The sequence below is a fragment of the Pelophylax lessonae genome (genome assembly GCF_965119305.1).
Source record: "Pelophylax lessonae genome assembly, chromosome: 6".
Classification (NCBI taxonomy): domain Eukaryota; kingdom Metazoa; phylum Chordata; class Amphibia; order Anura; family Ranidae; genus Pelophylax; species Pelophylax lessonae.
Window position 1 is genome coordinate 17,188,596 of NC_138773.1, and position 144,179 is coordinate 17,332,774.

Here is a 144,179-nt window from a genome sequence, read left to right on the forward strand (position 1 = left end):
CCAAAGCAGTGCCACAAATGAGGGGTGGGATAATGGAAATCAGAATCCAATCTAGAAGGCCCAACCGGTGCCAACTAGAAGTTTTAAAGGCTCATCAATCACACAATGAGACTCAACTGAAATTCCAACGGAAAAAAACCCTCGAGGTAGACCACCGGTCTCCTCAAATTGCGGCCTGCAAAACCTTGCGGCCAAATGAGGCATCCGCCGATGCCATCACATCAACTTTATAAAATTTTGTAAAGGTATGCACCGACGACCAGGTAGCCGCCTTGCACACCTGGATCACTGACGCCTGATGGCGGTAGGCCCAGGAAGTACTGAGCGCTCGAGTGGAGTGCGCCTTAACAGGGAACGGAGAATTCCAACCCCTAATTGAATAAGCCTGTACCACCGTCTGTCTGACCCATTTGGAGATAGTTGCGGCAGATGCAGGCAACCCCTTTCTGGGACCATCCGTGATCACAAAAAGTGAATCTGTCTTACGGAACGTTTCCGTAGCCTTCAGGTATACCCTGATTGCCCGCACCACATCCAAGGAATGCAACGCACATTCCCGAGGATGACTGGGCTTAGGACACAAGGAAGGTAGCACAATATCTTCATTCAGATGAAAGTCTGAAACCACCTTAGGAAGAAAGGATGGCTTCGGATGAAGAACTACCTTATCCCTATGAACCACAAGATATGGGGAATGGCATGATAATGCGGCCAGTTCTGACACCCTGCGTGCAGAAGTGATAGCCACCAAGAAGGCCACCTTCTGGGATAATGTAAGCAAGGGAATCTCCCAGATATTTTAAAAAGGGAGGTTTCTGCAGAACCGACAAAACCAAATTAAGATCCCAGGGCGGTAAGGGCGCGCGCACTGGCGGAGCCAAGTGCCTCACCCCCTGGATGAAATTCCGCACCAAGGAATGAGTAGCCAGCGACTTCAGAATGAAGATTGCTAACGCTGAAAACCTGACCCTTGATAGTGCTCAAGGATAGTTTCTGCTCAACCCCCTTTTGCAGAAAAGCCAAAATTCGGGTCACCAAATAGGTACATGGGGGAAATCCCAACGATTCACACCACGCAATATAAGTTTTCCATGTGTGATAATAGACTTTGCTAGAAGTCGCTTTCCTTGCTTTAATTAGAGTAGGAATAACTGAAGCTGACAATCCCCTGTCCTTCAGTACCTGGGTCTCAATGGCCAGGCCGTTAAAACCAGCAACTGTAAAGCATGATGGAAGATCGGTCCTTGAGACCGCAGATCCTCCCTGAGAAGAAGTCTCCAAGGAGCGTCTGCGACTAGCCTGGCCAAGTCGGCGTACCCGGCTTGACGAGGCCAGCCCAGAATTACCAGGATAACTGGAGTTCCCTCCACCTCTATCCTGCGGAGAAATCTCAGCAGTAACTTGAGAGGGGGGAAGACATACAGTAGCTGATACTTCCCCTACGGGGGGCTCAGCGCGTCTGCTACGTCCGCTAGAGGATCGCGGGCGCGAGCCCTGTTGAGCCAACCTGCCAACAGATCCATATCCGGGGTGCCCCAATGAAGGGACAGCTGGTGAAATACCTCTGGATGAAGAGACTATTCCTCTTGATCCAGAATCTGCCGCCTGAAATAATCTGCCTGTCCACCCCCGTGATAAATATCGCGGAGAGAACTGGAACAACTGTTCCCCCAATAAAGAATGTTGGCCATTTCTATGGCCGCCAGGGCACTCTTGGTGCCCCTTGGTGATTGACATAAGTCATGACCGTGGCATAGTCCGATTGGATCCGAACCGGACTGCCCTGGAGCTGCTCGGTCCAGTAAATCAGACAAAGTCTGATCACTCTCAGTTCCAACACCTTTATCGGTAACCTGGAATTTATCAGAAGAAATGACTTCCCCTGGCTGAGCATCGGAGACCGAAGCCACCAGACCAGAGCCTCCCTGGTCTGCTCGCTCAATCGGATCCGATTGTCCAGGGAATTGGGATACCGATTCCATATGAGAAGAATCTCCTCTTTGGAGAATTCGGGTATGAGACTGGGCAAACGGTACTGCCTCTAAGGAGGCGACCATCAATCCCAGCCAGTTGACGGACAGTAACATCCGAATCATTGACTGAATCTTCTGGAGTTTCTCCGCCTGGAGAAACACTCTTGCCAAGGATGTATCCAAAATTAGGCCCAGATAGTTCAGTCTCCTGGTGGGAACCAGGGATGATCTTTGGGAAAAGCAAAGAAAACGCTGATGTCCTGCAAAGATGGGGATATGAAGATAGGCATCCTAAATGTCTATGGACGCCAGGAGATCCCCCTGATGCAGGGAGGCCACCACTGTATGGATGGACTCCATCTCTTCCAAGACCAGAATTGGACGCACCTAGCCCTTTTTCCTGGGCATTGTGAACAGGTTCGACTAGAACTCCTCCAAGGAATGGGAACTACCACTGCTTGTTGCATCAAGCTGTCCCCCGCAAAGCTTTTTAAGCGACCCGGGATGTCGAATATTGGAAGGGAAGAATCGCACCGGTGGAAGTGATCGAAACTCGATCTTGTATCCCGACCATATGACCTTGCGAATCCCTTTATCCGGGATTCTGGAAAGCCCTGGATCCGGAAACCAGTGAAGACGTCCCCCCACCCTAGAGATGGGTGGGGCCCATTCTGTCAATCCAGCGAGATAACAGTGGCTTTATTTAGTCTGGAAATCGGTGAGTCCACTATTGGTGGTACCGTCCATCTTTGTAATGAGGGATTCCTCAAAATGATAGCGCCTAGCAATGCGTTTGGAAATAGCAGGGGCTCTTTTACGGACGACCCCATTTGGGCAAGGGAAACCCTTCACCATTTTGGTAGGCTTGCTAGTACTAAAAAAGGAATATAAGTCTCAGCTACCTCTGCCGGTGTAACCTCAAGATTTAAGGTTTCCCGGCAATGACAAGCTCAGAATCCGTATCTGAAGTATCAGATGACATAGGGGTAGGCGGGGGTCGCTCTTCTTGACCCCCGTCCCTGACAGGCTACCTCCACCCGGGATACCAAAGACTCCAAAGCATCTGATAATGCATAATCACAAGTGGGGTACTGGAGGGTCCTGCAGGCCACCCCGAGGGGATCAGGTGGGGATACATGAGTGGCAGGGTTCATGTAACAAGACACTTGCCAGCAAACACAAAAAAATTAATTGCAAGAAAAAAAAAAAACATTTTTTTTTTCAACTTAGTCCCCCCGCGCAGTAGCGCCCCTCAGTCTACCTGCTTGGACCCCTCAGAAAGAGAGAGAGAGAGACCCCAAGGCTCACCTGATGCACAGAAGTTTCTTATCAAACTGTTTCCAGCACTGTCTGTTACAGACAGGAAGTCTTTGGCTTGCTTTCCCTGGGCCAAGGAGGCGGCTCCGCCCCTTTACACGCCTTCCGGCGCCTCCCAATTACTCCACGAGGTGTTTGGTCACCTCAAACATGGCCGCTCCCATGCTGGAGACACGAGGCTACGCCAATATGGCGGCCTTGTGCAATCTGCAGGAAAATGGCGGCAGCCTGTGTAGGATAGCGGCGGCTTGCAAGCTAGCAGCGGCCTGCGGGATGTGTGCATTTGGCCTGTGCGGCCTGCGGAAGCTGTGGAAGTGACCGGCTTTCTGGAGGGATGGTGATCTGTGGCTGCAGTAACTCAGGCATAGGCATCGGCCTGTGTACACACTAGACAGGTAGGATACCTCTATACCTCAATAGTAATGCCTCTTAGTAGTCTGCCACTGACTTCAGTCACCCTTACAGTCATATAGTGACTTTTAGATAGTCAGCTCCAGTGGTGGGATTCAGCCGGTTCGCACCGGTTCCATAGAACCGGTTGCTAACTTTCTGCAAGTTCGCAGAACCGGCTGAATCCCTGTGCGCGTCTGAGGACGCGCAGGACAATTGAATTTCCCGCGCTCGGGCAGACGTGGCGCCACGGCCCGCCCATTCTGTGACAATAGCGAATGAGAATTCGCTATTGTCACATGATCCTCCTCCTGGCCAATCAGGGAGCGGGTCCTCCCGCTTCCTGATTGGCCGAAAGGCAAACACCGTGCCGTTGGACGAGAAGGAGGCTCCGCGGGAGGACTCGGAGACGCGGGGAGCCGACTGCGAGACCGTCCGTGAGGTAAGTACATGGGTCTCGCGGGGGGGGGGATCGCTGGCACTCTGCAATTGGGGGCAATGTTGTGGCTGGCACTCTGCAATTGGGGGCAATGTTATGGCTGGCACTATGCAATTGGGGGCAATGTTATGGCTGGCACTATGCAATTGGGGGCAATGTTATGGCTGGCACTATGCAATTGGGGGCAATGTTGTGGCTGGCACTATGCAATTGGGGGCAATGTTATGGCTGGCACTCTGCAATTGGGGGCAATGTTGTGGCTGGCACTATGCAATTGGGGGCAATGTTGTGGCTGGCACTATGCAATTGGGGGCAATGTTATGGCTGGCACTCTGCAATCATTGGGGGCAATGCTGTGGCTGGCACTTTGCAATCATTGGGGGCAATGCTGTGGCTGGCACTCTGCAATCATTGGGGGCAATGCTGTGGCTGGCACTCTGCAATCATTGGGGGCAATGCTGTGGCTGGCACTTTGCAATCATTAGGGGCAATGTTGTGGCTGGCACTCTGCAATCATTGGGGGCAATGCTGTGGCTGGCACTCTGCAATCATTGGGGGCAATGCTGTGGCTGGCACTCTGCAATCATTGGGGGCAATGCTGTGGCTGGCACTCTGCAATCATTGGGGGCAATGCTGTGGTCACTGTGCATTGAAAGGGGGGCACACTGGTCTCTCTGCATTGAAAGGGGGGCACGCCGGTCACTGTGCATTGAAAGGGGGCACGCTGGTCTCTCTGCATTGAAAGGGGGGCACGCTGGTCTCTGTGCATTAAAGGGGGCATGTACACTGGTCACTGTGCATTGAAAGGGGGCACGCTGGTCACTGTGCATTGAAAGGGGGCACGCTGGTCTCTCTGCATTGAAAGGGGGAACGCTGGTCACTGTGCATTGAAAGGGGGAACGCTGGTCACTGTGCATTGAAAGGGGGAACGCTGGTCACTGTGCATTGTAAGGGGGAACGCTGGTCACTGTGCATTGAAAGGGGGCACGCTGGTCACTGTGCATTGAAAGGGGGAACGCTGGTCACTGTGCATTGAAAGGGGGAACGCTGGTCACTGTGCATTGAAAGGGGGCACGCTGGTCACTGTGCATTGAAAGGGGGCACGCTGGTCTCTCTGCATTGAAAGGGGGCACGCTGGTCACTGTGCATTGAAAGGGGGCACGCTGGTCACTGTGCATTGAAAGGGGGAACCCTGGTCACTGTGCATTGAAAGGGGGGAACGCTGGTCACTGTGCATTGAAAGGGGGAACGCTGGTCACTGTGCATTGAAAGGGGGCACGCTGGTCATTCTGCTGGGAAAGTCGGAACTGGTTACTAAAATTTTTGAATCCCACCACTGGTCAGCTCCCAAACCAAGCAACCTGGTTTCTATTCACAAAAATCACACTCAAATTGGGGGATCTGTGACCTGTTATAGGATAGAGGGGAGACCCAGAAAACCGAGTGTCCGACCATCCCAGAGAGGGGCCTGCGTCCACCAACAAACCCGACAGGGGGAGAGGGGGAACATTCTACTCACCATACCGGAACCAGGCGGGCGCCAACTCCTGACAGAACCCCTCTCCACCGGGGTGGGGGGGCTGTCGACCAATACGGACGCCGTGACTCTGTTGGTCATTGGCGTCCAGGCGAGACATTTAACTCGCAGGGTCAGTCCCCGTCCAGTGGGACTATGTCGCGGCCGACCCAGCGCGGAGCTATGGCCTGCACGCGCTCGTAGGCTGAACTGGGGTGACCACTGGATCTCAACATCCAGCCCGTCGCCCAGTTTCAGCGTACTTACTTGAAGATCTCACAGGAACACTGGAGAAAAAAAGCTGTCTAAAAAAAAGTATTTCTAAAAAAAAATCTTGCCAGGACCGAAGATCCTAGCAAGGAATCTAGGTCCTTACTCCTAACTAGACAGAAAAAAACTGATTTGCTGTAGCAGGAAGTGAGAGGATATACCCTCTGGGACTGCCCCTAGGGTGTGGCCAGAACGTTTTCTTTCCTGTCTAGTCCTACTCCTGTAGAGGGCAGTATAACCCGAGTTGATATTAATCAAGGAGGACTACGTCTGTCAATGAGCGACAGAGAAATATTTTTTATTATTGCAGTTGCCTGGGCTGCCAGTGACTGTCAGGTCCACAGAGTGTACTGTGCCCACTGCAGTGCCACTGCCCACCCACCACTGATATATACGGTGGCAGGCATGACTTTTTTTGGATTAGTGTCTGGGGGGGTCTAAAAAGCGTACCTGTGAAGTTTCAGCTCTGTAGCATGTCCAGAACCAGAAAAAAAAGATCATATAGGTGTAAAAGGGGTTCCCGCCATCCCTGCTCTACTGAAAAATGATCTTTTTTTCTGGTTCTGGACATGCTACAGAGCTGAAACTTCACAGGTACACTTTTTAGACCCCCCCCCCCCCCCAGACACTAAATCACACACACAAAAAAAAAGTTCTTAAAAATTGTCATTTTTGATAGAGAGCCAATTATTGAAAAAAAAAAAAAAAATTCTTTGGATTTAGTGTCTGGGGGGGTCTAAAAAGTGTACCTGTGAAGTTTCAGCTCTGTAGCATGTCCAGAACCAGAAGAGAAAGATCATATAGTTATAAAAAGGAGGGTTCCCACCATCCCTGCTCTACTGAAAAATTATCTTTTTTTCTGGTTCTGGGCATGCTACAGAGCTGAAACTTCACAGGTACACTTTTTAGACCCCCTAGACACTATATCACACAAAAGTATAAAAATAAAAGTGTACATGTGAAGTTTCAGCTCTGTAGCATGTCCAGAACCAGAAAAAAAAATTAGAATTAGGGTTAGGGTTATTTTTAGTGCTTAGGGTTAGACGGTTAGGGTTAGAGGCGTAGGGGTAGGGTTACTAACTCTAACCCTAAGTATCTCACCATAACCCTAACCCTATCCCCTAACACTAAACCTAACCCTAACCCTTAAAGCCCAGTTCCTGTCCCATTTTGGTCGGTTCTGGTCTGTTTGCGGTTGTTTGCGGTGCGTTAAACGGGGAGTTTGGTCTGTCACTGTGAAGCGGGCGTAACCCTTACACTACCTGATCGATACAACATCATACCTGATCGTATACACACACTGGATGTTTTAAAGCACGTTATTCCAAACAATTTAGGAATGTTAGGTGATTTATGCCCTTTATGGATTAAAACCCGACTCTGCGTCAACTACGTAATTTTCCATGGGAGTTTTGCCATGGATCCCCCTCCGGCATGCCACAGTCCAGGTGTTAGTCCCCTTGAAACAACTTTTCCATCACTATTGTGGCCAGAAAGAGTCCCTGTGGGTTTTAAAATTCGCCTGCCTATTGAAGTCTATGGCGGTTCGCCCGGTTCGCCGGTTCGCGAACATTTGCCGATGTTCGCCGTTCGCGAACGGCAAATTTTAGGTTCGCGACATCACTACCAGTCGCCTGACAAGTTGCTGTAGTGTTAATGGAGACTGGAGAGGTTGCACATTATCCCAATGGTCAATTAAATGTGTAGATAGATTGTTGTTTATAAAGTTTAGGTTAGCGCAGCTACTCCGTTTTTTAATGTTACCAGATAACACAATGTAGGAAAAAGAAGTCAACTGCAACATACGTGAAACATAATGTAAATATTTATAACAAGCAAACATAGAGGGGGCAAAGAGAGGGATTTTTATGGCACCATCACCAAACAGGTTTTTAGACCAAAAACAAGTAAAATTTCTATTAAAAGTTTATTACAAAGAAACACTTTAACCACTTTTGGACCGAATGCTGTATATTAACGGTGGCAGAGTGGCAGCTACAGGCAAAGTGACGTTAATAGACGGCATCTGCCTGGGAGGAGCTAGGAGGCGAGTGCACGTCGCCGCCGGCGCACTCCCGCCCCCGATCGTCAGCGGGGAAGCTGGCACGTGTCTGAGACAGCTCCGATTGCCGCCTGACACCCGCGATCGCTCCCCGCTGAGAGAGAAGAACGGTCAGCTGTTGCAAACACAGCCGACCGTTCTTCTCCCTGGAATGACCACAGAGCTCATGTGATCCTTCTATATAGGATCACAGGTCTCTATGATCATTTCAGAAGCCCAACCCCCCACAGTTAGAATCACTCCCCTAGGCTTACATTTAACCCCTTGATCACCAACAGTATTAACCACTTCCCTGCCAATGGCATTATTACAGTGACAGTGCATATTTTTAGCACTGATTACTGTAGTAATGTCACTGGTCCCCCCAAAAGTGTCAAAAATGTCAGTTAGGAGTCTGATCTGTCCGCCACAATCTCGCAGTCCCGAAAAAAATTGCAGATCGCTGCCATTACTAGTAAAAAAAAAAAAAAACACAATAAAAATGACATAAATCCCGTAGTTAGTAGATGCAATAACTTTTGCACAAACCATTTAAAATACGCTTATTGCGATTTTTTTATTTTTTTTTTACCAAAAATATGTAGCAGAAAACAAATTGGCCTAAAATGTTAAAAAATTTGGATTTTTACATGTGAAAAATATTGTTGTTTTTTTTCAAAATTTTTGCTCTTTTTTTGTTTATAGCGCAAAAAAGAAAAAAAATCGCACAGGTGATCAAATACCACCAAAAGAAAGCTCTGTTTGTGGGAAAAAAAAGACGTCAATTTTATTTTTCGGTACAGCGTCGCACAACCGCGCAATCGTCCAGCAGGGGAGCAGAGCGAAGTGTCCGCTCGCTCCACTGGTCAGCCGGCATCTCACACTACTGTCCCCATTTCCAGCGCAATCTTCTCAGATTTTATAGTCTATCCCCCCTTTTTGTTTTCATTCCCTTCTCTCCCCAGCCCCCCCTCCTCCCGATCGATAGCCTCAGGATTCACCACAAAAAAAAATTTATAAAAAAAAAATTGAAATATCGTTTTTTTTTTATAATATCGTTTTTTTTTTAATTGTTTAGCTTCTTATTGTATTTTCTTTCTAAATGCATTTGTCGGATATTTTATGCAATTATCTGACTTTTATAGGCTTTTTATCATTGTTTATCACATATTTTATTTTAATACATGCATATCATGTTGTATATACAAGTTACTATATATTTGTTAGTATGTGTTTTCATTTTGTCTCCAATTGCTACCAATAAAACGAGGATCTTTTGTAGCAAGTGGGATTCTTATTGAAGAAATATGTAAAATACTTCTTGTACAATGGCACTAGGGATGCTGGGATATGAAGTCTGAGCAGCAATGAGTCGTGTCAGATTTTGAATGCACTTCCGCAGCTTGAACATGGGTGTTCAAAAAAAAGAAGTATAGGTTTATTTGTGAACCTCGGTAAGACTTGAGAAATCAGATTTTCGTATCTACTATAGAATTTTGACAGATGATGATGTCACTAAGATAATTATGAAGAATATAATACTTTTTTTCTAGTATCTTTTCGTTCTCCTTTATTCACAATATCAAATCAACATAAACATAATAACAAATCACAGAATAAAACAGAAGGTAAAGTTTAACCACTTGCCGATTGCCTAACGACGATTTACGTCGGCGGTCAGCCCATCACAGGCAAAGCGACGTAAGTCTACGTTGCTAGCCTGTGAGGCTCTAGGGAGCGAGTGTGCGCTGCTGGAGGCGCACTCCCGCTCCCTCACGGACCCCCCCCCCCCGCGCGTGTGCCCAGCGGACCCGATGTCCGCCTGGCCCTTGCGATTGTCCGTTACAGCGGGAGAAAGGCAGGCGGCTAATGTAAACACAGCCACCTGTCATTCTCCCCTGTGTAAGAATGGAGATCATGCGGTTCTGCTATGTAGGACCGTTGATCTCTGTTCTTACACCTCAAGCCACATCCAATCACAGTTAAAATCACTCCCCTAGGGACACACTTAACCCCTCCCTCTCAAATAAAATTAACCCCTTCCCTCCCAGTGTCATTTTTACAGAAACAGTGCATATGTATAGCACTGATTACTTGTCACTAATGTAGTGCCAGTAATGTCACTGGTAACCCCAAAAGTGTCATAAATGTCAGTCAAGGGTCCGATCTGTCGCCACAATGTCGCAGTCCCGCAAAAAAAAAAAATCGCAGATCGCCGCCATTACTCGTTAAAAAAAAAACAGCAAAAATGACAAAAATCTTTCCCTTTGTTAGTAAACGCAATAACTTTTGCGCAAACCAATCAAAATACGCTTTTTGCGTTTTTTTTTTTACCAAACATATGTAGCATAAAACAAATTGGCCTAAAATGTTAAAAAATTTAGATTTTTACATTTTTTGGGGAATTTCATCTAAAAAAACGTGAAAAATATTGTTATTTTTGCAAAATTGTCGCTCTTTTTTTGTTTATAGCGCATGATCAAACAAATCGCACAGGTGATCAAATACCACCAAAAGAAAGCTCTGTTTGTGGGAAAAAAAGGACGTCAAATTCGTTTAGGTACAGCGTCGCACGACCGCGCAATTGTCTGTTAAAGTCACGCAGTGCCGAATCGCAAAATAGGCCCTGGTCCGGAAGGGGTAAAATCTTCCGGGGCTTAAGTGGATAAACAGGAAGGTGGATAGCTCTTTGCAAACGGTAAACATTTCTAAAAGGTCACATGATGAGCCACGGTGACATTACATTTTTTTCTGCCAAATATTGACCTGAGATCCAGGTATTGCAGTCACAGATGTTTATTATTATTATTAATATTATTCAGGATTTCTATAGCGCCGGCAGTTTACGCAGCGCTTTACAATATAAAAGGGAGACAATACAGTTACAATACAATAAAATACAAGAGGGTTAAGAGGGCCCTGCTCAGAAGATCTTACAATCTAATAGGGTGCGGCAGGTGATACAAGAGGTTGTAACAGTAGGGAATGAGTAGTAGAGACTAATGGAAGATTAGTGATAGGCTTCCCCGAAGAGATGAGTTTTCAGGGATCGCCTGAAAGCAGCTAGAGAAGGAGATAGCCGTACAGGTTGAGGTAGAGCGTTCCAGAGGATGGGAGAGGCCCTGGAGAAATCTTGGAGACGAGCATGGGAGGAGGAGACAAGGGAGCTTGAGAGTAGAAGGTCTTGAGAATAGCGGAAAGGACGGTTTGGGTGATATTTGGAGATAAGATTGGTGATGTAGCTCGGGGCAGAGTTGTGAATGGCTTTGTATGTTGTGGTTAGTATTTTGAATTTAATTTGCTGGGCAATCGGGAGCCAGTGGAGGGATTGGCAGAGAGGGGAGGCAGACACTGAGCGGTTGGTAAGGTGGATAAGCCTGGCAGCAGCATTCATGGTAGACTGAAGAAGGGATAGCCTATGAAGTGGTAGGCCTATGAGAAGGGAGTTGCAGTAGTCGAGAAATAACAAGGTAGTGAATGAGTAGCTTGGTAAATAGAGTGAATGTTTAGTAATCCAAGCTTCAAATCAGAAATTAAATAGGGGTTTGTTGTGTTCCAAGTCTCTGACTTTCTGCTCAGCGGGTCCATGTTTAATGAGGTAGAGATCTTTGGCCAGATTCTGGATTTTAGGCTGACTATGCAGTATGTGATTCTTCAATTCTTCACTGTTGTCATCCAGGTCATCAATTACCACCCACACCCTCCGCTTTCCTGTATGAGAAACAAGTCAGAATTAATGATAATAGGCGTAAAGTAAAGCTTTAACTACTTCTTTTCTGGCACTTTTTGTTCACATGTAACAATCAGTATTTTTTGCTAGAAAATTACTTAGAACCCTCAAACATTACAGTATATATTGTTTTAATGCAGATGCCCTAGAAAAATAAATTGGTGGATTTTGCTATTTTTTATGTCACACGGTAATTGCGCAGTGGTTTTTCAAACACAATTTTAAGGCAAAAATACACTTTTTTAAATTGAATGCAAAAAAAAAAAAACACAATACATAAGCCAATTTTTTGTAAAATAGTTACGCTGCGTAAATAGATACCAAACATGTCACACTTTATTGGACTCGATAAAGTGTGTCCTATTAGACTCTAAATGCCTGTCACTTGAATTATTAGGCGTATGAATGTTTTGTCTTTTCTTTGAATCATCTCTCTCCAGTGGTGCCTGCCTAACTTTCCCAGCACAGAATTGGGTGGAGTATCTAGCTGGATCTGGTTCGGTCTGTTGACAAAAAAAAAATCCTGAGCCGTGGATTTTGCTGTTATTTTTTTTTGGGTGTGCTATAGTGTATATATACCCCAACAATGTATTTCTCTTAGTCTCTCTTTTTTAGTCTGTTTAGTAGGGATCCACCAATATTGTTTTTTCATTGTCGATACCGATACCGATATTTTGTCCATCGCGTATCAGTATCGGCCGATATGGGCCAATATTTTCATTTAAAAAACATTTTTTTTTTTTTTTTTACTTGACAAGTACTCTTGTGGAGGGATCTGAGGGTCTAAAAGACCCCAAACCCCTCTTCTGCCCTTAAAAGCATTAAAAACGCCAAGTTTGTCTGTTTTAAATGCTGTCATTTCTTTTTAATTTGGAACCGAGTACCCGGAAGTGATGTCATCATGACATCACTTCTGGGTTTTTGCATGGAGACCTGATCAGAGCCGAATGCGGCTTTGATCGGCCGTGCAGGCTGGTTGCCCGGAGACCTGGGCGAGCCGCGGAAGGCGGCGGGAGGGGGGGGGGGCGTCCCCTCCCACTACTTGGAAAGACAGCCGAGCGGCTTCTCAGCCGCATTGGTTGTCATTTCAAGACAGCCAACCATCGGCTATGGACGGACACCAGTACCGGTGTAACGTGAGAATTACCTACCCCGTGAGAAAAACCTACCCTCGTCACTTCCGGCCAGGAACAGCTGAGCAGCGCAGCAGTGCGCATGCTCACAGCCCCGGATACCTAAAGGAACAACTGAGGAGCTGACTAGTGCGCATGCGCACTAGTATGAAAATATCATGGTGTACCGTGAAAATAACCTACCCACGCGGCGGTTACATAAAAGAGCTGTGCTGCAATACGAGTCATCTCCGCTCCTGTCCCTGTCACTTCCCTGATCTCGGCAAGTAAATATAAAAGCGGCTCTAGGCTCCATGATTTATGTTTTCATACACCCGCCGCCACTTTAATATTTACTTGCCGAGAGCAGGGAAGTGACAGGGACAGGAGCGGAGATGACTCGTATTGCAGCACAGTTGTTTTAATGTAACCGCTGCGTTACATACAGTGCCGTGCACCGGAAGTGACGAGGGGTAGATTTTTCTCACGGGTAGGTAATTCCCGGGGTGATGCCTTTAGCTGCAGGCTTCACTCAGGTACAAGCACTTTTCAAAATATCGGTAATATCAGCCACCTTGGTGGGCGATTCTGATATATCGGGGGAAAGTGCATATTGGCCCTCGATATATCGGCTTTGCCGATAATCGGTCAATCCCTACTGTTTAGTAGATCAGTGATAGCTTTTATTATATCCGTTCATGAGTGCATTAAAAAAAAATGTTGATGCTATCAGAAATCTTGTATGCTGAAAACTTTCTCTGTCTCTGTGCTCCCTACATTTTTAATGTTAACAATGTTATCAGGAAGTATGTGAAGACTACAGAACACCTGCCCTATCGTTTGGAGATGAGCAGAGGGGGAGTTTTGCTGTAGTCCTAACACACTTCTTATCATAGAGTGACAACACTAGACGTTCATAGATACAGTACAGTGAGCGTTTTCACCCTAGGGCAGGAGTCGTGTTATTGTCAAGATCACCAGGTCAAAATTACTGAAAAAAGCATACAAAAATGAATGAAGCCACCACAACTAAGGGCAGGTAAACTGCAATAAATCATGTTATTGTTCTTGGCTTTAGATAAACATTATTTAAAATTATCAGCCAACGTTCAATAATTACAAGCAATGCTGTCAGTTGCAGCGCTGCAACCTCTCTTAGTTACTTCAGCATTTGAGGGTCTCTGATACTTCTGCCCTCCACCTGGTGCCCTGGTTCCGTCAAAGGCATGAGCCACAGCATGAGGTGGGGAACACGGGACTCTGACAATTCCAGAAAGGGTTGAAAACTATAGAAGTCTGCAGCATTAAAATAAAGCTGTCAGAGAGGCCAGTATAAATACCTCTTAAGGAGCTTTTTTAACATGTCAGGGTCTCTTTATCACCTCCTTATACACATATGCAACGCCACTTTGCTGGTCAGTTCCGTAAATTGCAAGGATATTTGTAAACTTCAATGTACTGTTCAATCTGATGCTTTATCTTTTTGTTTCTTTTTTTTTTTGGTGCCCCGTGTGAGGAACCAATGCTGTTTCTGACACTTGGACTCAACTTACTCCCTGCCGTCACTTCCTACTTCCTGAGTGCAGAGTGGGAGGGTCTTCCTACTATAGTCACATATCAGTTCCATTATATTAATAATAATAATAATGTAATAAGAGAATAAACTGCTGGGAAGTAAGCCAATTGGATGAGCAAGAAATTACATTCCTTGTAAAGTTGTGTACATAGACTTGCAGGATATCGTTTTTAATAGTTATAAAATAAAATGTGTAGCAATAATACAGTATATTCAGTATGTTATATACATTTTTAAGCAAAGTGGAGGTATCATTCAGGAACATTTTGTGTTAAAATGCAGTTATGACAGAATAATTTGTACCGAGTTTTCCAGACATATATTCCAGCTCCTCATCATACAGAGAGTCGACAACGTCCGTCACATTAATTCGTCCTCTGTTCTTGGTGTGATACAGAATCCCGAACCCGCACTGAGCCACCTCATCCATAAACAGACGGAATCCATTGTTGAAGATGAAGAAGCATTTCACCTCTCTAAATCGGGCCTGGAGCATTTCTACCAGCCAATTGTACTCTTCTTTTGATGAACGAGAGAAGATCCCCAGAACATGAGAGTTTGTCCCTAGATTATTAGGCATCTGGTAATTAAAATAAAATAAACAACTCATTGTCTACACAGATTTGAATACATGTTTGTTATAAATAATACATTGACTGTATGGTTATTGAGGCCCAAACACGAATTTCAGTTTTCCATTCTAGGTAAGATTTGGTAAAGTGTACAACCATCCAAAACATTTTTCTTAGTTTTGAATAGATTAGAGGAAGCATTAGGACACCTGTTGGGTGTTTAGTGCTATCCAGGGCTCCTTTAGAGACATGTCCCCCTCACTTGCTCTCCTGGTGACACCATTTTACCAGACAGGAAGTGAGGAGGAAACTGCAAGAGCAACAGACAAAATTATTTTCTTTAGAAGAGTAGGGGAGGCGAGAACCCCTGTCAGATGTGTGCTCCTGTCTGTGTCTCTGTTGCAGAAATAGTCTCAATTCCAGTCTGGTGAAACTGTTCTCAACAGGACAGAAAGTGAGAGGAAATCTATCTGATGGAGCCCCCAATAGCAGTTAAAATAGACAGGAGTTGTAAGCCTTCCCAACTCCATTCAGAACTAGAACAAACATTAGTTACTTGACATATATTTTTATACAATGGGTGGTCAATGGCATAGTGGTAGTCAAGGGTGGCCACCAATGTACACAAATGGACGACTATGCTGGGGCAGGAGGGCATTTGTTTACTAAAAAATATGTGGGGCTGGTGGCTCTGGTGGCTTTAGGCATTAATCAGAGAGGGGTTTGCAGTCAGTCACACATCCTTATTGTTATATAGTTACCTCATTCTGACCTGCAAATAGAGATGAAGAAAGTCTTCCAGCACCAAATTCCTTCATGGCTCTGAGAAGTGACTGAAAGCCGAGAGCATATGCTGATCTACAATAAGTCTTTTATTATAAAGAAGCTCTCGCGCTCACTCTAATGTGGTATTAAGTGAACTACACCCAGCAATATGTGAAAAAATATTAGAATGTATAATAATAATTCACTTATAATATGCTGCAGCTTATAAATATGAAAATGATAATAAAGTGTAAATCAAGTCCCACTAGCTGCGCAGAATCTGCATTCACCATGTGCAAAAAAATAAATAAATAGGTAAATATATCAATAAATGAATGAATTAAAGAGGAAGTAAAGTCCCCCCCAAAAAAACGAGAAAAAAAAAAGCCCTGTAAAGAGAAAGGCAAAATGAGCTAGTATGCATTGCATACTAGCTCATTATGTAGTACTTGCCTTAAAACGAAGCCCCCGCCGTGCCGCCACCTCAGCGACAGGACGGCGACATGTCCGGCCGTCCTGCTTCCGGGTTTGCGTCCTCCGGCCATCTGATTGGCCGGAGGCGCGATTACATCACTCCCGCGCCTGCGCGCGGGAGCCGCCGTTCACTGCACTGAGCTCTGAAGGAACAGCACGGGTGGCCGTTCCTTCAGAGCGCCTGCGCCGATGACGTCATCGGCAGTATGCACTCTAAATATCTCCTAAACGGTGCAAGTTTGGGAGATATTTATAGCACCTATAGGTAAGCCTTAATATAGGCTTACCTATAGGTAAATGTTTGTGAGGTGGGTTTACAACCTCTTTAATATTCAATAAATACAATTGTGATCAAAATTACAGTGATCATAATTAATTCAAAACGATCGTAACACCCAATAACGTCTAAATACTTTATTGTAAAATGAAGTACAAGCCCAATCCGATTGCACTTACACACTCTATAAAAGATAAGCGCCTAAAATAGTACAAGTGGGTATGGCGTGTTTCCCCGGTCCTCCCCGCCTCCACGGCGGTATGTCGGACCTATGAAAGACACCGCTGCTCACCCGATCTCCTCTTCTGGTTTGCCGTGTAGTCTTGCTCTGATGCGTTTCGTCACATCCGACTTTGTCAAATGAGATTGGGTGAGTTACATACCGCCGTGGAGGCGGGGAGGACAGGGGAAGCACGCCATACCCACTTGTACTATTTTAGGCGCTTATCTTTTATAGAGTGTGTAAGTGCAATCAGATTGGGCTTGTACTTCATTTTACAATAAAGTATTTAGATGTTATTTCGCTAATGGGGCTCTTCTGTTTCTTTTTCATGTGGATGAGAGAGGAGGAGCTGGCCAAAGAACTAATACTGGAAGTGGAGTAATTTGATTGCTTGTTATACTGCCCTGTCAGCCCTAACCATGTTGATGGTGGGCCATATTGTGGGGTGAGTTACTCGGCTGAAGGGGAGTGGAATCACAGAGGTGGCGGAACCCTTGGTGACCCTTTTTAACAGCAGGGGACCTATTATCACCTGATCACTGATCATTTATGATTTCTTCAGATGCACCATCTATTTTTTTATTAGATCATGACTTTTTGTAATATTTGTTTGGAGAACAATAGATTGGAAGTGGACTGCCGATATCTATTTATGTGCACTAATTTAATTGGGTTTTATGATAGTTTTGAATTAATTATGATCACTGTAATTTTGATCACAATTGTATTTAGTGAATATTAATTCATTAATGTATTGATATATTTACCTATTTATTTATTTCTTTGCACATGGTGAGTGCAGATTTTGCGCAGCTAGTGGGATTTGATTTACACTTTATTATAATTACAATAAGTCTTGTTCCATAGGAACAGTCTTCTTCACATACCCACCAATCACTGCACCACCATGGCACATTTTGCATGATGCAATTTATTGTAGCCCCCCAAAATCTGTCCCTACTATGGAAGAACTAGTTGGTTGTGTCTGCCTCCCAGCCCACAATGTCCCGGTCCTCCCTTGGATATACACATTTTATTCAAGCGATTGTAGTCAGTAAACAGATCAATCCCTTTCTTTTGAAACAAGACTGATAGAGGACATTGGGGAGATTTTTTTCTCATGTTCTTGCTCATTGATAACATTGTCACTAAATTAAATAGAAAAAAAGACTGTGGGATGGTTGTCTTATGAGTCCATATTCATCTATAGCAGATTAAAATGTGACAAAAGGAAAATAAAATGTAGTCAACACATTTCAGAGGCTAACAGCCCCCCTTCATCAGGGCTCACATGAATATGACAATGACTCCTACAGGACTAAAGGCTCCAGAGGAAAGTACTAAGTTGATTGTGATAACTCTGTGCTCAGGGATAATTCTACAGGATCACTGTCACCAGGATGGGGAAATCTTTGTTATTGGGGAAGCAGACAGCAATGATAAATGTTATAACCCTTCCTCACTCCATCCAACACAAAATTTCAAGGAAGTACTTGCTGGAATAGGTGTCAGGAGAACCCAGCTCAAGCTCTTTCCCAAAGAACTGCGCATACGTGCGCAAAAGTGCATCGAATCAGGGCGGTGCATGTATCTGCACATTTGTGTACGCATAAACATGAGCATGTACATGAGCAGAAGTGTGCATGTTTGCATTGACTTTGGTGCCCAGTGGTCTATTTAAAGCACTGCATGCATTGCTGAGTGGTCATCAGCTTCTGTGACCTGTAACCAGACCCTGCTCAAATCTGTTTTCTGATCTGGTTTAGTCCTGACTCTGCTTGATTTTGATATTCTGTTGTTGACCCTGACCTGTGAGCTTACATTGTCTTCTGTCTGCTGATTTTGTACCTCCTCTGTTCGCCTGATACCAACCTTGGCCTGGGCTCAACTCTGCTTCTGCTTCCTGATTCTGGACTTCTGCTGCCCAGTTATTGACCCCTGCCTGCCTGATTATGCCTCTAGATCAGGGGTCTCCAAACCTTTCAAACAAAGAGCCGGTTTACTGTCCTTCAGACTTTAGGATGGCTGGACTGTGGCTATCAGGAGTACAAATTGTCCCATCATCAGTGTCATTGGGAGGAATTGTGCCCTATCATTGGTGTCATTGGGCCCCAATGTTGGTGTAATTGGGAGAACTGTGCCCCATTATTGATATAATTACATTAGTAGGAATTGTCCCCCATCGTTGGTGTCATTGGGAGGATTTGAGCCCTTCATTGGTGTCAATGAATGAAATATTACCCCAAGGACCAGATAAAAGCAAGCAAAGAGACACATCTGGCCCTAGGGCCACAGTTAGATCATTGCTCTAGATTCTGCACCTTCCAGCTTCTGGATTGCCTTTTGCATGGTTCTAGCCCTTATTGCAGCTCCCAACCCAGAGCATCTTCTGGCCAGGATCTTCTACAGGCACCCATGCCACTCTATGCCCTGTTATCATATCCAGGGGAAACAAGAGGTGTAAGGGAAGTCATGTTGTTAACTCGGCATTTACAATGTACGTGACAGTTGGGCTTTAAAATGACAGTAAAACATTTCAAGTGATTGTAAATGATCATCTTGCAAAACAACCCATTCAGTTTAACATGAAATGAAAGTCAAAACATTTTTGTATACGTAGCACAATTCCCAGCCGTTTTGCTGGATGTGGGTCCCCCAGGGTTACCGCTAGCAACAACAGCACAAACAGTGAGAAATATGTAAACCAAAAACCATGTATCCTTGTCTGCTATTTGAAGGCTTTGCGAAATTGAAGAGCATCCAAACCCTAAACCCAAAAAAAATGTTCAGGCTTTTTTTCCATTTATTTTCCACTATTGTTCCTGCCAGTAACCCACTTCCTGCCCTAGGGTAACAACGCTCACTCACTGTACTGTATCTATGGAGGGAGTCATGATTGTCACTCTTGGCTGCTCTGCTGATTTGGACTACAAAGACAATCTTCTCTGCATTGCATGGGGGTTAATTAGTACCGTAGTTTACAGAAGAAAGCTTGGAAGAAGATAACATTGTTTGTGGTTTTAGTTCAATTCAAGTTACAAGGACCCCTGATCTCTGGCAGGATCAACAAGTATGTTCTGTACTTTCTAAGAAAGTTCTTTATTTAACCTGAAAAATAAAAGCAAATGCAGCCACAACACCTCAGGACTGGTAAGTTGCAATATATGACATGTTTGTTATTTACTATAATAAAGGGTATGTCTAGCAATTACCCCAGTAGTTACCCTCACCGCTGTTCTAGCAATAGATTTTTTTTTTCTTTTACCTTCCTGTAGTGAGGTGGATTACATCATTCCCTGTGACATCATCATTATCCTTGTGCAATTCTTGCAGGGGCAGCTGCTGGAGGTCAGGTGCTAATGACATAGGTATTCCTCCAGAACTACATCTCCTAAGAGCCTTTACTAAACACACAGTGTGTGAGCTCGCTTTTGGAAGTCAAGGCAGCAGTGATGTTCTACTGGGAAAAAACTCAATGTATGCATGCAGAGAGGGGCAGACAGGTTGAGTTCTGTAGTCCTCACTGAATGTATGGAAGACCAACAGGTTTTTTTCTGTGCTTACAAACAAAAACAAAAAGAAGGCGCACTGATGGGTGAAACCAATGGGCACTGATGGGCAGCACTGAAGGACACTGATAGGGAAATAATAGGTGGCACTGATGGACACTGATAGGCACTGCTATGTGACTGAGGATGAGGCACTGACTGGCAGTACTGATCAGCACTGATAGGTGGCATTGGTGGGCATTGATAGGTGGCACTGGTGGGCATTGGTAGGTGGCACTAGTAGGTGGCACTGGTGGGCACAGATTAGGCGGCAGTGGCTCTCTCTGTGTTCGCTCTGACAGAGTCCTGTGATCGGGGGGCACGCAAGCAGCTCATGCATGGGAGGACCTACATGGACGCCCTCCTGGCAATTTAGGTCCGCGCTGTAGCCGTCTTTCAGCTATAGCGAGGGCAAGAAGAAGGTTACTCTTCTAGGTTACTGTCTACTAGGGGAATTTTAAAATTTTTCACACACATGTTATGTCAGCATTTTCTTTTCTAGAAAGTTACTTGAAACCCCCCAAACAATATACAGTTTCTGAAAGAGGCCCTGGAAAATAAAATGGTAGATGTTGCAATTTCTTATGTCACATGATATTTGTGCAGCTGTTTATCAAATGCAGGTTTTCAGGACAAAATACACGTAAATGAATTTTACTGCGCACAAACAAATATAATACCCAGTTTTTGATGAAATATAAAAGATGATGATGTGTAGGGTAAAATAAGATACCATACATGTCAAGATTTAAAATTTGCATACACCACTGACATAGCAACAAGCTAGAATATCTAATATTGCCCATAGGTGATGCTTTAAAAGCTTTAAAATCCTTGTCACTTCTGGTTTTATTTGTCACAGAGGAGATTGGGAAACAGATGTTCCTCCATCTCCATCTTTGAGCAGCTGACCCGAACACTCCCTGTGGTCCCCAGCTTCCCGATGGAAAGACAGAACCTGGGAATAGCGGCAGGAGGTGGTCTGGTGGAGGAGGGGGCTCCACAGTGCCCTTATAGCCACCAAGATTACTTTTACAGGAAAGCCAATCAACAGCTCTAATATAACTATACCAGGATCATGGCCGCAGCTGCAGCCATGGTCTTGGTATAGCTGCTTGCTGCCCAGGACTTTTACTGTATATAAAGATACTGTCCAGCAAGCACTACAGAGATAACATTTGGGGAAACGCTGCAATAATCATGTAACCATAATCAACACACAGATGTCTGAGGGTACATGGGGATATATGCAGAATATTACTACTAGGTGTTAATGGATATCTGAGGGTGTATTACAAAGTTACCACATGATGGAAGAATTACATACCATGAGTTGTAGATCAAGAAGCCACATACGTCTCTGTGCTCCTGAGGAAACAGAATAATGATGTCAGAATACACAAACTAAGATATATAATAGTGCCAATCCAATCCTACAGATACAGTTGTGGTGAGGAATCACTTTTACATGAAATCTCCCATTCGCTGATTAGCAGCTTGTGATAAACACTTCCTTGTAGACAGGAATTCAAGGTAAGAAAATTTGCAACAAATTCACCAAAAAAATTACGTTCCCCCCCTAGGTTACCCCAAATTTACACCCCCTTCTGTGTTCTAGAATTATTTTTTATTTTACCTTATACTGTAGGCGAGAGTCAGATTATATGATTCCCTGTGCTTGTAAAATTCTTAAAGGGGCAGCTGCTGGAGGTTAGATGCTAATGACACAGGTATGCCTCCAGAACTACATCTCCCAAGAGCCTTTACCAAACACACAGTGTGTGAGCCAGCTCTTGGGAGTCAAGGTAGCAGCAATGTTTACAGGGAAAGAACTAAATGTGTGCCTGTGGAGAAGAACAGAGAGGGACAGACAGGTGGAGCTAAGATAGATTTGGGAACTACATAAACTCTAAGATACCCATAGACATAAAACAAATAGCTCCCAATTTGGCCAGACATTCTTAAACTGAGGAACATAAAAGTACAAATAAGTGTCAGGGTACTCCTGCAGAATGGGAGGACTCCATTTATTAACCACTTCCATACAGAGCAGTTACACCCCCTTCCTGCCCAGACCAATTTTCAGCTTTTGGCGCTCTCACACTTTGAATGACAATTACTCATGCAACGCTGTACCCAATCAAAATTTTTATCATTTTCTTAACATAAATAGAGATTTCTATTGGTAGTATTTAATTAACACTGTTTTTTTTTTATTTATTTTTTTGCGATATAAGTGAAAAAAGAGCGAAAATTTTGAAAAAAAAAAATACATTTTGTTTTAGTTTCTATTATATAATTTTGCAAATAAGTATTTTTTTTTTCATAAATTTGGCCCAAAATGTATACTACTACATATCTTTGGTAAAAATAACCCAAATTAGTGGTTATTATTTAGTCTGTGTGAAAGTTATAGAGTAAAATTGATCACACCTGATATCCCGATGGCCTATCTCATTTCTTGAGGCCCTGAAATCTCAGGAGAGTACATATACCCCCCAAATGACCCCTTTTTGGAAAGTAGACATTCCAGGGTATTTAGTAAGAGGCATCGTGAGTTTTTTGATGTTGTAATTTTCTTCCCTCAATTCTTGGGAAAATGAAGAAATATGTTTTTATTTTTTTTTTGGCAAAATTGTCATAATAACAAGTTATTTCTCACACACAGTATAGGCATACTTGCAATTACACTCCAAAATACATTCTGCTACAAATCCTGAGTGTGGCGATACCACATGTGAGACTTTTACACAGTCTGGCCACATACAGAGGCCCAACATGCAAGGAGCACCGTCAGGTGGTCTAGGAGCATAAATTACACATATAATTTCCTAACGACCTATCACAATTTTGAAGGCCCCAGAGCACCAGGACAATGGGATTACCCACAAAATGACCCCATTTTGGAAAGTAAACACCCCAACATATATTCTATGAGGCATAATGAGTCTTTTGAACATGTCATTTTTTTCCACAAGTTTTTGGAAAATGTGGAAAGAAAATGAAAACACATTTTTTTTTTTTTACACAAAGTTGTCAATTTATAAGATATTTCTAACACATAGCATGTACATAGCAAAAATGAAGCCCCAAAATACATTCTGCTAATCCTCCTGAGTATGGCAATACCACATATGTGGGACTTTGTCACAGCATAGCCACATACAGAGGCCCAATATGCAAGGAGCACAGTCAGGTGTTCTAGGAGCATAAATTACACATATAATTTCATTACAACCTATCACACTTTTGAAGGCCCTGGAACTCCGGGACAATGGAATTACCCACAAAATGACCCAATTTTTTAAAGTAAACACTCCAACACATAATCTAGGAGGCATGGGGATGCAGATAGGTACTCGGGTACTCTGATGGGCTGCAGAGAGGTACTCAGGTACACTGATCGGCTTCAGAAAGGTACTCGGGTACTCTGATAGGCTGCAGACAGGTACTCAGGTACACTGATAGGCTGCAGACAGGTACTCGGGTACTCTGATGGGCTGCAGACAGGTACTCAAGTCCACTGATTGCCTTCAGAAAGGTACTCGGGTACTCTGATGAGCTTCAGAGAGTTACTTGGGTATTCTGATGGGCTTGAGACAGGTACTCAGGTAATCTGATGGGCTGCAGATAGGTACTCGGGCACTGTGGGCTGGAGACAGGTACTCGGGTACTCTGGGCTGGAGACAGGTATTCACATACTCTAGGCTGGAGACAGGTACTTGGGTACTCTGGGCTGGAGACAGGTACTCAGGTACTCTGATGGGCTACAGAGAGGTACTCGGGTACTATGGTGGGCTACAGAGAGATATTCGGGTACTCTAAAGGGCTGGAGACAGGTACTCAGGAACTCTATTGGGCTGCAGATAGGTACTTATATACCCTGATGGGCTGGAGACAGGTACTCGGGTACAGGGCCGATCCTAGGGTCACAGGCGCCTGGGTGCAGAAATTTTTCTGGCGCCCCCATATGGGTGTGGTCATTTTACTAACTCCTCCCCTTTACAAATGTTTCTATGGCAACGACTCAAACACAGAGATGCTCCCCTCAGAAGTCTTCCCCACCAAGGAACCCTCCCACGATCTCTTAACAATAAACAAATTACAGTAAGAGAAGCAGAGTACTCTAATGGGAACTGGAGGGGGGTCTCTCTAATGGACACAGAGAGGGCATCTGTTAGAGAGTCTGTTAGACAGAGCCCCCAGACAGGAGATGGTAAGAGACTGCAGACTTGATACAAGAGATGGTCAGAGACTGCGGATATGATACAAGAGATCAATGCATTGATGCAGCCTCATCAGTGCCCACCAAATGCAGCCTCATCAGTGCCCACAAAATGCAGCCTCATCAGTGCCCACCAAATGCAGTCTACCAGGGCCCCCCAAATGCAGCCTTATCAGTGTCCACCAAATGCAGCCTCATCAGTGCCTACCAAATGCAGCCTCATCAGTGCCCACCAAATGCAGTCTACCAGAGCCCACCAAATGCAGCTTACCAGTGCCCACCAAATGCAGCTTACCAGTGCCCACCAAATGCAGCTTACCAGGGCCCCCCAAATGCAGCCTACCAGAGCCCACCAAATGCAGCTTACCAGGGCCCCTCAAATGCAGCCTTATCAGTGTCCACCAAATGCAGCCTCATCAGTGCCCACCAAATGCAGTCTACCAGAGCCCACCAAATGCAGCTTACCAGTGCCCACCAAATGCAGTCTACCAGAGCCCACCAAATGCAGCTTACCAGGGCCCCCCAAATGCAGCCTTATCAGTGTCCACCAAATGCAGCCTCATCAGTGCCCACCAAATGCAGTCTACCAGAGCCCACCAAATGCAGCTTACCAGTGCCCACCAAATGCAGTCTACCAGAGCCCACCAAATGCAGCTTACCAGGGCCCCCCAAATGCAGCCTCATCAGTGCCTACCAAATGCAGCCTCATCAGTGCCCACCAAATGCAGTCTACCAGAGCCCACCAAATGCAGCTTACCAGTGCCCACCAAATGCAGCTTACCAGTGCCCACCAAATGCAGCCTTATCAGTGTCCACCAAATGCAGCCTACCAGATCCCACCAAATGCAGCTTACCAGTGCCAACCAAATGCAGCCTACCAGTGCCCACCAAATGCAGCTTACCAGTGCCCACCAAATGCAGCCTTATCAGTGTCCACCAAATGCAGCTTACCAGTGCCTACCAAATGCAGCCTACCAGTGCCCACCAAATGCAGCCTACCAGAGCCCACCACATGCAGCTTACCAGTGCCAACCAAATGCAGCCTACCAGTGCCCACCAAATGCAGCTTACCAGTGCCCACCAAATGCAGCCTTATCAGTGTCCACCAAATGCAGCCTTATCAGTGTCCACCAAATGCAGCTTACCAGTGCCTACCAAATGCAGCCTACCAGTGCCCACCAAATGCAGGCTACCAGTCCCCACAAAATGCAGCCTACCAAAGCCCACCAAATGCAGCTTACGAGTGACCACCAAATGGAGCCTTAACAGTGCCCACCAAATGCAGCCTACCCCCCACCCTGATCACGCGCTCAGATACCCCCTACTCTGATCACACCCCCCAGATACCCCTCCACACACACTTCCACACACTTCCAGATACCCCTCCATCCTGATCACACACCTCCCAGATACCCTCCCCCACTATTATCATACCCCCTACTCTGATCACACCCCCAGATACTCCTCCATCCTGATCACAAACACCTCCATTTACCCCCATCCTGATCACACCCTCAGATACCCACCCACCCTGATCACACGCCCAGATACCCTCACTCTGAACACGCCCCCCAGCTACCCCCACTCTGATCATACCCCCTACTCTGATCACGCCCCCCCAGATACTCCTCCATCCTTATCACACACCTCCAGATATCCCCACTCTGATCACATGCCCAGATACCCTCCCCCACTCTGATCACACCCCCCAGATACTCCTCCATCCTTATCACACACCTCCAGATACCCCCACCCTGATAACATGCCCAGATACCCCCTACTCTGAAAACACCCCTCATATACCAGCCCCCACTCTGATCACACCCCCAAAATACCCCCCCCCCCACTCTGATCACAGCCTCCAGATACCCCCCATACTCTGAAAATACCACTCATATCCACCCCCACTTTGATCACACCCCCTTAAATACCCCCTCACTCTGACCACCCCCCTCCAGATACCCCCCACACTCTAAACTCACCACCTAGATACCCCCCCACTCTGATCACACCCCCCTAAATACCCCCCAGTCTGCTCACACACTACAGTCTTTCTTTACATTACAGTATCTCCCCTGTTTGGGGACACTTACTTTCGTCAGGCTCCAGAATGAGGACACATCAGGGAACAGCTTCAGACATCAGGCTCACTACAGGCTCCAGGGGGAGGAGCCGAGTGCAGAGGGGTGGATAGTGGATTAGTGCTGTGCCTCCTGTGTGACTTGGTGTCAGCAGGCTCCAGAGAGGGAATACGACGGGGGACAGTTCAAGACACCGGACACACTATAGGTTCGTGAGGGAGGGGAGGAGCTGAGTGCAGAGGGGTGGATCGCTGTCCAGTGTCCATAGTGCTGCATGTGGATCTACTGATTGGCCCTCCGCTGTGGCCAATGGAGAGGGAATAGCAGGTGTATGCCGGCCGCTCTCTCTTCTCCCGCACTGATAACGGGGGGGGGGGGGGCACTCTGACAGCCCGCAGCTCGCCTCTCCCCTGTTCTCCCGCACTGATAATGGGCGGGGCGGGGCGGGGCAGGGGCACTCTGACAGCCCGCAGCTCACCTCTCCCCTGGGTACGCCGCTGCCGCTGGAGGAGGAGAGGACTCAGTGCCACTGGAGCTTCGGCGCCCCTCCTCCGCCTCAGCTCGCGGCGCCTGGGTGCGGTGCACCCCAGGCACCCGCCCAGAATCGGCCCTGCTCGGGTATTCTGATTGGCTGCAGATAGGTACTCTGAAGGGCTGGAGACAGGAACTCGGTTACTTTGATGACAGATACTTAGGTACTCTGATGGGCTGGGGACAGATACTCGGGTACGCTGATGACATGTTCTCGGGTACTCTGATGGGCTGGGGACAGATACTCGGGTACGCTGATGACATGTTCTCGGGTACTCTGATGGGCTGGTGACAGGTACTCGGGTACGCTGATGACATGTTCTCGGGTACTCTGATGGGCTGCAGAGAGGTACTTGGGTACTCTGATGGGCTGCAGAGAGGTACTCGGGTACTCTGGGCTGGAGACAGGTACTCGGGTATTCTGATGGGATACAGAGAGGTACTCGGGTACTCTGATGGGCTGGGGACAGGTACTCTGGTACTTTGATAACAGGTACTCGGGTACTATGATGACAGGTACTCGGGTACTCACACTTCTGTCACCATGTGAAAAGACAGTAGAATTTTAACTTTTAATGAGAAACTGAAAAACAATCAATTCAGAAAATGAAAAATATCACCTGTTAACTAAAATTATGTAGGATTAAAGTGTTGAAATGTTACCTTCTACAGGTCTCACCACACCAGCCTGTGGTTGGTGAGGTTCATTGATGTTCAGCAGAGATGACAGTAAGGTTGTGTACTCTGATGACTTTTCCTGCTGACTGAATAAAAAGAGATTGTGGTACAATTCTTCTATGTCAGGATGATTTTCCAATATCTGGAACTTCTTCTGATCGCTGCTGTCCTCCACATCATCCATTACTATTATCACATTATCATTCCCTGTAGACACACAAAGTATTCATAATAAGAGTTACATTCTTCTACATCTATGTACAAATCCTCATCAACCAAATTATTTTTTATTATAGTTAAATTTTTCTTGAAGATACAATTGTTGCTAATTCAGCCTATGTGAGGGTGCGGAGTGGTGCTGCAGCAGTAACACCAGTGGTGTATTTAGGTTTTGTGCTGCCCTAGGCCTGACTAAAAGTGGGCACCCCTAATTTAAATGTGACCCACCCCTTCCTGTAAAGGCCACACGCTTTCCTGTTTATGATCCACCCCGTCATCTGTAAACCACAGACCACAACCACAGTGCCCATCAGTGAAGCCTCATCAGTTCCCATAAGTTCAGCTACATCAGTGCCCACAAGTGCCGCCTTATCAGTGCACATCAGTGCAGCCTCATTACTGTCCATCAGTGCAGCCTCAACAGTGCAGCATATCAGTGTGGCCTCATCAGTGGCCATCAGTTCAGCCCCATCAGTGGTCACCAGTGCAGCCTCTCAGTGCCCATTAGTGCAGCCTATTAGTGCATCATAATGCAGCCCTATCAGTGCAGCTTATCAGTCCTGCCTCATCAGTGGCCATCAGTGCAGTCTATTAGTGCCCATCAGGGCAGCATATCAGTACAGCCCCATCAGCTTTTTTGCTGCCCCCCAGCAAAGTGCTGCCCTAGGCCTGGGCCTTGTTGGCCTAGGCCACGATACAGCATTGAGTAACACACACACACACATTTCAGATGCAATAGAAAGAACTTGTATTGTAGTCAAAGTATAACAGTTCTCAACAAGCCTGGTGGGACAGCAGCCCAATCGGGAACATTCATGGATGAAAAGCAGATTGTAGCAGAGCAGATCTCAATCGAGCCAATAGTGTCTGGTTCAGCCCCAGGAAGAATGGTGGATCCCTGAGCTGCAAAATCCCACCTCACAAGAACAGGAAGGAATCACACAGGAAGAAAGCACACGTTCCTGTAGGATTCCATGTGAACTGGCCCTAAAGCGCAACTCTGGGCTCAAACAATGGGTCTATATGTGGTGCAGTCTGTCTATTAACATTTACACAGCAGTTTTTGTTTTACTTTATGTCTCTGTTAGAGTCGCGACCAGCTAACATACAAGTACGTCACCAGTTTAGAGGCTTATACTTGGCTGATGCCTGGAGCTGCAGACAGCAAATCAGTATTTTTTTTTGTTTTGTAATTCCGTTATTTAACAAGAAGTTGTGTTTTCAAACATGTGCAAAAAATAGTGCATAACAAGGTCACATGAGCTGACAGACATGAAAAATCAGTGGCAATGCAATAAAGGTCTGCACAGCATCAATGGGCACCCAATAAATAACAATCTGCAAATCAGGCGACTACCGACAAAAATACATGGAAATCTCATGCTTGAGATGAAATAGCCGTATTTGTGCACTTGCAACAGAGACAACTGAGTACTGGAAATCTCAGAAAGAGGTGGCAGGTGAGCAGAGATGTATAGTAACTAAGTAGAACTACTTCACTACTGTACTTAAGTACGGAAAGGCGGTATCTGTACTTTCCTAGAGTAGAATTTTTTTCTCCTACTTCCACTTTTACTTCACTACATTTTTTCGATGATTTCAATAGTTCTACTCCGATATTTTTTTTTTGTGCTGCATAGTTACTCGTTACTATTATAAAAATTACCACTGCCAGAACAGTAGATGGCAGGTTTCATGAAGCTCAAAACATGTGTATTATCAGCGCATAGGAAAATAAATGCTACTGCATGTATAAATAAAATGGTCTACATATCTGCTGTTAGGGGAAAGAGAACCTCCCCCAACCAAGGAGAGTCACAAGCGTACATAGACCTTTTTTTCTGGTAAGAGGCTGATTTTGCTTTTTTCACTGGAAGTTGAAGGTTTTGCAGTTTTGTTTCACTGGAAGAGTCTATTTGGATATTATTTTGCACTTACCTTCATCCGCCGGTTAAGGGGGAAATCCACAAGGTGGTGGGAGGAGTCTGTACCTATTATTTGGAATAGCACCTGTTTGATTCCTGCACCTTTGAAAGTATATTCATCTTGTTTTGTCGCATATATATGGCATTATGGCATTATATATATATGGACTTTTTATTGACTTTGATTTCATACACTCTTCCTTTATTTCATTATTGGAATATATTGTTGTATATCACATTGGTTTATATATGATTTTGTGCACCAATAAGCTGTGGAGAAGAAAAAACATTCAGGGAAGAGAAGGAGGGATGCTTTAAAGGGGGAAGGGAGGGACATACTTTATCTGTTTTTGTTTACAAAAAGTTACAGCCAAAGGAATTGTGATTGTCCTTTAGGTTAATCATTTGAAATAATAAAAAACAATATGATGTTCAAACTTTTGACTTCTTTCTTTAATAACTACATAACACAGTACTTGTACTTTTACTTTCAGTACTTGAGTAGCAAAATTAAAAAAAAAAAAACTACTTGCAATACTTAAGTACAAAAAATGTTGATTACTTTAGTACTTCTACTCAAGTCACTTTTTGATCGAGCACTTCCACTTCTACTCAAGTATGGGTTTCGAGTACTTTATACAAGTGTGCAGGTAATGCCCCGTACACACGTGCAGATTATCTGCAGACTTTTGTCTTCAGATTTACCTTTTCTATGTAGTGCAAGGGCCTGCCGGATTGCATACAAATTGAAAGTGTTTAGGTTTGACCTCATATTATATGGTTTTGGTAAGTCTGCAGATAATCTGCACGTGTGTATGGGGCATGAGTCTCCAACATGTACACATGAAGTGCAGCAAAGGAATGCAACTATGCTCAATAGGAAAAAAGAAAATAAGGAAAACTGGGGTTGTCAGAGAGGCCCTGTCTTGGAGATTAATATACACTTGATGCACAAATAACTCTAATAAGTGCACTTCCGGACTGCTCACGTTGCTGCTACTGCAGCACAAGGGCAGCCCTGGGTCCAGCAACGTAGACCTACATCACTGGACTCCTCCCTGTCTCGGGGGAACACGCGCGCCACCGAAGCCTCGCCCCAAAATTTAAAAAATTTTGATTTGTAAATTTTTTGGGCGGAATGTTATATATCAGAATGTGAAAAATGTCAATTTTTCGCAAACATTTTCGCTCTTTTTTTTATTAATATTGCAAAAAATAAAAAGTGCAGAGGTGATCAAATACCACCAAAAGAAAGCTCTGTTTGTGGGGAAAAAATGATGTAAATTTAGTTTGGGTACGGCATTGCATGGCCGCGCAATTGTCAGTTAAAGTCGCTCAGTGCCAAGTTGAAAAAAGTGGCCTGGACATTAAGCAGAAAAATCCTCCGGTCTTAAAGTGGTTAATGTATGTGTGAGTAATAAAGGTAAAAAAAAAAAAAAATTGCATCACAAGATAATGATAGCAGAGGTCAGATAGTACACTCATTTGGCCATACTTAGATAGATCTTATTCTTTTACTTTTCTTTCTTTCCTTTTTGTCGCCTGTTCACAGAGGCATTCTCATTCTCTGTTATCATTCATTATTTTTTCTTTTCACCTATATTCACCCTACTGGCATTTTGCTCAATTCTTGGCAGCACTTTTCTTTTTTTCATTCCTATATCCATGTCTCTGCTATGTTGCTTTACCATACAGATACTATCTGACCTCTGCTATCATCATCATGTGATGCAGTTTTTTTTTACCTTTTTACCTTTATTTAGCGCGCTCAATCACCGTATACAAAAGAACTGAGAACTGTGCTGCCTTTAAGCACAACGGGAATTTTTTGCGCTTGGCGTATATTAACAACTTTAAGACTGGAGGATTTTGCTGCTCAATGACCAGGCCACTTTTTTCAACTTGGCACTGAGCGACTTTAACTGACAATTGCGCGGTCATGCAACGCCGTACCCAAACGAAATTTATGTCCTGTTTTTCCCACAAACAGAGCTTTCTTTTGGTGGTATTTGATCACCTCTGCGCTTTTCATTTTTTCCAATATTAATAAAAAAAGACAGTTAAAACATATCCAATATATCCAAAAAAATGTATAAATCAAAATTTTTTACCATTTTAGGCCAATTTGTTTTCTGCTACATATTTTTGGTAAAACAAATCACAATAAGCGTATTTTTATTGGTTTGCATAAAAGTTATTGCGTTTACTAACTCCGGGAAAGATTTGTCATTTTTATTGTTTATTTATTTTTTTACAAGTGATGGCGGCGATCTGCGATTTATTGGGGGACTGAGACATTGCAGCGGACAGATTGGATCCGTAACTGACATTTTTGACGCTTTTGGGGGGACCAGTGACATTACTACAGTAATCAGTGCTAAAAATATGCACTGTCACTGTAAAAATGACACTGGAAGGGAAGGGGTTCACACTGTTGGTGATCAAGGGGTTAAATGTGTGCCTCATGCTTACTGAGGTGTGTGGGGGAGGGGGGGGTTTCGGTGACACAGACAGAGATCGCAGGTTCATCTATGCTGAATCCTGCAATCTGTCCCTGTCTGTCACATAGGAGATCCGCCTGCTTTGTTTACACAAGCGGGCGGATTTCCTCACTCGATCCCCGATGATCAGAGAAGAGTGGCAGTGATCACCGACTCTCCTCCCCTGGCCCGACTCCCGCTGTGTCTGAATACAGCGGGAGCGGGCCTCCGGCGGCACGCACGCTCCCCAGAGAGAGGGAGGAATCCAGTGACGTAGGTCTACGTCACTGGACCCAGCCAAGCAGCTCTGCTGCAGTAGCAGCAACGTGAGCGGTCGGCAAGTGGTTAATTTATTTCAGTCAGGGACGTGGACATTTAGAGAGATCCTTCGAACACATATGTGCTATATCTACCCCCCACCTGTTTCCTGGTGGAGTGCTCGGGAGTGCTTCAGCTTCCGGATCAGACTAACTTGCGCCTACTTGTTGGTTGTGTTTTTTTTTTATCCATCTTGGTTTGACTGATGTGTAAGTTTGGTTTCTCCCCACTAGGATTTATATGAGCCTCCATACTTACCTGGTTATTATATGTATACTCTCAAATTGACATAAGTTATATATATTTTCCAGACATGTTTGTGCGCATCTACTCCTGAAGAGTGAGCAATGACTCACGAAACGCGTCAAGTTAAAAAGATGCTTTTTATCTACTATACTACATTACAATAGTTATTTCCAAGCATGTATACCATTATGTATTGCAAATATGTATGTAGGGCATATGCAATTTTACATTTTCAATAAATCTGTAACTATATTACTATATTTACTTTATTTACTATACTACAAAGGGCCAATTGTGTTCACCTCACTCAAAGTCCCAGGGCTATATTCTTCTTTTGTTTTATGTAAAGAAGGCAGACCACTGTTCTGTCAGTAGGGAAGACATTGATCCTGTGTTCCTGCTAAGCAGGGACATGGATATGTGCCTTCCCATAGTAAAAGCACCTCCCCCACACAGTGAGTAAGCCCTTGCTAGGAACACAGTAAACCCTTTAGTTGCCCCTAATGTTAACCCCTTCCCTGCCAGTGTCATTAGTACAGTGACAGTGCATATTTATTAACACTGATCACTGTATTAGTGTCACTGGTCCCCAAAAAGTCATGTTAAGTTCGAGCCTTGAAATAAAGGGACATCTACGCCAATCAGGTTTGCATTTGTCTCCATATGTTTACTCAGAGTATACGCCATACAGCGGCCATACAACGGTTCACACATCCTCCAACAGATATGTGACACAGATTACATTTTGGTTACAGCTTTTATAGAAAACTTTTACATTGTAGCCTATGACAGGCGTGAGTCCAAGAAAATGGTTATACAAAATTACACAATATTTCACAATACATTCTTTGTTGATTACTTGGTCCAGTTCTTGGTCAACTTGACCGAGACAGGATGGGCGGCTATAGTTCAATATGACAATTAAGATGATGGATAATATGAAATTAATGGCCGGTTACTGGAATTATGATTATCTAAGCCAACATAACATTTCATCTATTTTTTGGGAATTTGAGAAAGATCTTTGGCAGAACATCTCACACAATAATAACAACATAACAAAATAACAGACTAACAGACTGAATTCTAAAACTATTATTACTGAAAATATATTCCTAAATTAAGAGGGGACTCTAGACTGCCATACTGGATATGAATATATGAATATGTGATATAAAAGTCTTTAACCACTTGCCGTCTGAGTACCGTAGTACTACTGCGGCAAAGTGGCTCGTTATCGTCTGACGACGTAGTACTACGTCGTCAGACACTCCCCTTCCTCGGCGGCACGCGCGCGCCGCCGGAGGCTCGCTCCTGCTGTATTCAGTCACAGCGGGAGTCGGGCCAGGGGAGGAGCAGCGGCGATCGCCTCTGCTCTTCCCCGATCGCCGGGGATCTAGTGTGGAGATCCGCCCGCTTGTGTAAACACAAGCGGGCGGATCTCCCAAGTGACAGGCAGGGTCAGATTGCAGGGTTCAGCATAGCTGATCTGTCCTTGTGTCACACAGTCACCTCCCCCCACACACGTCAGTAAATACCAGGCATACATTAACCCCTCCCTCTCCAATAAAATGAACCCCTTCCCTGCCAGTGTCATTTTTACAGTAACAGTGCATATATATAGCACTGATTACTGCAGTAGTGTCACTGGTACCCCCAAAAGTGTCAAAAACGTCAGTCAAGGGTCCGATCTGTCCGCCGCAATGTCGCAGTCCCGCAAAAAAAAATCGCAGATTGCCACCATTACGCGTTAAAAAAAAAACACCAAAAATGACAGAAATCTTTCCCTTTGTTAGTAAACGCAATAACTTTTGCGCAAACCAATCAAAATACGCTTATTGTGATTTTTTTTTACCAAACATAGGTAGCAGAAAACAAATTGGCCAAAAATTTAAAAAAATTTAGATTTTTACATGTTTTGGGGGGGGGGGGGATTTCATATAAAAAAATGTGAAAAATATTGTTGTTTTTTCAAAATTTACGCTCTTTTTTTGTTTATAGCGCAAAAAGTAAAAATTGCACAGGTGATCAAATACCACCAAAAGAAAGCTCTGTTTCTGGGAAAAAAAGGACGTAAATTTCGTTTGGGTATGGCGTCACACGACCGCGCAATTGTCAGTTAAAGTCGCACAGCGCCGAATCGCAAAAAGTGGCCCAGACGTAAGACAACAAAATCCTCAGGTGGTAAAGTGGTTAAGAGTCCTCAATATGTTTTCATAGCTTGACAGTCAAAAGTGTCAGTTAGATGTCCGATTTGTCTGCCGCAATCTCGCAAAAAATAAAAACCGTGATCAAATACCACCAAAAGAAAGCTCTATTTGTAATAAAAAAAAAAGACATACATTTAATTTATGTACAGCATCGCCTGCCGGCGCAATAGTTAGTTAAAATAACGCAGTGCTGCGTCACAAAAAATGGCCTGGGCATGAAAGGGGGGGGGTAAATCTTGTAGAGTTGAAGTGGTTAAAACATGGGGCCCAGTAAGCTACAAAATAAAAAAAAAACAGCTCTGGCTGCAGTATAAACCTTATAAGAAGAGCTGTCCCCCTCTCCCTCTTTTCCTGCCTCAAGACGCTGCCATGCTTCTGGGTTGAATAATGCCCAACAGAATGGTGGACCATGACTGCACAGGGGGAGAGAGTGATACAGGATGACATAACAGAAGCAAAGGTGAGAAGCACTTCCTTCTAATTGTGCTCCTGTGATGTCACCCAGAGGCGTACCTAGGGTCTCCAGCGCCCTTGGCGAGAAGCTGTATCGGCGCCCCCCCCCATCATTAAAGAGTTAGATATTCTGTTTGTCTTTTTACATCAATTTCTATTCATTTTTAATCGTCTGCGTATCCATTAATAAGCCTCGGTTTCCACTAGTGCGGCTACGAAGTCGTGCTACTTCTAGCACGACTTCGTAGCGAAAGTAAACTGCGGCTTCAGTGAGACTTGTCCCTCATATATAGAGGGAAGTCGCACTGAAGGCGGCTCAAAAGTAGTGCACTATCTACTTTTGAAGTCGCCGGAACTGAAGCCGCGGCAGTGGAAACGGGCCCCATTGAAAACAATGGGTTTTGACTTGCTGTGCGACTTGACATGTGTCAAGTCGCACCGCAAGTCGCACAAGTGGAAACGGAGCCTAAAGATAATGTTTAGGTTATACAGTCCTTTTTCAATTGTTTTGACTCAGAAGCAGATATTGCATATAAGCATAGTAGTCAGATGAGATTCAGGCTAAATAGATCTTTCTTTTGGTGGTATTTAATCACTACTGGGGTTTTTATTTTTTAGCTGAACAAACAAAAAAAGACCACAAAATGTAATAAAAAAAAAAAAAAAACACTATTTTTTTAGTTTGTTATAAAATTTTGCAAACAGGTAATTGTTCTCCTTCAATAATGTGCGCTAATGAGGCGGCACTGATGGGCCCTGATAAGGTGGCACCAATATATATATGAGTGCAGTATAAAGGATGCCATATCCTGTGTGTGTGTGTATATGTATATATATATATATATATATATATATATATATATATATATATACATAGTGCAGTATAGAGGATGTCATATCCTGTGTGTATATATTATATATATATATATAGTGCATTATAGAGGAGGCCACATCCTGTATATACATGGCCTCCTCTACAATGCACTATATATATATCTATACATACACAGGGTGTGGCCTCCTCTATAATGCACTATATATATATATATATATATATATATATATATATATATATATATATATATATATATATATACACACACACAGGATATGGCATCCTCTATACTGCACTATATATATATATATATATATATATAGTGCAGCATAGAGGATGGCATATCCTGTGTATATATATGTATATATATATATATATATATATATATATATATATATATATATATATATATATAGTGTGCATTATAGAGGAGGCCACACCCTGTGTATGTATATATATATATATATATATATATATATATATATATATATATATGTATGCAGGATGTGGCGCCCTCTAAAATGCACTATATATATATATATAAATATATTTACACACACACACACACACACAAGATATGCCATCCTCTATGCTGCACTATATATATACATAGTGCAGCATATCCTGTATATATATATATATATAGTGCAGTATAGAGGATGCCATGTCCTGTGTGTATATTATATATATATATATATATATATATATATATAGTGCATTATAGAGGAGGCCACACCCTGTATATATATATATATATATATATATATATATATATATATATATATGTGTATGCAGGATGTGGCGTCCTCTAAAATGCACTATATATATATATACACCCACATATATCTACATTAAATTTAAAAAAATGTCTTCTTCTTTAAGTTCTAATGGTACCTGGGATAGTACCTGGGAGCCAGTCAGCGAAGCTTCCCTCACTCACTGGCAGAGATAGTGCAGCATTCACCATTCATCCTCCACCACCGGCAGCCTGCTGAGCCTGGAGCTAGGAGCCTGCTGATGACGCCAGCCGCGGGGGCCCGGGGGGGGCGCAGGCTGAACGGAGGACCGGTAGGAGCAGTAAGTGACTGCTTCCACACTACACTGCCAGTGTTTTTCCGCCCCCCCCTCGGCCTGCGCCCCTGGCGGGCGCGGTTCTGGCCAACCCCACGGTACGCCCCTGATGTCACCTTGTAGCAGGAAGAGCCTGAACAAGCACCTCCATGGCAGGATCACTATGGGGTTTTTTTTAAAGAAAGCTGCAGATTTAAAAATTATTTTCAAAATGTCATTAACATGTTAAAGCTCATATGAGATTTTACTGATTGGATTTACATCTATTTAATAAATACGGATATTATAATATCTCTTACCAAGATGACTTCTGTACTGTTGTATCAGCTGATCTTCAGCATCTATCCCATCGATTTGTCCTCCCTTCTTGAAGTACAAGATACCAAAGGAGCTCCTCTCGGCTTTGGTTGGGTCATTACTGATATCGAATTGTCTGACTTCTGAAACAAGATCCTTGAAATGATCTAAATGAAGCACATCTTTTACCCAGGAATAATCACTAATTGGTGATCTGGAGAAGATACCAACTTTGACTTTCTTCAACTGAAATAAAAAAATGAACATACAAACATTTCTATGCATTGAAAACTATACATAGAATTGAGATAGTGAGAATAAGCTTTGCTAGTTGGAGAGCTCTAGCTCTGACTGAGCAGGGGGCATCTCAGACCTCTGTAGAGAGATCATGGCCTCCACCCAGAAAACAAAGGTCCTTTTTTCCAGCATGCTGGCAGGGGACATAATTATTATTATTATTATACAGGATTTATATAGCGCCAACAGTTTGTGCAGCGCTTTACAATGTGAGGGCAGACAATACAGTTACAATACAATTCAATACAGGAGGAATTAGAATGCCCTGCTCGTTAGAGCTTACAATCTAGAAGGGAGGGTCAAGTGAAACAAAAGGCAATAATTGTGGGGGATGGGTTTATGGAGAAAATAGAAGTATAGTTGTTAGGTGTGGGTAGGATAGGCTTCTCTGAAGAGGTGGGTTTTCAGGGATCGTCTAAAAGCTAATAGAGTAGGAGATTGTAACGGAACCTCAGACCCACACTGTACTTGTGGTCTTCCGTCAGTATACGGCTTCCTCGCAGTCATGAGCATAGATATCAAATCCCAGCCGCTGTCATACAAAACTAGCCTGACACTTAGCTTGTATACTGGAAACAACTAACTCCTTTATTAAAAGAAGTAGCAGACTTTTATACACTTGAGAAGCATGACAGTCACTACATGAACAATGACCTGAATATTTACATAAAACATCACACAATGTTGAGATAACGAGGTACAGCTGACTCACGGCTAATCCCATCTAGACATGGTTATCATTCACATGCTAATTAGCTCAGCGTACATAAGTCAGCCTGAAAGCCCAGACTGCCATCACCAAAGGTAAAACAAGATATAATATACATTATTATAGTGTAAATACTGAGAACCCACCGTAAACAATAGGTGAGCAAATCAGCATGATTTACAATGCGTGGAAGATAGTGGAAGATAGGTGTTTGAGCTGATGACATGCATCTGTTACAAGTCTGACCAACTGAAGCAGTCCAAACCATCAATTTATCTGTCACATAGTTTTTTCACTGTCAGTGACGGTGCGAACCGTCACAGAGATAATCGGACAGATTGGGGTAAGGAGTTCCATAGGATTGGGGAGGCTCTGGTAAAGTCCTGGAGGCGAGCATGTGAGGTGGTGATGAGGGAGCTAGAGAGCAAGAGGTTTTGAGAGGAACGAAGAGAGCGATTAGGTTGGTATTTTGAGATTAGGCTAGTGATGTAGCTGGGAGCAGAGTTATGGATGGCTTTGTAAGATGTTAGTATTTTGAATTTAATTTGTTGGGTGTGCGGAAGCCAGGGAAGGGATTGACAGAGAGGAGTAGTGGACACTGAGTGATTGGTAAGGTGGATGAGTCTGGCGGCAGCGTTCATGATGGAGCAAGATACTAGGAGAGAAAGACAGGCGCCACTCTAAGTGTAATATGACTTTGTGTTTATTAGAAATTCACCAATTTACATACTCACAATTGTGCAAGTAGCAAAACAACAGTGGATATGCATCTCAGGGGTGCGATTAATCCGGATGCCTTGGCATAAAAGAACCGACTGGTCCACTCAGAAGATCCGTTGCAGCCCGTGGAGATCGGCGTAGCCCGGACCCTGGGGACACCGTCAGAGCTTCCGGCGGCGTACTTCCGGCTTGGGCGTGGAGCGTAATGACGTAGGCAGGCGACGCGTTGTCGGAGCATGCGCTCCTTCCTCAGGAGCAAGATGACCAGGGATTGAACTAGGAGCTTTGTTGTGTCATTGGTTAGAAAGGGGCGTAATTTGGAGATGTTGCAGAGGTTGAGGCGGCAAGATTTGGACAGTGATTTGATGTGGGGCTTGAAGGAGAGTTCAGAGTCCAGGACTACACCTAGGACCTTGGCATGGGGGGATGGGCAGATAGTTGTGCCATCGATATTGACAGAGATCTGGGGAAGGGGCACGTGGTGGAGGAAAAATTATAAGTTTGGTTTTGGATAGATTGAGTTTGAGGAAGTGGTGTGACATCCAGACTGATATATCTGATAGTAAATTAGTGATACATGAGGAGAGAGCTGAGGGGTGGATAAATAGATTTGGGTATCATCAGCGTAGAGATGGTATTGGAAGCCATGGGAGGCTATCAGCTGTCCCAGAGAGGAGGTGTAGATTGAAAATAGGAGGGGTCCAAGAACAGAGCCTTGGGGGAACCCCAACATAGAAGGGAAGAGGAGAGGAGGAAGTAGAATTGTACATAACGCTAAAGGTGCAGTTGGATAAGTAGGAAGAGAACCAGTGAAGAGTACAGTCACGGAGACCAGAGGCGTGGAGTTTTTTGAGGAGGAGGGGATGGTCAACCGTATCAAAGGCAGCAGAAAGGTCCAGGAGTAATCACGCCAATGGTTGGAGTGGCTTAAAAATGAATAGTTCAATTGAGTCTGAGCCGACTCACTGTCTACACTTCACCAGATTTCTTGTACCCACAAAATATTCTTTAATCGCTCTACTGCAAGTTTTGCTCTCACAGACACACACAAACTTCAGGATTATTTTTTAAGAAGGAACTTTTCATATATACAATTGTCAAAAATACAGAATATGCTTACCCCCCCCCCCCCTCCTCCACTTATAGATGCTGTACTATAGTTTCTACCTAGGTAGGAAAGGTAGATGAATGACAAATTATGTCCTCCTCCATTCATAGATCATTTATGTCATTGCTGGGAGCTATAGTACAGTGTCTATAAAAGGAGGAGGGGGACAGAAAGGGTGGGCATAGTTGGCATTTTTGAAGAATGAAAATGACAGGTCTTTCAGCTTGTATTAACCCTCACAGCACTGAAAGATTATGGCTGTAAAGATATGGAGGGAGATAAACCACTTGCCGAACGGGCCATAGCCAAATGACGGCTACAGCGCTTATTCTGAGAGGGTGTACAATGACGTCTTCCCAGAATCGCACTTTCCACGTGCCCCCTGGGGCGTGCACACAGAAGTGTCCGTGATGGACCCGGCACATCACAGATTGTGGAAAATGGCCAATGACAGTGGTCCTTTACCACGTGATCACTCTGTCCAATGACAGAGCAATCAGTTGTCAACACACCAGCGCCTGTCCGGTTCAGTTCTCTCTTGTCCTCGCATGCTGTACACAGCAATTGGTAAAGCGTGCAAGGAGAGGATTGAGACTGCAGCACTGCTCACCCATGCCTCATCCATGCCTCAATAATGCCCATCTGTGCCTCAACTGTGTCTCAATCATGCCAATCGGTCCCTCAATCATGCCCATCTGTGCCTCAATCATGCCCATCTGTGCCTCAATCATGCCCATCAGTGCCTCATCCGTGACCTTATTCATGTCAATCTGTGCCTCAATCATGCCCATTAGTGCCTCAATCATGCCCATTAGTGCCTCAATCATGCCCATCTGTGCCTCATCCGTGACCTTATTCATGCCAATCTGTGCCTCATCCGTGCCTCAATCATGCCCATCTGTGCCGTAATCATGCCAATCTGTGCCTCATCAATGCCTCATTCATGCCTATATGTGCCTCATTTATGCCTATCTGTGCAACATCAATGCCTCATCTGTGCCCACTCATGCCTCATCTGTGCTCACCCATGCCACATCAGTGCTCATCCGTGCCTCCTCCATGCCAGATCAGTGCTCATCTGTGCCACATCCATGCCACATCAGTGCTCACCTGTGCAACATCAGTGCTCATCTGTGCCACATCTGTGCCACATCAGTGCTCATCTGTGCCACATCCATGCTACATCAGTGCTCAGCCGTGCCTCATCCATGCCAAATCAGTGCTCATCTGTGCCACATTCATGCTACATCAGTGCTCAGCCGTGCCTCATCCATGCCAAATCAGTGCTCATCTGTACCACATCCGTGCTCATCCATGCCACATCCGTGCCACATCAGTGCTCATCCATGCCACGCCAGTGCTTATCCGTGCCACATCTATGCCACGTCAGTGCTCATCTGTGCCACATCCATGCTACATTAATGCTCATCTGTGCCACATCCACGCCACATCCATGCCACATCAGTGCTCATCTGTGCCACATCAATGCCAATACAGTGCTTATCAGTGCCCTAAGGTGCCTCACATAAGTGTAGTGGGTATTGGGTAGAAATTAGATTTGTAGTTTTATGTCCCTAGCGCACCTGACGGTGATCCCTGAATATTTGGCCTTTGTATTTTTCTAGGATGTGTAAAAAATGACATGTTTAAAAGACTCTAGATTATGTGTTGGGGAGGAAAGAAAACACTGTATGAAGTCACAAATAAAAGTCAGTTACGATTTGGGTGATTTGTGAGGGTGTGAAGTGACGCTCTACTTCTTCTCTCTCAGAGATGGGATATCTCTATCATTCCTCATCATTCCACAGTTTTCTGGACAATATAGTATGTGATGGATTGTCCATATCATTGGATTTCTGTCTGGTGAAGGTCCCAGCTCTCTCCATTCTTGTCAGTTGTAATCCATTTATTTCTTAGCATTTGTTATTTAGTTTGGTCAAAGTAGAAGGTGTCAGTAATATCCTGTAGGACTTCTCTGTTTTTATGGACATGCAATAGTGTCTGGCAGCTTACCTTCTCCTCCATGTCTCCATTAGAGGCCCGACTCTCCTTCTGGCTGCCTTTTATCACCTCTCCTCCCTGTATGGCTCCACTCCAGGCCATTCCAGGAAGTCTAGATTAACTATTGCACTGCAGGTCTGTTTTGCTGTTCAACTTTGTTTGTTAGCTTGTGTTTTCTGTCTGCCATGTGCTACGTCTACCTTGCTGTGTACCGATTTTGGCTCGTCTCTGACTACGCCCATCTGCCTGATTGCCCCGACCTCAGCTTACCCATCACTATCCCTTGTGTCCTGAGTGGCTGCTTCCCCTCTCTTCCCCAGGGGCCGCGACCTGGGCTCAGCTGCAGCGACAGCCATCCTCACCATTAGAGGCTCTGGTGAACACCTGCTGGGTCTTAAGGCCCGTACACACGTACCGATCGTCGGCATACAAACGTCGGTGGACGAAGGATCTGCCGATTGTACGCGTGTTAGTATGGTGCCTCCGACAGATGTCTGCGCACAATCCGCGGACAAAAGTCTTTCTTGCAAACATGAAAATATTTGTATGCCGACACCAGAACGGACGATTGTTCGCCTGTCAGTACGCAATTCTGCCGACACACAGCTACAAATCCCAACACGCATGATCAAACCAAATGAGTTCCCGGAAGAATTTTCTCTAGTAAACTCAACATTTTATTCAGAAAGAACTTTCGGCTCGCGGAAGTCCAAGAAATAGGTGAAATGCGGAGCACATGCTCATCTTGATAAATGTGAGAAGAAGGAAGATGCTGCTCATAATGCCATACTTTTCTAATAAAAAGGCATGTGTTCTGTTATGATGAAGATAATGTTTGTCTATTCTATCTGTTCTATCAAATTTTAGAATTAAATAATTTGAACTCTTCACCATTATTTTTGTATTTTCACACCAAAGATCTAACTATTGATATGACCCTTTATTCTTTTATGAATTAATGTCTAAAACATATTTTTCAGGTTATGCACAATATTAAACATGTTAACAAATTCAGATAGGCCATTTTTTATTTTCAATTTTCTTTATTTTTTGGATCTCAGCAAAAAAAAAAACAAAGCAAACATCAATACTTTCCGTATAATAAACTAAACATAAAAAAGGTCCATTTGGACAAAATTAAACTAGAAACTGGCAAACAGGGGTAAAATAAATAATAGGGGGTTACACAAATTAAAGTTGGTGATAGCTATAATCAGGTTGCCATGAGGGCAGGTTTGGATCCTGCTGGCCATATTGCCACTGGCCATGTGGCATTTGGCGAGGTGGTGGGTGTTGTGGAGGTGGAGGTGGAGGTGGAGGGCACGGGTGCTCCTGGCATGCATGGCTGTGCTCATTAAGTATGCCGTTTTCAGCGTTTTGCAGCACATCCAGAATAATTTTTCTGGCATACTGACACTGCCTGAGGTCCACCTTATCCAGGATTTTGGCAGTCATATTCCCGAAGGACTCATTGGCCTCCGGTTTCCGACGTAGGGCTATGGTGGCCTCCTGGATAAACTCGTCGGTGATGTCATCCACGTGCTTCCTCTTTTGCCTCCGTTTGGCAGGAGGAGGTGGTGGTGGAAAGAGTTCCGCAGGCTCCTCAGGCTCCGCAGGCTCCCCAGGCTCCTGGCTGCAACCTGGCTCCTCCTCAGTGACACTTCCCTGTTGATGAAATGAACAATTGATTAGAATGTTATAGTGTATATAAAAAGTCATGTTTGTTATATTATTGTGAACAAATAGCAGACTTTACATACAGTGGCATATCTAGGGTCTCCAGTGCCCTTGTTGAGGAGCTGTATTTGGCAACAACCCCCCCCCCCCCCAAGATCAATGGAAAACTGTAACCCACCCCCCCAAAAAAAAATTAAAGGGCATTAAAAGTTTCTAATTTGCCCCTTGTTTGCCCAGTGTAGAGCTCTCTAGTGGGCAATCATTGTCTCAGGTGTGAAAAAGAAAGAGAGGGTTGAGAGATAGAGAGAGGGAGAGAAAGAGGGGGTGTGAGAGAGAGAGGAGGGGGTTGCAGAGAGAGAGGGGCCTGAACTTGCAGAGGGCTTGATGTAGGGCATTGAGGGTGAAGCAGTGCAGGGAAACATGAATAAGGAAGCCACCTGCCTTGCTGACCCAGAGTGAGAGACCAGAGACATGGAAGCAAGGATGGATGGATCATTTGCAGGAGCTGTTAGTTTTGTATTAAAAAAGGTTGAGCCAGAGGAATGCTGAGGCTACAGCAGTGTTTCTTAGGATCAGAGGTGTGCTGGGGATGCAGCAGTGTTTGTAAGACCGGAGGGGTGCTGGGGATGCAGTGAGAGGCAGTCTCAGTCTCCTGGTCTTTTGGCTCAGCTGCTCTCAATGTTTTACACCTGCATGAAGCAGCTCTCAATGTTTTACACCTGCATGAAGCAGCTCTCAATGTTTTACACCTGCATGAAGCTGCTCTCAATGTTTTACACCTGCATGAATCCGCCTGCAAACTGGGGGTTCTGGGGTGTGCAGGCTGAGTGGATTGTTAAAATAAACAATAAAACAATGCCAATGTTTTTGTGACCCACCCCCCTTGGCCTGCGCCCCTGGCGGTTGCCTGTCATGCCAACCCCTTGCTATGCCCGTTTACCTAAAGGGTCAATTATGGTTTAGCTTATAATTTTGTTACATGATTACATTTTAGCAGACAATATATTGTGAAATGCCATACCTGAGTAAAACTCTCCTCCAGGAAATCCTCATCCTGGCTTGGATCTACCGACACTGAGCCCTCTGCCGATGTAGAAGGCAGTGTAGAAATTGACGGCCTGGATTCCAAGGTGTCTGCCAGGAACCGCATGTTATCATAGTACCACAGCCGTGGTACATGTACATTCCGTGCCCCTGCTCCAGACTGGGTGGACTCCTCTATTTTTTTTAACTCCCGCCTGTAGGCAGTACGAATACTGTTTATTTTTTTGCGTATATACTCAAAATTTGCCCCAGGATAGACGGGCTTGTAGAAGGCCACCAAATGTTCCATGGCCTGTTTTCGGAGTTTTCGATTTTTATAATCCGCGGACTTCACTTGCCACAAACACGGCAGTTGCCTGAACTCATCAATAAAACTTATTAAAAAGTTGTGGGTGGTGAAATTGTCCACCATATTGCAGGACAGTATATGCCTGCAAGACACAAAACAACACAAAACATATTAAAATAGCATGTATTTTGGCACATAATAAAGATATTCCTAATAAAAGCTGTATAGGGCCCAAAACACACACTTTCTATTAAAAGAGTCGTACCTTTGTTTGTGGGGAAAAGTCGTGATTCGCCGCTCGATCGTGCTCCAACTCTCGATATGTCCGCTAGCGAATCGTCGGCCGAACGATCTGGCGTCCTTTAAATACAGCGCAGGCGTCAACTCCTCCTCCAGTGGCGGGCTTGTGCAGGGGTGTGTACGTGCCGAAGATCAGGCCTACATGCGACACTCACACCTGAGGCAGTGGAATAATAATTGTTTAATTAGGAACCATGTCTCAACAATCTGGGAGCTCAATTAGTGGGGGCCGAAGTGATTGGGCCACCCGAAAATCAAGGGCTACACCCATGTCAAAGCCAGAAATGGTGGAGATGGTCTCCATTTTAGAAAAAATGGATTACGATGGAAAGTTGGCAAATTACGAGCGGCCCAATGCCAGGAAAGATGGCATCATGGACAAGGTGGTGGCCTGTTTGGTCAGAAAATTCGGTGTCGAGCGATCGAAAGATCAGATTAGGAAACGATGGTCTGACCTCAAACACCGTGAGCAGGATCAGCTTTCCCAAATCCATCGGATTTTGAAAAAAAGTAAGTTTTATTTTTTCTTTATTTTTTTAATCATGCAATATGTTTTTTATAATTTGGTGTATGTTGTATTAACATGTCTAGATTATAATGTCTATGTAAAAAGTTAGATTACTCATTTTAGTTGTCATGTCGTGATTTGATCGATCTATTGTTGATGTTTTAGTATATGACATTAAAAGTCAGGAAGCCATAGTGAAAAATATATGTATTGTGTTGCAACGAACGTTCTTTCCTGCACGAATCTTCTCAGCAAACATTCCTATTAATCACAGATTATTATTCAAACCTTTAAATAGGAGAAAAACGTAAACTCCGTGCCAAACAGTGGGAAAGGAGGAGGAGAGGTTTGGCAGCTCCATCTGCAGTGGAGGAAGAAGAGGAGGACATGGGCACAGAAGGTGGCACAGATTCCACTAAAGGTAATTGGTTCCTATGCACTGTCAAACATTAATGTACCATATTTTTCGTAGATAACCATGTACATGTCTTCATATTTGTTACTAAAAGAGCTATCAAGCAGGGCACCATGTCCTAACAAATGTACCTCTTGTGACTTTTATGATATGGCCAATGTTTTGTATTATGTAGATGAAGACATTATGCCGGAAATAATCCTGGTGGAGCCTACAAGTGACCAGACACCAGAGCAACAAGAAGGTTGGTAGTCACAGATTTTTGTGTAGTGGGATCATAGAAATATGTGTATTTGCAATGATTGTTTAACCTTATATTCTTGTATTCCCTTACAAATTTACATTGCAGATGTTGCATCATGCCAGGATGTGGCATCCCCAGCCAGGTCAGAAGCCCGATCTCCTGGCAACGTGCCAAGCAGCATGGAAGCCAGTTCAGAAACTGTGGAGGAACCAGGACCAAGTGTCCAAGAGCCAATTGTGTGCCCACGTAGGTTTTTTCAGAATGATTTTTATCAGTGTTATTTTTAGCCTCCAATTTACAACACTAGTTCCCTATGGGAGCCTCTTTATTTGAATGGAAGTCGCACCGTAAGTCGGATCAGGATGCTCTGACTTGCGGGGCCACTTGCGTTGTGAAGATTTTTGAGGGGGAACTACACCAAAAAATTGAAGAACCCACCGTGGGTGTCCCCCCAAGTTCACAACCAGGCCTTTTGTGTGTGGTATTGAGTTTGAGGGTATGCCCACAACAAAAAGACAGCGTGGGTTACCCCCAAAACCCCTACCAGACCCTTATACAAGCATGCAGCTTGTCAGGCCAGGAAAGAGAACGAGCAAGCGGACCAAACACCCCCTGGACCACAGCAGGACACATGCCCTCAACATGGGGGGGTTTTGTTGCTTTGGGCCAGGGGGCCTCTGCACCGCACACCCAAAAGCACCTTACTCCCATGTAGAGGAGGACAAGAGCCTCATCCCCACAACCCTGTCTGGTGGTTTTGGGGGGTCATGCGGCCAGGGGGTTCCTAGGACTTTGGAAGCAACCTTTAACAAAGGGTGGCCCCCAGATCCCAGACCCCAATCACTATGTGAATGGGTATGGGGTACATAGTACCCCTACACATTAACCACATAAATGGAAGTGTATGTGAATAACGACAGGAGACGTTTATGAAATGTTCTTAAAGATCTTCATCCGGTCTTCTCCACTCTGCTCTTTGGATCTTCTCCTCTCCAGTCTTCTGCTGTCCAATCTTCTGCTCTTATGTTGTCTGCTCTTTTGCCCTAGGCTCTTCTTCTTCCTCCTGTCCTCCTCCAATGCTGTTGCCGTGCATTCTGCCCGTCTCTGGTCTCTGCATCTTAATATATATACATTACAACCATGCCCTCACAATGACGTCATCATGCGTTCACACCCCTAATGAATATATAGTAAGCTCAGGAGACCGGCAGAATCATCAGCAACAGCATTGGAAGAGGTCAGGAGGAAGATGAAGAGCCTAGGGCAAAAGAGCATAAGAACAGGGTAGGTATTAACTCGAGAGGAATTTAAAGATTACCTGCACACCAAATGTTTCTATATTATGACCTCATGTAGGTGATTCACATTGACTCCGTTGTATTTTATTTTCCAGATCATGTATTACACACTTGCACATTGGCCAAATTGACCCGTGAGGCTCTTCAATGCTGCTCAGACCTCGAGCAAATAAAAGAGACTGCAACGGCATTGCAAGGAAAGATGCGTGATTTTGTGGACATGCTTGCCAAATTTTAAAAAAAATTATTTTAAAATTTTTTACAGTTTGTATTGGGATGTTCCCATTTTTATATAATATTTTAGGCCAGTTTTATGACACTCAGATGTTAAAGAGTGTACCCAAGTTTGGGAAAAGCACTTTCCAACACCCTAACCCTAACCCTAACCCTAACCCTAACCCTAACCCTAACCCTGTGAATGTTTGATACTAAAACATTTTTACATTCAACAATGTGTGTTCAATTCTTTATTAGACTTTCGTTGGGGGGTCGAGGTCTAAAGCTGTGTAAAGAAGCACTAAATGTATGATGGCTGTCCTATTCCCATATTTACATGTTAATGAAAGCATTTTGGACACTGCCATATGCAAGTTGCTGGAGGTGTCAATGAAATGTTAAAGATACCCCCAGTTTTAACGCATATCACAGTGCGATCTGACATTTCACACAGGATCGGAGCACACAAGTTTGAACGACTGTGCGATCCTATCCTGATGCGGCTGAATAAATGCATCATGTGCGACTTTTGTGCGAGTGCAGTGCGAATTGAGCCATACAAACTGTATAGCTGATTTTCGCATGAACATCTGATCGCATGTAATAAAGGAGCAGTGCGCTACGATATTACATGCCATCAGATGTGCAGTGTGAATTGAGACATACACTTTGTATGGCTACATTCGCACTGAACACGCATACAAGTCGCACATGACCCTTTATTTCTGATGTATCTGGATTGGATCGCACAGTGCTTAACACTTGTGGAATACAATCCTGTGGAAAAAGTAAGTGGCGGGTCACCCTTATGCAATGCTGGAAGGCTGCAAAGTCGCAGACTTCCCGCATCGCATAAGTGTGACTCAACACTCAAGGTACTAGCAGTCCTAGGATTCAATATGGCATTGATATTGCCAGTAGCAATCAGTGTAGGGAGATCAGTGTAATCTATAGTGTATTGCTTGTTCGTTGCTCTAGTTCACTTTCCATTACCTATATATATATAACACTTTGAGATGAACAATGATCAAGTTTCACATAACACTGACATATCCTAACATTGGTGGGCAGTGAGAAGGATGTCATAAATGAACACAACATAACAGGTGTAGGTACTTTGTTAATACCCTAATGTATTATCTGAAATATATAGTATGGGCAACTTCTGGACAATGAACACCAATATAAGGTGACATTAGATGAACCTTGGGTGTGACCTAGTTCTCAATGTGACAGGGTTTGTGTACATTTTGTGGGGTGCAGAAGGCCCTTGTATTTACACCACTGGCTAAAAAATAACACATGGCCATCATCACTTTGGATCAGCTGGTGAGAGACTACAGTCAAGAAACACACTGATGAATGTATTAACCCTTCCAAAGTCACACATATATAACACATGATTAACCCAAATAATTGTGTTTGGCATATGTGCCCAAATGATTATAATCCACAATACAGAATCATTGCAATTTTTGTTTAATGTGTTGAAAAATAATATATCTCTGACATTTATCTTGTGTGTCCAATCTTTAACAAGATTAATGTGTTTGTGACAGTGATTGCTGCCAGGACACAGCTCCTCTCCCCACGAAATAGTCCAGATATTCCTGGCGGATCTGACGGGCCCTGTGTGATGCCAATGCTGACCGTCCAACTTCCATTGACGTCATGGACTCCACTTGGTTAGAAGGTTGGGCCTCTCCACTTGTACCTGGCATAGCAGGGTCAGTATCCAGTTGCTGCAAGACATAATTTTGTGCATTCCTGCGTAGGAAGTTGTGCAAAATGCAGCAACACAAGACCACATTATCCACTTTGTACAGTGCCAGGTTTATGGACGTCAGGAATATCCGGAACCGGTTGGCCATTATCCCGAAGGCATTCTCCACAACTCTGCGAGCTCTGGACAACCGGTAGTTGTAAATCCTTTGGTCTGGGGTGAGGTTCCTCTGAGGGTAGGGCTTCATGAGATGCTCCCCAAGCGCAAAAGCCTCATCTGCGATAAACACAAAGCTCATACCCTCAACAGTTTGCTCCCTGGATGGCAGGTTCAGAGTGCCGTTCTTTAGACGACGAGCGAACTCCGTCTGATCAATAACTCCCCCATCCGAATTGCGGCCATTTTTGCCAATATCCAAAAAAATAAACTCATAGTTTGCATTAACTATGGCTAGCATGACTATACTAAAAAAACCTTTATAATTATAATAAAATGTGCCGGAATTCGGAGGGGGGACAATGCGGACGTGCTTCCCATCAATAGCACCCCCACAATTGGGAAAATTCCACTTCTCCAGAAATTGATCAGAAATCTCCAGCCATTGCTCTGCGTTTGAAGGAAACTGTGGGGAAAAAATAAAAAAAAAAAAAAAAAAAAAAAATTAGTGCTTGAGCACATCACATTATTAATTACACACACAGTTGTCTGTTAAATGCTTATGCAACTTGCTAAAAAAATATACAACAGGAAGGCAAAGGTTTGGATATGGGGATGTAACATCTACATACATTTATTTTCAACCTCCTATTGTTCTTATATTGTAAAGGGCCATACACACTAGAAGATTCTCTGAAGACTTTTTCGTGCAGATTTAACTTTTCTATGTAGTGCAAGGGCCTACCAGATTGCATAGGATTTGAAAGTGTTTGTTGGACCTCATATTATTTGGTTTTGGTAAATCGGAAGGATAAATTGTTCTGACAATCTTCTAGTGTGTATGGCCCATTATACTCACCAGCTAGAGCTGAGATTTACAAACTACGGCCCTCCAGCTGTTGCAGAACTACACATCCCATGAGGCCTTGTAATTCTCTCACATTCACAGACATGACTAGGCATGATGGAAATTGAAGTTCGTGAACAACTGGTGGGCCATAGTTTGAAGACCTCTGAACTTGAGCTTTGGTATATGCTGACTTTGAGATTTAGCATGTGGGTGGGGGGATGGGTAAGTAAAACTGGGCATTTATACATCAATTAGGGCTTGTGGTCAGTGAAGGTTTTAACATCATTACATAAACATACAGAATCATAGGTGGGAATGGATGGACTGATGTATTTTAGATAAATCATTAACTAGGTACTAAAACATTGGCCAAGGAATAATTGTTTGAGGGAAAGCAATAAAATGACCCAAATTCAAAATACTGTTAACAGGCAATGCGTTTAGGGACACATAGGAGAGAATGGTGGGGTGGTTAGTGGGTAATTTTACAAATGGTTAAAGATAATCTACATCTTTACTACTATGTGCATGCGGACAGAGGGTAGTTTACAAATAATGGCCTGTGTCAATTGCTGTACATCCAAAAACATCATAATTCGGGTGAAACTAGTAATACATGTAATGTAAAAAATCAAACATACCTTGATATAGTCCTTCTGCAAGACCTTGATGATGGCAGAGCAGGTCTCAGGGATGATGACTCCAAGTGCTTGGGGGGAGATGCCTGTGGTGAACTTCAGATCCTGCAGGCTTCTCCCTGTTGCAAGATACCTCAACGTCGCAATTAACCTTTGCTCAGGAGTAATTGCAAGCCGCATACAAGTATCCTGCTTCAGAATATAGGGGGACACCAGGGCAAGAAGACGGTAAAAGATGGGATCCGTCATCCTCAAATAATTCCTGAAGTCATCAGGATTATTTTCCTGGAGCTCCCTCAGCAAGGACATATGAGAAAATTGATCACGGTTAAGCAACCAATTTTTCATCCAGGAGGTCCGCTTCTTCTTCCTATTGCTCGTACGTCGTCTCAGAGCCAAAACTCCAACACTAACGACAGCAACGGACGAATTCACGGTCGCCATAATAAATTCTCGAACGATGTCTCGGAAAATAGCGAAATGTCGTCAACCAAACAAATGCTACCGAAATCAGCGCGAGATGCCCAGAAGGGTCACGGCCAAACACTCACTTCCTCTTTTGTAGCGGCGAACGTGCGTGGAACGTAGTGACGTCATTTTCTGTCGGAAGACAAATGTCCTGGGCAAGTTTGGAGCACTTTTCAACAGACAAACAACAAACACACCAGCCGCGAACATTTGTAGGACGTTCCGTCGGCCGACGATCGGTACGTGTGTACGGGGCTTTAGACTCTGCTCTCTGGGGAATCTTGGGCTCATGTTTCCTGTCCATCTGCAGCAGTCTCCAACAGGGTGCAGTTGTCACCTGGCCACAGGTGACCTGACACTCTGATAACTCAACCTTTTACTGATCTGTCTGTAGATCTCAAAGGTGTGATTTTTTTTTTTTTTTTTTGAGGCAATGGATATGAGGGAATCTCTAACAATAGCTATGCATGTTCTTCAAAGTACTGATACTGTATGTCCTCAATCAGCTGATCAATAAGAGAAAAATGTTGAGGTCCATCAGAAGGTTTATAATTATATATTGGGGTCCCACAAAGATTTTCATCAGTATTATATTTTTATGATCAATATAAGTGCAGTCAATTAATGGACCCCTCTTCCTTGGTAGTGTAGCACTGCCCCCTTGAAGGTTGCTGGTTTTACACACTTTTGGATTCCCCTGGGTTACCCGTAGCAACTGCTTGCAGAAATCGTAGCACTTTACTTTCTTGGCTCAGTCAATAAACAGTCTAAGGGTTGTTGTTTTTGTGGTTTTATTTTATATAGGGATGGGAGAAGGGATGAGTGGAATACTCCAACAATCAAACTATTCACAATGCTGAGGACATCTGATTAAGAATGCAGCAAGGCCGCTACTTCATCCTGTCACTAGATGAATCTGAAATAAATGTTCCTTTAGCTATTTCTCTTCAGGGCACACACCTAGCCCCCTCTTTCCTTTCCTCCAGCTGACATCCATCCACTGACTACACTACTTCGGAGTGGCCCCTTTCCTGGGCAGGCCCCTAGGCAGGATCCTCTGTACTCACAATGCTGCTTTCCAGATTCTAGCAGTGCCTCAACTCCTCCAGTCAGCTTCTCCTGGACCTCTGGGTTCAGCTCCACACCTCTGACTCACCAGGCCAACTGCCAGTGACCACACATCAGCTACTTCAGAAGAGGCTGGCTTTTTATACCATACCCCACAATGCACTTAGGCAGCAGTCTGTGCCAATCCCTGGGGCTGTATCAAAGCCTGTGTCCTCATTGGCCAGGTTTCCTCCACTGTCCAATGTGCCTCCCCATTGGGCACAGTGGGGACACTCCCTCAGACCAGAGGAATCACACACTGGGCAGACTTGACTCACAGATCCTGCTCCCTGTTAAGCAGAGTGCAATATAGAATTTACCTGCTGCTCCTCTGATAGGCAGACAGAGCCAAAAACTATACTCACTCTCTAGCACCTACCTAGGAGGGTGCTACAGTAGAAAAAAAAGTCGGCATTTTATAGTTCATTATAGCTATCTTTATTTGTCTCTACAACAACATAGCAATTCAGAACTGGAGCAGAATAAGGGAGGTGGTAGTTTAGATAATCATTAAAAGTCTTACTTACCAAGGATTTGATTTTTTCAACACCCTGGTCAAGAAACAGAAATTACTGGTGAGAAGACATGAGTACAGATATAAATAAAAACTACATATCAAAAATATTTCCCTAGGCTCATTTTGTCCATACAGGTTAGAAGAATCCTTTCACTTTAATACTCCCTCCCCAGCAGCATATACTCATCCTTCCTTTATTCTTAGGCAGCCCATAGATGAGTCAATGTGTCAACCATTGACCGGGGCAGTATCAAAGCCTGTGTCCTCATTGGCCAGGTTTCCTCCACTGTCCAATGTGCCTCCCCATTGGGCACAATGGGGACACTCCTTCAGACCAGATGAATCACACACTGGGCACACTGGGCAGACCTGACTAACAGATCCTGTTCCCTGTTAAGATGAGTGCAATATAGAATTGATCTGCTGCTCCTCTGATAGGTAGACAGAGACAAAAACTATACTCTCTCTCTAGCACCTTAAACATATTGGACTAGGTGGGACTTTAAGTGAGACCCAAGCTGGTGTTGCCCGGCGTCTCCATCCCTATAACAAGAAACAAAATGAGGTTGAAGGATTGTAAGAGGTGAAATTAAGAGTGTAGGACTGCAGATTTAACAGGGTGCCGTGAAGTGGCTCTGCAGCTTTCACATGCGTTTGCAAATGTGTGTCAACTAAACCCCTGTTCTTTGTACCAAGAGACAGGTTTTATTTGGTTGGTGACAGACTGGAGGGTGAGTACATAAGACTGGGGGCTGGCTGACTTTCATGCACCTCTTACAATCCTTCAACCTCATTTTGTTTCTTGTTATAGGGATGGAGACACTGGGCAACACCAGCTTGGGTCTCACTTAAAGTCCCACCTAGTCCAATATGTTTAAGCAACCAGGGATGGAGACGCCTTGCTTACAGCTTGGTGCCTCAAGTCCCACCGTGTGATTTTCGTGCGTTTTTGGTGGATGCAGTTTTGATTTGACCTTAGTGTTTTCTGTAGACAGGGATGGAGACCAATAGCATGACCTGCTTGTCTCACATAAAGTCCCAAATAGGAAATTAGGGATTTCAAAGGCAGTGTGCTTTACAGGCCATGCCCCATACATAAAATCCCTTCCTATCTATATACTGCATCCACCAAGGGGATGGAGACCAGCTGGTCTCTTCCAGTTTGCACCATGGTTATAACCTAATTATTTGAGTCTTTGAGACAACAGCCAGTTGTGGATGAGGATGGGTTGGGGGAGGTTGGGCTGTCTCCCTCTCACCTGTTCCCCTATCCACCCATTAGCGGCCATGTGCCTCCAGTGTGAGGACACTAAATTAAGAGTATAGGACTGCAGATATAACAGGGTGCCGTGAAGTGGCTCTGCAGCTTTCACATGCGTTTGCAAATGTGTGTCAACTAAACCCCTGTTCTTTGTATCAAGAGACAGGTTTATTTGGTTGGTGACAGACTGGAGGGTGAGTACATCAGACTGGGGGCTGGCTGACTTTCATGCACCTCTTACAATCCTTCAACCTCATTTTTTTTCACTCTCTAGCACCTACCTAGGAGGGTGCTACAGTAGAAAAAAAAGTCTACATTGTATAGTTCATTATAGCTATCTTTAGTTGTCTCTACAACAACATAGACATTCAGAACTGGAGCAGAATATCAGAGATGGTATTTTAGATAACCATTAAGAGTCTTACTTACCCAGGATTTGATTTTTTCACCACCCTGATCAAGAAAAAGAAATTACTGGTGAGAAGACAGTACAGATATAAATAAAAATTACATATCAAGAATATGCCCCTATGTTAGTTTTGTCCATACAGGTTAGAGGGATCCTTTCACTTTAATACTCCCTACCCAGCAGCACATACTCATCCTTCCTTTATTCTTAAGCAGCCCATAGATGGGTCAACCATTGGATTAAACAAAAAAAACACTGACCTGATACCTCCATCTACACATTTGAGGTGGATAGGGGAATCTTCCGAGCTACACTATTGTATTCTGACAGTGAGAAGACTTCCCCACCTTTAGAGTACACAGATCAGCACTGATCAAGCAGCAAAAATCCAACAAGGCAGTTGTACAGAAGTTGAAGCCTCATCCATGTGTGATCGGTGCTCATCCATGCCACATCAGTGTTCATCCGTGCCACATCTATGCCACGTCAGTGCTTATCCATGCCACATCAGTGCCCATCCATGCCACATCAGTGCTCATCTGTGCCACATCAGTGCCACTACAGTGCTTATCAGTGCCCTACAGTGCCTCACATAAATGTAATGGGTAATGGATAGAAATTAGATATAGAGGCATTGTACTCTAGTATACCACACACGCTGGGCATAGAGATGGTTGAAATGTTCCTTCGGGAATAAGAGCGATCTCTCTGGCCCAAGACAGATTTCGTGCTGAGCCTCTTGAACCACATTTCACAGTCTAACATCTTCACCTTCAATGGTGAAACATTCCTCCAGGTACAGGGGGTTGCAATGGGGACATCCTGTGCCCCATCATATGCCAACCTGTACCTGGGAGGATGGGAGCGTTGGTTGTTTTCAGATGATGCTGCATTAGTGTTCCTTTGTCACATGTTGCTGTGGCAACGGTACATCGATGATGTGCTTGTGGTTTGGACTGGTTCATCGCGGAAGCTCCAGGACTTCATGGAGTTTCTCGCTGTGAACCGGTTCAACCTCAAGTTCACAATGCAGTACAGTGATATACAGATTCCGGTTCTGGATACTCATATTTTTGTCAATAAGAATTGATCAGTACATACATCCCTATATCGCAAAAGCACAGCAGGGAACACCATTCTGCACTTTGACAGTGGCCATCCACGCTCCCTTGTACGAAGTATACCGTGCAGTCAGTACCTTAGGAGTTGCACGAGAGACACCAATTTCAAAAGAGAAGCTGATGCACTTTGGGCTCGGTTGCGAGCTCATGGTTACAGCAATAAGGAATTAAAAAGGGCTTATCAAAAGGCAAAATCACATGACACGGAACAGTTGATCTTTCCTCCCAAAAATTGCAAACAAAAGGAAACTACCAGAGTCATCACAAGGTATAATGCCCATCACCAAGTTATTAGGTCAGTCCTCAACAACAACTGGCACTTTCTGCGAGAGGATTGAATCAATTCTAAGTATGTACATGCGAAACCAGAGATAGTTTTTCACAAATCCAGATCAATCAAGGATTCATTGGTACATAGCCATTATCTTTCTTCGGAATTGTCTATGGGGGAGCTACAGAAACATTAAGTAGGAACATTTCAATGTGGGACATGTGACCAGTGTCCATGGCTTAGGGAGGAATGTACTCTCCCCCTTCCCAGGGGTGGCATAAAATCTTGAATCTCAGGTTAGAGGGATCCTTTCACTTTAATACTCCCTTCCCAGCAGCACATACTCATCCTTTCTTTATTCTTAGGCAGCCCATAGATGGGTCAATGGGTCAACCAGCGTATTAAACAAACAAAAAAAAAAAAAAAACACTGACCCAATTCCTCCATTCACACATTTGAGGTGGATAGGGGAATCCTCTGAGCTATACTATTGTATTCTGACAGTGAGTAGACTTCACCGCCATCAGAGTACAAAGATCAGCACTGATCAAGCAGCATCATCCAACAAGGCAGTTGTACAGAAGTTGATCAGTAGATCAACTTCTGTACAAGCAAAATGCTCATACATGGTTCCTGCTGAGCCGGCTAAACTTGAATTCATTTACGGGCGGCTTCACACCGCTCCATTCAGTCATCAGAAACAAGGAAATAAATATCTGTAAAAGCTCTATGTTCCTCCAGATGGAACTTAAACAGGGTAATGGGCACCCTAACAGCACCTACTACCCATGGAGTGAGTCATGAGCTCCTTCATTCCCATTTTTTTAAATCCCAGCAGATGAATGGAACAATGGTGGAAAGGAAGACTGTTGGGTACATGTTGTTGGGCCAGCTTTATAGCAAGCTTATTGATTTAGTGAGAGGCACAGTAGGAAAGGCTTTCATGGGGCCATTTAATGGTATAAATTCATTCATCCTCCAGGAACTGGCTGCATACTCTCGCTACATGAGGCCGGACATTGTCGTGTACCAGGAGGAACCCAGGACCCACTGCACCAGCATAGGGTCTGACAACGGGTCCAAGGATTTCATCCTGATACCTAATGGCAGTCAGGGTGCCATTGTCTAGCCTGTGGAGGTCTGTGCGTCCCTCCATGGATATTCCTTCTCAGACCATCACTGACCCACCACCAAACCAGTCATGCGGAATGAAGTTACAGGCAGTATAACCTTCTCCACGGCTTCTCTAGACCCTTTCACATCTGTCACATGTGCTCAGGGTAAACCTGCTCTCATCCTTGAAAAGCATAGGGCACCAGTGGCAGACCTGGCAATTCTGGTGTTTAATGGCAAATGCCAATCAAACTCCACGCCGGCAGGCAGTGAGCACAGGGCCTACAAGAGGACATCGGGGCACCCTCATGAAGTTGGTTTCTGATTGTTTGGTCAGAGACATTCACACCAATGGCCTGCTGGAGGTCATTTTGTAGGGCTCTGGTAGTGCTCATCCTATTCCTCCTTGCACAAAGGAGCAGATGCTGGTCCTGTTGATGGGTTAAGGATCTTTTACGGCCCTGTCCAGCCCTCCTAGAGTATTTGCCTGTTTCCTGGAATCTCCTCCATGCTCTTGAGAGACACAGCAAACCTTCTGGCAATAGCATGTATTGATGTGCCATCCTGGAGGAGTTGGACTGCCTGTGTAACCTCTATAGGATCCAGGTATCACCTTATGCTACCAATAGTGACACTGACCCTAGCCAAATGCAAAAATAGTCAGAAAAGATGAGTAGGGAAAACAAAATGTCAGTGGCCCCTACCTGTAAAACTATTCCTGTTTTGGTGGATGTCTCATTATTGCCCATTTAGTGCACCTGTTGTCAATTTCATTAAGACCAAAGCAGCTGAAATTGATTAACAACCCCCTCTTCTACTTAACTGACCAGATAAATATCTCAGGAGTTTACTTGACTTGATGCTAAACTCTGATTAAAAAGTGTTACTTTAATTCTTTTGAGCAATGTATATTCAGGTTGCTTTAAAATGGATCTGTAACCAACAGAAGAACAACTGATCATGAAGCAATTCACTGATAAGAAAACATTTGTCTGTTTCTACTAAGTGCCAGAATTAGACCACCCAAATTTTTTTTTGGTCATCAGTTTGATGAGCAAATTTCTGTCATATGACATATGTTGGGACACTCTAGTAACATTTCCTATCATAGTTCCTGCTTCTATTACAGTTCACCTCAGACTTTTGCTATATTCTTTATTTATATCTGTTCTTTGGTATAATCTTTGTCATTGTAAAAAATCATGTGATCCAGATAATGAGCAAAGAGAGCCCTGTTTGCCCAGGGTGATGTGTTTTAACATAGCAGATAACAGAAGTAAATTGGAGAAGTGAAACTAACCATATCAAGACAGGACGATGATTCAACAACCTGGAAATAGGGTGTAAAATGGTATGACTTGATGAAGCTTGGAGCTGATAAATCCTTTAATCATGTATCTCTCTAATTCTGCCAGATTGGATTCAGAGGAAGAAATACAGATCTTCAAGGACAATGGTGGACAATGATACCACACAGGATAAATACATCCCAAATCAAATTCCAGCATCAACATATTCCCTCATTAAACCCTTAACCCATTGGGGCGAAGTCCTCCATCCACCTAGAATAGACAATGTACTATCATTGGGAATTACGGTATTGTGCAAAAGTTTTAGGCAGGTGCGACAAATGCTGTAAATGAGAAATGCTTTCAGAAATAGAAATGTTACGTAATAGTTAAATTTTTTATCAATTAACAAAATGGAAAGTAAATGAACAAGAAAAATCAAAACCAAATCAATATTTGGTGTGACTGCCCTTTGCCTTCAAAAAAACATGAATTCTCCCATTCTTCTAGGTACACTTGCACAAAGACTTTGAGGAAACTTGGCAGGTAAATTGTTCCAAACATCTTGTAGAGCTAGCCACAAATCTTCTGTAGCCTCTCCTGATGATAACATTACGTCAAAATGTGTAGGGTGGAGCCATGTTTGAGTGACATCACCCTACACTAGCCTGTCTGCTCGCAGCCAGAGATCATGGCTAGAGTGCTAAGGAGTACACGTGCTTTGATCTATAGTGTTGGGCATTACATGGGAAGATGTAAGTGTGTTGTAGACATATTTTTAACCACCTCCCACCCGGCCACTGTACATATACGGCCGGGCGGGAGTCTCGTCCTCCTGATCGGACGTTCCCGGAACGTCCTTCAGAAGGAGAGAGATCGCGCCGCCGCGGGCACGCGCAGCAGCGCGATCTCAATGTGCCTGTGTCCCTTGGACACACAGCAACAAGATTCGGCAGGAGGGTCCTGTGATTGGCCCTCCTGATCACATGACAGCTGTGTCCAATCACAGCTGTCATGTAATGTAAACACAGCCGTTGTAACGGCTTTGATCTCTTCTTTTCCTCACACAGATCCTGTCAGTGAGGAGAAGAAGAGACAATCCGTGCTCTGGCCAGGGGATCAGTGAGTTTGAAGCATTTTTTTTTGCTAATTACACACTGATCACCCTGTTAGTGTCCCGAAAACACAGTGTCCCGAAAACACAGTGTCCCCAAACACCGATATAAAAATCATCAGGCGCACATCTGTCCGTGGATCATCCCGCACACATCTGTCGGTGGATCATCCCGCGCACATCGTCACCTGTCTGTGATGATCTGACACATCTGTCCGTGATCTGACGCACCTGTCCCAGTGAACATCTGCCGCATCTCACTTAAACATCTGTCCCAGAAATCATCTGTGCACATCTGTCCACATGGCGAAAAAATTTCATAGCGGCGAGGAGGCTGTCCATATTCTCCAGAGTATGTCGGATGAGAGTAGCGGAGAACTCTCTCCGTCAGACTCGGATAGCGAGTATGAGCCAGTAGAAAGCAGTGGCTCAGAAATGGAAACGGAGGATGACAGAATTCAAACAAAGAGGCTCAGGAGATTTGAGCAGGCGCAGGCTTCCACCAACAGGGCAACACATCCTGAGGCATCCACCAGCAGCGCAACAACTCCTGAGGCCTCCACCAGCCGCGCAACAACTCCTCAGGCATCCACCAGCAGTGCAGCACTCCATGTCCACGAATATCCGCAGGCATCCACCAGCAGTGCAGCACTCCACGTCCACGAATATACGCAGGCATCCACCAGCAGTTCTGTAAGTCTTAGTGCCGTGGCAAGCGCAAGCAGGGCATCATCCCTACATGACAGGCCAGCTGCTGGTAACGGGGCATCCCACCCACAACGAGGCAGGGCCCATACTAGCCTTCCAGGAATTCTGTTATATCCTACATGGCTGCCCGATACTTCAGCAGAACTTGTAATTCCCCCTTTTACAGCACATTCAGGCCCTCAAATCCAATCGGATAATGTAACCCCACTTTATTATTTTTGTTTGTTTTTCACGGATGATCTGCTGAACTACATCGTGGAGCAGTGTAATCTGTGCGCCAGCCAACATATTGCCAGCAATCCTGATTCATCCTATGCCCGCCCTTTTGTTTGGAAACCCCTCACCGTGGAAGAATTTAAACTTTTCCTTGGACTGACCCTCAACATGGGTCTGACAAAAAAAAATGAACTCCATTCCTACTGGTCTACCCTACCTTGCCATCATATGCCAGTCTACTCCTCTTTGATGCCCAGAACCCGTTATGAAATGATAATGCAATTTTTACATTTCAACGACAATGCCCAGTGCCTCCCCCGAAATCATCCAAATTATGATAAATTATTCAAAATTCGGCCCCTAATCAATTTTTTTGCTCCAGCTTCAAGCAAATGTTTACCCCTGATAAAAATATTTGTGTGGATGAATCCCTAGTCCACGTCACCGGAAGGCTTGGAATAAAACATTACCTCCCAAGTAAACGGGCCAAATATGGGGTAAAGTTTTACAAGGTATGCAACAGGGCCACGGGCTACATATTCGATTTCAAAATTTATGAGGGAAAGGACAGTCAGCTAAACCCCCCTGGGTGCCCTACCTATATGGGGACAAGTGGCAAAATCATCTGGCAGCTGACAGAACCACTGTTTGGGAAAGGGTTACCACCTATATGTAGACAATTTCTACACAAGTCTCCCACTTTTCCGCCATCTATACCTAAAAAGACTGTGGCCCACGGGACAGCACGGTCCAACCTCAAGGGCTTCCCACAGAGATTGATCAGCCAAAAATTAAATTGGGGGGGAAAAGCCAGTATGCGCAATGAAGAGGTACTAGCTCTGAAGTGGAAAGATAAAAGGGACGTCTACATGCTTTCCACAATACACGACGACACCCTGGTGGAACTTCAGACAAGACAAGGTCCCATTCAGAAGCCAAAAAGCATCCATGAATATAACCTATTCATGGGGGGGTGGATATGAGCGACCAGCTGATGCAGCCCTACTTGGCCACCAGGAGATCACTGTTCTGGTATAAAAAAGTCGTCATTTTTATAATTCAGCTAGCCCTGTTCAATTCTTATGTCATTTTTTCCAAGTGTACCCAAGGATCCCTAACCTATTTAAGATTTCAAGAGAACGTTATCATGGCCCTTCTCTATCCCCATGGCCATCCCCCCGAACAAATTCGCTCTGATGGATTAGCCAGACTTCATGAAAGGCACTTCCCGGATATCCTCCCTCGTACCCACACAGGCCGCAGACACCAAAAAAAATGTTGTGTATGTTCAAGTAGAGGAATTTGCCGCAACACCAGATACTACTGTCCCCAATGTCCCTCTTAGCCAGGTCTCTGTATTGTATGGTGCTATCATGTTTATCACACTTCAGTATGCTATTAGTATAGTAAAGACATTTTCCCAGTTTCCACTATCTGCTATTTCTGTGTATGACCCGGACTGTTTATCGACTATGCCTCTGCCAACCATGTTTCTGCCTTACACGTGAATTGATCTCGGCCCGTTGAATGACCATGCTTTTTGCCTGCCTCCTGGAACTGATTATTTGCTCTGCCACTGTACTATTCAACAAAGGGGTATCACACAGGTGAGGGGCTCCAGAATAGAATTTCCGAGTGGAGAAAACTTTTTTTCCTCCAGGTTTTTGTTTTCTCGGATTAGGGTCTGGATCTCGGAGGCTTCAAAGAGATTTGGGTGGGAGAAGCCTCTACCCCTGTCCTCAGGTCTTACCTGACCAAGGCCCCCAAGCCTCATAGTGCTGCCTGCTGCCACCTGAACTGGCCATGACTCTGTCTGCCACTTGAACTGGCCATGCCTCTGCCTGCCACTTTAACTGGCCATGCCTATGCCTGCCATCTGAACTGGCCATGCCTATGCCTGCCACCTGAACTGGCCATGACTATGCCTGCTAACTGAACTAGGACCAATACTTTGGCATATCCCTGCCTGCTGCCTGGAAAATTCCTGAACATCTCCATTGGCTGCCTGGACCAATGCTTTTCCTGTGCTGGGACAGTATTCGTGCCTGCTAAAACCACAGGTAATCATTTTTTTTTACCCTTTGCTCAGCAGAATGTATTTTGGGGTGTAATTCTTGATATGTACATGCTATGTGTTAGAAGCCTGTAGGTGCTACTTGGATGTCGGGCCTCTGTATGTGGCCAGGCTGTGGAAAAGTCTCACACATGTGGTATCGCCATACTCAGGAGGAGTAGCAGAATATATTTTGGGGTGTATTTGTAAGTTTATGTATGCCATGTGTCAGAAATACCTTGTTAATATAACAATTTTGTGGAAAAAAAAAATCTTCATTACCAAAACTATTGTGGCCAAAAAATTGCAACTTCAAAAAACTCACTATGCCTCTTACTAAATACCTTGGACTGTCCTCTTTACAAAAAGGGGTAATTTGGGGGGTATTTGTACTCTCCTGACATATTAGGGCCTGAAGAAATGAGATAGGTAGTATGTTCATCAGGACTGTTAAATTTTCAATGATATGTAGCCTAGCTTGTAGGCTCTATAACATTCACACAAACCTATTATCATACACTTATCAGGATTTTTTTTTTTACCAAAGACATGTAGCAGAATACATTCTGGCCTAAATTTATGACAAAATTTGATTTTATTGGATTTCTTTTAAAACAGAAAATATAATTTTTTTTTTATTTTTCGCTATTTTTTAGCTTATATCACAAAAAAAAAAAAACCCAGCGGTGAATAAATACCACCAAAAGAAAGCTCTATTTGGGGGAACAAAATGATAAAAATTTAATTTGGGCACAGACGTATTTCCGGCCAGTATAAATGATACCCTCCATAGTGTGGCCAGAAATACGTCTGTGAGAACGCCCTGTTGGGAGGGTGAAAAGTGTTAACGCAATGTCCGGTCCTACGCTTGCCGCTACGTCACTTCCGGTAGCGGTGGAACGCACGCCGGGACCAAGCGCAGCCCCGAGCGCCACCGCAAGCTGGAAGATAGACTGCATATACAAAGCCTGCTTTTACCAAGTAAAATGTGAGTGTAATATATTTATTTTTTGTGAATAAACGGTCTTTGACAATATTACACTATTGTGAGCTTTCCTTCCCCATATGGTTTAATTATCCTGCTGACCCTGCTGAAATTTATGTTGGGAAAATATATTCCTTATCAGCCTTAAAGGATACTTGCCTGGTTCCTTACTGGACATATGCCTGTTTGACCCTCATACAGTAGTGTTTGGGGGTCCTATTTGTCTGGTAAGTGGAACATCCAAAGGGGGTAGATCTTCACTACATCACATCCGATTGCTGGCATGGTTTTGCACAGTCTTCTCAGCACTTAAGCACTTTTTTGGACTTTTCTTTTCACTGGCTACTTGCTGAAGCACTTGGTTCAGTTTGTATGGACTTTTATGTGGAAATATCACTATTCATATATTATTACCACTTATTTAATATTTATATGTGTTTGATTTATTTTATTTACACATATTATTGCACAGTTATTTGCACTTTAATTTGTGTTGCACTTTAGAGTAATTTAATTATTACTCCCATTATGAGGTAATTTTCACAACCTTTTTGCGCTGTACACTAGCACCATCACTTTTCAAATTCCTTAAGAATTTTAGAACAGCAGCACTTAGAGTTGTTTTTTCATAGTTTTCATTTTTACCATAGCGCAGCATCCCCCCTTTTTTTGATTTCGTAACCCTTTGAGTGCTGGAGGTGCTTAACCATCTTCTTGTTCAAAATAAGTTTGGTTGCTGCTGTTTTAACTGCTAAGAGTGGGCTGCATGCATGAGCAATTATTATGAGAGTGACCTATGGTTTATTTTGGATTTTTAGGGTGGAGGACATGAGGTGTAGGTTTGAACACTACAAAAAGATCGTGGCAACAAGCACTTTGCAATTTACAGTGGATTAAATATTGTGGACTTTATAATCTTTTCACAAATACGATTTTTATATATGGACACGTTGGACACTTTTTGGCATGAACTTTATGGATGAATTGAAAAATCTCCTATTTATTTTGTTTTTGATCGCTACTGAACTTTACACATAATTTCCTGTTCAATATTTTTGAGGTTTATCAAAACATAAAAATGCAAAACATAAACATAAACATTGCATAGAAGGGTACAAATGACGAAGCAGTAATAACAAGCATGTGTGAACAGTGTAAGCAATTTTGGGTGCTGAAAATAAAGTGCGGAGAATTGTCTAGCACCCCCCAGAAACCCCATCTGGGAACATACTTTGCTGTGAGGGGAAGACAAAGCGTCCAACCTTTAAGTTTCTATTCAAATTTTAACAAGAGAAATATTAGATTCAAGTGTAAGAGTGCAAATAACAGTGTTAGTGTCATTGGTACAAAGCAATTACAATATGTCATTAAGTGGAGTTCAGAAAAAGGGGGTGAGCTAAAATGTTATGGGCATATCGAACATTAACTGCAAAGGTAGGGAACGGGGGGCAGAGGGAAGAGAGGAAAGGGGGTACTTAGATACTCTGTGTCATGCCCAGCCGTTAATAATGGAGGCAGCAGTTTGGCACCCTATTAGAGGAGAAGAGCACAAGAGATCTGGGAGACTATAAAATAAGGTGGATGAGGGGGGCGTGGCCTGGAGCGGCATGAAGTAGGATGCTAGTGAGGTGAATCTCCTAATTACATTAATCCTGTACCCCGGAATCCTAAACCGCTTCCCCAGTACCTCCTGAAGCCCCGCTGCAGCTGTGGATCATGTCGCCGCCGAAAAAATCCACGGATGTCACCGCTAAACTGGACAAGTTTCGCCGGCAGGACAAGGGTGACCAGGCCCAAGATGGCGCGGGAGCGGAGGTAAGCTCGGCGGGAGCCGAGACAGAGTGGGTTCTGGACGCTATTGCACAGTGTCAGGCGTCCCTCACCACTAAGATAGAGGAGGTGAAAATCGACATATCCCTAGTCCGCCAGGATCTCCAGAAGGTGAGGGAGCGGGTGACCGAAGCTGAGCAGCGGATCGGTGGGGTGGAGGATGCCCTGCCCCCCTTCAGTGCACCTCTGATGCCCTTCAGCTCCAGGTGACCCAGCTGCAATTAAAACAGGATGACATGGAAAACCGTCTTAGGAGGTGCAATATTAGACTGATTGGTCTCCCTGAGGGGGCAGAGGGGTCCCATCCCTCAGACTTCCTTGAACAGTTGCTGATTAATACATATGGCCGTGAAGCTTTCTCTCCTACTTTTGTGGTGGAGAGGGCACGTCGCCTCTCAGGCAGACCCCCGCCCCAGGGGGCACCCCCCGCACTTTTATTGCTAAGCTACTCAACTTTAGGGATAGAGATGCTATCCTCATACTTACTAGGGAAAAAGGCAACATCCCCTATGGCAATGGCAGGCTAGCAATCTTCCCAGACTTTTCTGCTGGCGTCCAGAAGAAACCTTCATTGAGGCTGAACGACGGCTCCGCATAAAGCACATAAAATATGCTATGCTGTACCCTGCCCGTCTCCGTGTTGAGGGGGATGACAGGGTGCACTTTTTTGATGACCCTGAGGCTGCTATAAATTGGCTGTAGAGACTTGAGGCTCGAGCTTGAGTGCGCCTCGTGCCTCATCCTTTGGATTGTTTCCAGGATGCTGCTCTTGATCCCTGGACGTGCCCTGTATACTAGCCTGACGGTTTCGAACTTTCGCTCCCAGAACTCCCCAGTCATGGACATACCGGCTGCCCACTCTGCTGTTGCTGAGCGGGGCGGGAGGCCCCCCTGGTAGTGTTGGTGTTCATTGCCTGACATGGCCTTGGCTTCCCTCCCGTGGCTCTCCTTTCCGCACTGGTCTCTATGTTTCCATGTTCCTGGGGCATTGTCAACGCGGTTGGTTGACTAGTTGGTTGGGGTTCTCCCACTTTGAGCTCCGGGGATCCCTCGTAGACCCTGCAGGTAGATTTGTTTTCTTGAATGTATTGCTTTTTGGTGATCCCTACTTGCTCATGGCGTTCTATGTCCCCCCTCCCTTCTCGTCCACGATACTCCTTGAGGGGCTGGACTTCATGGTTCTGCACCCCCAGATCCCCGTGATCTGGCTTGGGGATTTTAACAATACCATGAACCCCAGCCTGGACAGGATGCACGTCTCTGGACCCCCTGTGCCCCCCCTCACCTCCACGAGGTTCGCCCGCCTGATGGCGGAATTCAACCTTACTGACTCCTGGCACCTCCGGGAGTACTCTTGCCACTCCTCTGCCCATGGATTGATGTCCCGCATTGATCTTATACTAATCTCCCCCTCGCTAATGCCCAGGTTGTTGGACGCGGCTTTTGTGCGCGTGGCCTCTCTGACCATAAGCCCTACTGGATTATGGTGGGTCTACCGACAGACAGGGCCAGACCTGCCTGGAGATTAAACCCCTTTTGGCTTTCCCTGCTTCCTGAGGAGGGGACCCTGTCTGAGGACTGGCAACACTTTTTTGACGCTAATGCGGGCTCGGCTTCCCCCCTCGTGGTATGGGAGACCTTTAAGTTGCACGCTAGAGCCACTCTGACTCGCACTATTAACTCTATTAGGGCCGATTTTTTCGGGAGTATGCGCAGGCTGAACTGGCTTTGGGATCGGCGGAGGCAGCTTTTCTAACTGATCCGACGCCTGCCGGGGCGGATCAGTTGAAGCTCCTTACCAGGGTGGTGGAACACCTAGACTATGAGAAGGCACGTAGGTCCCTATTCTTTCAAAAACAAAAATTGTTTGAACACGGTGAGCGGGCGGGTAGGCTGTTAGCGTATCTAGTCCACAGTAATGGTAGACCCCCAGTGGTGATCACCCTTCAGTCTGCTGGTGGCTCCCCTATATCAGACCCAGGAGCTGTGGCTGACAGCTTTCGCAGCTTTTTCCAAGACCTATACTCCTCAGTAGCTCCTGACGATGACTCCCCGATCCTGCCTTACTTGTCACTGGACGTTCTACCTCAATTATCCCCTGAACAACTGACCATGCTAGAGGCCCCCTTGACCCAGGACGAACTAACCGAAGCTATAGCTCAGTTCCCCAGGACCAAGTCCCCGGGCTGCCTATTGAGTTCTACTCTATGTACTCGGAGGTTCTAGTCCCGCACCTCTTGAAAGTGTTCCAGACTGCATTTGACACCTCATCCTTGCCCCCCTCTATGCGTGAGGCACTCATCGTCCTAATACCCAAACCGGGCAAAGACCCCCGTTTTCCAGCCTCTTATCGCCCGATCTCCCTTTTGCAGGTAGATGTCAAGATCTTGGCCAAGGTGCTCTCCCTGAGACTAAATAAGGTCGTGCTCTCGCTGGTTCACCCGGATCAGTCGGGTTTTATCCCTGGCAAAAACACCTCATTCAATCTGAGACGCCTCTTCATGAACCTCCAGGCGCGGCACAGCAACTCCGGATCTAGAGTGGTGGTTTCCTTAGACACCGCCAAGGCATTCGACTCTGTTGAATGGGGCTTCCTCTGGCGCTGCCTTGAGGGCTACGGTTTTGGGCCTAAATTTATACAGTGGGTCCGTATTCTCTACCAGGCTCTGGCTCGCCAGGGTCTTGGCCAATGGCTGCACCTCAGCGGCGTTCCCCTTACCAGGGGGACCCGTCAGGGCTGCCTTTGTCTCCCCTTCTCTACGCCCTGGTGGCGAACCCCTGGCAATCGCTATCAGGTCGCATCCGGGTATCCGGGGTCTGCGGGCTGGTGATCTGGAGGAGAAGATAGGCATGTATGCGGACGATACCTTGCTGTACTTGTCTGACCCGGGTGAATCACTTCTGACAGCTTTGTCCCTCATAGAGCACCTTGGCCACTACTCTGGGCTGATGATCAATTGGGACAAGTCCCAAATTTTACCGATAGATGACATTCCTCCCCAACCCCTGGATCCCACGTTATCCCCTCCAGGTGGTAGACCGTATCAAATATCTAGGGGTCCTGGTCACCAACTCCCCTAAAAACTACCTGTCGGATAATATCCAGCCTCTCTTCGATTTATTGAAGTCTAAAACCCAGACCTGGGCGCGTCTCCCGCTGGGGGTAAGGGGTAGGATCAATCTTGTAAAGATGGTGTTGCTCCCTAAATTGCTCTACACGTTTTGGCATTTCCCGATCTACCTTCCCCTTAAACATTTCTTGCAGATTGACTCAATTCTCAAGCCCTTTATCTGGGGCAACAGCCGACACAAATTGGCCAGGAGGAAACTGAAAAGCCCCACGGATCTAGGTGGCCTCGCCCTCCCTGACTTCAATATGTATTACATAGCATCCCAGCTGTCCCACTTTTTCCATCTCCACAACTCGGACAGAGAACGATTTTTGGCCCTTCTGGCTCCGTCCTGGACCCCGGCTGCCGCTGACCCTTTGTCCCTGATTTTGACGGGGGCCAGGGGGACCGGGCATGGAGGGGATAGGGCGAGTATGTTGTACGCCTATAGGATGTTGTATCCAACAAATTGTCACTTCCCTCACTGCATGAACACACTCCGCTTTGGCATAATGCCCAGCTCCCTGAGTTCGCGACTGTTCCTGATGCGCATGCCTGGGCCCGGTATGGTATTCACTTTTTAGCCCAACTGCTGGAGAACGGCACTCTACGGACATTTGAGGCCCTAAAACGACAGTACAACCTCCCCAACCGCATGCTTTTCAGATATTTTCAGATCCGGCATGCTTTCTCCTCCCAGTTCCCTGCTCCCCTACCTGATATAACTCCGATTTCTATGATTAAGGTGCTCAGGGGATCTGAACCCAAGCAACTTATATCCCACCTTTACAATGCCCTTCTTCTCCCCGCATCCACAACATCAGCATATGCTCTTAAGACTAAGTGGGAGGGAGATGTGGGACCCTTGGAGGACGAGGAGTGGGAGGATGCCCTGGATAACTGTATATTGGTATCCCCAAAGCTGTCCGACCGTCTGACCCAGCTGTATATACTACATAAGGCCTACCTGACTCCCCTACAACAATCTAAGTTTCAGCCGGATGCCTCCCCTGACTGCCCTATGTGTGGGAGGGAGCGGGGTACATTCTTCCACCTTCTCTGGAGTTGTCCTGAACTCCAGGGGTTTTGGAAACAAGTGGTTGGCTTTCTTCATGATACCATGGGCTCCCCCCTGACGCTGACCCCGAAGCCTTGCTTGCTTGCTATACTTCCTGACGTTAATCTAGAAAAGTTTACTGTACATTTCCTGCACGAGACCCTGTTCCTCGCCAGGAAGTGTGTAGCTCAAAAGTGGATGAGGGTCACCCCCCCCCGTCCTTCACGGACTGGCTCAGATCAGTCAACTCCACTCTACCCTACAAAAAACTGATTTATACGCACCGAGGTTGCCCTGATAAATATAATAAGATATGGGATAGGTGGGTCCAGGCCCCGGAGACGTGCATCTAGCTTGTTTGATTTGTTTATCATATTTATGACATGCATTGCCTGAGCTGTGTATATCCACAGTTTGGAGCCAAACAACGTGCCTGGAGGCCCCCTGAGGCTGTGGACTCTCGTGTTTTCCCTTTTTATTTTTTCTACCTGAATCTGGAATAGCTCCGTATATCTAGTGGACTGGTTCTCATGCCCCCTGCGTCCTCCCCACGGACGAGTCTTAAAAACAGTACTTTTTCCCCACTACTGCTGATGCACCACTGAAGTATGCTGGTAAAGTGGTGTATTCTGTATACTGTTTTTTTCTTTTTTTCTGTAAGCACTCATGTCACTTGGTCTAATGTTCAATGCCTTTTTTAATAAAGACTGTTGTTTGATTTAAAAAAAAAAAATAAGGTGGATGATACAGGGGTTATTGGGGGTAAGCCTAGTTAGGAATCTGAGTCAGGAACAAGGAAGCTGAGGGGAAAGTTTAGGGAAGGATTAAGACTGAAGGGAAGAGGGAAAAATAGGGCACAGAAGACTAAAGAGAGAAGGAGGGGGGGGAAAGGAGGGAAGGGAAGAGATTGGAAGGGAGAGGATAGGGGGGTAAGGGAGAAAAGGGCAGGTAAAATGAGGGGAGGAAGGGGGGGGGGGTGTTGGCAGACTCAAAGGGTAGGGAGAAGAAAGCTTGCAAACAAGGTTATGGACGCAATAGGATCTCGTCAAAACCAGGGGGTAAGAAATGGGTCACCCATGGGTTCCAGAGCTTCCTCGAATTAGGAACGTTATCCAATAGTGTTGCCTCTATCTTAGCATGGGTGATTCTATGTTTTGTTGCAAGTATACACAGGATAGAGGATTTTAATGCTTTTGCTATGGTCTGTTTGGCAGCTGTAGTGACATGGAGCAGTAGTTTAAATTGGCAATAATTTAAGGAAATGGGTTTGTTATTCAGGAGAGCCACTGTTGGATTTGGTGATAGGGATGTTGCAAAAAAAGCTTTGATAAGATTGAGAAAATCTCTGATAAGAAGGATTGCGCTATAGGACATTCCCACCAAATGTGGAGGTGCGTTCCTGCTTCGTTACAGCCACAAAAGCAGTGCGGCGGGTATTGTAGGAGGAATTTGTGAATCCTGTAGGGGACCAGGTACCACCTGGGGGCTTTGCTGTTTCCGGGGCTACTAGGAAAGTATAATTAGCCCAAGGCTCTAGGGGTAAGGCTTACATGCCCATTCAAAAGATGTAAAACCTGAGTCTGAGGGATAAGAGGGAGTATAAGGCGTAAGGAAAAGTTTGATTTGCAGGAATTGGAAAAGTTCAGAGGAGGGAATGTAATGAGTCTCACAGAGTGTCTGGAAGGGTTTGAAAGAGGTGGAGGCAAAGAATTGATGGGTGTCAAGGCCTTACCTTGCCTTTCTTTTGGCAGCCATCTTGGAAATGTGCAGACTGCTGTCTCTTATAAACTCTGTTTGCATCATAACTTGCCTGCTGCCTGGGCATCACTCAGTGATAATGTTGCACACCTGACTATATATGTCACTTGATGGCTTACAGTCCTTGCCCTTGTGTTCCAAGATGCATCACTGCTAGCAGTCTTCTGTTCTCTGTGTTCCTCCATGCATGACCTGGCTTGGCTGACGACTTTTCTAGCTCTCGATTACGCATCGGCAGACTACCCCACACCGGCAGACGATCCGGCATTGGCAGACTACCCACTACTGGACTTCACCCCAGCTTGGATGACTACCCACTTTTAGACTCGATCCCGGCTTGGATGACTACCTTCTTCTGGACTTGATCCCGGCTTGGATGACTACCCGCTTCTGGACTTGACCCCGGCTGTTCCTCAGTTTGCTCCTCACTCTTGCTGTGCGTTTATTGTTGTTGCCCTAATCAACTGCTTTATTTTACTTCCTGTAGTTTGAATCCTGGCACCCTGACGATGGGTCCAAATGAGGCCAGCAGTTGACCAGGCTGAAAACCAGGCTGGATAAAAGGAAGGGTTGCAAAGAAAAGAGAGTAAGGGGTTATGAGGAGACTGGAGGCCAAATCAAGTCTTAACTCTATCCAAGATAACAAGGCTATGTCTCAGAATCGGGTTGGTGATGGATCTACGGTGGGTTGGAGTCAACCAAAGGATATTGGCTGTGGAGAGAGGGGGTTTCAGAGGCGGCATGAAATTTTGGGAGCTGGGCCAGCTGCACTGCATAATGGCATTTCAAGAACTTTGGTACTCCGAGACCTCCCCTAATTCTAGAAGTATATAGAGTAGGTTTAGGTAGTTGGGTCTCTGTTTGTTCCAGATAAAGGGAGATGTGCGGTGCTGCCGAATTCTCAGGTAGTGTGAGGGTACCGTGATAGGGAGTACTCGTAATAGGTAGAGGAGTTTTGGGAGAACGGACATCTTCACAACAGTGATTTGGGCCATCCAGGACAGCGGTAGTGGAGCCCATTTGGACCTTAGGGATGTGAGGTGGGAAAGCATTGCTAGATAGTTAGCCATATAGAGGTATGAAGGATTGGCGGTAAGTTTAATGCCCAGGTAGGAGATGTGTCTATTTGCCCATGAAAAAGGGAGGACCTCACTGAGATGGGTTTGGAGATGAATAGGGAATGATATGTTAAGAGCTGTCGATTTCTGAGGGTTAACTGTAAGGCCTGAAATTTGTCCAAAACTAGAGTATGTCTAACAAGTTAGGGGCAGAAATTAGGGGGGAGGTCATGAAAACAAGGATATCATACACGAAAAGGCAGAGCTTGTGCTGGTGGCCTCCTAGTTCTAGGGCATGGATGTTGGGGTTTGAGCAGATAAGGAGGGCTAGGGGCTCAATAGCCAGGGAGTGAAGAGAAGTGGGGAGAGTGGGGAAAGTAGGCAATCCTGTCTTGTGCCACGTTCTATGGGAAAGGGATCCGAGCAAAAGCCAGTGTGTGAGACAAAGGCTGTGGGAATGCTGAAGTCTATTGTAAGAAATGCTCGCCAAATCCCATCGGCACAAGATAAAGTGCAAGTAAGGCCAGGAAAGCGTATCAAAGGCCTTGCGAATATCTAGGGAAACAAAGCAAGATAGGATGCGGCGTGTGCAAGCAGCATAAGTCAGGAGTGCTGCGCGGCGAACGTTATCGCTAGCTTGATGGGAGGGGATAAACCCTATCTGATCTCTGTGTATTAAAGAACCAATATAAGGGTTGAGATCAGTGGACAGGATTTTTGCAAGGATTTTGACGTCTAAGTTAAGGATCTTAAGGGTTTAGGGATCATAGAGATCGCTGCCATTAGCGATTTAGCAGGAAAGGAGTGGCCATTCAAGAGGGAGTTATATGCTCCTACTAAAAGGGGGCAGAGGAGGTCAGCAAACATCTTATAGTAGGTCGCCGAAAGGCCATCGGGACTTGGGTGTTTAATGTAGTTTTAGGGATTTGATTGCTAAGTGTATTTCTTCAGCTGTAATAGGCCGGCTCTAGATTCTCTCGATGAGAAGAGTTAAGAGTGAGCATATTTAGGGAGGAGAAGAGGGAGTCTGCCTTGGCCTGGTTGAAGGTTTTAGGATATTTGTAGAGTTCTGTGAGGCGTCTGTGAAATTCCCTTATGCTTTTTAGGGGGTTACTGGAGTGTGTATTAGTAGGTAGTTTAAGCCTCATGGGTTTAGGGGTATCCTCGGCTCTGTGAAGCGCTAGGGCCAAAAAAGTGTGCCTAGATCTACGCAGGGTTTTTTCTGCTAATCTGTCAAGAGAAGGTCTAGGTCTAGGCATGCTTTTTCAAGATCAGATTTAGATGTAGGAGAAGAACAGGATTGAAAGCTGCTAAGGCTTTGAAGAAGGTATCGTCCAAACACTTCTGTTGAAGGTATTTCTCCTTACGATGGTAGGAAGCTTGACTGATAGGGTTAGGGGAGATGTGTCATTAGACGTATTATTTGTTATGTAGTCTTTGAGGACTGTTTCAATAGTCAATCGATAGGTTGATTTTCTAGAAGGCTATCATTAATATACCAGGCGGTGTGAGTTGGCCTAGGGATGAGAGAGGAAAGTTACACAAGTACCGCGCTATGGTTCTTCCAAAAGATTGAGACAATAGATGAGGCAAAGAGAAGAGGGGAGGAGCCGACTTTTAGAAAGATGTGATCTATGCGGGAAAAAACCTTATGTGTATGTGAGTAGTGTGTGTATTTGTTCTCTCCAGGCATCTAAGAGTGAAAATTGGTGTAAGAGTAGTGCTTAAAAGAGAGACGGGTGTGACCTGGAGAGGAGGGGACTGGTGATTTATCGAGGAATGGGTATAACTATCCTTTTGGGGTAGTCTTGGACTTAGTGGGAGGAGCAGTGAACAGCCTCCGAGACTCTTACAGCCAACAGCCGATGATGGTCTTTCACAGGAGACCCACGTAGTTGTAAGGGGTCCCCTGGAACATGACTGACAAATGGGTCAACATTAGTTGGTTGACAGAAGATGCCAGCAGGGGCATCCTGGAACATTTTGTAAACAATTAATGAACTTCAAAGATCAGTGTGAACATTTCTGCGTGGGCTGGGAGGGCAAATATCCCTAAACCGGCACCCGCCCCCACTCAGCAGCGGGGACTCCGATGCATGGGGCAGGAGGCTCCGATTTCCGCCTGACACCCGCAATCGCTCCCCACTGAGAGAGAAGAATGGTCGGCTGTTGTAAACACATCTGACAGTTCTACTCTCTGGAATGATCACAGAGCTCCTGTGATCCTTATATATAGGATCACAGGTCTCTATGATCATTTCACAAGTCCCGCCGCATTACAGTTAGAATCACTCCCCTAGGCTCACATTTAACCCCTTGATCACTCACAGGGTTAACCCCTTCCCTGCCAGTGTCATTATTACAGTAACAGTGCATATTCTTAGCACTGATTACTGAAGTAATGTCACTGGTCCCCCCAAAGGTGTCAAAAATGTCAGTTAGGAGTCCGATCTGTCCACTGCAATGTCGCAGTCCCGCAAAAAATTGCAGATCGCCGCCATTAATAGTAAAAAAAAAAAACAATAAAAGTGATATAAATCTTTCCCGAAGTTTGTATACGCGATAACTTTTGCGCAAACCAATCAAAATACGCTTATTGTGATTTTTTTTTACCAAAAATATGTAGCATAAATTGGCCTAAAATGTTTAAAAAAAATAGATTTTTACATTTTTTTTTTTTTTTTTGGGAATGGTATATAGCAGAATGTGAAAAATATTGTTTTTTTTTTTTTCAGAATTGTCGCTCTTTTTTTGTTTATAACGCAAAAAAAAAAAATTGCACAGGAGATCAAATACCACCAAAAGAAAGCTCTGTTTGTGGGGAAAAAAGGAAAACAATTTTATTTGGTACATCATCGCACGACTGCGCAATTGTCCGTTAAAGTAACAGGATGCCGAATCGCAAAAAAATGGCCTGGTTATAAAGGGGGCAAATCCTACCAGGTTCAGAAGTGGTTAAATACTGTAGTTTGTCGCCATTCCATAAGTGTGCACAATTTTAAAGCGTGACATGTTAGGTATCTATTTACACAGCATAACATTATCTTTCATATTTTACAAAAAAAAAAAAAATTGGGGTATATATTGTGTTTTGTTTTTTGTTTATGATTCATTTTTTCCCCCCAAAAAATGTGTTTGAAAAACTGCTGCGCAAATACTGTGTGCCATAAAAAATAATAACGATCACCATTCTCAAGGGTCTCTGCTAAGAAAAAAAATATATATATACATAATGTTTTGAGGTTGGGAAGTCATTTTTTTAGCAACAAATACTGATTTAAACTTGTAAACAAAAAGTATCAGGAAAGGTCTTCAGGTGACTATCAGCATAAAGAAGAATAAGAATCGCGGAAGTAATCACCATCATGGAGTCTGTCTGGGATTACATGAAGAGACAGAAGGTGAAATCAATTCCAATATAAAATATATATATATATATATAAAGTGCTCTAGTGCTGTTATCAAAAAAGTGAATTATGCTTTAAATTAATAGATTGAAGGTGAATAAAGTGACAAGTGCTCATTCAATGCAAATAAATAAAGCAGGTACATATAAAGTGCTTATGAGTGAAAGAAAGTGCTTATAGTGTCCAAATAATGTCCAAATCATGTAATCCGCATAAGCGGTATTCCTTCTTATTTTCTTCGCTGTTAAACCTCCACCTTTCACCAAATCTTAATGGGGGTGCTTCTTAATCCTTAGGACCCCTAGGGGTGTACTAGCCGCTCACCTCAGACTGTAAAGGAATGTGCCTTATAGTTATATGGCTCTCCTTTTCCACTCCTCTTCTTACCCACTCCACAGATAGGGGATGGTGATAGCCTATTCTCTAGATCAGGGTGAATACTCTCTGGGTGTACCACGAAATCAATAGACGGTTTCTACAAGCAAGGCGCCTATCCGGCGAAACGCGGACGGGATGCTCTGCGTCGCAATGTAATTGGTCCGTCCGATGAAAGGCAAGAGAAGAGATAATGTCCAGCCCCAGGAAAGCTTGATAAAATAGCTGTATCTAATGCTTGCTTGTTCAGTCCTTCAGGTTTCTGATTGCCTCAAGCAAAGAAAAACTTAGTCTTTGCTTGAGGCAATCAGAAACCTGAAGGGCTGAACAAGCAAGCATTAGATACAGCTATTTTATCAAGCTTTCCTGGGGCTGGACATTATCTCTTCTCTTGCCTTTCATCGGACGGACCAATTAAATTGCGACGCAGAGCATCCCGTCCGAGTTTCGCCGGATAGGCGCCTTGCTTGTAGAAACCGTCTATTGATTTCGTGGTACACCCAGAGAGTATTCACCCTGATCTAGAGAATAGGCTATCACCATCCCCTATCTGTGGAGTGGGTAAGAAGAGGAGTGGAAAAGGAGAGCCATATAACTATAAGGCACATTCCTTTACAGTCTGAGGTGAGCGGCTAGTACACCCCTAGGGGTCCTAAGGATTAAGAAGCACCCCCATTAAGATTTGGTGAAAGGTGGAGGTTTAACAGCGAAGAAAATAAGAAGGAATACCGCTTATGCGGATTACATGATTTGGACATTATTTGGACACTATAAGCACTTTCTTTCACTCATAAGCACTTTATATGTACCTGCTTTATTTATTTGCATTGAATGAGCACTTGTCACTTTATTCACCTTCAATCTATTAATTTAAAGCATAATTCACTTTTTTGATAACAGCACTAGAGCATTTTATATATATATATTTTATATTGGAATTGATTTCATCTATATCGTTATATTTATTTTAATTCACATATTTAAGTGTGCAATTTTAGGTTTATGGATTGATTTTGAACACTATCACAGAAGATAATTTATATCTATATTGATTTTGATCTTTATAATTTTATTATCACTATCACTATTGAGTGAAAACCATTTTAGTTTTTCCCTGAAGCGCGATACCTCCCCCCTCCATTAACTTATCTATACACTGTCTGGTTCACAGAACGGGTATACGCAGCTTTAAGGGGTGTTATACATATAAGTAACCCTCTAGACAGCGCGAGACTCACACCATTACCTAAGAGACAGAAGGATTGGAGGCAGCCGACATCCACAGAAGATCGTGCTTAGTTCTCCAAGATGTTTGGAACAACCTACCTGCTGAGTTCCTTCAAAAACTTTGTGTAAGTCTACCTAGAAGAATTGATACTGGATTGAAGACAAAGGGTGGTCACACCAAATCTTGATTTGATTTTTCTTCTGTTCATTTACTTTCCATTTTGGTATTTGATAAAAAAAAAAGGATTATTAACACTTCTATTTCTAAAAGCATTCTTCGTTTTACAGCATTTTTTTACACCTGCTTAAACTATTACACAGTACTTTATTGGTTTGGTCTCAGTCTGGTGTGGAACTCTTACTGGGACTTATTGTGTTTCTGACCATAGAATGATCTCTATAAATGTCTATACAGCATCATATCAATGTATTTATATTATAATCAGTGCGAATGAGTCAAAGATATAGTAGTACTATAGATAACAAGAACAAAAGAGACTTACTTACCAAGTATTGAACATTTTCAAAAAACTGATCAAAAAAAAAAAGTGAATTGGTGAGAAGGCACAGCACTGATATAAAATAAGAACTTTTAAGAATTGTATAGTGTGTTCTAGTACAAGTTTCCTTCAAGTGTAATTAAAGGCAAAATAATAATGTCATATATGATACAATAATGTGAAAAAATAATGTGAAGAAAATCTCTTTCTGTGGCTACATACGAGCTACTGGGCAGCGTGTTTCCAGCTTCCGATGACGAAACGCGTCAAGCTGGAACGCACGTAGGCTCGTTGTGGTACTTGTCCTGGAACGCACGCCGCACCAGGAAGTCTTGGTAGCGGCGCGAGCTACCCAGTTGTGTGAGCCATCCACCCGGTAACTCTCCGGACTAGATTCACTGCGATTGATACACTGTACCACCACCGTTTTTATTTTGCAATCTTTTAAGAAATACTGGAATTTCATTCCAGGGAGAAGAATGGAGCCGCCTGACACACGCATCGGCTTCCCCGCTGCCGATCAGGGGTGGGAGCGCGCCGCCTTTGGTGCGCGCTCGCCCCCTAGCTCCTCCCAGGCGAGCGACGTAGACCTACGTCGTTTTGCCTGTACGAGCCAGCATGCTACAGTAAATATAACATAAGCGGTCGGGAGCTGGTTAATGCTCTGTCTGCCAATTCATTTTAATCTTTATGATTTAAAGATTGTCCAGCAGTTTTATATACCTTTTAGTTTGGTCTATATTAGACATTGCGCTACTGAATTCTTTTATGTACGAGGTTGTATGGGTATAAGAGATCTTTTATATATATGTATATTAACAAGTAGCAGCTTCACAGTTTTATCAGGACAATTTTGTGTACGCGGGGATATATTTATAGGTTGTAATCTTACATCTTGTGAATATATACATTGTACTTTTTTAAATCGGTGCGGCACCGCAAAGTCGCGTCGCACTAATTTGAACAGTTTCATTGCCGACAATAGGGTGTGACTTGTCATGTGATTTGACTGGTCAAATTGCATGACAATTCGCACTGGTGTGAACGGGGGCTTAATAATTATTCCTTACCTTTATATGGTTCTGTATAAAGTATTTCACTGTAAAGAACAAAAGACAAAAATGAGATGTGGAAAGGTAATGAGGGGAAGACATTTTCAGGAGCAGAGGTCAGACATGGCAGTCCCTATACTTCTCTGACAGATTTATTGTAAGTGATTAGTAGAAATGTGAGGATAATCCCCCTCTATTGGTCCATACTCCCTATAATAATAACACACTTGTATCATAAGTCTTGGACTCCCCTGTGCTCATTGTAATAATATTAATACAATGTATTTCTAGGAGGACAATGGAAGAATAAAATAGTGAAATGTGTCTGTTACCTGGAGCCTCCTGTAGGATCTGGTGGATGTGTTGGAGTTTATTGGCCATTCTTCTCTCCATTGATAGAGGGCTTATTTTATGTTTAATCAGAGATGTTATTTCTGCTTTGCTGAGAGTCAGGAGTTCCCAGTCCTGGCATTTACCCGCCATCCACCAATGTGCAACCTCCCTCTCCGAATTGATATCCTCCACATCACTTATCACAACTTTTATGTTTTCTGGACCTACAGAGTAGACAAGGCTATCGTTAAGACATTATAGGTAATAACCAGCAATACAAGGCATAGATCTAAAGACTGTAAACCAAATACAAATCGCAAAATTCCTACATTCAACTTTTATTTTATTGTAAAAACATAGTGAATTGCACAATCAAACTTTAATATGTAATCTGGCTGTACATAAAACAAGTAAAATCTCCTGTGCTCAGGTGCTGCGTTAAAGGGACAGCTGTGTTGCTGGCATCTAGGCTCTTGCTGCCCTCCCAGGACGATGGGTATCCGCATGGACTGGAAACATAGAAAAACAAGAGAAGGCGCACTGACCTAGTGCAATATCATAAGACATTTATTGGAAAATTAAAAGGAATGCAATACATTATACCAGAGGCGTAACTAGAAATTTCAGGGCCCCGGTGCAAGAAACCATGAGGCCCCCTCCCCCGGACCCCTGGCTGGGGCCCTTCCCTTCAAGTCTGGGGCTCTTCCCAATAATCCACTACTCTCATTGCGGGGCCCTTTATTACGGTCCCAGAGGGGACCATTTCACAAGTTCTGGAGTGGGCCCCCTTCATGCGATCTTGTGGCCTCCCCACGGTGGTGGAATTCCAGGGCCCTCAGTCGCAAGTGTGACCTTTGCGATCCTGGAAGTTTACCCACTGGTGTCAGTAGTTTTTATTTTTTGGTATTTTAATTGTATTATTTTTTATCATTTTAATTCATTTTTTTACAATGTCACTGACTATGACTCTGTCCATTCAGAAAAGGAAGGAGCTGGTAAATTACATATTTACTGACCCCTTCCTGGTTCTCTATTGTGACACATTCCCTGCAGCAGCCGGCAGGAGAGGGGAGGGAGCACAGTGGGGGGGGGGGGCAGGGGAGCACACAGGGGCCCAGAGACAGCAGAACACAAGTGAACTGGATAGGAGGAGTGGCAGGGGCAGCATACAGGGGAACCGATCTCCTCCATTTTCCTCCTGCACCCAGGAGTAAAAAGGAGGACAGTGATCTCTCTACATACTGCCCCCACCACCCCTCCTATCCAGGTGTACAGGGGAGCCACACAGGACCCCTGGAGCATGGGGCCTGGTTGCAATTGCAACCCTTGCAACCTCTGTAGTTACGCCCCTGCATTATACTCACAAACGTATGCTGAAAATGTGCATATAAAAAACCCAGAGCGGACAATGGTCAATCACCAGAGGACCAAACTGCCTAAACTAAAGCTACGTTGAAACTAATGATTTTAAGTGAATCTGGATCTAAGATTACATGTTAAATGACATATACGTCTTACTGTACATGGGCAAAAATATTAAATTAATAAATTGGAATGACTGGGACTGGGCCAAAGCCAAAGAGAGAAGGAGGGAGTGGAAAAGAGGGGGGAAATATGCAAACCACTCAGACATGTTATAAAAAGAAGGGCTCCAAACAGGCTGATGGACAAGTAGGGCTAATAGAATGAAAGGGGTAGAAACTAGGCAGTACATCCCTCTAACAAGAAGGTCGGGGGAATTACTTCACTGACTGAAGCTCAATTTCTTCATTCACCCCTTTGGGGGTGAGAGAACCTAGGGTGAATATCCAGAACGCCTCTCTACTACAAAGTCTCTGATGTCTTCTACCGTTGTCTAGATCATTACCAATGGCTTCAATACCAAAGACTTTGAGGGCTTCAGTGTTGCTATTGTGCACATCCGCAAAATGTTGAGGAACTGAATAGTTATCTTTCATTGTGATGATATTCCCTCTCTTAGATGGGTCTGTCAGCTGAGGCCCCCTTGTCTCCATTATGTAATCCACCCCTGAGCCCATTGAGATGTCCTCTTGTTGATTCTCAATGCTAAAGGAACATAGTAGGTGCCCATATATTTATATATATATATACATACAGTGGGTACGGAAAGTATTCAGACCCCCTTAAATTTTTCACTCTTTGTTATATTTCAGCCATTTGCTAAAATCATTTAAGTTCATTCTTCTTCCTCATGAATGTACACATAGCACCCCATACTGACAGAAAAACACAGAATTGTTGACATTGTTGCAGATTTATTAAAAAAGAAAAACTGAAATATCACATGGTCCTAAGTATTCAGACCCTTTGCTGTGACACTCATATATTTAACTCAGGTGCTTTCCATTTCTTCTGATCATCCTTGAGATGGTTCTACACCTTCATTTGAGTCCAGCTGTGTTTGATTATACTGATTGGACTTGATTAGGAAAGCCACACACCTGTCTATATAAGACCTTCCAGATCACAATGCATGTCAGAGCAAATGAGAATCATGAGGTCAAAGGAACTGCCTGAAGAGCTCAGAGACAGAATTGTGGCAAGGCACAGATCTGGCCAAGGTTACAAAAAGATTTCTGCTGCACTTAAGGTTCCTAAGAGCACAGTGGCCTCCATAATCCTCAAATGGAAGACATTTGGGACGACCAGAACCCTTCCTAGAGCTGGCCGTCCGGCCAAACTGAGCTATCGGGGGAGAAGAGCCTTGGTGAGAGAGGTAAAGAAGAACCCAAAGATCACTGTGGCTGAGCTCCAGAGATGCAGTCAGGAGATGGGAGAAAGTTGTAGAAAGTCAACCATCACTGCAGCCCTCCACCAGTCGGGGCTTTATGGCAGAGTGGCCCGACGGAAGCCTCTCCTCAGTGTAAGACACATGAAAGCCCGCATGGAGTTTGCTAAAAAACACCTGAAGGACTCCAAGATGGTGAGAAATAAGATTCTCTGGTCTGATGAGACCAAAATAGAACTTTTTGGCCTTAATTCTAAGCGGTATGTGTGGAGAAAACCAGGCACTGCTCATCACCTGTCCAATACAGTCCCAACAGTGAAGCATGGTGGTGGCAGCATCATGCTGTGGGGGTGTTTTTCAGCTGCAGGGACAGGACGACTGGTTGCAATCGAGGGAAAGATGAATGCGGCCAAGTACAGGGATATCCTGGACAAAAACCTTCTCCAGAGTGCTCTGGACCTCAGACTGGGCCGAAGGTTTACCTTCCAACAAGACAATGACCCTAAGCACACAGCTAAAATAACGAAGGAGTGGCTTCACAACAACTCTGTGACTGTTCTTGAATGGCCCAGCCAGAGCCCTGACTTAAACCCAATTGACCATCTCTAGAGAGACCTAAAAATGGCTGTCCACCAACGTTTACCATCCAACCTGACAGAACTGGAGAGGATCTGCAAGGAGGAATGGCAGAGGAACCCCAAATCCAGGTGTGAAAGACTTGTTGCATCTTTCCCAAAAAGACTCCTGGCTGTATTAGATCAAAAGGGGGCTTCTACTAAATACTGAGCAAAGGGTCTGAATACTTAGGACCATGTGATATTTCAGTTTTTCTTTTTTAATAAATCTGCAACGATGTCAACAATTCTGTGTTTTTCTGTCAGTATGGGGTGCTATGTGTACATTCATGAGGAAGAAGAATGAACTTAAATGGTTTTAGCAAATGGCTGCAATATAACAAAGAGTGAAAAATTTAAGGGGGTCTGAATACTTTCCGTACCCACTGTATATATAAAATTTATTTTTATGCATTTCCAATGATTTGCACTATTAATCATTACACATATGTATTTTTAGCTGTGACTGACTCTAGGTCTGTGTTTTATGGGTCACTAATATGATTTTAAATGTAAGTACATAAGTATTTAATCTAATTACATTTTACTATGAGCTACCATTTGTATGTTAATGATGTTTGAGGGGCAGGGCCGACCTATGTGGGAGGTCCTGTCTGCTCTGCTCTGCTGCGCTATATATATGTGTAGCAAGTCATTTGTGATCATGGCTCTGATGAAGAGGGTTCTCCCTTGAAACACGTCAGCCCCATCAGCACGGACACCTTCCAGTCCTCCTGCATTACTGAAAAGCATCCCAGTCCTGGAGGTCTCCTGATTGCAAATGGAGTTTTTTATATGCATATTTTAAGCATACGTTTGTGAGTATAATGTATGGCATTCCTTTTAATTTTCCAATAAATGTCTTATGATATTGCACTAGGTCGATGCGCCTTCCCTCGTTTTTCTATGTTTCCGTCTGGCTGTACATGCCATTCACAAATGTGTTACTCCTAGCTGCCTGCAATTGGTTTATTAATATTCTCCAGCACAATGTCCCATGCCGCGGATACATTATTAATTATTCTCCCCTTTGAAATCCTGTAGGTGACACTTTACAAAGCTGATGGCTCTCCATCCCAGTAGTCATGGTCTCTACTGATGATCAGGAGCCAATAATAGTGGCTCCTGATCACGTGACCACTATGTCAGCTGTGACTTAGTCATCACATGCAGCCTAGAGGCTCCACTGATAAAATGAAAGCCTTCAGCAAGCAGATGAACACTGATTCTTTTAGGCTGAACAATGTATCTGTAGTGCCACACATTTATTAGTGTAACAGTCAGATAAAAATGCACTATTAAAATTAATAATGAACTATTTAAAAAAAAAAATGGAAAATCCGGAGCTCATGTAGGAGGAGTGAGCCTCTGCTGCCCCGCTGCACCCGCCGCCGATCTATCTAAAAATCCACCGCCGGAGGCTGCCTGGAGAGCACCAGACACCACCCCTCATACCCCGAACACCAGGTGGGTGCAATGGACCACTTCTTAGAGCGCCAGCACCCTCACTCTGCCACGAGGGTGGCCATGTTGGACACATAGTCCAACATGGCCGCGGCAGCACGAGCAGCATGAGAGGAGGGAGTGAGTGACTCCCTCTCTCACCCTCACCCTCTCTCACAACCCTCGGGACTCCCACTATTTACTTACCTCAGCCCCAGGAACGGAACAGGCTGATCCAGCATATATTAAGATGGCTGAGGCTGTAGCGCATATTCTGTCCCCTACGATCAAGACAGCCATAGAAACAGCCATCACACAGAGCCTGCCACAGCTTCAGAAAGAACTCAGCTCACACAAGCACCATATTCAGGAGGCTGAGCAGAGGATTACCTCCCTGGAGGAAGAGACTTTGCTTAATAGCAGGGATATAAATAATCAAGATAAGGCACTACAAGCACTACAGGATAAAATAGAAGACCTGGAGAACCTCCGGATCATTGGGACACCTGAAGCAGTTCAAGGGGAAGAGATCCATACTCTGTGTACAGAAACTATACCAAGAGCTTTGGGTTTGACGTCCCCCTGCTTTGTGGAGCGAGCTCATCGGGTGGGGGCTCCAAATGAGTCCCGGAAGAACCCAAGACCCATCATTGCCCGTTATCTAAATTATGCGGACAAGAACGCCATTTTGATGAAATTCAGGAAACAAAGCTTCCTACAGATTAATGGCTACTCTATTCTACTATTCACAGACTATTCCGCAGAAGTGTCTAGGAGACGAAAGGCATTCTCCCAAGTATGCTCTTCTCTTTTCCAGCAACAAATTACTGTAGATTCACCTTAGCATATCCTGCTATTCTCCACATCACTACACCTGAGGGCGAACGCCTGTCTTTCCACACACCATCTGATGCGGGGCACTACGTCTTGTCGTTGTTTACGCCGATGGATGACTCTGCTTCCTAGCCCAGAAAGGCATCACTCTGCCGCAAGGCACAACTAACACCTACTAAGGAAACCACCAAAAAGGTCCGATACAGTACTCCCTCCACGCGCAGAGCTATCACCTGAACTGAGGTTGTCATGTTTCATCTTAACAATCTAATCCAGGCACTGCTTTGGTAAGAGACACTAGCCTCCTGTATGGTCAGACATACTAAATGCATCTGTTTTGAGTTCACACAGACTGTTATGGCATTACTACCTGGGTATCTCACTTGCCCATTCGCTTTCTTTTCTTTTCTTATTGGTTCACATGTTTGTTATTTTTCTAATTTCCTAAAGAGTTAAGATATATGTTAGCGGTCATGTCTAGATTTTGCATGCTACTTGCCTAGTGCGTGGAATTCCTGCCCCCCCCCCCCCCCCCGGAGCGTACTCCCGTTCTGTTGTAGGATGTCTGCACAGGCACTTGGAATGTGGGGTCATGCTTGCACACTCTCTTCTACACAGATAAAAAAGTAAAGTCTTAAGGCTTAGTTTATCCCCCGCCCCCCCCCCCCTTGAGGATTACCTTCCCCTGAATTCCCCATCCAGGGCTACACTATGCCCCGGTACTGGCTCCCCCTTCTGTTCCTCTTTCTCACATATTGCACTTGTCGCTCTTTTCCCATTATGCCCCCCTCTCCATGAGATTCCTTGTTACCCGTAACTCTCTTACATACCACAGCTCCAACATTTCCCATACATGGCCACCCTGAAAGTAATATCCTGGAACATGAAAGGCCTTAGTTCACCCAAAAAACGTATGATGATTTTACGCCATTTAAAACGTTTGGGAGCAGATGTCACTCTCCTCCAAGAGACTCATCTTGGGGAGGGAGACATGTGCTTCTTAAAGAAGCTCTGCATTGGAGAGGCGGTATGCTCCCCGGCTGGGGGTCGCAAGGCCGGAGTAGCCACACTGCTTCACAAAAAGCTCCCCTGTGAAATCCTGGACACCAGCCGGGATGACGCAGGTAGGAGATTATCCGTGCTGATCACACTACCTACCCGCACTGTAAGGATTTCCAACGTGTATGCCCCAACACCCTCCTCCGCTGATTTCAACGGTGACACCACAACGTGGCTGCTCCAGAACCCCACCCCCTTTCATATAATAGGAGGTAATTTCAATGACGTTATGGACACGTCTGTAGATCATAAACAACGCAGGAAACAGTCCCTGACCCCTAGTCTTACACGTCCCACCAAAGAAACCCCCCTACATTCTATGATATCTGCGTTGCATTTGTTGGACTCGTGGTGACTTAGTCACCCTACCGATGATGAATATTCCTTCTTTCCAGCCCCACAGGACTCTATGGCCAGACTAGATTACCTATTCATTACCCCGGAACGTATAAGATTTGTTCACCGCTCAGACATTCATGATATTGCTATATCGGACCGTTCCCCGATATCCCTTTCCATTTCAATGGCCCTCTCTGCCCCATCCACAGGATCATGGAGATTCCCGGTGTTTCTCATAAACAACAAGGACTTCCAACACCATGTGCGATCAGCCTGGGGGAACGATGTCGCCCTTAACCGGAAACATTCCTCAGACCCCATCCTATTCTGGGAAGCGGGCAAAGTGGTCCTCGGAGGTAATACTATATCCTACGTCTCTACCTACCGGAAATCGCTTGCACGCCACTACCAGGTAGCTAGCGACCAATTACACCAAGCCCAATCCCTCCTCACCATCTCAAACTCGCCAGAGCATAAAGCCGCATGGCATGCAGCCAAAAAACGATTTGACCACTGGGCAGAAAAAATTGAGGAATCCAAACATTCCCAATTCATGGCATCTTTCTACCGTTTTGGAAACAAGCCTGGAAAATTACTTTCCAGATTAATTAGGGGTCCCTACACACCCACGCATATTCTGACAGGAATGAGTCAGGAACGCTAACACATTCACCGACTGAAATAAGTGACATACTGGAAAACTATTATAGCACCCTGTATAGCAAAGACCCTGTGAACCTCGCTGCTGCTCAAGCCTTTCTTGATAACATCCCTCTCCTCACCCTTACAGAGGCCCAATTGGCCGACATCAATGCCCCAATTAGTTCAGAGGACATAGCTCACACCATAGGCGTCCCAAAAAGCTCTGGGTCCAGACGGATACTCAGCAGAATTCTTTAAACTTTTAAAGATACCCTCTTAAACACTCTAACCACACTCTATAATACCATGTGGCAAAATGGCACTTATCTCCCCACGGGCTCCCAGGCGCACATAAAATTACTGTCTAAGAAAGGCAAAGACCCCACTCAAACGGGATCGTACTGCCCGATATTCCTTCTAAATATTGATGCAAAAATCCTATCCAAAATTATAGCTTCCAGGATAGCACAGGCCCTCCCCGCACTTATTCATCCCTCTCAATCTGGCTTTGTCAGGGGCAGGTTGGCCACTGCAAATACACGTAAAGTCATAGTGGTCCAGGAGCATGCTAAAGCCAACCATTCTAGCCACTTAGCCATTAGGGATGATCGAACAGTTCGGGTCGACCATCGGTTCGACCCGAACATTGACTGTTCGAAATTCGGCCGAATAGAACCGACCAAAATGCAATGGGACAGGAACTGGGCTTTAAAAGCCCGTGATTGGACCAGAACCATCAGTAAAAGCCAATTGAGGGGGCAGGAGAATGCTAGGAATGTGATTGGAGTGACTAGGGGGTCCAGAGGCCAATCATTAGTGAATACGCCCCCCCAGTATATAAGATAGCCCCGCCAAATCTCTAGCATTTTAATACAGGTATGTGGAAGAGAGTGGAAGCAGTTCTGTTACTTCTGCTTCAAAGTGTCATTTAGCAATTATTAGTGTGAGGAAAGGGATATCTAGTGTAGTTAGGGTACTATTTTTCACTATAGTTAGATTTAATAATCTAGTTTCTGTAGGGAAAGTGTTAAGTGTCAGGGGACTGTAGTGTAGTGTAGGGTGAACTGACTCTGACTGCTATGGCAGGGTGACAAAACCCTTCCATGTCAGGGTGACCGCTATAGAGAAAAGATAGTTTCTCTTAGAACTGCTATAGAACATGATAGTGGCTTCGCCCCTGTCATCCGGCTTTTTGTTGCAGGCATTTTATTGGGCTTTTTTTGTGGACGTGTTTGGAGGCAGGCATGACATCAGAACTTCTGTGTAGGGGTATATATACACACACACACATGTATGTATATATACACATACACATATATAGGTGTGAAAGTAGCAGAAAGCTATGCTTGCGCTAATGAAATAATTAACAGGCATATGTCTCCCCTCCTATCACACCTATATATGTGTCTGTGTATAAATACATATAAGTGTGTGTGTATATATATCCCTATACAGAAGTTCAGATGTTATGTCTGCATCCAAAGAAACCCAAAAAATGCCCCAAAAAAACGCCTGCAACAACACACCTGGGCGTTTTTGTAGCAGGCGTTTTTTTTGGGCATTTTTTGGGGGTCTTTGGAGGCAGGCATAACATCTGAACTTCTGTATAGGGGTATATATACACACACACTTATATGTATTTATACACATACACATATATAGGTGTGATAGGAGCGAAGCCCTATGCCTGTTAATTATTTCATTAGCGCAAGCATAGGGTTCTGCTACTTTCACACCTATATATGTGTATGTGTATATATATTGTAACAGGAAGTCAGCTAAATCTGGGAATGTAGTCACAGGAAGGAGATACATTTCCACCTGATTTAGAAAGTCCATTAATTAATTTAGGGTGTTGGCTACAGAGCTAGCCAGCAGGAAGTTGAAAGGCCTTCACCTGTTCAGAATGAGGGAGTTAAGGCTCTATAATTTGTTCAGAGAAATTCCTATTGTTTGCTGCCTCCAGAAGCTGCATCCTGAAGCCATGTGGGCTGGGAGCAGGAGGACAGTCAGCGTGTGCCTCCCGACAGGATGTGTGGGCCTGGGAGAAGACCCCCCGGAGTGATGTGTGCCCGGGACGGTAACCAAGGGTGAATACGTCTCAAAGGTGAGAAGACGAACTGTTGATGTGAAAGAAACAAAAGGACTGTGTTGCCCTGTGAAGCTATTATAAAAGGACTATTGAGTGTCCGCTGTAGGACAAGGAAGTCTGCCCGACGGTAGGTTGGAGACAGACACTTAGGCAGGTTCCAGTTGTGAGAAGGTAGCCGCCCACAGAGGCAAGGATTTATTTTCTGTTTTATTTTATTTTGGATGTTTTGCTGCATACAGCCTGGTGAAGAAAACACCATTTAATAAACCACACTGTTTGTTTGCAAGCACTTGTCGGCTACCTCTCTGGGAAAACGCACCCCCCAAGGGGTCATCCACACCCGCCACCGAGCTAATCCCTTACATATGGTGGAGGTATGCAGTGGGCATAAGCAGAGATCCCTGCAAGGAAGTGCAAATGTTTGATGAACTTTATCTGGTGCATGAGATTGCACAATCTATGTGTGCAGGAGAGAAGATCCTGACAGAAAAAAAAAAAAAAAGTGTTTTAAAGAGACAGCGGTCTCAAAATTATTTGATGAACTTTGTTGTGTCTGGTGCAAGTGACTGCACAAACTGTGTGTGCAGGAAAAGAGATCTTGCAAGAGAGAGAGAAAAACTACATGTGTTTAAGAGACAGTGGTCTGAAAAATTTTTGCTGGACTGTGAAAAATTTGTTTGTGGAGTTATTGAAGATGGGGCGGTCCAAACGCCTGAAAAATGCAAAGATAGATGAAATGAGAGACCGGATTCTATGGATGGAGGGGATGTTGCCGTCTGAACCAGCCCCATCCATGCCTAAAGAGAGTCTACTAAAGAGGAAGGTTGTTGTCCCTAGCAACACTGATGAAACTGCTATGGAGACGCAGTGTGCTCAGATGAAAAGTAAACTCAAAATGGAGGAGATGTTGAAACATCTGATTATATCAAATGCAGCTCAACAGCAAGCAAATGCAGCTCAACAGCAGGCAAATGCGGATTTTCAGCAGAGCTTTGCAGCTCAACAAAAGGCTCATCAAGAGAGCATGGCAGGCTGGAAACAGAGACGCCAGCAGCCAATGGAGGCCATCGGTTTGGAGGAAACCGAGTATGTGTGCAGGGCTGAGTTGAATGCCTTGCAACGGAAAATGGAAGAAAAGGAACAAGCCTTGGAATTGCTTAAAATGGAGCATAGAAACTTGCAGGAAACAAATGAACTACTCAAGTCTCATGTGTCACAGTGGGAAGAATCCACTGCTCTTCTTTTGGTCGAGTTGCAAAAACGCAGAGAGACTATAATGGAGAAAGATACCATCCTCATGGAAAAGGAAAGTGAAATTCAGACTTTGCAGAAGCAAAGTATGGCTGATATGTTGGAGTTGCGTAATCAGCTGGAAAAAAGTCTTCAGTCTTTGGGAGCTACAAAAATAGACCTGCAGGAGTCGCAGGAACAGAATGTTGCTCTGGAAGCGACATTGTCTCTCAGCGACAAAGAGAAAAGTGAAAGAGAGGCTAAATTACTGAGTACTGTGTATGAGCTCACTACTTTAAGCAATGTGGTAGATGAATGGCGTGCGGACTGTGAAAGTTGGAAAGGGGAAGCCCAACGTGTCCAGCAGCAGTTAAAGGAGAAAGAAGCCTGTGTGGCAGAATTACATTCTTATTCCCAGATGCTAGCCAATGAGGTGAAGGCTCTTATGCAGGGAAAAGAAGATTGTGAACATAAGAGGGAAAAAGTAGAGGCACAGCTTCTGGAATCGCAAGTCAAGGTGTCAGAAGGTGACCGATTGTGTGCTAAGCTGTCAGAGAAGGCAAACCGACTGCAGGTTGAGTTGGACAATGTTACAAATCAGCTTTCTCAAGCAGACAGCAAATCTAGAGAAATTGCGGAAGATTTTTCTATCTTGGAATCGCAGCTGCAAGACACGCAGGAACTCTTACAGGAAGAGAGGTGTCAAAGGCTGAGTTTTAGCACAAAGCTCAAACAAATGGAAGATGAGAAAAATGGCTTCCTGGAACAATTAAAAGAGGAGGCGGAAGCAAAGAAAAACCTATCAGAGCAAGTCGCAACATTGCAAGCGCAGATAGCGGTTATGAAAAAACGCATGGAAGAAAGCGTTGGTTCATTACAGTGTGTTGAAGATGTGAAAAAGAAGTTTGATCAGATGCTTGGTGAAGAGAAGAATGTGTCTGCAAAATATGCAGAAGAACGCGCACGTGCAGAAACGGAGGTGCGTGATAACGAGAGCAAAGCCCTGTTCTTGGCTCGCTCTTTGGAGGAAGCTCTAGAGTGTAAGGCTGAACTAGAAAGTGTTAAACAGCTGCGTACAGAAATGGAAGAATTGGTCAGCTCCAAGGATGATGTTGTGAAAAGCGTTCAGGAGCTAGAAAAGTCTAAGCGAGCCTTAGAACAGCAACTAGAAGAGATGAAGATTCCGTTGCAGGAACTGGAAGAGGAATTCCAGGCAACAGAGGATCTGTCCCAAAGAGGGGATAGTGTGCCTGATGCAGTTTTTAAAAGGATCAGTGTTTTGGGGTCTGTCCTGAGTGAGCCTCAGAAATGTGACGACATGTGGCTTGAATCACCCCTTTGGAATAAACCGTTCCTTCAAAAACTTCAAGCATTGGAAAATGTATCATTAGAGCTTCAGCAAACAAAGGAGCTGAGTAAGAAATGTGGTGATTTCTCAGTTCAGGCTGAAAACCTAGTGGAGAAAACTAAGGCTGTTGGTGAAAACGTGAAGCAAATGAATAAGTGCCTTTCAGGGAGTGTTTCCAAAATGGAACTGGTGAAAGACGGGTGGCAGAAGTTTGATCGTGATCTTGAGATGCATTCCATGTGGAATTCAGATAGAGAAAAAGAACTAGGTGACCTTGAGCGGTCAAATAGTTCAGCAGAAAGTGCATTGAAGAAACCTGTAAAAGAATGTGTTGCAGTTCCATGCTTCTTCACTGATGCAGAGAGGAGGTCTATAATGGATACCACCCAGATCGCTGGGTTCAACTGTGTTGTTGCCTTTGACCCCTATGTTGGTGGAAGGAAAGTTGATGATGTTCTGGTTGGCTACTTCTGTGAAGAGTTTGGCAAGAAATATAAACTGAATATCAAATCAAATAGTAGGCCTTTACTGCGACTCGCTCAGGAGGGCGAAAAGTTTAAGAAGTTGATGAGTGCAAATGCTTCAGATCTGCCTATGAATATGAAATGTTTGAATGATATTGATATCTCTGGGAAAAGGAACAGGGGTCACTTTGAAGAAATGTGTGACAGCCTGTTGTCTCAATTGGAAAATCCTCTGCACAGCATCTTAGAGCAAGCAAAGCTCAAGAAGGAAGATCATTCCCTTTTACAACAAAAAGTCAATGATTGTGTACAGCTGTATGGAGAGGCAACTCAAGTCACAGAGGGATGTCAAGAGTCCCTACTTGGAACAAAGCTTAGTGAAGCAAAGGTTCTCAAAGTTTTGTGGAAAACATTTATGGATTGCAGAGAGAGGCGTCTTAAGAATGTTGAAGACATTAAGACTAGCCCAATTGAGTTGCCTATGGATCACGGACCTCCGTGGTGGATTGGACAGACGGTTATGAGGGACAAGCTGTCTGACATTTATGAGAAAGCTGTCAATGAAGATGACAGAAACGAGAAGGAGCGAAATGATGCCAAAAATGCAGTTGAAGAATGTGTATATGAGATGAGAGACAAACTGTGTGGCATTTATGAGAAATCCGTCAATGAAGATGACAAAACAGTTTCATCCGGAAGCTTGAGGATAATAGGAGGCTTATCAGTGAGTCAGCAGTGCTTGACACATGCGTGCCTGGAAATCTGTGTCCCAACCCTAGGGTTGAAACAAGAGGGGGGGGTATGTAACAGGAAGTCAGCTAAATCTGGGAATGTAGTCACAGGAAGGAGATACATTTCCACCTGATTTAGAAAGTCCATTAATTAATTTAGGGTGTTGGCTACAGAGCTAGCCAGCAGGAAGTTGAAAGGCCTTCACCTGTTCAGAATGAGGGAGTTAAGGCTCTATAATTTGTTCAGAGAAATTCCTATTGTTTGCTGCCTCCAGAAGCTGCATCCTGAAGCCATGTGGGCTGGGAGCAGGAGGACAGTCAGCGTGTGCCTCCCGACAGGATGTGTGGGCCTGGGAGAAGACCCCCCGGAGTGATGTGTGCCCGGGACGGTAACCAAGGGTGAATACGTCTCAAAGGTGAGAAGACGAACTGTTGATGTGAAAGAAACAAAAGGACTGTGTTGCCCTGTGAAGCTATTATAAAAGGACTATTGAGTGTCCGCTGTAGGACAAGGAAGTCTGCCCGACGGTAGGTTGGAGACAGACACTTAGGCAGGTTCCAGTTGTGAGAAGGTAGCCGCCCACAGAGGCAAGGATTTATTTTCTGTTTTATTTTATTTTGGATGTTTTGCTGCATACAGCCTGGTGAAGAAAACACCATTTAATAAACCACACTGTTTGTTTGCAAGCACTTGTCGGCTACCTCTCTGGGAAAACGCACCCCCCAAGGGGTCATCCACACCCGCCACCGAGCTAATCCCTTACAATATATACACATACATGTGTGTGTGTGTGTGTGTATATATACCCCTACACAGAAGTTTTGATGTTATGCCTGCCTCCAAAGACACCCAAAGAAAACCACCCAGGTGTGTTGTTGCAGGCGTTTTTTTTGGGCATTTTTTGGGGGTCTTTGGAGGCAGGCATAACATCTGAACTTCTGTATAGGGGTATATATACACACACACTTATATGTATTTATACACATATATAGGTGTGATAGAAGCGGAGACATATGCCTGTTAATTATTTCATTAGCGCAAGCATAGGGTTCTGCTACTTTCAAACCTATATATGTGTATGTGTATATATGCATACATGTGTGTGTGTATATATACCCCTACACAGAAGTTCAGATGTCATGCCTGCCTCCTAACACGTCCATAAAAAAGCCCTATAAACGCCTGCAACAAAAAGCCAAGTGTAAAAGTAGCGAAGCCACTATCCTGTTCTATATTAATTCTAATACAAACAAACTTTTTTTTTTCTGGTTCTGGACATGCTACAGAGCTGAAACTTCACAGGTACACTTTTTAGACCCCCCCCCCTCTCTATCAAAAATGACAATTTTTAAGAACTTTTTTTGTGTGATTAATAGTCCCTGGGGCATGACCCAGAACCCTAGGCACTTTTTAGGGGCATTTATTGGGTTTTAGGGCTTCAAAATTTTATTTTTTGATTACTGAAGTTCGGGTCCCATTGATTTCAATGGGGTTCTGAAATCCGGGCCGAACTTTCGGGAAGTTAGGGTATTCTGGTCGAATCGAACTTTTGAAAAGTTCAAACATTCCTATTAGCCATCATGACTTTAGACGCTGAGAAGGCCTTCGATAACATCAATCTAGATTGGCTTTTCCTGACCCTGACAAGGCTAGGTTTCTCTGGCAAAATATTGGACTTTCTGAAAGCTGTATATGCTTCTCCTTCAGCGCGCATACTCACCTCCATAGGTATATTAAATTCAATTCCAATGTTTAAGGGCACACGCCAGGGATGCCCCCTATCTCCATTACTGTTTAATATGGCCATAGAGCCCCTCTCAAGGTACTTATTAACCTCGGCTCCCATCCACGGTATCCCATTGGGTCAAGCAGAACTTAAAACTGCTCTTTTCGCAGACGATCTCCTGTTATTAACATCTCAGCCCCATACTGACCTCCCAGCGATTTGTTCCCTGCGAAAGGAATTTAGATCAATTTCCGGGTTAAAATTCCCTCCCTAGTTCCGCTCCCATGCAGCATTGCTGCTGCAGGGAACGGAACTAGGAAGTCATCACACCGACGGAGGACGGACGAGCGGCGGGGATCTCAGATGACTGGCGATCACAGCAATGGGAGATCATATACTGTTATGTACAAAATATACGGTCTCTCTGAATATTTACATATTTTTTATCTTACAAGATATTGTATTTTGCTGAATTGCAGATAACTGTACTTGCTGCGTTTGTTCAATAAGAATATTTGGAAAAAAAAAAAAGGAAAATATTTAAGCCTTTTTTAAAGCAACCAAGCATGTTCTTTTAATGTGTACCAAATACAGGTCATACAATATATACATCCTATATACAGTACAGTGTGTATACTATATATATACATATACACAGTATCTCACGGTATCTCACAAAAGTGAGTACACCCCCCACATTTTTGTAAATATAGTATTATATCTTTTCATGTGACAACACTGAAGAAATTACACCCCTAAATAAAAATGCCCAAACTGCCATTTTCCCTCCCTGGTGTCATGTGACTCATTAGCGTTACAAGGTCTCAAGTGTGAATGGGGAGCAGGTGTGTTAATTTTTGCCTTATCTGGTCACTGGAAGTTCAGCATGGCATCTCATGGCAAAGAACTCTCTAAGGATCTGAAAAAAGAATTGTTGCTCTACAAAAAGATGGCCTAGGCTATAAGAAGAATGCCAAAACCCCGAAACTGAGCTGCATCACGGTGGAGAAGACCACACAGTGGTTTAGCAGGACAGGTTCCACTCAGAACAGGCCTCGCTATGGTCAACCAAAGGAGTTGAGTGCACGTGCTCAGCATCATATCCAAAGGTTGCCTTTGGGAAATAGACGTATGAGTGCTGCTAGCATTGCTGCAGAGGTTGAAGGGGTGGGGGATCAGCCTGTCAGTGCTAAGACCATACGCCGCACACTGCATCAAATTGGTCTGCATGGCTGTCATCCTAGAAGGAGGCCTCTTCTAAAGATGATGTACAAGAAAGCCCGCAAACAGTTTGTTGAAGACAAGCAGACTAAGGACATTGATTACTGGAACCATGTTCTGTGGTCTGATGAGACCAAGATAAACTTATTTGGTTCAGATGGTGTCAAGCGTGTGTGGTGGCAACCAGGTGAGGAGTACAAAGACAAGTGTGTCTTGCCTACAGTCAAGCATGGTGGTGGGAGCTTTATGGTCTGGGGCTGCATGAGTGCTGCCGGCACTGGGGAACTACAGTTTATTGAGGGAACCATAAATGCCAACATGTACTGTGACATATTGAAGCAGAGCATTATCCCCTCCCATTGAGCCGCAAACTGGGCCCCAGGGCAGTATTCCAGCATTAAAATGACCCCAAACACACCTCCTAGAGGACCACTGCCTTGCTAAAGAAGCTGAGGGTAAAGGTGATGGACTGGTCAAGCATGTCTCCAGACCTAAACCCTATTGAGCATCTGTGGGGCATCCTCAAATGGAAGGTGGAGGAGCGCAAGGTCTCTAACATTCAGCAGCTCAGTAAAGTCATCATGGAGGAGTGGAAGATGACTCCAGTGGCAACCTGTGAATCTCTGGTGAACTCCATGCCCAAGAGGGTTAAGGCAGTGCTGGAAAATAATGGTGGCCACACACAATATTGACACTTTGGGCCCAATTTGGACATTTCCACTGTGTGTTGAGGTAATTTGAGGGGACAGCAAATTTACAAGCTGTGCTCTCACTACTTTATATTGTAGCAAAGTGTAATTTCTTCAGTGTTGTCACATAAAAAGATATAATAAAATATTCACAAAAATGTGAGGGGTGTACTAACTTTTGTGAGATACTGTATATACAGTATATTCAAGCCTGAAGAAGGGTGTTAAGCACTTTGCCTGAAACTATTGCATTTTGGAATATATGCAATTTTTATAAATTTCTGTAAACTTGCAATCCCCGATTTGAATTCTTTCTATATATGATCAGTAGGATGCTCCCATTGCTTTGCACTTATATTATACCTGTTTGCTGTTCACTTAACCGGTTTGGAAATACAAAGTATATATATATATACACACATATATATATATACATATACAGTATAAACTGTATATTGTACAGGACGCCAAGGTTGGGTCCTGGACGGGTGCTATATAGCACCAATTTTTATGTTATGGTCCCTTTAAGGGAAGTGTGGAAGTACTCAGGGGGTCACCCAGGACGGATGAGGAATTCCCGGGAATAGCCTGAAACAGGAGAGGACTGACTCGCAGTTCTCTCTGGTTTAATAGAGAAGCATTTGGGACCCAGGATTTCGGAGACCCCGAAGCGATATTCGGGTGAGAAGGGGTCTCCACCTCTGACTATGAGGATTCCAGCACACACAGGGTTAAGAACCTCCAGGAAGCAGCTCTTAAAAGACAGGAAGTAGTGATAGGTGTGAAAGTGAGGAGGAGTTGGTGTATGCACCTGTTTTGGAGAGCTGTGAGTTTGGCTGGAGGCTGCAAGAGACAGGACTTAACAAGGACTGTTAAACCTGGGGGCGAAGACCCAACTACGAACTGTATTTGTTTTCCTTTTACTTTGTGCTGAAGATAAGCAGACTTTATTTTGTATTTTGTGCTTGTGTGCTGCTGGAAGCCTTATTTTTGTGTTACCTGCTGAATAAAAACCTTTTTGTTTAAAGTTTAACGGTTTTTAACTCGGTCCTGTGGAGCCACAATCCCCCCAAATATTACAATTGGTGGAGGATGCGGGCAGAGTGCATTTGCAGCCGCAAAAGCTGTTTAAAACTTAAAACTGACATTTAAAGAGACACTTATGGCATGTCTTGGGTGAAATCAGCTCAGACACTGCAAACAGCAGGAAAAAGCATGGAGGAGGTCATCAAAGCTTTGGCGCAAGCCATCGTGACCCAGTAACAAGCCTCAGCAGAGGCAAACCATCGTCATGAGGAAGCGATGGCCCAGCAGCAGCAGGCCCTGGCACAGGCTGTAGCTGCACAACAGGAAAGCACACGGTTGCTAGCCGCCCAGCAGGAGTTCACGCAAGCACAAGTGGTGGCCTTGCAGTAGGCAGTACAATGTCTGGCTCAGGGACGAGAGCAACCGGTCATCGCCGCTGGCAGCCAGGTGTCTATGAGAGCCAGCCATTTTTTGCAAAAACTGACACCCAGCGATGATGTGGAGGCTTTTCTCACCACCTTTGAGAGGATAGCAGAGAGAGAGGGTTGGCCCCGTGACAAATGGGCTGGTATTATCTCCCCTTTCCTCACTGGTGACCCGCAAAAGGCCTACTTTGACCTCCCATTAGAGCACATTAGAGACTATGAGCGTCTGAAGGCAGAGATCCTGGCCCGTCTGGGAGTGACCACGGCTGTCCGGGCTCAGCGGGTGCACCGCTGGAGGTACAAACCTAGCCAACCACCCCGTTCCCAAATGCACAAACTGGTACAGCTGGTCAAAAAATGGCTGCAACCAGAAAAGTTATCAGGCCCCCAAATGGTAGAACGAGTGGTGAGGGACTGGTATCTGTGGTCCCTGCCAGAGGACCTACAGCGCTGGGTAAGCCATGGAGACCCTGCAACCGCTGACCAGCTGGTAGAGTTGGTCAAAAGGTACACTGTGGTGGAGGACCTGCTCGGACCTGCCAAGCGTCGGGAACCCACGCCAAGGGCAACCAGGCCAGCCACAGCACCTATGAGAGAAGCAAGGCCAGATGATGGAACCTACAAACCTGCATCACCTTCCGCAGAACCACGAAAGTTGGTTCCTGTCCCAAGGATGGGGGACATACAGTGTTGGCGATGTCGGCCCTGGGGGCATACCCGGACCCACTGCCCGCTTCAGGAGGAGTTAATTGATTGCGGGACTGGTCGGAGAAGCTCCTTCTATGTGCAAAGGCCATGTGCCACTCATCTGGATCTGGCTGCAGGACGGTTTGAGTGTGAAGTGTGGGTGAACCACCTTCCTGCCAAGGCGCTACTGGATTCCGGTAGCATGGTGACACTGGTACATGCCAGAGTGATTGGGAGACTCGGCCCAGTCAGCAAAACTCTATGGGTAGTGTGTATCCATGGGGACACCAGGGAGTACCCCCTGGTGCCGGTGACTGTTGCCTATGGCCATACCTCAGTGACACAAGAAGTTGGGGTGGTAAGAAGCCTGATCCATGACATCATAGTGGGGCGGGACTGTCCACTGTTTTTTGAACTGTGGAATCAGGTACAATGTGAGCTGCCTGGACAGCTAAGAGGACTGGGGACACGGGGTCTCGAAAGGACAGAGTCAGAGGGGTCTGGGCCTGAAATCCCCTCAATACACCTCTCTAATGTGGAAATGTCTGTCCCTAATCGGGACTTCATAGAGAATGGTGATAATGCTCCGGGGGGCAACACCGAGCTGGCCTCTGAGGAGGGGGAAGTCTCCCCATTACAGGGTATGTTGGGGGAGGATGACGAGGAACTCTCTCCGTTGCAGTTCCCGGTTGAGGAGGTTGAAGGGGAAACATCCTCAAGGCCAGTGCACCCAGGCCTGGATGTATCCAGGGGTGCATTTGGCACCACCCAATTATGGGACCCTACCTTAGTCAATGCTCGAGAGCAGGTTTCCGTTATTGATGGGGGGCCACAACTGCCAGGTGCAGACCAAAGGTTTCCTCATATTGCGTTGAAGGGGGACTTGGTTTATTGAGTGGCTGAAAGCCGAGGGGAAACTGTAGAGCAGTTGCTGGTTCCCCAGCCATATAGGCGGATGCTCCTCGACCTAGCCCACAACGATGCACTGGGAGGACACCTGGGGGCAGAAAAAACAGAAGCCAGGATAACCGACAGGTTCTTCTGGCCAGGGGTGAAGGCCGAGGTTAAAAGATATTGTGCATCTTGTCCTACTTGCCAGTTAACTGCCCCATTATCCCACTACAGAAATCGCCTGGTACCCTTAACAATCATTGAGGTGCCATTTGAGCGGATTGCCATGGATCTCGTAGGTCCCCTGGTGAAGTCAGCAAGCGGGCACCAATATATATTGGTCATCCTAGATTATGCAACTAGGTATCCAGAAGCAGTCCCTTTAAGGAAAACTTCCTCTAAGGCCATTGCTCGGGAATTATTTCAAATGTTTTCGCGAACAGGGTTCCCTAAAGAGATATTGATGGACCAGGGCACCCCTTTCATGTCAAAGGTGATGGCGGACTTGTGCAAGCTATTTCAGATTAAGCAGTTGCGGACGTCCGTCTATCACCCACAGACTGATGGCCTAGTCGAAAGGTTTAATAAAACTCTAAAGTCCATGTTAAAAAGAGTGGTCCAGAAAGACGGGAGGGATTGGGATATGTTACTCCCTGCCCTGTTGTTTGCCATCCGGGAGGTTCCACAAGAGTCCACTGGCTTCTCGCCATTTGAGCTAGTGTATGGGCGAAGGCCCCAGGGGTTGCTCGATCTGGTAAAGGAAACCTGGGAAAGTGAGTCCTCACCACACAAAACTGTGGTAGAACATATCTCCCAAATGCGGGAGAGGGTGGCTAAGGTGATGCCACTAGTAAGGGAGCACCTGCAGAAGGCTCAGGATTTCCAAAAAAGGGTATACAACCGGTCGGCGAAAGTCAGACAGTTTCAAATAGGGGACTGGGTGGCTGTTCTCATACCCACAGTGGAAATCAAGTTCTTGGCCAAATGGCAGGGTCCGTATGAGGTAGTAGAAAAAGTGGGGGAGGTGAACTACAAGGTACACCAGCCCGGGAAAAGAAAACCATACCAGATCTACCACATAAATTTGTTAAAACCGTGGAGAGACAGAGAACAGGTATCGAGTCCAGTCGTGTTGGTTCCTAAACCCAACGGCACGCTTCGCTTCTGTAATGACTTTAGGAAACTTAATGAAGTCTCCAAGTTCGATGCTTATCCCATGCCCCGGGTGGACGAGCTAATTGAGCGATTGGGCCCAGCCAGGTATATCACCACGCTGGACCTTACAAAAGGGTACTGGCAGATTCCCCTAAAGAAGGAGGCCAGGGAGAAAGCCTTTTCTACCCCAGAAGGCCACTTCCAGTACAAGAGGATTCCATTTGGTCTTCACTCAGCCCCCGCCACATTTCAACGGGCCATGGATAAAACTTTGCGCCCGCATCTATGATATGCTTCCGTCTATCTAGATGACATAGTCATCTTCAGTACGGATTGGGAGTCTCATCTTCCCCGGGTTCAGGCAGTGGTAGACTCCTTGAGAAGAGCAGAGTTCACCATCAACCCAGAGAAGTGTGCAATCGGGATAGAGGAAGCCAAGTACCTAGTGTACATTGTGGGTAGAGGGCTGGTGAAGCCTCAAAGGAGTAAGGTAGAAGCCATACAGGACTGGCCCCGTCCCTTAACCAAAAAACAAGTCGGAGCATTTTTGGGCATAGGTGGCTACTACCGGAGGTTTGTGCCCAACTTTGCCACCGTGGCTGCACCGTTGACTGACTTGACCAAAGGCAAAAAGTCAGTCATGATAAAATGGAATTCTGAGGCCGAAGTGGCCTTTCGGAAGCTTAAGACTGCGTTGTGCCAACATCTGGTACTTGTAGCTCCGGACTTTGATAGGGATTTCATAGTGCAGACAGATGCTTCAAGTGAAGGGGTGGGGGCACTCCTTTCTCAAGAGATCAATGGGGAAGAGCAGCCCATCGTTTTCCTGAGTAGGAAGCTGACGTCAGCGGAGAAAAACTATGCTGTGGTGGAGCAGGAGTGTCTGGCCATTAAGTGGGCCTTGGACTCTCTACGGTATTTTCTCCTGGGCAGAAATTTCCGCTTGGTGTCAGACCATGCTCCGCTAACCTGGATGAGGCAGAACAAACACACAAATGCCAGGGTGACAAGATGGTTTCTTTATCTCCAGGAGTTCAATTTTGTAGTAGAGCACAGACCCGGGAGACAACATCAAAATGCTGATGCCCTCTCCCGAGTCCATTGCATGGTGTCAAATGGTGCCTCCAACACCTCCGCGTTGAGGCAGAGGGGGGGATGTGTAAAGGACGCCAAGGTTGGGTCCTGGACGGGTGCTATATAGCACTGATTTTTGGGTTATGGTCCCTTAAGGGAAGTGTGGAAGTACTCAGGGGGTCACCCAGGACGGATGAGAATTCCCGGGAATAGCCTGAAACAGGAGAGGACTGACTCGCAGTTCTCTCTGGTTTAATAGAGAAGTATTTGGGACCCGGGATTTCGGAGACCCCGAAGCGATATTCGGGTGAGAAGGGGTCTCCACCTCTGACTATGAGGATTCCAGCACACACAGGGTTAAGAACCTCCATGAAGCAGCTCTTAAAAAACAGGAAGTAGTGATAGGTGGTGAGGAGGAGTTTGTGTATGCACCTGTTTTGGAGAACTGTGAGTTTGGCTGGAGGCTGCAAGAAACAGGACTTAACAAGGAGTGTTAAACCTGGGGACGAAGACCTAACTACGAACTGTATGTGTTTTCCTTTTACTTTGTGCTGAAGATAAGCGGACTTTATTTTGTATTTTGTGCTTGTGTGCTGCAGGAAGCCTTATTTTTGTGTTACCTGCTGAATAAAAACCTTTTTGTTTAAAGTTTAACGGTTTTGCACTCGGTCCTGTGGAGCCACAATCCCCCCAAACATTGCAATATATATATATATATATATATATATATACATACAGTGTATAGCAGTACCCCGCTGGAGCCACTGATATTTTCCCCAGGTCTTCCCCACTTTTACTCTGCAGCCAAACACAAGGTAGCTTTCCACAGCCGGGTGCACACCTATGGGCCATACACACTATAAGATTTTCTGAAGACTTTTTCCTTTAGATTTACCAAAACCATATAATATGTGGTCAAACCTAAACACTTTCAATTTGTATGACATCTGGCAGGCCCTTGCACTAGATAAAAAAGGTAAATCTGAAGGAAAAAGTCTTCAGAAAATCTTATAGTGTGTATGGCCCTTTACACTTCTGTTTGTTGTCTCCAATGACCAGTCTACGCATTTTGTTTTGTTGTTTTATTGGAGAACTTGGATAAGGAAGGGATATAGCAGGATACTCAAAATTTAACTATTCACACCAAGGACTCGAACTTCCTTTCCTAGTAAAACTTGTCTGAAGTCCTTGCAAAGGCACATGCAGACTTCTTCACAGCAGCACAGAGCAATGTCCCTTAGTAAAGTAGTGGACGGTTCTGGAAAATGATCTAAGGCATATTTGTCAGTGTTCTTCTTTGTGTGGGCACTCAACTGATTTAGAGCACAAGAGGGTTCAACAGTCTAAGGAACCTTAGGGTGTGTGTACTCACAAGGCTCCTAAAAACACCACCAGCAGCCTTCTATCTCAGTGATACCAGACTAGATGCACTGTAGACTCTTCCTCTGTCAGCTATGGCAGGGCCAAGATTGCCACAGAGACTTTAGGCTCTCAGATCTCGCATCTGAGGCCGCATGTCAGCAATTCAGGCTCTCAGGTTTCCCACCTGAGGCCCCATGGCCCCAAGTGCTGGGAGGCAAACCTCAACCCAGCCAGCCTGGTACAATCCTTTCCTGTGAGGGAGACAGAGCTCATTTGCTCCTCAAACATTACTGCAGGCACCCAGCATGCCTAGAGGCACCTTTCCTTACAAGGGCTATATGCATATGAATGCTGCTCATCTGCCTAGTCTCCACCTATAGCCCAGTATCTTCCTAGGTTGCTAGGCATAGGGACACAGCAGCATAAGCAGCACCAGAGCACACTGGGCAGCCTACACTAACTGATCACTGCTCTCTGTTGAGAAAACAGCACATAAATTTACCTACCTAGAGTACAATAAACTACCACAAACCTGACTAACTATGCCATCTAACATCTTTAGACAGTATTAGCTATACACAATACAGTACAGTGGAATGCCTCTGCTGAGGCATACTTGTTCCTTGCAGTCCTGCAGAAAAAAAGAAACATATGTACACAAATTTACACATCCTATTCGCAGCTAGCAGTGGGAGCATCCTCTCCTCAGAAGCGACCCTCCCTCCAACATAAAGCTACAAACTAACATTCACAAAGAAATCACGTCTTTGGACCCGCCCCCTAAGGACAACTCTTGACACGTCGTCTCTCATCGCCCTGAAAAAAAAAAACGAGAGCAAACATCCTATCTGGACTAACTATTAAGACATTTAGCAAACCATTTTTGAGCATTAGAAAAATGGTAGAAATGCAAAAGTCCCTATAAGTAACTAGGTTCTGGCTCTGCTAACCAAAGTCCTTAAACCCACATGAAGAATGTGAAATCCACTCAACCGGTACCTGCAGTGATACCACCTCTGCACCATCTAGAGTTTAGATTTGTTGCAGTAAGGCTTGGGGATGTACATGAAGTCTTATACTTCTTTCTCGCACCAGGAAAATCTCCTCCATGATTAGCTTTGGAGTATGAGGGTAGTTGTACCGATACTTCATGGCTACCTTCCGCTGCACACGTTTCTGAGAGAACCTTGGTAGCTTCTGCCTGTCTTCTCTCCCAGGCAGGGCATACTGGGTTTCTGCTTTAGTAAACAGTAGGCTAAAGCTCGGCCCGAGCATAGTCGCGAGGCAGGTATAGATCAGGCCTCCTTTTAGCATAGGCCTTGCAGATTCCCAGGTTTATTGCAGAGTGAATGACGATAGCCTCCTTCTCCCCATACTCATTCTGCAGGTCAGAACATGGGGAGTCCTTCCCAACTCTGTGCTAACCTCTAACCCCCACTCTGCGATCCCTTCCCCCATGGTCCACGAAGAGACACTCAAAGATAGGCAACCCCACATCAATGATCCTTGGCCCCTGCTCACCTGAGGAACTTGTAGACTCTGGCCTCTGGATCCAATGAGTCTCTTCTGTAAAAGCTAACCGATGGATCTCAGTGACTGCTTCCGACAGATGTTGCTGCTGTCCAGCTAGATGCTACGCACTGTTGGGATGCGGGTCTCCCTTGTCTGGCAGATGGTGCTTTGAGTGTACACCACTGGTCCTAGCCCCAGCACCGCCCTTTGTGCATGTCTGATTTCCCCAGAAGTCATAGCAACAGTACGCATAGAAATTTCTGTAGTAAATCCTGTCTCCCAAGTCACACACAGGATTCTAGGTTGGCAGATATTTAGCTCTAGTTGCAGCAGCAACTCCCCGCAATGGCCACACTGACCCCAGGACTGCAGCTTCACAGTCACATTCTAGCTTCTACCATACACCAGGTCGAGATGCTGGGTGTTTTCCTGTTGCACAGCGCCAGGTTTACTAACCGTACTCTGGTATCAGTTAGTGCTCAGGTTCTGCGGTCCAGTCAGTTTTTCTGGCTCTCCGTCACCTCTCACTGCAGGTCCGGTGTGTTGCAGAGTGCGATCACTGGGTGCAGCGGAGTCCATTCAGATCAGACATTGTGGAGTAACAGCAACTGGCTTCTTTATTAGAACATAACACAGGAATCAAACCTGTCACCTCATTGTATTAAGAACAACAGACAGGAAAAGATAACCAACAAGTACAGAGCAGTGTACAGAAAATGACAAACCATCATAGAAAATGCATAGCATATCACTTAGCATTAGCAACATCTACTGTCCTATTTGTGAACTGCAGTTTATCGGATAAGCTGAAAGCTGTTGTATCTCCAACACCCCTTCTCAACAGCTAAGGCTTAGTCTATTAAACCCATCTTCTTTGTAAGCCTTGAGTGTCTTTCAGCGGTCAGAGGCTTTGTAAGGATATCTGCTGTCATATCCTCGGTCGGGCAATAAAGTAACTCAAGAAGACCTTGCTCTTGAAGATCCCTAAAAAAGTGGAACTTCACATCAATGTGCTTGGTTCTTGAATTAACTCCTTCCATGCGCGCAAGTGCAAGGCATCCTTGATTGTCCTCATAGATTTCTGTTGGTCCCAACTGTGGTAGACCCATGTCTGTTAATAGCTGTCTCAGCCATATAAGTTCTTGGCTTGCCTGCGCTGCAGCAACCTATTCTGCTTCAGTAGACGACAGTGAAACAGAAAGTTGATTTTTACTAGTCCAACTGATGGCACCTCCTGACAGAAAAAATAAGTATCCACTGGTAGATTTCCTGTCACTGGTGTCTCCTGCCCAGTCAGCATCCACATATCCTGTTAAGGTGCTTTCATCACTTGCTGGTAACTTTAACTTGTAGTGTGAAGTCCCTTTAAGATAGCGAATGATTCGCTTTACAGCATTCCAGTCCTTTTGGCTTGGCATTGAAACCTTTCTGCATAGGATTCCAACAGTTGCTGCAATGTCCGGCCTTGTAGCAGTGGTAAGATATAGCAATTTCCCTATTGCCTTCCTGTATTGAGTATTAGTGGGTAATGGGTTATCTTGACAATTCATCTCCTTTAGGTAGTTGGTTTCCATAGGAGACTTTACTGGTTTGGCGTCTTCCATTCCAAATGTTTCAATTATTTCTTGTATTTTGTGTCTTTGGTTCAGAAAAAAGCTGCCATCTTCCTCTCTCTCGATCTGGATGCCAAGGTAACTCTTTATGTTGCCAAGATCTTTGGTGTTGAAGTTCTGATTTAGTTTTTCTAGTATTTCTGCTTCATCCCCTTCTTGCTCAAAGCAAATCAGAATATCATCCACATAAATAAGCATATAGACCCATCTGTCTGCCAATTTCTTTGTGTATAAGCAGGGGTCCGCTTTACTCCTCAGAAAGTTTTGATGTGTAAGCATTTCATTTATTTTTATATTCCACGCTCTGGCTGCTTGCTTTAGACCATATATACTCCTGCGAAGTTTGCAAACTAGGTCTGGCCTTTGTTCATCTTTGAACCCTGGTGGCTGTTCCATGTAAATCTCATCTGTTAGCTCGCCATGTAGAAACGCGGTTTTCACATCAAAATGTTTTACTTGCATTTTCCTTGTGACGGCTACTGTCAGTAAAGTCCGTATTGTAGTGTGCTTGACTACTGGTGCAAATGTCTCGTCATAGTCCTCTCCGTATTTTTGAGAATAGCCCTTGGCTACTAGTCTTGCTTTGTATCGCTCAATTGTGCCATCTGCATTGTATTTCACTTTAAAAGTCCATTTACAGCCTATGGCTTTCCTTCCGGGTGGTAGTTCTGTAAGTGTCCATGTTTTAGTGTCATGCATGGATTTTATCTCTTCATCAGCAGCCTTTATCCATTTACTTGCTTCTTGTTCTGAAAGCTGAGATATTTCTTCCCAGGTTGCAGGTTCGTTTATACTGGCAGTACTTGCTTTGTATGAGAGACGTACAGGTGGTTTACCTTTGTTTTCTCTTGTTGAACGTCTCGGTTTTGTGTCTGAGCCTTCTTGTATCTGCTCTTCAGTACTGGTAGAGTCTGCACTCACTTCAACTGTTTATTCAGAAGTTACAGAGATAGGCTGGTCAATGTCAGTTTTCTCTTCTATTCTTGCTTCTACTGTTGTCATTACATTGTCTCTGAAATCTTCAACAAAAGTTATGCTGTTGCTAATGGTAACCTTGTCTGTTTTGGGATTTAAGATTCTGTAACCTTTGACATTGTCACTGTATCCAACAAAAATACCTTCAAATGCTCTGTTTTAGAGTTTGGTGCGTTTTTCTTCAGGTATGTAGATGAATGCTTTGCATCCAAAAACTCTTAGGTGTTTTACATTTGGCTTCTCATTATGCCAAAGTTCATATGGAGTTTTCTCTACTGTTCTGGAAAGAAGTCTGTTCTGCAAATATGTAGCTGTCATAGCTGCTTCACCCCAGTATTTTTGTGGTAATCCAGAGTCTGTCAGCGTACATCTGATCATTTCAGTCAGAGTTCTGTTCTTTCTTTCAGCTACTCCATTTTGTTCTGGTGTATATGGGACTGTCTTTTGATGTTCTATCCTTTCTGTTTTAAGTACTCTTGTATCTTATATCCTGTGAATTCACCTTCATTGTCACTCCGAAGTATGAGAGGCTTCCTCTGAAACTTGTTACTGGTCTTTATTATATAGTCTTGTAATTTGTCAAAAACTTCACTCTTGTGTTGCATTAGGTAGGTGACTGTGTATCTTGAATAGTCATCTATGAAAGTCACTATGTACCTTTTGCCTCCAGGTGTGGGTGGGTTTAGGGGACCACACACGTCACTGTGAACTAAGTCAAGTGGTCTTGAAGCTCTCTTCTGACTGACTTTGGGAAGTGTTGCTCTTGTAGCTTTGGATTTAATGCAACATTCACACTTAACAGTAACTGGACAAAGGGATATTGTTAGATCCCTTGTCAGATTTCTCCTCTGTAGTTCCTGTATGCATTCTGGGTGTCTGTGACCTAGACGTCTGTGCCATATATGTATACAGTCATTGTGCTTGTGTGTACATAGTCTCACCTTTTCCTTCACTGTGTCGAGGTGATATAGATGATCATCCAGCTTGGCACTTGCTACTGTCTGGTTGCCGTTTAGGATTGAACACTTGTCACCTTGGAATTTTACAGTGAATCCTCTGGCTGTTAGACGCTTCACAGATAAGAGTCCTCCTTCTAGATTAGGAACATAAAGCACATCTTTCACTGGTATGGCTAGATTGTGTCCCGCATCATCAGGGCATACAAGGGTTCCATGCCCATATCCTTCTGCATGTATTTTGCTTCCATCTGCAAGATAAATAGTTTCTTTGTTGTTCAGATCAAGTTCTGTGAAAAAAACTTCTATCACTTGTCATGTGACTGGTTGCCCCCGAATCGACGCACCAGCCTTGACATTTATTGTTGCCTGTCACTTTAAATGTGGCATTCCATTTTCCTTCACATGGATCATTGATTGTGGCTTTGACCTTTTGTTTAGCATAAGAGGGACGCTGTCTTCTTTGCTCTGCTTTCCATATAATACAGTCTTTCTTTAGGTATCCCTGTTTGTGACATCTGAAACACACTCTGGTCTCTTTCCTGTGTAACCTTGCATCTGTAGCTTTAAGAGCGGTTCTGGTGTCGGTTTCTGTGGAGTCATGCACTAATTCCTTTCTTCTCTGATACTCATCTATGAGCCTGGTTTTTACAAATGATAGTGTCAGATCTGTCTCAGGTCGTGTCTCCAGTGCATTGATCAGTGCAGTATATGTATCGGGCAAACTGCATAACAACATGGCTGCTGCGTGGCTGTCTGTTATATTCTCCCTGATTGATCTGAGTTGCGCAATCACTTCCAGCATTGCATTTATGTGCTCCTGCATGTCCTGTTCTCTGCTAAGTCTCATTCTGTAAAGTTTCCGCAGTAGAAACAGCTTGCTGTTTAAACTGGATCTTTCATGCAGTCTTTTTAGCACATCCCACATGCCTTTAGCTGTGTCCTCATGGCGTATATGTATGAGCTAATCATCCTCCACTAGTAAGCTTATGGTGGCCCGTGCCTGTCTGTTTTTCTTGTCCCAGTCCTGATTATTGTCCTGTGGCCTCTCTGTAGTGGTAACCTCCCACAAGTCATCTCTAGATAATAGCATTTCCACTTTAAACTTCCATAGCTGATAATTGTCATTGTTCAGCTTGGCCACTGAGAGTTTAAGCTCTGAGTTTCCAGACATTTTTCCCTCCTTCATATATAAACAGTCTTACTTGTCTATAGGAGATGTCACTGGAAACCTTCCTTATGTCGATCTCCGCATCAGTCACACTGTCTCCCGTTCAAGGCTTTGTTCTGCCTGGGCCGCACCTGGTCATAAGACTTTATCTGGATCCTGGGCCCATAACCTGTTGCAGAGTGCGATCACTGGCTGCAGCGGAGTCCATTCAGATCAGACATTGTGGAGTAACAGGAACTGGCTTCTTTATTAGAACATAACACAGGAATCAAACCTGTCACCTCATTGTAATAAGAACAACAGGCAGGAAAAGATAACCAACAAGTACAGAGCAGTGCAGGTCAGAACATGGGGAGTCCTTCCCAACTCTGTGCTAACCTCTAACCCCCACTCTGCGATCCCTTCCCCCATGGTCCACGAAGAGACACTCAAAGATAGGCAACCCCACATCAATGATCCTTGGCTCCTGCTCACCTGAGGAACTTGTAGACTCTGGCCTCTGGATCCAATGAGTCTCTTCTGTAAAAGCCAACCGATGGATCTCAGTGACTGCTTCCGACAGATGTTGCTGCTGTCCAGCTAGATGCTCCGCACTGTTGGGATGCGGGTCTCCCTTGTCTGGCAGATGGTGCTTTGAGTGTACACCACTGGTCCTAGCCCCAGCACCGCCCTTTGTGCATGTCTGATTTCCCCAGAAGTCATAGCAACAGTACGCATAGAAATTTCTGTAGTAAATCCTGTCTCCCAAGTCACGCACAGGATTCTAGGTTGGCAGATATTTAGCTCTAGTTGCAGCAGCAACTCCCCGCAGTGGCCACACTGACCCCAGGACTGCAGCTTCACAGTCACATTCTAGCTTCTACCACACACCAGGTCGAGATGCTGGGTGTTTTCCTGTTGCACAGCGCCAGGTTTCCGCAGGGGTACTAACCGTACTCTGGTATCAGTTAGTGCTCAGGTTCTGCAGTCCAGTCAGTTTTTCTGGCTCTCCGTCACCTCTCACTGCAGGTCCGGTGTGTTGCAGAGTGCGATCACTGGGTGCAGCGGAGTCCATTCAGATCAGACATTGTGGAGTAACAGCAACTGGCTTCTTTATTAGAACATAACACAGGAATCAAACCTGTCACCTCATTGTATTAAGAACAACAGACAGGAAAAGATAACCAACAAGTACAGAGCAGTGTACAGGAAATGACAAACCATCATAGAAAATGCATAGCATATCACTTAGCATTAGCGACATCTACTGTCCTATTTGTGAACTGCAGTTTATCGGATAAGCTGAAAGCTGTTGTATCTCCAACACCCCTTCTCAACAGCTAAGGCTTAGTCTATTAAACCCATCTTCTTTGTAAGCCTTGAGTGTCTTTCAGCGGTCAGAGGCTTTGTAAGGATATCTGCTGTCATATCCTCGGTCGGGCAATAAAGTAACTCAAGAAGACCTTGCTCTTGAAGATCCCTAAAAAAGTGGAACTTCACATCAATGTGCTTGGTTCTTGAATTAACTCCTTCCATGCGCGCAAGTGCAAGGCATCCTTGATTGTCCTCATAGATTTCTGTTGGTCCCAACTGTGGTAGACCCATGTCTGTTAATAGCTGTCTCAGCCATATAAGTTCTTGGCTTGCCTGCGCTGCAGCAACCTATTCTGCTTCAGTAGACGACAGTGAAACAGAAAGTTGATTTTTACTAGTCCAACTGATGGCACCTCCTGACAGAAAAAATAAGTATCCACTGGTAGATTTCCTGTCACTGGTGTCTCCTGCCCAGTCAGCATCCACATATCCTGTTAAGGTGCTTTCATCACTTGCTGGTAACTTTAACTTGTAGTGTGAAGTCCCTTTAAGATAGCGAATGATTCGCTTTACAGCATTCCAGTCCTTTTGGCTTGGCATTGAAACCTTTCTGCATAGGATTCCAACAGTTGCTGCAATGTCCGGCCTTGTAGCAGTGGTAAGATATAGCAATTTCCCTATTGCCTTCCTGTATTGAGTATTAGTGGGTAATGGGTTATCTTGACGATTCATCTCCTTTAGTCTGTTATATTCTCCCTGATTGATCTGAGTTGCGCAATCACTTCCAGCATTGCATTTATGTGCTCCTGCATGTCCTGTTCTCTGCTAAGTCTCATTCTGTAAAGTTTCCGCAGTAGAAACAGCTTGCTGTTTAAACTGGATCTTTCATGCAGTCTTTTTAGCACATCCCACATGCCTTTAGCTGTGTCCTCATGGCGTATATGTATGAGCTAATCATCCTCCACTAGTAAGCTTATGGTGGCCCGTGCCTGTCTGTTTTTCTTGTCCCAGTCCTGATTATTGTCCTGTGGCCTCTCTGTAGTGGTAACCTCCCACAAGTCATCTCTAGATAATAGCATTTCCACTTTAAACTTCCATAGCTGATAATTGTCATTGTTCAGCTTGGCCACTGAGAGTTTAAGCTCTGAGTTTTCAGACATTTTTCCCTCCTTTATATATAAACAGTCTTACTTGTCTATAGGAGATGTCACTGGAAACCTTCCTTATGTCGATCTCCGCATCAGTCACACTGTCTCCCGTTCAAGGCTTTGTTCTGCCTGGGCCGCACCTGGTCATAAGACTTTATCTGGATCCTGGGCCCATAACCTGTTGCAGAGTGCGATCACTGGCTGCAGCGGAGTCCATTCAGATCAGACATTGTGGAGTAACAGGAACTGGCTTCTTTATTAGAACATAACACAGGAATCAAACCTGTCACCTCATTGTAATAAGAACAACAGGCAGGAAAAGATAACCAACAAGTACAGAGCAGTGTACAGGAAATGACAAACCATCATAGAAAATGCATAGCATATCACTTAGCATTAGCGACATCTACTGTCCTATTTCTGAACTGCAGTTTATCGGATAAGCTGAAAGCTGTTGTATCTCCAACACGGTGCACTAACTCACATTGGCACCCGCCATCCTGCTGCTCCTCACATGTGGCTCCGCTTCAGCTACACCCAGACATGACGTCACAGCTCCTTCCCATTCACCAGATTGGCTAACCGCAGGCGGCGACTCCACCTGCACTGCCATATTGGCTGACTCACTCACAAGCTCTTTCTTGCACTGCACAATAACCTATTTGTTGCTGCCACTTGAACACTGTCCAGCATTAGCGAACTCCACTGTAAAGCAGACAGCATACAAATGCATCTTCCTTAGTAGTATATATGCTGATGCAACTCTAAGCACTCTGGTAGTTAACTCTTTCTTTGCCACACTCTGGAAACGTTTCTGTACTGGCAGCAAAGTCCATTGTATCACAGACATTCCCCTCCATGGTGTAACACTGTTTTACTCTGATTGCTGTCTCTCAATCCACACAGCAGCACATCACAGTCTCCTGAACACTTCTTCTGGCCGTTGCTGGTAGCAACTGCTACAGTATTCCAAGGGGAAAATAGTGGATCGATGACCCCACATGTAGCGCTATACCTGCAGGAGCCAATGGTATTTTGCCTGGGTTTTCCACTTTTAGTCCGCAGCCAGCCACAGGGTAGCTTCCCACAGCCAGGTGCACACTCACACTTCTTGTTGCCTCCAATTACCAGTCTAGGGGGTTTGTTTTGTTTTCTTGGAGAACTTGGGTAGGGAATGGATATAGCAGGGTGCTCCAAATTGAACTATTCACATAGAGGACTCTAACTTCTTAAAAATCGAATTGAAAAGGATTAAGAGAGGTGCATGGAAGCCAGCCAGCCCCCAGTCCGATGTACTCACCCTCCAGTCTGCCACCAACCAAGTAGACCTGTCTCATGTTATAAATAAAGAACAGGGGTTTAGTTGACACGCATTTGCAAACGCATGTGTAAGCTGCAGGGCCACTACACGGCACCCTGTTTTATCTGCAGTCCTAACACTTTTAATTTGAGTGTCTCCACACTGGGAGCACATGGCTGCTAATGGATGGATAGGAGGCAGGTGGGAGGGATCCCGGAGTCTTGGTTGACCGAACCATCAGACGTTGCGATCTGCAAGCTCACTCACTAGAAGCAGAGGAGTGTCAGGAGAGCGGAAGCGAGCGAGCAAGGGTCTCGTCACAAAAAGGATTAAAAGAGGTGCGATTTTCGTGCGATTTTTTTGGTGGATGCAGTCTGATTTGACCCCAGTTTTTTCATATACAGGGATGGAGACCATAGCATGACCTGCTTGTCTCATGTAAAGTCCCAAATATTTTATGAAATTAGGGATGGAGTCATTGTGCTGTACAGGCCAATTGCCTCATGTAAAGTCCCAATCTGTGTTTTACACTGCATCCGCCAAGGGGTTGGAGGTGTATGCTTCTCAGCTGGTCGTTTTCAGTTTGTACCATTGCATAACATCGCTATTAGAGTTTTGAGATACTAGACCAGTCATGGATGGGGGTGGGTTGGGGGAGGTTTGGGCTGCTCCCTTCCACCTGCCTCCTATTCATCCATTAGCAGCCATGTGCTCCCATTGTGGAGACACTCAAATTAAAAGTGTTAGGACTGCAGGTAAAACAGGGTGCTGTTTAGTGGCCCTGCAGCTTACGCATGCGTTTGAAAATGCGTGTCAACTAAACCCCTGTTCCTTATTTATATCATGAGACAGGTCTACTTGGTTGGTGGCAGGCTGGAGGGTGAGTACATCAGACTGGGGGCTGGTTGGCTTCTATGCACCTCTTTTAATCCTTTTCAATTTCGTTTTTTACTCACTAGGGGTAGAACCTCTGGGGGGAATCTAAGATGGAAAAGGACCTGGGGGTCCTAGTAGATGATAAGCTCAGCAATGGCCTGCAATATGAAGCTGCTGCAAGCAAAGCCAACAGAATACTGGCATGCATGAAAAAGGGGATTCACTCCAGAGATAAAATGATAATTCTCCCACTCTACAAGACTCTGGTCTGGCCGCATCTTGAGTATGTCGCCCAGTTCTGTGCACCGGTCCTCAGGAAGGATGTGCTGGAACTGGAGAGAGAGTCCAGAAATGGGCAACAAAGCTAATAAATTGACTAGATGATCTCAGCTATGAGGAAAGACTACAAGCATTGAACTTATTCTCTGTGAAGAAGAGACGCTATAGGGAGGATATGATATCAATGTACAAATACCATACTGGTGACCCTAGCATAGGGAAAAACTTTTCAGTGAAAGGGAGTTTAAAAAGACACGCAACCATTCACTGAAATTGGAAAACAAGCAGTTTACCCTAAACTGCATAGAGGGTTCTTCACTGTCAGAGTGATAATAATGTGGAATTCTCTTCCACAATCAGTGGTATCAGCAGGGATCGTGGACAGTTTAAAAAAACTAGTAGATGGGCACCTTAACCATCACAACATACAGGGATATATGATTTACTATTGACAAACACGAGCACAATCACACAACACAGGTTCAGCAGGGTGGACTGGTAGTTTTTTTTTTTTTTTAGCCTTACCAACTATGTAATCCCCCCAATGTAATCTCCCCAAAATATCCTCCCTGTGTAAATCCCCCCAGTGCATTCCCCTAAGTGCCATGCTGGAGTTGACTTTTCTACTGGGTGGAGTACACTGGGGGGGATTACACGGGGGATACCCTCTGGGGGTTACTCTGGGAGGATTACACTTGGTGGATTAAAACTAGAGGGATTCCTCTGGAGGAATTGCATTGGGGCCATTACACTTAGTGGACTACATTTTGAGGGATTACACTGTTAGGGATTACACTGTGGGGATTTACAATCCTTCCAATGTAAAGCCCCCAATGCAATCCCCCCAGTGTAATCTCCAATATCAAGTGTAATGCCCCCAGTGAAATCTCCCCTGTGCTCACATGCTCAGTTTACATCTCCCCCATTACAGACCTCAGATCATAGTGAAGCTCCCAATATATATTCCTCTGCCTAGTCTCCTCCTCCCCTTCTTGTGGATGTAAGGTCAGAGTTGAGGAGGAGCCTAGGCTAGGCTCCATCAGCTTTTAGGTAAGGTATGCTGCACTGATAAGCAGCCATTACCTGTCCTGCCTGTCTACTGCTAAAAAGAATGCAAAAGTATCTCAGAAAATTAGAATATTGTAAAAAAGTTGAATATTTTAGACTCATAGTGTCACACTCTAATCAGCTATTTAACTCAAAACACAGATAAAGGTTTCCTGAGCCTGTTAATGGGCTCTCAGTCTAGTTCAGTAGGTAACACAATTATGGGGAAGATTTCTGACTTGACAGTTGTCCAGAAGACAGTCACTGACACCCTCCACAAGGAGGGTAAGTAACAAAAGGTGACTGCTAAAGAAGCTGGCTGTTCACAGAGTGCTGTATCCAAGCATATTAATTGAAAGTTAAGTGGAAGGAAAAAGTGTGGCAGAAAAAGGCGCACAAGCAACAGCGATAACCATGGCCTTGAGAGGATTGTGAGGCAAAGGCCATTCAAGAATTTGGGGGAGATTCACAAGGAGTGGACTACAACTGGTGTCAGTGCTTCAAGAGCCACCGCACACATACATATCCAGGACATGGGCTACAACTGTCACATTCATTCTGTCAAGCTCCTGAATCAGAGACAAAGTCAGAGGTGTCTTACCTGGGATGAGAAAACCGACTGGACTGTTGCTCAGTGATCCAAAGTCCTCTTTCGGATGAAAGTAAATTTTGCATTTCATTTGGATTTCAGAATCCAAGTTGCATGAGGTCCAGTGTGAAGTTTCCACTGTCAGTGATAATTTGGGGGGCCATGTCATCTGCAAGTGTTGGTCCATTGTGTTTTATCAAGCACAAAGTCAGCACAGCCCTCTAGCAGAAAATTCTAGAGCACTTCATGCTTCCCTCTGCTGACCAGCTTTATGGAGATGCTGATTTCATTTTCCAGCAGGACTTGGCCCTTTCCCACACTGCCAAAAGTACCAATACCTGGTCACATGATCATGGTATCACTGTGCTTGATTGGCCAGCATTGCTGCAGAGGTTGAAGGGGTGGGGGATCAGCCTATCAGTGCTCAGACCCCCCACACTGTATCAAATTGGCCTGCATGGCTGTTGTTCCAGAAGGAAGCCTATTTTAAAGATGATGCACAAGAAAGTCCGCAAACAGTTTGATGAAGACAAGCCGACTAAGGACATGGATTACTGGAACCATGTCCTGTGGTCTAAAGAGACCAAGATAAACTTATTTGGTTCAGATGGTGTCAAGTTGTGTGGTGGCAACCAGGTGAGGAGTACAAAGACAAGTGTGTCTTCCTACAGCCAAGCATGGTGGTGGGAGTGTCATGGTCTGGGGATGCATGAGTGCTGCCGGCCCTGGGGAGCTACAGTTCATTGAGGGAACCATGAATGCCAACATGTACTGTGGCATACTGAAGCAGAGCGTGATCCCCCCCCCCCTCTTCAGAGACTGGACCGTAGGGCAGTATTCCAACATAACGACCCCAAACACACCTCCAGGACGACTACTGCCTTGCTAAAGAAGCTGAGGGTAAAGGTGATGGGCTGGCCAAGCATGTCTCCAGACCTAAACCCTATTGAGCATTTACAGGACATCCTCAAATGGAAGGTGGAGGAGCGCAAGGTCTCTAACATCCACCAGCTCCGTGATGTCATCATGGAGGAGTGGAAGAGGACTCCAGTGGCAACCTGTGAAGCTCTGGTGAACTCCATGCCCAAGAGGGTTAAGGCAGTGCTGGAAAACAATGGTGGCCACACAATATATTGACACTTTGGGCCCAATTTGGACTTTTCCACTTAGGGGTGTACTCACTTTTGGTGCCAGCGGTTTACACATTAATGGCTGTGTGTTTTATTTTGAGGGGACAGCAAATTTACACTGTTAAACAAGCTGTACACTCACTACTTTACATTGTAGCAAAGTTTCATTTCTTCAGTGTTGTCACATGAAAAGATAGAATAAAATATTTACAAAAAAATGAGGGGTGTACTCACTTTTGTGACATACTGTATATGAATGATATCAGTTTCATTTTTTTAACTGAATTACCTTTTTGATGATATTCTAATTTTTTGAGATGCACCTGTATAGCATTTTTGGTTTGTGGTTTATTACCACTTTAAAGTGATTGTAAAGCTTATTTTTTAAAATATAATAATAAACATGTTATACTTACCTCCTCTGTGCAGTTGGTTTTGCACAGAGAAGCCCCAATTCTCTTCTTCTTGGGTTCCTCGCCAACGCTCCTTGCCCCTCCCTCCTACCGAGTGCCCCCATGGCAAGCAGCTTGTTATGGGGGCACCCGAGCAGACTTGCTCCCGAGCCACCGCTCTGTCAGAGCCCCATCCTCCACTCTCTGAGGGGGCAGAGACAAAGGAAAGCTGCTGTTCACGTGTACATTAGTATTAGGTGGGGCCAGTGGGGTGGTGGGGGTTTTGCACACAGAGATTTTTTTACGTTACTGCATAGAATGCACGAAGGTAAAAAAACCTTCAGCCTTAAGTGCGGTTTTACATCTACACAGTTTCAAAGCTGTGTGACTTTGACAAAGGACATCCTGCGTGACTTCATTGCAGCTTGCTTGGGACTTTATTAACAGAAGGCAATGCAAGTCACAATGAAATCACCCAAAGGTAGTGCAAGAACCTTTTTCTAGAATGGTTTAATTCCACAGTTAATGGGGTGCGACTTGTCATGTAACTTTGAACTCTCAAGTCGCATTACAAGTCATGGCAGTGTGAACAAGAGGCACTTACAAACACTTTAACCACTTAAGCCCCGGAAGATTTTACCCCCTTCCTGACCAGGGGGTATTTTGCGATTCAACACTGCGTGAATTTAACGGACAATTGCGCGGACGTGCGACGCTGTACCTAAATGAAATTGACGTCCTTTTTTTCCCACAAACAGAGCTTTCTTTTGGTGGTATTTGATCACCTGTGCGATTTTTTGATCATGCGCTATAAACAAAAAAAGAGCGGCAATTTTGCAAAAATAACAATATTTTTCACATTTTTTTATATGAAATTCCCCCCCAAAAAATGTAAAAATCAAAATGTTTTAACATTTTAGGCCAATTTGTTTTCTGCTACATATGTTTGGTAAAAAAAATAAAGCGTATTTTAATTGGTTTGCGCAAAAGTTATTGCGTTTACTAACTAAGGGAAAGCGCGGGGATCAGAGTGAGCGAGCGGGGGCGCGCCTCCGGTGGCGCGCGCTCGCCCCCTATTGGCTCGCGAGTGACGTAACGGTACGTCACTTTGCCCGGCCGGGGCTGAACGCCGCAGTATATGTACTTGCGGCGGTCGGCAACCGGTTAAACAGACTCTGTAGATCAGGATATTTATATTTATCTGAGGAATGCAGGATGATGGGAAATCTCTATAAACAATGTGATCTAATCTGTGGAGGTGTTCAGAGTGGATCCAGAATCCAGCAGATCCCTTTCTCATCTTTGACTTAGTATGGCTCTCTTACCATGTTTTTCTCTGCAGTAATTCAGGAATTTCTCCAGATCAGACAGATCCAGCAGAGGGGTCTCCGGAGAGTGTGAGAGAAACAGAATAATGACTGAGGATTTATCCACCAAAGATTTCCAGTTATTTTCTTTTAGATGAGAAATGTAGTACAAAGTTTTTTTTTCAAAAGCAGAAGTATCTGACAAAAGTGTTGTTAGCTGCGATACATCAGTGTCAGGGTTTCGGGTGAAGATAGCCAGGCGCTCTGCACTTTCCTCCTCATTGCTTATATCACTAAAACATAGAGGAGAAGTAGTGAGAAGTTAATTTTTATTAGTTAATATAAATATAAAAGAGTAATATAAAGAAATGATATATACATGTAGCTGGGAGCGGGCTACCATTATCTGACGCTGCAAACTTACTCTCTGCTCTCTGACTGTCTCTATGCTTCCCTAGTGTTGGTCTCGGATTTCATGCATCATATTCTAAGACTGGAAAAAAGCATTGTGGGAACTGTAGTCTTCAAAAAGGATATTACTGCACTGCTGAACTGTTTATGAACTACAACTCCCAGCAGGCCATTTGCTCCAGGGTAGAATTGTGAGAGAGACTATAAAGGGATCTGCTGACCATGCCCATGCTCTTTTGCTTCCCGGGATCCATTGTGTGTGCATCGATCTGCCGCAGAGAGAGAGAGAGGACTGCGTCCTACTGTATGTCGCCCAGACTCAGCCCAGGCGGGACTGATGACAATCGCTACATTGCGGACATCCCTGCAGCATCGTTGATCGAGTGGAGTCGGTGGGACTCACTGAGACAGCAGAGCACAGTCATCTCAGTGTCTCACAGTGTGGAGAGTTGCCGTTGTCTGTTCTTCCAGAACTCATTATAGGAACATTGGGATTGTTGAGAGGGCACCTGCTCAGAGTCCAGTTACCAGTTGCTACAGCTTTTATTAAACAATGAACACAGACACTCTACACTTGGATCAGTTAGTGGATCTTCATTAATCAGAACCAGCTATCCTGCATTGGCTGTTTCACATTGTGCTACACTCGGGAATCATTTGTTCTTTAAGCTCCAACTGCCAGTGAAGATCTTAGAAAGGCCTTGCATACTGAACATTGCTATATCATTGCTCTTAAAGGGGACATGTTACTGGTATCTAGATTACCTCATCTCTCATTAGGATACAGGTACTATAGGCCGGCCTGGGGTTCCCCTTTTAGTAAGAGTGTTTCTCATAGCAATCTATAGCTCCTGAGCGATTTATTCACTTACTGTAAGATACTTTGTATATTGGTGTACTTACTTGTTACTATAACTAGGTATTAACTGTTCTTTAGTGTTAATTCAACTGATTGTTTATCCAGGGCCTAGTTGATCAATACTCTTTTCGTTCAATAGTTTTTATTGAAATTTTTTCAAAAAGATAAAAGAAGAACAATAACAAACAAGGCAAATTAATAGCAAGCATACATAGGAATTGTTGTTCAAGACAATACAGGAAATATAGTCTTAGCAGGTAAACAAGTCCAACGGATGTGAAATAAGGCACTAAATAAAAAAATAAATAAAATAAGCCAAGCATGGCTGGAATCCAAGAAAAAGTGAAAGCCGATCGCACCGGGGCACCCCTAATGGGCTCATACTGTCCCCCAGAGAGAAGCGGCGAAAGGAGGCAAAGTGAGAAGATGGAGGAAAACAGCCTTGGTCACTAATAACCTAAAGGGAGGGTAATCAAATTCCGTCAGACATATGAAATAAATGTGTATTAGCCAAGAACTACAAAAACAGTGACGGTAAGAAAAACCACATACGCCTTGCATATAGAATTAACGGGGAGCAGGATAGAAGTAGTGGGAAAAAGGCGATAGGAAAAGAGGAGATACACCAGGAGGGGAAGGAGGAAAAGGAGGGCTAGAAGGGAGAGGATAGCGAGTTAGAGAAGGAGCCCATGGTCCGATCTCACCCTACTCAAAAAAGGCATCCAACAAAAGGTGAGGAGAAAAACAAAAAAAAACACAACTGAAATAAAAGAGTCCGTCAGTCCGAGCCTATCTCAGAGTGTTACATTTACAAAAGTCACCCAGGGTTGATCAATACTCTTTTCAAGTCTTCGTCTTGTGTAAAGCAAAGCTAAACAGTTAAAACCGATCTGCATTGTGTCAGTGTTTAAAGGTATACACAATATGTCTGAACCTAGAGTAACAGGAGGGCTGGACGGTTCACAGGATCAAAGCGGCACAGAAGAACATACAATTAAAAGCAACCCCCAAGGGGGGCAGTACTAAATACAGTAGTACCACTGCCACACCCCTAGAGGGAGGGGCTCCCGAGATCTGAGGGAGGAGATTTGAGCAATGTATTGCTATTTAAACTTATGAGTAGGTCATGACACAGTGGCTCTGAGGAAGAGGCTGAGCCTCGAAACGCGTCAGCCGTCATCTTAACAGGATTATGGACTAATACATGGACTATTCCTGACACTGGAGCGACTGAGCTTGATATGATTATTTTCCACCTGTGTTTGTGAGTAGCCATTTTATATGTTACACCAATAAAAAGCCTATTATTGAGGATAATGCGCTAGGTCGGTGCGCCCTTTCTTGGTTTCTTTTAGCTTTTAGTACTACATACAGATTCTGGGTGACATTCAGGACTGACAGCGGTCTGAAGTAAAGACCACCAGTAGCATAAGGGCACTCATAGGCCACTGCCTAGGGCAGCAGAGGGAGCACCACCAGATCTCAGAATTTATCATATATTTTTTTCTTATTTTACTCCCCTCTTCGCCCTCTTATGAACATTTGTGGCTAAAATTAGCAAGACAAATGTGTCTGTAAGGAGGAGCTGAGAGGAGTCAAAAGAATAATTGCAGTTCAAGAGACATACACAGTGGCTCTACATATCACATACTATCACATTATGAAATACTTACCTATGCTGTCATGCTGAGAGGGCTTCCATCTTCCACTGATCTTCCTTCCAGGTCTGTGAACTCTGGCTGTGTGAGTGGCCAGAGCCGCAATGACGTCACTCCTGTGTATGCAAGTCGGAGCCCTTGGTTACAGCACTGTGCTCTGAAGGCCGGGCATGGTATGTCAGACCTTCGGAGTGATGTCACTGACTGCATCATGGGTGAATATCTCCTAAACAGTGCAAGTTTAGGAGATATTACAGTTTTTTCTGATTGCTTAACCGCTTGCCAACCGCCGCACGACAATTTACTGCGGCGGTCAGCCCCTCACAGGCAGAGTACCGTAGGGCTACGTCGTTAGCCTGTGAGGCTCTAGGGAGCGAGCGTGTGCCGCCGGAGGTGCGCTCCCGCGGAGGTGCTCTCCCGCGCGGTCACGGACCCCCCCCGCGCGTGTGCCCGGCGGACCCAATGTCCGCCGGGCATTCGCGATTGCCCGTTAAACAGGAAGAAAGGCAGGCGACTAATGTAAATAAAGCTGCCTGTCATTCTCCTGTGTAAGAATGGAGATCAGACGGTTCTGCTATGTAGGACCGTTGATCTCTGTTCTTACACTAGTAGCCACAGCCAATCACAGTTAGAAACACGCCCCTAGGACACACTTAACCCCTCCCTCTCCAATACAGTTAAATCCTTCACTGCCAGTGTCATTTTTACAGTAACAGTGCATATGTATAGCACTGATTACTGTAGTAATGTCACTGGTAACCCCAAAAGTGTCCGATCTGTCCGCTGCAATGTCGCAGTCCCGCAAAAAAAATCGCAGATCGCCGCCATTACTCGTTTAAAAAAAACCAACAAAAATGACAAAAATCTCTCCCTTTGTTAGTAAACGCGATAACTTTTGCGCAAACCAATCAAAATACCCTTTTTGAGATTTTTTTTACCAAACATAGGTAGCATAAAACAAATTGGCCGAAAATGTTAAAAAATTTTGATTTTTACATTTTTTGGGGGAATTTAATATAAAAAAATGTGAAAAATATTGTTATTTTGCAAAATTGTCGCTCTTTTTTGTTTAAAGTGCATGATCAAAAAATCGCACAGGTGATCAAATACCACCAAAAGAAAGCTCTGTTTGTGGGAAAAAAAGGACGTCAAATTTGTTTAGGTACAGCGTCGCACGACCGCACAATTGTCCGTTAAAGTCACGTAGTGCCGAATCCCAAAATAGGCCCTGGTCAGGAAGGGGGTAAAATCTTCTGGGGCTTAAATGGTTAAGCACATTTTTTGTAACTATTGGCTATTTTTGCAAAACTCTACACACAAATAAGAAAACCTTTCACCCAATTATCAAAACATTGTAGTTCTCTTGCAAAAGCGCACACAGCTAGATTAAAGGCCCGTACACACACGCAGATCGTCGTCATACAAACGTCGGCGGACGAAAGATCTGCCGATTGTATGCGTGTTAGTATGGTGCCTCCGACAGATGTCTGCACACAATCCGCGGACAAAAGTCTTTCTTGCAAACATGAAAATTTTTGTCTGCAGACACCAGAACGGACGATTGTTTGCCTGTCAGTACAGAAATCAGCCGACAGACCGCAGATTTGCAAGACTGGGCATGCTCAGAAAATAAAAAACACAGGGAAAGTTAACCATTACATGACATCACTTCTGCAGTCAGCTGAAGTCTGCGGACAAAATTCTTGTGCTGTCCTTGTGCTGTCTTTGCACTTTTCAACAGACACCGACATCCCGGGGAGAAAAGACGAACATTTGTATGACGACGATCTGCGTGTGTGTATGGGGCTTTACTCTTCACACCTTCGTAAAAATTGTGTTTTCGTATCAAACGGTAAACACAAGCCATCATCTACTAAGCACACAATGTGCCAACAACACACTGATGGTATGAATACAAAACCCATCTGGCTTTTGCTTTCTCTGTGTACAGATGTCAATCTGAGGTCATACTTTTGTCATAGTGTCATGTAAACATACAAGGATCCAAACTTCAAGCTTACCTGTGGCTTATTTATAGTGCTTAGGCTGATTGCAAAGTGAACAAATTATCTAAAACAGTTTTCACATGTGAAAGTGTGCTAGACGGTTGGCAAAATAGTGTTAATGATAGCCATACATGTGTATAATTTTGCTAGGAGTGTGTTGGAAATGTGGTAATTGAGTGTGAGTTGTGTTTACAGTTCTGCAAAAAGAGTGTTACAAAATTGCAAACTGAGTGCAAAGCAGTGTTTCTGCTTTTAGTTTTGCAAACTCAGTGAGTGGTTTTGCTATACGTATTACAGTAATTATTTCATTAGCGCAAGCATAGTGTTCTGCTATTTTCACACCTATATGTGTGTATGTGTATAAATACATATAAGTGTGTGTGTATATACAGTGGGTACGGATAGTATTCAGACCCCCTTAAATTTTTCACTCTTTGTTATATTGCAGCCATTTGCTAAAATCATTTAGGTTCATTCTTCTTCCTCATGAATGTACACATAGCACCCCATACTGACAGAAAAACACAGAATTGTTGACATTGTTGCAGATTTATTAAAAAAGAAAAACTGAAATATCACATGGTCCTAAGTATTCAGACCCTTTGCTGTGACACTCATATATTTAACTCAGGTGCTTTCCATTTCTTCTGATCATCCTTGAGATGGTTCTACACCTTCATTTGAGTCCAGCTGTGTTTGATTATACTGATTGGACTTGATTAGGAAAGCCACACACCTGTCTATATAAGACCTTCCAGATCACAATGCATGTCAGAGCAAATGAGAATCATGAGGTCAAAGGAACTGCCTGAAGAGCTCAGAGACAGAATTGTGGCAAGGCACAGATCTGGCCAAGGTTACAAAAAGATTTCTGCTGCACTTAAGGTTCCTAAGAGCACAGTGGCCTCCATAATCCTCAAATGGAAGACGTTTGGGACGACCAGAACCCTTCCTATAGCTGGCCGTCCGGCCAAACTGAGCTATCGGGGGAGAAGAGTCTTGGTGAGAGAGGTAAAGAAGAACCCAAAGATCACTGTGGCTGAGCTCCAGAGATGCAGTCAGGAGATGGGAGAAAGTTGTAGAAAGTCAACCATCACTGCAGCCCTCCACCAGTCGGGGCTTTATGGCAGAGTGGCCCGACAGAAGCCTCTCCTCAGTGTAAGACACATGAAAGCCCGCATGGAGTTTGCTAAAAAACACCTGAAGGACTCCAAGATGGTGAGAAATAAGATTCTCTGGTCTGATGAGACCAAAATAGAACTTTTTGGCCTTAATTCTAAGCGGTATGTGTGGAGAAAACCAGGCACTGCTCATCACCTGTCCAATACAGTCCCAACAGTGAAGCATGGTGGTGGCAGCATCATGCTGTGGGGGTGTTTTTTAGCTGCAGGGACAGGACGACTGGTTGCAATCGAGCGAAAGATGAATGCGGCCAAGTACAGGGATATCCGGGACAAAAACCTTCTCCAGAGATCTCTGGACCTCAGACTGGGCCGAAGGTTTACCTTCCAACAAGACAATGACCCTAAGCACACAGCTAAAATAACGAAGGAGTGGCTTCACAACAACTCAGTGACTGTTCTTGAATGGCCCAGCCAGAGCCCTGACTTAAACCCAATTGAGCATCTCTGGAGAGACCTAAAAATGGCTGTCCACCAACATTTACCATCCAACCTGACAGAACTGGAGAGGATCTGCAAGGAGGAATGGCAGAGGATCCCCAAATCCAGGTGTGAAAGACTTGTTGCATCTTTCCCAAAAAGACTCCTGGCTGTATTAGATCAAAAGGGGGCTTCTACTAAATACTGAGCAAAGGGTCTGAATACTTAGGACCATGTGATATTTCAGTTTTTCTTTTTTAATAAATCTGCAACAATGTCAACAATTCTGTGTTTTTCTGTCAGTATGGGGTGCTATGTGTACATTCATGAGGAAGAAGAATGAACTTAAATGATTTTAGCAAATGGCTGCAATATAACAAAGAGTGAAAAATTTAAAGGGGTCTGAATACTTTTCGTACCCACTGTATACCCCTATACAGAAGTTCAGATGTTTTGCCTGCCTCCAAAGACCCACAAAAAAATGCCCAAAAAAAACCGCCTGCAATAACACACCTGGGTGTTTTTTTTTGGCGAAGGTGTGAAAATAGCAGAACCCTATGCTTGCGCTAATGAAATAATTACAGGAACAGGCATAGGTCTCCGCTCCTATCACACCTATATATGTGTATGTGTATAAATACATATAAGTGTGTGTGTGTATATATACCCCTATACTTTTTGAGGCCGGTTTTACAGTAACCTCAGTAAAACCAGGAGTCGTGGCAGGAACATTACAGTATTGGACACCGTGCCATCATCAATGTCCCAGGACAATGTGGTGGTAACATAACCATGTGTGCAGCTATAAGCCAAAATGGTGTTGTTCACCATCATGCAACCATAGGCCCATACAACACTGCACACATTATTGCATTCCTGGACACCTTACATGATATGCTAACTGTTCAGAGACCAGAGCATACCCGATATGTCATCATATGGGACAATGTTAGTTTCCATAGGGCACCCATTCTTCATGGCACTCAACCTCCCTCCATACTCTCCATTCTTACAACCCATCGAGGAGTTCTTCTCTGCCTGGCGCTGGAAAGTGTACGACCGTCAACCTCATCAAAAGGTAGCCCTTTTACAGGCAATGGAGGAGGCATGTGGAGATATTGACCAGGCATCATGTCAGGCCTGGATACGGCATTCAAGGAGATATTATCCCCGGTGCCTTGGACTGGAGGATATCGCATGCGATGTGGACGAAATTTTGTGGCCGGACCGAGAAAGACGACATGATGTAGGCTGATTGTCTTTTTTTTTTTTTTTGTGAAATTACTATTTTGTGTTCTGACTTTGTCTTGGTTTTGATGAGTGTGAATAAACACCAATACTTGAAGTTTGGATCCTTGTATGTTTACATGACACTATGACAAAAGTATGACCTCAAATTGATATCTTTACACAGAGAAAGCAAAAACCAGATGGGTTTTGTATTCATACCATCAGTGTGTAGTTGGCACATTGTGTGCTTAGTAGATGATGGCTTGTGTTTACCGTTTGATACGAAAACACCATTTTTACGAAGGTGTGAAGAGTTAATCTAGCTGTGTTCGCTTTTGCAAGAGAACTACAATGTTTTGATAATTGGGTGAAAGGTTTTCTTATTTGTGTGTAGTACAAAAAATGTGCTTAAGCAATCAGAAAAAACTGTAATAGTTTTAGAAATTGTGCTACAAGAATCACGATTAGCGCTTAAGGATTCAGAAAAAACTATAATTTTACCTACAGGTAAGCCTTATGATAGGCGTACCTGTAGGTAAAAATCACCAAGCGGGATTTACTACTGCTTTAACCTCTTGAGTCCCAGAGCCATTTATAATCGGTGCTGGTATCAAGAGCTTTTAGATAGTGCTAGAGAAAGTGTGTACACGATAGAGAAAGTGTGTACAAGATAGAGAAAGTGTGTACAAGATAGAGAAAGTGTGTACAAGATAGAGAAAGTGTATACAAGATAGAGAAAGTGTATACAAGATAGAGAAAGTGTATACAAGATAAAGTGTGTACACGATAGAGAAAGTGTATACAAGATAGAGAAAGTGTGTACACGATAGAGAAAGTGTATACAAGATAGAGAAAGTGTGTACAAGATAGAGAAAGTGTATACAAGATAGAGAAAGTGTGTACAAGATAGAGAAAGTGTATACAAGATAGAGAAAGTGTGTACAAGATAGAGAAAGTGTATACAAGATAGAGAAAGTGTGTACAAGATAGAGAAAGTGTATACAAGATAGAGAAAGTGTGTACACGATAGAGAAAGTGTATACAAGATAGAGAAAGTGTGTACAAGATAGAGAAAGTGTATACAAGATAGAGAAAGTGTGTACACGATAGAGAAAGTGTATACAAGATAGAGAAAGTGTATACAAGATAGAGAAAGTGTATACAAGATAGAGAAAGTGTGTACACGATAGAGAAAGTGTATACAAGATAAAGAAAGTGTATACAAGATAGAGAAAGTGTGTACAAGATAGAGAAAGTGTATACAAGATAGAGAAAGTGTGTACAAGATAGAGAAAGTGTATACAAGATAGAGAAAGTGTATACAAGATAGAGAAAGTGTATACAAGATAGAGAAAGTGTGTACACGATAGAGAAAGTGTATACAAGATAGAGAAAGTGTATACAAGATAGAGAAAGTGTGTACACGATAGAGAAAGTGTATACAAGATAGAGAAAGTGTATACAAGATAGAGAAAGTGTATACAAGAAAGAGAAAGTGTATACAAGATAGAGAAAGTGTATACAAGATAGAGAAAGTGTATACAAGATAGAGAAAGTGTATACAAGATAGAGAAAGTGTGTACAAGATAGAGAAAGTGTATACAAGATAGAGAAAGTGTATACAAGATAGAGAAAGTGTGTACAAGATAGAGAAAGTGTATACAAGATAGAGAAAGTGTGTACAAGATAGAGAAAGTGTGTACACGATAGAGAAAGTGTATACAAGATAGAGAAAGTGTATACAAGATAGAGAAAGTGTATACAAGATAGAGAAAGTGTATACACGATAGAGAAAATGTGTACACGATAGAGAAAGTGTGTACAAGATAGAGAAAGTGTGTACAAGATAGAGAAAGTGTATACAAGATAAAGTGTGTACACGATAGAGAAAGTGTATACAAGATAGAGAAAGTGTGTACACGATAGAGAAAGTGTATACAAGATAGAGAAAGTGTGTACAAGATAGAGAAAGTGTATACAAGATAGAGAAAGTGTGTACAAGATAGAGAAAGTGTATACAAGATAGAGAAAGTGTGTACAAGATAGAGAAAGTGTATACAAGATAGAGAAAGTGTGTACAAGATAGAGAAAGTGTATACAAGATAGAGAAAGTGTATACACGATAGAGAAAGTGTATACAAGATAGAGAAAGTGTATACAAGATAGAGAAAGTGTATACAAGATAGAGAAAGTGTATACACGATAGAGAAAATGTGTACACGATAGAGAAAGTGTATACAAGATAGAGAAAGTGTGTACACGATAGAGAAAGTCTATACAAGATAGAGAAAGTGTATACAAGATAGAGAAAGTGTGTACAAGATAGAGAAATTGTATACAAGATAAAGTGTGTACAAGATAGAGAAAGCGTATACAAGATAGAGAAAGTGTATACAAGAAAGAGAAAGTGTATACAAGATAGAGAAAGTGTATACAAGATAGAGAAAGCGTATACAAGATAGAGAAAGTGTATACACGATAGAGAAAGTGTATACAAGATAACGTGTGTATTTTTGTCATGCTGACTGTTGGCTTTCAGGTGTGACTAATTCAGGTCACAGGTAGGGCAGAAAGTGCTAACTTAGGTGTACGTTTATGAAACTGTGAATTCTTTTCATCGTTCACTTCTCCGCAGTTCTCTGAGCAAAACGATCACCTCTGGCACCCTTTTTATGAAGCGGTGAAATTCAGTTCTCACAGGGTGAACAGAGGAGAAGTCTTTTCTCAGAGAATGGCCGAGATCTGTGTACAAGTGAATGGACCGCCTGTAATCTCGTGAGACAAAGCGAGATTACAGTACGAGAAAATCACTGGTGCCTGTTTAATAAGCAGTGATAGATTATCACTGCTGAGTACACCTGCGTTCAACCCCACTAATGTTAATAAAATAATTAGTCCCCCTACATAAATATATATATATATATATATATATATATATATATATATATATATATATATATATACAGTGCCTTGCGAAAGTATTTGGCCCCCTTGAACTTTTCAACCTTTTGCCACATTTCAGGCTTCAAACATAAAGATATAAAACTGTAATTTTTTGTGAAGAATCAACAACAAGTGGGACACAATCATGAAGTGGAACTAAACTTATTGGATATTTCAAACTTTGTTAACAAATAAAAAAACGGAAAAATTGGGCGTGCAAAATTATTCAGCCCCTTTACTTTCAGTGCAGCAAACTCTCTCCAGAAGTTCAGTGAGGATCTCTGAATGATCCAATGTTGACCTAAATGACTAATGATGATAAATAGAATCCACCTGTGTGTAATCAAGTCTCCGTATAAATGCACCTGCACTGTGATAGTCTCAGAGGTCCGTTTAAAGCGCAGAGAGCATCATGAAGAATAAGGAACACACCAGGCAGGTCCGAGATACTGTTGTGGAGAAGTTTAAAGCCGGATTTGGATACAAAAAGATTTCCCAAGCTTTAAACATCCCAAGGAGTGCTGTGCAAGCGATAATATTGAAATGGAAGGAGTATCAGACCACTGCAAATCTACTAAGACCTGGCCGTCCCTCTAAACTTTCAGCTCATACAAGGAGAAGACTGATCAGAGATGCAGCCAAGAGGCCAATGATCACTCTGGATGAACTGCAGAGATCTACAGCTGAGGTGGGAGACTCTGTCCATAGGACAACAATCAGTCGTATACTGCACAAATCTGGCCTTTATGGAAGAGTGGCAAGAAGAAAGCCATTTCTTAAAGATATCCATAAAAAGTGTCGTTTAAAGTTTGCCACAAGCCACCTGGGAGACACCAAACATGTGGAAGAAGGTGCTCTGGTCAACACAGTTCATCACCCTGAACACACCATCCCCACTGTCAAACATGGTGGTGGCAGCATCATGGTTTGGGCCTGCTTTTCTTCAGCAGGGACAGGGAAGATGGTTAAAATTGATGGGAAGATGGATGGAGCCAAATACAGGACCATTCTGGAAGAAAACCTGATGGAGTCTGCAAAAGACCTGAGACTGGGACGGAGATTTGTCTTCCAACAAGACAATGATCCAAAACATAAAAGCAAAATCAGACATCTCAAGTCTCCCGCAAGTCACGGGGGACTCCCGCTATCCGCCCTGAGCTCACGGACACCCGCGAGCTCAGGGCAATATCCCGGCTCTGTGTGTGAGTCACAGTGAGTCATAATGACTCATCGATGCAGGCAGAAGAGTGTGTCAGCTGTCAGCAAGCTGAGCCTACACAGAGAAATCATGTCGGAGCCGAAGTAGATCCGGCTCACAGGCGGAGTGATATGAGTCATGCAATTCGCCTGTGGGAGGAGCTGCAGAGAGCAAGCAGCGGCTTTGCTTTCTACTACAGCCACATCTTCTACTCCAGGAGGCATTTTGCCGCACGCGGGACCGATCACCGTGACACCCCACTCTGTGACAGACACAGTGACCTAACCTAAGAGCAGCACCAGAGAGCCAGCACCTGAGACCAGTACCAGCAAATGACCAGCACTTGTGACCAACACCTGTGACCAGTACCAGCAAGTGACCAGGCCAGTACCAGCACCAGTGACCAGGCTAGTACCAGCACCAGTGACCAGGCCAGTACCAGCACCAGTGACCAGCACCAGTGACCAGGCCAGTACCAGCACCAGTGACCAGGCCAATACCAGTGTCAGCACCAGTTACCAGCACCAGTGTCAGCACCAGTTACCAGCACCAGTGACCAGGCCAGTACCAGTGACAAGTACCAGCACCAGTGAAAGGTACCAGCACCAGTGACCAGGCCAGTACCAGCACCAGTGACCAGGCCAGCATCAGTAAACGGTACCAGCACCAGTTACCAGTACCAGCACCAGTGAACAGTACCAGCACCAGTGCCCAGTGCCAGCACCAGTGACCAGGCCAGCACCAGTGACCAGCACCAGTTACCAGTTCCAGCACCAGTGAACGGTACCAGTGACCAGTGGCAGCACCAGTGACAAGGCCAGCACCAGTGAACAGTACCAGTGACCAGTACCAGCACCAGTGACCAGGCCAGCACCAGCGACCAGTACCAGCACCAGTGACCAGCACCAGTGGCCAGGCCAGCACCAGTGAAAGGTACCAGTACCAGAACCAGTGACCAGGCCAGTACCAACACCAAGGACCAGGCCAGCACCAGTGACCAGTGCCAGCACCAGTGACACGTACCCGCACCAGTGACCAATACCAGCACCAGTGACCAGTACCAGCACCAGTGACCAGGCCAGCATCAGTGAACGGTACCAGCACCAGTGACCAGTACCAGCACCAGTGACCAATTTAACAGGTCCAGTTTACCAGCACCAGTGTCCAGGCCAGTGTCCAGGCCAGCACCAGTGACCAATTTAACAGGTCCAGTTTACCATCACCAGTGTCCAGTACCAGCACCAGTGTCCAGTACCAGCACCAGTGACCAGCACCAGTTACCAGTACCAGCACCAGTGAACGGTACCAGTGACCAGTGGCAGCACCAGTGAACTGTACCAGTGACCAGTACCAGTACCAGCACCAGTGACCAGGCCAGCACCAGTGACCAGTACCAGCACCAGTGACCAGCACCAGTGACCAGGCCAGCACCAGTGAAAGGTACCAGAACCAGTGACCAGGCCAGTACCAACACCAAGGACCAGGCCAGCACCAGTGACCAGTGCCAGCACCAGTGACACGTACCCGCACCAGTGACCAATACCAGCACCAGTACCAGCATCAGTGAACGGTACCAGCACCAGTGACCAGTACCAGCACCAGTGACCAGTACCAGCACCAGTGACCAGTACCAGCACCAGTGACCAGTACCTGCACCAGTGACCAGCACCAGTGACCAATTTAACAGGTCCAGTTTACCAGCACTAGTGTCCAGGCCAGTGTCCAGGCCAGCACCAGTGACCAATTTAACAGGTCCAGTTTACCATCAGCAGTGTCCAGTACCAGCACCAGTGTCCAGTACCAGCACCAGTGACCAGTTTACCAGGTCCAGTTTACCAGCAACAGTGACTAGACCAGCACCAGTGTCCAGGCCAGCACCAGTGACCAGACCAGCACCAGTGACCAGTTTACCAGGTGCAGTTTACCAGCACCAGTGACCAGTTTACTAGCACCAGTGTCCAGGCCAGCACCAGTGTCCAGTTTACCAGCACCAGTGACCAATTTACCAGGTCCAGTTTACCAGCACCAGTGATCAGTTTACCAGGTGCAGTGTCCAGTTTACCAGGTGCAGTTTACCAGCACCAGTGAAATATTTACTGGCTCCTCTGAACCAAACTGTGTGACAGAGACCCCAGCACCAGAGTGTGACCAATACCCAGAGACCATCACCATTGAGTGTGACCAATACCCAGAGACCATCACCAGTGAGTGTGACCAATACCCAGAGACCAGCACCAGAGAGTCACGATCCCCAGAGACCAGCACAAGACCACCAGAGGGACCAGCATCAGAGGGACCAGCACCAGACCACCAGAGGGACCAGCACCAGACCACCAGAGGGACCAGCACCAGAGAGACCAGCACAAGACCACAGGAGGGACCAGCACCAGAGAGACCAGCACCAGACCACAGGAGGGACCAGCACCAGAGAGACCAGCACCAGAGGGACCAGCACAAGACCAAAAAAAAGGTATCATTGCATACTGTATTACTCTCATATTTTGTAATCTTAATTATATATACACACTTATTTTCAATAGTATGATATAGTGATGAAAATTGTGAGTGCCCCCCTAGTTTTGACTGTGGTATCTTATGCCCCCCCCCTATTGTTCCTAGATTTGCCACAGAGTCAGTGAGAGGAGGAGTAACATTGACTTTTGTGTGCACAGGCAGGTCCTTCCAAGTGTGTCAGTTCTTGCAGAGTGTGTATAGAGTGACAAATTGACGCTGAGCATCACTGTGTGTCACTCTCTCACCACATCACCTCACTCACTGTCACTCAGGATCCCAGAGCAGTGAGTGAGTCACAGCATGAGCAGCAGGGGACATTTATATGTAATGTCAGCACTGCAGGGGACATTTCTCTCTAGAGGGACAATTTTTCACTTTGCAGGTGCCATATGATCTGATCCACAGGGGATGATTTAGTAGTATCATACTTTTTTATATTAATTATATATGTATAATTCATGGAAGGGGGGGTTTCCTTTTGATCACAAGTCTATTAGTCGGTTCTGCCACCGTCCCTATTTACATGTATGGGGTTGCTGGAGCCTCAGGCCAAAGAAGGGGTGGGACTTTATGGGCAGGTATATATATGTATACAAGGAGATAGGTAAAATGTAAAAAACATTTATTCGAAAATGCTAATAATGGTATATAAATACATACAAAAAATTAATTAAGGTGATGGTGTGCTTGGGAGAAGAGCCCAAGTGTGAAGAAGGTAAAGGTGATTCGAAAGAATCGGTGACAATAGTGAATATTGTGACAAGCAAAAAAGATTTTTTCTCTCTGTGTTTCCTGTCGAGGTTCATAGGAAGATATTCCCAGAGAGAGATCTCAAATTGCTAATGCTGACGCGTTTCGGCTCTATCGTGGGCCTTTTTCAAAGCGTTTATGTCACACAGTTAATGATATAGGTATAGCCCTATTTTTGCGCCAAGGTTCCTATGTCCAGTAGCAGTCACAGCGGGAATCGTATATTGCGTGTAGCAGTTTTGAGGCTGGTGGAGTGAGTTTTCTCCAGAGTCCTGGGGATATATATTTCCCCTTTCCTCAGCCAAATTCCTTTATATGAATTTGCTGTGTATCTGCTTAATGTGGAGATGTTCCATCGGCTGGCGCAGGGTATGTCCTTCCTCTCCTCTCTACGATTCCCGCTGTGACTGCTACTGGACATAGGAACCTTGGCGCAAAAATAGGGCTATACCTATATCATTAATTATTTATGCAGATATGACAGATTATTGTAAGGACATAAGAGAATAAGGATACACCTTATGCTTTTTTCTTTTAGGGACCACAACATATTAGGGAGGCTGGGAAGCATAGGGAAGGCTGCTCAAGCATTTCAAAGTTCTTTTCAGCAGAAAATCAAAGTCTGACAGAGAAGGTCGCTAGAGCTGAAGTGTACTTTACATCTTTCATTGTTGAGCATAACCTGCCATTGCAGGTGTGTAAGCACACAGGCAAGCTATTCAGGAAAATGTTTCCAGATTCAGATATAGCAAAAAACTATGCCTGCTCATCAACCAAGACAGCGGCTATTGTGAACATGGAACTGGAACCTGAATGTTCAGAAAATCTGAACAGGTTCATCCAGACAGAAAAAAGGCCATACAGTATTTTGGTTGACGAAAGCAATGATGTCATGTGTGAGAAGGAATGTGCCATTTTAGCCAGGTACTATAATGAAACATTGGATAAGGTGACAGTTGGATTTGTAGACATGCCAGTGTGCAATGATGCCAAAGCTGAAAACATTTTTAACTGCATTGCTTCATCCATGCATGACAAAGGCCTTGAATGGTCTAATTGTGTAGGATTTAGCAGTGACAACTGCAATGTGATGATTGGCAAAAATAACTCTGTATTGACAAGAGTGAAAGCACAGTCCCCTCATATTTACAATGTTGGCTGTCCAAGTCACCTGGTCAACATTTGCGCCAAAACTGCTGCAAAGGAGCTCTCAGTGTCACCTGAGGAACTATTCATTGACATCTACTACTACTTTGAGAAAAGTTCCAAACGAAGAGAAGACCTAAAAGAGTTTCAAGAGTTTTGCAATGTTGCTCAGCAGAGAGTCCAAAAGCATTGTCCTACACGCTGGCTTTCTTTAGGAAAAGGTTTGGACCATCTGCTCTACCGGTGGCCAGCTTTTCTTTCATACTTTGAGTCAAGCAGTGAGAATCAGAAGTCAGCTCATATTCAGAAAAGGCTGAAAGATCCCCAAATTAAACTATATGCATGCTTTCTCCATAACGCTTTGCTTTGACAAATTTAATTTGATTTTTCAAAATAAGGCACCTGTCCTCTTCAAATTGCATCAGAGTGTGCAAGAGCTCCTTCATGCAATTGCAAGCAGATTTATAAAGCCAAGGGTATTGAGAGAACAAAACATTGAGGAAATTGATGTAAGCAACACTGAAATTCATCTCCCAGATGAAGAGCTTTTTATTGGGTACATTAACCACTTACCGCATAGTAACGTACCGGTACGTCGGTACACTTTGCGGGTTTATACCGGGATGATGCCTCTAGCTAGAGACATCATCCCGGTACCGTGGTTTGAAGCCGACGGTCGGCTTTCCGTCGGTAACGACCGATGCGGCTCGGGAGCCGCTCGATCGTTACCCGGGGGGGGCGGGAGGGGACGTCCCCCCACTCCCGCCGCCTTCTGTGGCTTGTACCGGGGCTCCCGTCCCACCGGGAGCCCCGAGCACCCAGCCGGCACGTCCGCCGGCTGGATGGAGTCCCGATGAATGCCGGAAACGGCATCGATCGGGGCTCCGATGACGTAACCCGGAGGCGGCGTCCATGACGTCACTTCCGGGTTACTGTGCTGCAAAAGGCGGCAAATTTAAAAAACGGCTGTATGCAAAAATGCCGTTTTTGGCGGTTTGCATACAGGGAAGTGTAGTGGAGGGGTTTGGGGTCTTTTAGACCCTCGATCCCTCCATAAAGTGTACCTGTCAAACATATTGCTGTCACAAGGGATGTTTACATTGCTTGTGACAGCAATAAAAGTGATCAGATTTTTTTTTTTAAAAAAACCTGTAATAAAGTTTAAAAAAAAAAAAAATAAATAGGAAAAAAAAAAAAAAAAAATTTCGCAGCCCCCATCACCGTTAGCTCGCGCACAAAAAAAAACGTATACGCAAGTCGAGCCGCGAATGAAAACGCTGTTCAAACCCCACATGTGAGGTATCGCCGCGATCGCCAGAGCGTGAGCAATAATTTAAAAAAAAGAGCTACACTCTACCTCTAAACTGGTAACCGTTAAATAAATTTAAAGCGTTGCAGATTGAGATCTCTATTTACCGTAGTTTGTCGACATCCCACGGGGGGCGCAATTTTAAACCGTAACATGTTTGGTATCTATTTACTCGGCTTGACATCATCTTTCACAATATACAAAAAAAATGGGCTAACTTTACTGTTTAGTATTTTTTAAATGCAGTGAAATGTGATTTTTCAATTTTTTTCCAAAAAAATGGCGTTTTAAAGACCGCTGCGCAAATACCGCTTGACAAAAAGTTTTGCAATGACCGACATTTTATTCTCCAGAGTCTTTGCTAAAAAAATAAACATAATGTTTGGGGGTTCTAAGTAGTTTTCTAGGAAAAAATACTGGTTTTAACTTGTGAACAAAAAGTGTCCGAAATAGGGCTGGGGCTTAAGTGGTTAAGGAGGCAATTGTTAAGTGAGGAAGAACAAGAGATGCCCCATTACAAGTTTTTTAAAGATGTCAGAGCATTCTATACCAAGAGCTTTAAAAAAATCTTGGAGAAGTTCCCAATGAAAGATCATATTTTGAAGAATCTGTCTGTGGTCAATATGGAGAACCAAGATGAGGTGAATCCAGAGCAGATTTTGATTTTGGCAGAGAGATTTCCAAATGTGATCAAGGCAGATGACAGAGAACAGCTCCACTTGGAAGTCATGGATTATGTCTCAACTAACCTTGAGGGACTGGTGCCAAACTACAAAAGTTTGCCAGTTGATGAATTCTGGGGGAAGCTGTCCAAAGTAAAATCTGTGAGCACAGGACAGTTAAACGCGGAGTGTCACCTCCCTGAAATGAGTTTTTGCAGGTTGGGATGTCTGCAAAATCTACAATGGAATGGTTCACAAATAAACATATCCAGGTGTTAGAATGGCCAAGTCAAAGTCCAGACCTGAATTCAATCGAGAATCTGTGGAAAGAACTGAAAACTGCTGTTCACAAACGCTCTCCATCCAACCTCACTGAGCTCGAGCTGTTTTGCAAGGAGGAATGGGCAAAAATTTTAGTCTCTCGATGTGCAAAACTGATAGAGACATACCCCAAGTGACTTACAGCTGTAATCGCAGCAAAAGGTGGCGCTACAAAGTATTAACCTAAGGGGGCTGAATAATTTTGCATGCCCAATTTTTCAGTTTTTTATTTGTTAAAAAAGTTTGAAATATCCAATACATTTCGTTCCACTTCATGATTGTGTCCCACTTGTTGTTGATTCTTCACAAAAAATTACAGTTTTATATCTTTATGTTTGAAGCCTGAAAAGGTCAAAAAGTTCAAGGGGGGCGAATACTTTTGCAAGGCAATATACAAACATTAAATATATACATATATGTTTATATATATATACATGTATATACTGTATATACATAAATATGGCAGGGGGACATGATTACTGTGTTGGGGGGTCTGAGCCAGGAAGAAGGAAGTCGGCAATCTTCCTTTTTCCCCCTCAGTTCTCCCCCGATTCTGTCTTCTCTCCCCGATTCACCACCTCCAGGCTGGTGAATCTGGGAGTGTGAATTCTGACACAGATCGCCAGTGAAGTGCAGAGATGGCAGCTTCATAACCTGGCCGTTTCGGTGTCAGGCAATGACAGATTCTCCGTGTGTTGAGATGAACAGCGGAGAACATGTTCTCCCCCGATCATCTCTGTTTCATAAACTGATAATGATCGGAAAAGAGCTGCGAACAGCAGGATCACTGCTCATCTCCATTTCATAAAAGGACATCTTAGTGTCTGTTCACTGATTCTCCCTCTGGTGAATGAACCCGGAAGTGATGCGTATTATGTCACTTCCTGGTCTGGAGCTGTCATTCCCTGCGAGTCCTGTTGGGGGGGGGGGGGGTTAGGGGCAGATAATCCAACCTGATCTGAGCTCCATTAACTCAGTGGTGTGCAGGAAAGAAATCAGGGGTATATTCAACCCCTGATGTCTCAATAAAGTGAACCTGTCATAACCTATATTCTATCACATAGAGGGTTATTGTTCCCCTGTGTGATACCAATACAATGATGTTAAAAAAGGGAAAGTTTTAAACATTCAAAGTGACAAATAAAAATAAAAAAAAATGAAGCTACCTAGCTTTCACATGTACACACATTCACAGGGCTTTTTACAGTGCAGGAACTTATCCCCCTCCCCTAGATCACACCTGTCTCCACCCCCTACCCACCCTTAGAACAGCCCCTAGGACCCCCCATTGTCTCCACCCCTACACACCTCCTACCACTGCCCCTTTTGAGAACAGGGAAGCTAGTATCATTTGGGGGGGGATATACAAGGTAATTTGCATGGAATTTGTTAATAAAAAGCAATTCAGTAAATTGTATAAAACATTAGAAATATCCAGTGCTTACCAAAGTCAGCTCTGATGCACTTCCAGACACTCCCATGTCCAGCAAAGGGACAGGTCCATATACAGCAGGAGACAGCCCCCAATGTCCAGAAAGAGACAGGCCCGTATACAGAAAGAGACAGCCCCATATACAGTAAAAGACAGTCCCCATAGACAGCAAGAGACAGGGCTATATACAGCAAGAGACAGGCCCATATACAGTAATATTCAGTCCCCATATTCAATAAGAGAGAGCCCCCATATACAGCAAGAGAAAGCCCCATTATTCAATAAGAGACAGCCCCCATATACAGCAACAGACAGTCCCCACATATACAGCAAGAGACTTGCCCATATACAGCAAGAGACAGCCCCCATATACAGCAAGAGACAGCCCTGATATTTGATAAGAGACAGCCCCAATATACAGCAAGAGACAGCCCGTATATATACAGCAAGAGACAGTCACATATACAGTAAGAGAAAGCCCCCATATACAGCAAGAGACAGCCCCCATATACAGCAGGAGACAGCCCCCATATACAGCAGGAGACAACCCCCATATACAGCAGGAGACAACCCCCATATACAGCAAGAGACAGCCCCCATATACAGCAAGAGACAGGCCCCATATACAGCAAGAGACAGTCCTCGTATACAGCAAGAGACAGTCCCCATATACAGCAAGAGACAGTCCCCATATACAGTAAAAGACAATTCCCATAAACAGCAAGAGACAGTCCCCATATACAGCAAGAGACAGTCCTCGTATACAGCAAGAGACAGTCCCCGTATACAGCAAGAGACAGTCCCCGTATACAGCAAGAGACAGTCCCCATATACAGCAAGAGACAGTCCTCGTATACAGCAAGAGACAGTCCCCGTATACAGCAAGAGACAGTCCCCGTATACAGCAAGAGACAGTCCCCATATACAGCAAGAGACAGTCCCCATATACAGCAAGAGACAGTCCTCGTATACAGCAAGAGACAGTCCTCGTATACAGCAAGAGACAGTCCTCGTATACAGCAAGAGACAGTCCCCGTATACAGCAAGAGACAGTCCCCATATACAGCAAGAGACAGTCCCCATATACAGCAAGAGACAGTCCTCGTATACAGCAAGAGACAGTCCTCGTATACAGCAAGAGACAGTCCCCGTATACAGCAAGAGACAGTCCCCGTATACAGCAAGAGACAGTCCCCATATACAGCAAGAGACAGTCCTCATATACAGCAGGAGACAGTCCCCGTATACAGCAAGAGATAGTCCTCATATACAGCAAGAGACAGTCCCCGTATACAGCAAGAGACAGTCCCTTATATACAGCAAGAGACAGTCCTCATATACAGCAAGAGACAGTCCCCGTATACAGCAAGAGACAGTCCCTTATATACAGCAAGAGACAGTCCCCGTATACAGCAAGAGACAGTCCCCATATACAGCAAGAGACAGTCCCCGTATACAGCAAGAGACAGTCCCCATATACAGCAAGAGACAGTCCTCATATACAGCAAGAGACAGTCCCCGTATACAGCAAGAGACAGTCCTCATATACAGCAAGAGACAGTCCTCGTATACAGCAAGAGACAGTCCCCGTATACAGCAAGAGACAGTCCCCGTATACAGCAAGAGACAGTCCCCATATACAGCAAGAGACAGTCCTCGTATACAGCAAGAGACAGTCCCCGTATACAGCAAGAGACAGTCCTCGTATACAGCAAGAGACAGTCCCCGTATACAGCAAGAGACAGTCCCTTATATACAGCAAGAGACAGTCCTCATATACAGCAAGAGACAGTCCTCATATACAGCAAGAGACAGTCCTCGTATACAGCAAGAGATAGTCCCCGTATACAGCAAGAGACAGTCCCCATATACAGCAAGAGACAGTCCCCGTATACAGCAAGAGACAGTCCTCGTATACAGCAAGAGACAGTCCTCGTATACAGCAAGAGATAGTCCCCGTATACAGCAAGAGACAGTCCCCATAAACAGCAAGAGACAGTCCCCATATACAGCAAGAGACAGTCCCCGTATACAGCAAGAGACAGTCCCCTATACAGCAAGAGACAGTCCTCGTATACAGCAAGAGACAGTCCCCATATACAGCAAGAGACAGTCCTCGTATACAGCAAGAGACAGTCCTCGTATACAGCAAGAGACAGTCCCCATATACAGCAAGAGACAGTCCCCATATACAGCAAGAGACAGTCCTCGTATACAGCAAGAGACAGTCCTCGTATACAGCAAGAGACAGTCCCCATATACAGCAAGAGACAGTCCCCATATACAGCAAGAGACAGTCCTCGTATACAGCAAGAGACAGCCCCCATATACAGCAAGAGACAGTCCTCGTATACAGCAAGAGACAGTCCCCGTATACAGCAAGAGACAGTCCCCATATACAGCAAGAGACAGCCCCCATATACAGCAAGAGACAGTCCCTTATATACAGCAAGAGACAGTCCTCATATACAGCAAGAGACAGTCCCCGTATACAGCAAGAGACAGTCCTCGTATACAGCAAGAGATAGTCCCCGTATACAGCAAGAGACAGTCCCCATATACAGCAAGAGACAGCCCCCATATACAGCAAGAGACAGTCCCTTATATACAGCAAGAGACAGTCCTCGTATACAGCAAGAGACAGTCCTCATATACAGCAAGAGACAGTCCTCGTATACAGCAAGAGATTGTCCCCGTATACAGCAAGAGACAGTCCCCATATACAGCAAGAGACAGCCCCCATATACAGCAAGAGACAGTCCCTTATATACAGCAAGAGACAGTCCCCGTATACAGCAAGAGACAGTCCTCATATACAGCAAGAGACAGTCCCCATATACAGCAAGAGACAGTCCTCATATACAGCAGGAGACAGTCCCCGTATACAGCAAGAGACAGTCCCCATATACAGCAGGAGACAGTCCTCGTATACAGCAAGAGACAGTCCCCATATACAGCAGGAGACAGGCCCCGTATACAGCAAGAGACAGTCCTCATATACAGCAAGAGACAGTCCCCATATACAGCAGGAGACAGGCCCCGTATACAGCAAGAGACAGTCCTCATATACAGCAAGAGACAGTCCCCATATACAGCAGGAGACAGTCCCCATATACAGCAAGAGACAGTCCCCGTATACAGCAAGAGACAGTCCTCATATACAGCAAGAGACAGTCCTCATATACAGCAAGAGACAGTCCCCATATACAGCAGGAGACAGTCCCCATATACAGCAAGAGACAGTCCCCGTATACAGCAAGAGACAGTCCTCATATACAGCAAGAGACAGTCCCCATATACAGCAAGAGACAGTCCCCATATACAGCAGGAGACAGGCCCCATATACAGCAGGAGACAGGCCCCGTATACAGCAAGAGACAGTCCTCATATACAGCAAGAGACAGTCCCCATATACAGCAGGAGACAGGCCCCGTATACAGCAAGAGACAGTCCTCATATACAGCAAGAGACAGTCCCCATATACAGCAAGAGACAGTCCTCGTATACAGCAAGAGACAGTCCCCATATACAGCAAGAGACAGTCCCCGTATACAGCAAGAGACAGTCCTCATATACAGCAAGAGACAGTCCCCGTATACAGCAAGAGACAGTCCCCATATACAGCAAGAGACAGTCCCCATATACAGCAAGAGACAGTCCTCGTATACAGCAAGAGACAGTCCTCATATACAGCAAGAGACAGTCCCCGTATACAGCAAGAGACAGTCCCTTATATACAGCAAGAGACAGTCCTCATATACAGCAAGAGACAGTCCCCATATACAGCAGGAGACAGTCCCCGTATACAGCAAGAGACAGTCCCCATATACAGCAAGAGACAGTCCTCGTATACAGCAAGAGACAGTCCTCGTATACAGCAAGAGACAGTCCCTTATATACAGCAAGAGACAGTCCTCATATACAGCAAGAGACAGTCCCCATATACAGCAGGAGACAGTCCCCGTATACAGCAAGAGACAGTCCCCATATACAGCAAGAGACAGTCCCCATATACAGCAAGAGACAGTCCTCATATACAGCAAGAGACAGTCCCCATATACAGCAAGAGACAGTCCCCGTATACAGCAAGAGACAGTCCTCATATACAGCAAGAGACAGTCCTCGTATACAGCAAGAGACAGTCCCCGTATACAGCAAGAGACAGTCCCCATATACAGCAAGAGACAGTCCCCATATACAGCAAGAGACAGTCCCCATATACAGCAGGAGACAGTCCCCGTATACAGCAAGAGACAGTCCCCATATACAGCAAGAGACAGTCCCCATATACAGCAAGAGACAGTCCCCATATACAGCAAGAGACAGTCCTCATATACAGCAAGAGACAGTCCCCATATACAGCAGGAGATAGTCCCCGTATACAGCAAGAGATAGTCCCCATATACAGCAAGAGACAGTCCCCAT